At 39.2% G+C, this 144,179-nt stretch overlaps 1 protein-coding gene across 1 annotated transcript; it reads left to right on the top strand.

The window, feature by feature from the left end:
- Positions 1–3,257: 3,257 nt before the first annotated feature.
- CNTN6 (contactin 6) lies at positions 3,258–104,529 on the top strand (the record flags this gene model as incomplete). Its single annotated transcript, XM_079540244.1, has 22 exons — positions 3,258–3,312; positions 24,996–25,122; positions 32,578–32,753; positions 46,897–46,992; positions 53,558–53,761; positions 55,109–55,211; positions 61,774–61,958; positions 64,410–64,546; positions 67,896–68,025; positions 68,906–69,056; positions 83,467–83,594; positions 88,664–88,839; positions 89,180–89,297; positions 89,824–89,982; positions 90,069–90,218; positions 94,314–94,384; positions 96,785–97,019; positions 97,568–97,683; positions 98,671–98,857; positions 102,313–102,425; positions 103,644–103,812; positions 104,429–104,529. 22 exons carry the CDS (start codon positions 3,258–3,260, stop codon positions 104,527–104,529), a joined length of 3,087 nt encoding a protein of 1,028 aa, XP_079396370.1.
- Between the last annotated feature and the right edge of the window lie 39,650 nt (positions 104,530–144,179).

The raw sequence follows: 144,179 nt of genomic DNA on the forward strand, positions 1-144,179 counted from the left end.
TCTGTGTGTCCCACACTTCACATGTGGATGTCTCAGGAATATATATGTTTCTTTCCCTTGCAAATAAGAGGAAGACTTCACAGCCGAAATACATCTGAGACTTGATTCCTTTCTTACCGACTTGTTTTCCCTAATGGAAAAACAACAAATGATGCTGTAACAAACATTTTTGTGTAAATTACACACTGTTGACAAGCGGATGTGCAATCAGTATTTTTAGGGGGGAATGTAATATTTCCCCTATGATAATATTTAACATACTTTGTGTTCCATCTATCTATCTAGACCGACGGTTCAAGCTGTGGCATAACAATTATAATAAGTGATAGTGTTACATCCAGCAAACAAAGACTATGATGGCACAATTTATCTTGTTTCATTTCTTGATTTAATGCCAGTCTGGGGTTTCTAGTCTGAACCAGATTTTTCTTATGTCATAAATATTTCAGTTTTTTCATTTATTCTTGATTTAGTTTGACAGTAAATAATCCCATGGAAGCTGCTGTTGGAAAGGCGTTGTAAAAATTATTAAGTGCCTACTTGCCAGTTAGGTCCTTGTGTTTGTCAGAGTGAAATAAGTAAAATAGTTGAGTTACTTAAAGGAAATGTAAATATATATACATACATACATATATATTTATATATCTGCAATAATGCCCGAAATTTGTGACCTTAGTAGAAGGGAAATTGTGATTCTGGGGATTAATCAATAGCTTATATGAATACAAAGATTTTTGGAAATATATTCTGGATACTGTCAGCAGGAGGTATTTGCTTCTTGGCTTCAAAAAACTTATGTATAATTCAGAGAGAGGACAAGAGCAAGCAAGGAGCTTTTTGGAAGGAACTGTTCTTGTAAGAAGGGTCAAGTGTCTTGGAAGAGGACACCTGTGATCAATCAGTTGGGTTCCATTGGTGATTTCTTTGTGGTTCAGGATATTCAGAAAGCATGTGTGACGTTGAAGAGTTTAAGTCTTTTTTCTTTTGAGCATAATTAGTACCTTCGGTACCATTGCTTGGGCTGTCTTCTGACAGACAGCAGACCCTTCCTGCACCTCTAGATGAAACTGGGAGGCTGGGGAAGGTGGGGACTTAAGACTTACATGGGAAGAATTAACATGAAATCCTGTTAAAAAACTCTCCCATAACTGGCAGACAAAAACAGATAACTAAATTGCCATGTCTGCAGTATTGATCGGAAGGAGTACATTCTGTTTAGGAAGGACAAGGGAAAAAAAGATAAGATTTTTTTTCTAGCCTTAAATATCAGTGATGTGTACACCAATTTCGAGATAAATATTGACAAACAGAAGAAAGCGTGTGAAAAAAAAAAATATGATGCAATTCAATAAGGAAAAGTACAAAGTTTCACACTTAGGTAGAAGTAATCAATACACACCTTCAGCATAGGCAGGAGGTTTAAAGAAGGGGTTAGAGTGGAGCCTGAACTGAATGCAAGCATAGAAAGCTAGCAATCCTCATTTGGGACTGTGGGAATAGCAAACAGCAGATTGGCACCATCTCAGCCTGAGGGCTGAGCACAGCTCTGGGCATTGTGCTAGAAGAAAAGGACTTGCAGTGCCAGAGGGCTCCAGCAGAGACAAGGATGAAAAGCAGTGCTGTAACTAGGATGGACGGTATACAGATTGGGAATCCTCTCATCCAAGATAGAATCGTGCTTTTCAAACATGCAAAGGTATGCAGAGGAATCCATGTCTACTGAGAGTAGATAAATAAAGGCACTTCAAACTAAAGTTAGGAATAATGTCTGAACTCAGAATATTATCAGGGTTTTCTAAGGAAATTATGGAAAGCTTTGCATCAGTCTAAGTCTTAAAAGGTAGTAAATATTTGCTAAGGACTTTTTAGGTACAGTTAATGTTACTTGGGGCAGGATTATCTGATACATATAGGTACCATCCAGCTCCATTTCTACTTCAGTAGAATTATCCAAACTTGGATTTCTTTTTTTTTTTTTAAAAGAGTTCAAGCCATTTACACTTTTAAATGACACTAAAGTGCTTCTGTACCCCAGGTGTGTGTGAAGTAGGACCTTACAAAAGATTAAAAGAAAGATTAAAAAGAAACAGCTTTTTTCATCTTTTTTTTTTTTTTTTTTTTTCCCCAAAAACTTAGAAGCTTGTCAAGGTTTGATCGTTCTCCATCTGAAATGGAAACTGGCATCAGTGCACCAGGTTGATCCGTGCCTCCTTTGAGACCACCTACGACTTTTAGGTGAAGCTTATAAAAACCTGTGAACAGAATGAGATTCCTTATAAAAGTGGGATGATTTCCACAAGAGCTGAATTTCTTCATTATCTAAAAAACATCTTTCTCATTCGCATCAGCCAGAAGTTCCAAGGCAACCCTGAGTGATTTTGTTTTTTTTCATACTGGTGAAAATGAGACAAGAGGAAAGAGGATATGGTTCCATGAGCATGACTCATAAAGATAATTTCTCAGTGGAAATTTTTTAGCACTTAAAGGGTTTAGAATGATTTTATGATTTTGTAAACCCATTTTATTAAGTGACTTCTGGTTTCAGCTGTTTTATGAACTGATTCCCAACAGTAAATTACAACCTTACCCTTTGGGAGTAAAGGCCAAACATGTATTTTTTTCTTGGTTTAATTCATCATACGTTGACTGAAATGTCAAAGGAAATTAAAGCAAATTGTTATGTAAATCCTTGTGGGTACACGTTTCATTTCTGCAGAATAAACTTTATGACAAAAAAATGTTGTATGTTTTCTTGTTTGATTTTTTTGTTGTTGTTTTTATGTAGTGCATGTAAAACATTATATTGCTTTTTCCTTTCATACCACAGCTACCATTCTGCCATTCACCTGTTAACACCATTCCTCCTAACCCAGCGGTGCTTGGTGAATGGACCACGGACAGATTTTGCTTTCTTGCTTTTAGAAGCTCACCCCTTTGCCACATGGAGAGGATGAATGAGTCTCAGATATTACATGTGATTACCATCAACCTCCTTTCCAGCTTTGTGTCATTTTGGGATTACTTTCACGTTGGGATGATCCTGATTAGATCATTTATTGCATCTTATGTTTCTGAGTCTTCAATGGTGCAGTGGAACGTCATTTTACATAGAGAAAATTGGGGCATTTGTTTTGAATCTATACTTCAATTACTCAATATCTCTTCCTGTTTTTACAGAATATCAAGGTAGTCACAGGAAGACACACTTTACTTTCCACTGATTGGATGGGAGGAATTTTTGACCTTGGAAAGTGGAGATGGTGTTGCTATGGAAACTAATACTTCTGCTGCCATTCATGAGCTGCAGCACAGGTAAAATGTTCTACTGTTTGTGTTTGTGATTGATAAATCTGTATCAGTATCATAATTCTTCTAGAAAGGCGAAGCAATTACCAAAACTAACAGTACTTATTCGCATGAACAAGTGATTAAGGAGCTTTTCATTAGGACATCCTTTAATTTTAAGCAACACGAGTTGCTGCCTTTGAACTAGGAAAGCATGTTTCAAGATCATAAGAAAAGTGTACTTCAGGTGATAGCTTTTAAAGTGAGGAAAAATTACAATTGTCGCTTCGCTAACAACATGCATGTGAAAGGCATTTCCTAGCCACAGCACAATCAGGTCCCAAACCAGCAAATTTAAAGAACAGAAGACCATTGTGAGGTGTATGGAAGTTTGGTGTCTACACTTAAAAAAAAGTACACCTTTATGTCTCATCTGCACTCATAAAGTGTCTTAAATCACATTTAAATTCATTGATGAATTTCCAAACTGGTGAGAATCACAAGGACTGTCAAAACATAAATGCCAGAAATGAAGGGAAATCTTGCTTCTTGCTTACAGCAAATGCAGACATTTCTTCCTTCTTTGCCTCCAGTTGGCATGGTGATAGACCCTTGCACAACCCTTGTGGTCAGTGATCTAAAATCCAGGTCATCATCTCTATCCTCAGGTGGTATTCAGAGAAGAAAGTATGGTTGGAGGAGGCAGAACTGCTTTTCCCCATTCTCCTCCTTAAATATATCTTGTACTTAACTAAGTGAGCAACTTGCTGCTGATGTATGGTAAGGCAAAACGTTCTTTTCTTCCTGGATGACCATTGCTCACCACAAAGGTTCTCTATTCTGAGTTCATTTGTGTTTTTCTGAACCTTTCTTCTAATTTGAAACATGTAACTGGAAAATTCTGTTTCATAAAATCCTATAAGTAGAATTAATGCTTATGATTCATTACAGACCCATTTGAGACCAGGGTCCAACTGGTAACTTTGAGGTTATAATGAATTTGGGGATGAACTGACCTTTCACACTGTCTGTGATAAAAACCATGACAACTGACTTTTGCCTATAATTAATGTATTGAACTCTAAATAGCTGGTATGTTACTCGTGTACTTAGGAAGAAATTATGTTAAAGTAACCTCAAATGATACTTGAATTAATTATGTACTGCATGAGTCAGCAGCTGTTTATAATGAAGAAGCTACAGAAGCAGACTGCAGACTGCAGTGGTATTTTAAAATACTATTTAAATTAAACTGCACAGTATTTTGTCTATTAATAGATTCCAGGTGAAAACGTAAATCTCAGGGCCTGACATTCTGTCAAATCAGTACTAAGTGCCTGTTCCAGTAACAAACAGCCAACATTTTAATCATAATACACGATTTGCAGATTTCAAATAAGCAGTCACTCATTTAATCCCAGATATGGTGAAGAAAACATAGCGACATGTTTATGAGCCCAATCTTCCCTTTAATTGCCTGCAATTGTAACTACACTGGGAGCCCACTGCACTGCCACAGAGCTTACCTGCCCTACTGGCTGCTTCTTACAGATTGCTTCCTTCTTTTCTCATCTAAATTAAAGGTCTTACAGTGATTTTTTTAGAGTGTAGGACACCCCTATGATTCCTTGATTGCTTTTACCAGTGGTGAAAGAGATGGCGATCCAGAAATTTAAAACAGTGATGAGGCACAATATACCTTAGTGATGAACAAGATATTTAATACTCTTGTTTTATATTTCCAAATATAACCTTTCCGTTCGCTTTTTTTTTCACAAAGCTTTCATTTTTCAAACTTTTTGTCATCTTCATCTCTCTTGCTAGAAGATCATCTTTTAATGAGACCAGTATCCTGGGCCAACGGAGCTAGAAGATATTAGGAGCTCTCATTTACGTTAATGTGTTCAGGTTTTTGAAGACTTAATAGCTAAAAATGTAAATGATCTATTTTCCTAAGCACCAGGAGCAGATCATGATGGCACCTGTGTCCTGATTTGGCTGTCAACTGAAGGAACTGCAAAGTGCCTACTGACTTCAGGTAGATAAGTTAAGTTGTACCTGAGTGTAAATTACTAATGTGGGCTTACGCTGATTTTTACTAGGCAGCACTCTGAAATATGCATGATGGTAATAGTCAAAGTTGCAGTTATGGGTAAAACTTCTTTGATTTATTATATGGATGGCTCACATCAGTGCAGTAGTGAGAAAACCGAGTGTGAGAGTTTGAAACTTGTCACAGTGCTAGAGAGCAGTCTTGTGGGCTGGGGCTTGAAAGGTAATTCAGGTTGTTAGATGACATTGGTCAGCCATTTCTACTCTTTTGGTATAACAACCTCAGTTATACCAGACATGTAGAATGAAAATGAAATTGACCCATAAATGAATTTTAAGTCTAAGGATTACATTCGCTGCACAGTAAAGCTAGATATTATTACCCCCCAAAATGGCAGTTCAGCTACTCAGAAATCAAATTGCTCTTATATTTCTCAAACCTTTGGAAAGCTTGTAGAAAGAGTAATATTCCTTCCAACTTTTGTTTTGCAGCAGTGCTTTATTATTTGACTCAACAAGGATCTTGGGGTTTTCTTGCAAGTGTCTTAAGGGATAAAATAAAACAATGTATGCATGCCCAGTGACACAGTGAGGGAACAGGTTACACTTTTTTCACAACCCATTGCAATTTAAATGAGATAATCTGATCTAAGTGAAGGACCAGAAGCAAGAAGGGTGCTGAAGATAAACACAGAGATCATTACTTTTAATTCTGTGTGTTTGCTGAATGGACATATGACAGCCATCTCCATACACCGTTGCTGAAATTTAAACATTGCTTGATACTAACGTGCTAAGCAAGAGCGCTCACTTTATGTATTAAAGATGTAGACAGAATTTTGAGAGGCTGATCTGAACAGAAGAGTGGCCTAAGCTTTCAAGAAAGGAAATAATTGAAGAGAAACAGGTGCTATTTGGTTTTCCCTGTGGATGATCTGAATACATGATACCGGGCAAATAAACAAGTCTGTTGGTAGCTCTCTTCACAGCACCACATGTACAGTCCCACTTTGGCACCAATTTCACTGCAGCTATCTCAGCTTCCCTGCTTCCTTCCTGCACTTCTCTGTGGCTCTTTACTGTTCAGGAAGAGGAGGAAAGCTATCTTGTAATTATTTCTGCAGTTTCTCTCTTCTTCCTGGACTGCTTTTACAAAATTTGCTTGTATTTCCCATTCCCAAGGGCTGCTGTGGTTCCTCTTTTCTCTGATTTCTTGTGGCTTCTGTGTTTGAAAAGCACACACTTCAGTTAGAGTGCTTTGCAACCGGCCCTTGGTCTGCTAGTCATCTTGACTCCATCATGGAAGCAAGTAGATTTTCCAAGGTTAAAGATGAAGAAAACAGAAAGTGTCAGGCACTTAAAAATAGCTGTGGACAATGTAAGTATGAAAAGCCAACCAGTTATTCTGAAGTTTTATTTTGGAAATGAAGGAGTAATTATGTTTTTACAGTCTGTTGGCTTCTTAGACAAAATTCAATTGAAGATGCAACTGCAACCTCCTGGGCTGTGTTTTGGCCCATCATTTTGAAACTGCTAAATTAGAGAGAGAAATTTCCTGATGTAAAGTGTCCTGACGCTCCTTTGGGTCACAGCATGATGAATATTGAATACATCACATCCCACGCTCTGCCTGCAGTCTCTTGCAGATTTATTGTTAGCATAACAGCACCTTTAGGAATGGAACAGCAGACCATATATTTTAAGACAAGTGACATCTTTGCTATTTCTAACAGCAAACTGTGGAGAAGAACTAGTTTAGCCCAAAATGTTAGGGCGTTTCTGAACAACCCGAGGCTTTCAGAGACCCACTGATGAGTCAGAGAAAGATAATAATTAGGTCTCCCTTGGACAACATGGAAGTTCTGATGACTTTGGCAAGCAGTGACCCTGAAAGCTGTGTTTCTGTAAATGACTTCCAAGCATCTGGCAAGAGATGATGTCTGGTAATGCAGTGACCTTCTCAGGGGAGTGAAAAGTGACATTTAAAGAAAAACCTTTATTTCCATTTTATGGGATGCCATTTGGTTCAACTTGTTTCCTGATCACAGTGAACAGTAAACATACTCCATTAGAACTAAGCCAGAAAATGAGAGCACCTAATGGCCCTGGAGCTGCAGAGCCTGAGAGGGTGACAGACAGATGGAGATCCTGAGGAAGGTGACTTAGTTCTTCCCTTGCTAGCATTGTCCCAACTGAAATCCAGTATTCTGAGATTCTGATGCATTACTAGGACATGCTACTCTTTGAACTAGTAGAAAAAAAACCAGACTCTTTAAAAAAAAAAAAAAAAAAATATGAAAACGTGCAAGATAAAGGGAAAACATGACAGATAGGAAGGGAAAATAAGTGAAAACATGACAGATAGGAAGGGAAAATAAGTTATTTTTCTAATCCATCGCCTGGTTTTGCAGACATAGCATTTAGAAAATCTTACCGTAAATATTGCCTTAAGCTGGAGAGCAGGTGATTTGTGGAGAGTGAGCTGCTCTGCCTCTGTTCATTTCTAGAAGGGCTTACACAGAGCTGGTCTTTAATTTTAGGAATGAGAAAGAACAATGTTATTATTTCCATTTCCTGTCTCTTATCAGAACTGCAAACTGTTACTAACTTGAGGGCAAAAAGGAGACAAAATAAGCTAGTATCTAAGAAATGTGAATGTCTTCCTTCAACAAAAGGCAATGTAAAGGATGAATCCTCTTGTGACTAAGAGGGGTGGTGTTCAGGAAGCCCGTGAGCAATTTCTGGCTCTACCATTTACTGGCTACAGGAGCAGGAGGATGTTATCATGCACCATGGAGTTATTTCCTTCATTGCTCAATTCCAAGAGGGAGATATATTCACAACTGTGTGTGGTTTCAGCTGCCATGATAACAAAGCACGTGTAGAAAGGAATGATGACGCAGCAATGATGGTAACATCAGTAAAGAAATGGCAACCGACATTAGCAGAGCTGAGGACACAGCTTTGGTATTTTTACACTTCCACAGTTTGCACTGGAAATCTTATCACTTGTTTTGAAAAGGGAAGGATTAGAGCAAGGCTGAGAATTTCTGAAAGCCTCGCCCATTATGTTGGATTTTAAACACAGTTTTCATAGCTTTGCAGTAAAAAAACAAAAGCCCTCTTTCCAGGCAGCCTTTCTAAATGGGCAACGAAGTGTATCACCATGATGCATTGTGTCAAACTGACTTGATGGATACGAGGAACGATGTCATCTAATGTTACATAACATGGGCTAGACTCACGTTATAGAAGCACCTTCCTTATTGCATTTCCTTTCCAAGAAAAAATGTCTTTCTTGAATTCCCTCAAATGCACAGACGTACGGTGAAAAAGAGGTTAGAGCTCAGATGCTTCTTTGAGGGTCAATACACTTTCAAATTTTAGGTTGCATTGATTTAGCTGTCAGAAAGATGTTATTTACAGTTCCTGAAGTTAAGTCGAGCGTGCTAGAATTCATGGAAGTCATTACTGGAGGTTTATGTTTTCTGTGTAGCTCCAGTACAGAAGTTCTTCCTATAGCCTGGAAGGACTAACAGATTTTTATAGGGGTTTAAATAATTACTGCTTCCTAATCTCCTCAATTAGTTACTTTACATTAAAAAGAAATGTTATTTTTCTATATTGTGAATTTTACACGTTTTCTTTCTGTTTTATACTAAGTCATTTCATCTCTTCTTATGAAAGGCTCATTAACTTCATACTGGTACTTTAGAAATACTTCTTTTTTTCACTGCCAAGAAGTTAGCAGGTAATTAAGCGCTTAAAATATTTTAAGCACTGTCTTCACGAGCAATAGAAAATTTAAGTGAAGAAAAAAACCCCACCTTAAACTGGCATGATAATATATCACTGTAACAGTTGACTTAAGTTAGAGACACATCCATGTTTTCAAGAGCAAATGAATATAGTTTCTATATTTAATATAAATCTTACTATCTATTTCAGAGGTGAAGGTGTGAATTTTACTTCTGAAACTCCATATCAGCTCATATAAGCACAAAACCAACTGCAATTGTGGATATGTTGTATTCTCCCATATTGCCCAGGGCTTCTTCCTGGCATTAGGGTCATCCATTGACTTTGTTCAAACTTAGAGACCTTTAGGAGGAAGGGGACAGTGGGTTGCTGGCCTCTTACTTCTGTAACGATCTCACCATTAAGCTCGCATTTAAGACATTCTTTTGCTGAGGTTCATTATTTGGGCAGGGTGCTTTATTAAGGAATGCTCTGCTAAAACCCCAGAGCTGGATTTTGAGATTCCCCATTTCGGAGTTGAAGTGGTGGCATCTTTCTCTGATATACAGTTACTGTAATCAAATCATGGATATAATAATCAAATACTTTCTATTGTTGAAACCCATTCCTCAATTGGAATGAGTTCCAACTGGCGTGTGGAAGGTTGCATTTTAATATGCTCAGAGTGACAAATGTTCTTTATGAAATGAAGAGAAAACCAGTTGTATTCTGTAACTTTCCACTAGTAGAAAAGTGCAGCAAATGGATAGGAAATACTGGAAGGATTTATTCAACTTTCAGAAAACAGAAGGAAGCACAAAAAATGAGTCAGCTTAGAAATGGAAACCCTGATCTAATTTCCACGTGTCTTACTATTCCCATCCAGCAGATCTGCACAAGCTGACATGGGTGAAGCCTTGCTCACCAGCTTTTAAGAGCTGTAACCATATCTGCTACTTCCACATAATCACAGGCTGATCATCCCTTCCATTGTTTGCAGAAGCTTGAAAATAAAATGTCTCTAGTTATTGATTTGCTACTTCTTTTTCATTTAGTGACTATTGATTGCTGTTTATGTGTGTGTGTTTCTTGTTGAGCAGAAATTAACACTGAAAACTCCTTGGAATTCACTGCATTCGTACCTGCTTGGCATTCCTGGGCAAAGCTTGCTCGTACAATCACTGTAACTGCGGTTTTCAAAAACCTGTTTCATTTTCTCCTCCAATCTCTGGTAGCAAAAAGAGATTTATGTAAACAAATTTATTTTTTATTTTTTTAACTATTATTATTTTTGGTACTTGTATGGGGCAGCAAATGAGATTGTCATAGAGTTTGAATCTGCAGAGTCATTTCAGATAATACAGTTTTATCCAGGCTCTGGTTCTCACGCCTGCATTACCAACATAAACCTCCTAGGGTGTGTGGCATTTTTTTCATAACTATCTGGATGAGAAACTCCTGTGATTACCACTAAAATTGCTTGCTGTGTATGCATGGGAAGCCAACTCTGAGTCACATGCTGATCTGTAATTTGGGAAAAATACGGATGGATTAGTCTAGCAGGGCCATGTGTAAGAATGAAAATGTCTGAGATAGAGATGAGCCGTTGTTGACTGAAGCTATTACTTCTGTACCATCTGTAATGCAGTCCTCTCAATGGTCTTATTATATCCAGATCCTGTACTCTTCCTAGTTTTGGGGCTATTAACTCAAAACACGATCAAAATCTCAAGCCACATATGTATTTTCCATGAGATAGATTATAGTCCTGAGCCTTAAAATAATAATGCGCGTAGATTCTTTTTATTTACCTTATCTTTGTTTTTAATTCTCCAGAACTCCCCTTTTCCATCTTCTCTCACCACATACAAGGGGTGGAATCTTTGTAAAACAAACCAAAAACCCTGAAACAAACAAAGGGAAAAGCAGCTTTTCACTCTCATGGCATTGCACAGATTCAAGAATGGTGTAAAAGAACCACACTATTCAGGATCTGTGTCTATGTTTAACAATATAGTTATCATCAGCAGCATCCATAGGTAGGGCTTTCTCAACAGGAGACCAACAACCCCCACTTCTGCTTCCTAAGGTCTGTGTAAGGGCACTCCATGAGACAGTCCTTGTCCCAGTAGGGTGGCTGAAAGAGGAAAGAGTCAGGTCAGCTTTGCTGTAGGAGGTGAATCTATGGATGATAACAATCTCTATACCTTTACTTCTATAAGCTCAATTTTTAGATTCATTTGGGATTTTGGCAATAGGATTCTTTTTTCCAGTATAGAGTAATACCATGGTATTTTGTCCTTTGTTCAATATTAATATATGCTTTATTGTTCTACTCTAATTATGTTCTCATTATTAAAGGGGCAATATGTTTTCCTCTGACAGATATTGTTACTGGATATTGGTTATTCTGTGCCATTGTTATTAATAATTTGTAGCAATTGAATCAGTATTATAATATTTCTCTTCTAAATCTCTTTTGCTGCTAATTAAGGCACTATCTGTGAAATTGTTTAGCTCCAAACACCATGCTCCTGCTTTTCAACCCACTGTAATTGCCTGAAAGTCATTCATTTCTACTTACGTAAGTCAGATCTTTTAATCAAGGCTCCTGTGAGCTTTGCTATGGCGTGAGCTGCTGTCAGTAGGAATGAAAACTTCTCATTCCATCAGAATGAGCTTTTGCTGGATTGCTGTGTGCTCTTGGACAGACCTTGTTTCTGTTTCTTTATGGCCCTAGCAGACATTCAGGCTGCAATTCCTCCCAAACAGCGACTTTGTCTCCGTCTAATAGACTGTGCCCTGAACTCAACCTTAAAATGGCTTTGGAGTTTAGAGTAAAATCCATCCAAACTTTGACTCGTGCTTAGACGGCCTCCCCACCAACAGAGAAGTGATTTATGGAACACAATTTCTTCATCCTCTCATACTGTTTCACTTCATACACTTATGCCAAATAGTTTGTGATGATTGATTACTTTTCCTACAGCATATATTAAAAATGTATGCTGGAACAGGCAATGTGAAAAAAATCCAGGGTTTAATCTCCACTAACATCTTGATGAGCATTAATCAGATTTGTATTTCACTCATATTAGTCTAACGCTATTGAAATCACTGACAATAATGTAACTTAGATCAGAATATAGCATTATACCTCCAACTGCTGTTTCTAATTAGATTTATTCTATTTTATGCAGAGTGTAGCAGAAATAAAGGAGTTTTCTCAGTGTCTTTCTTATAAACATTTGTAGTCTTCCAAAAAAAGTAATTGTTTGCTCCGGGGCAGAGTAAATACAGTCATTTCTGCAATAGATTTAGAATAGATCATATTTGCCTGACGAGTGACCTTAGCAGCTATGACTTGTCATCTTCTAATTAGTGTACACTTATTTTTTTCACTAAATTAACCCCCAGCCTCTCTTAAAGATAAGCTGATGGTATACCGAATCCTGTGTCGTGTTGCAATTAAAATGGTGCTGCACATGTACTCCTCCAATTTGCCTTAAGAAAAGTATGTCTCTGTATTGAATTGATTATGAATTCGATAGGCAGTTAAGGAATAACCTCATCATGCTGAAAATTCGCCATGAGAGCTGGGGAATAGGAACACCTCCATGTTATTAAAAAAAAATGTCTCAAAGTACAGAGAGCAAACAAGAAGCCAGGTCTTACTATTACTCCTGGATGTTTGCTTTTGAAAGAAATACATATATATACTTCTCATAAAATCCAAAGCCTCATGAAGTCTGTCTGGGTTGCGAGTTCATTTTTGTTTCCATGTGTATTTTCAAGACTTTCTATGACAAAATGTTTAAATTCCCAAATATTGAAGGGTTTATCCTCACTAAATCTCTGAGGGTGTTTTGTAGTGACATTTACTTTTACAAAGCTTTCTTCATTCAAAATTCAAAAGCAGTACAGTGGCTAAAGTAAGAAACAAAGGACAACACTCTGCTCTTGGTCAGCAACATGACAGCATCAAAATGGCCTTTTCTCAGTCAGATACTAAATGCAGTGTAAAATTGCATCAGCTGCCAGTGCTTCCCATAACATCTGTATGACATGTAACATCTGTATGAAAGAAAGCCTGAAACTCTGGGGAAAATATCCAGCCCAGTTCCCATTTTGTCCCTTAAGACAGCTGATCTCTGCTTTTTTAACTAGAATGCTAAAACGTATGGTTTGAAAATCAGGCTGAAATTCACAAGTATTATAAGAAAACTTAACGTGAGCTAAGATTTCATGTTGCAGTCTAATGCATACAAAACATACATAGCTATTTTATGGGTAAAGGGTGAGAAAAGATCACTTTTGCCAGCCCAAAGTTGGATATCACTTTTGCAGGCCAAGATAATAAACCAACAATATTTTATAATGCACTGACATTTAACTAAAATGTCCATGCAGTTTCCAAGATGATAGAGACGTGAAAATACTACCAAGCAAAAAATAAATTCCTGTAAACAAGGTGCAATTCACCTGGCTGCAAATAGCAAGGAGAGGAAACAAAAGCACTATGCTTTGTTTCCTTTAAAACTCTGCACTGTAAACCTGCCTAAATTAGACTGGTATCTATTGTTGATTATAGCACTGCCCAGAAATATGGCTTTTGGATGTTTTGTCATAACTCCACAGTGATACCACACCACAGACACATTAAGCATTAGTCAGGATCATACGATTTTCCAGCTACTACATGTCAAAAAATATACTGTCAGCCTGCTGGGACAACTGCGCCGGCAGATGGATGACACCAGGCTGTGATGGATGGGCTGCAGCACAGCAACCCCTCACACACCTTTGCAATGCTTTACCCTTGTGGGGCAGACAGGTATTCCAATGCCAAAACTCATCGAATTTGGGAGATCGAGAGCCTGAACTCAGTTCTGTCATTGCGGACTGGAATCCTCCACCTGTTCTTTCTCTCTTCTGATGTTTTGTTTGACAATGTTTTAATTTTTATGTTACTTAATTCTTTCTGCTTTTGTGCCCCTGCGTCATGATTGGTTTTTGCACTGCGTGTTAATGCTTGTATTATCCCTGTAATGGAATCCTCTCCACCCCACTTGTGTCGGTGATGAGGAGGGACAACCCCTGTGCTAAGTGCACTCCTTCCTTTGGTGCATTACAAATCAAACTACTTCCCCCTTTTCTCGCATCTGCTTCAGTTCGAATTTCACCACTGGCAGAGATGAAATGACTAATTTCTGTCTTATGCAGAGAGTCCTCCTGCAGTTCTTTCTGCACATCTACTTTTTCCCTGAATAGTTGTCATTTAATGCCCTGTTATCTTAGATGGCACTCATTTAGTGGTTTATTAAGCAGTAATTTAGCAGCCTGTTATCAGTTCCTACTGTAGCTAAGAAAAATATGCAATCCAAGTCCACAAGATTTGTGCAGAATTACAGCATTTTTGTGATTTTTGGATTAGAGAAAAATTACAGTAAAGGCATACATCTGAAATGTTTAGCCTGCATTTCATTACTGTTCTTCCACTGAGGCCTCCAATAGAATGTTGGATTGCCCTGTCTTTATTTCTGCTTCCAGCCTGGGCAGTGACATTGCACAAAATTGTGCAGGTCTCAATGGACTGTGTTAAGCATAAGGATGCCCCAAGCCTGCCTTCTTCCCCCTGTGTTCTGAAGTTTTTGGAATGTTTTCAGATGGGGAGAAGGCAGAGGGCTTACATTCGTTTTTATGAGCTTCTTAAAAGAAAAAGGAAAATAGGAAGTTTAAATGAAAGCAAGGGCAAGAGCAGCAGAGTGTGCCCTAGGCATTAATTGCAGGGGGATCAGTGTGACTCACAGCAGGAAAATATTCAGTTTTGCAAAATAGAGTTGAGGATAACAAAGTCTTGATTTGAAACCATTGCTTTCAAGATCTGGATAAAATAGAAATATTAATAATTTCTGTTTCTTAAAATTGCCGGATTACAAGTGTTTAAGTTAAAGATAAATGAAGCAAGAACAAAGATTCAGAGGTGCCAGCCTGCTAAAATGAAAATAGTAATGAAGTAGACAGAAGTATAGATATAGGTGTATTCTTTTATAGAAAAGCATTTCTGGTTGTGGTTTCCCCCTGGAAACATGCATCAGAGGCACACAGGACAAATCTTACAAACTGTTCCCCAGGTGGTGCAGCATCCCACACTCCACTGGCTTGCACTTGGAGTGAGAGCTGCCGGAAGAATGAAAAGGGACACCCAGGAAGGACGGTTGGGCTCCCATTTGTAAGAGCACAGCACTGAAATGAAGCCATCGGGAGGGGAAAGGTGTAACAGAAGGCTTCTCCAGTTGACCACTTTTTCCCCTGGTTTTTCAGCCTGCCTACATCACCGTCTCTGTTTCCCCTTCATGCTCCTGGCCCACAGCCTAGCAGTGGCTGGTGTGGTTCCTCCTGAGCCCTTCCCTTCCCATCTCTGCTCCACAGCAGTGTTTCAGTGCAGCCCTATCAGCCCATGTGTATTTTCTCCATTCTGTTGTGTTTTGTTTTGCTATTTGTGCTGTCATAGAGAAAGGTCTTTTTTTTTTTCTTGAATGGAAAAGACCAGTAATTTGACAGTGAGACATCCTTGGCTTCCCACACATCAAAGATGTTGGTATTAGTCTCCTTAAAACAGAAACTAAGGACAGAAATTGTCCGAGAACTCCACTGCTAGCTATTACTTTCCCAAACATGAGCATTTACAAAGTTATGTTTGTTGCTGCTGTGAAATTTTAGGATGCCGTTACTGGAACGGCTTTAACTTCATTTGTATTTGCTCAGAAAAAGATCATCATGAAGATACTAAATAGTCACAGAAGATGATGGCTTCAAATAGTGTCTTTTGGCTGATCTATAATCATTTGCTTTGGCAATTTTATTCAGGAACATTAGCACTGATCACTAATGCTGTGTTCCTAATTATTTCTGAAATATTGTGCTGTTGCTCATGCTGAAATGCATAACGAGCAAAGCAGTAGGTTAGTTTGGAATGCAATGCTCTAACCAGTTTTTAATCATTGAGTGATAATGTTAGCTTGTGTTTTGACTTTTACTGTTTAATTGCCAGTAATAAAGCAAATCTTCATTGATGATATTTAGCAGAGTTCAGTTTCATTTATCTCTGTTTATCCTATTTATTGTAAAAGTGCCTGAAAGCTTTCAGTGCTTGACACAATAGCAAAACACACAGTGCAATTTTTTTTTTTAGATTGTCCAATATTTTCCACAGTAGATGGGTTATGATACTCTTTTGTGGGGAAATACTGCACCTCCCTGTTATCAGCTGGTTTTCAGAATGCACTGAATGTCTCATGGTGGAGCTGCGTCCCATGAAATCCCAACCAGTTTTTTTTTCTGAGATAGAGGCTTTTTACATCACTATTTCTCTTCTGCTGTTTATGACACTCAGGATTTTTGTTTGTTTGTTTTTCCTAGAATGCCAAAATTATAAAAATCAACTATAAGCAACCTAAGGATGAACCAGATCTGCAGGTGATTCTACAGAATACTGGTTCATATCAAGGGTGCATCCAACCTATTGAATGGCAGTCAGACAAAAGCAGACACCTAGAGAAGAGTGAGAGAGCAGAGATGCTCTATGGCTGGAATACTGTATTACTTTCATACTACATACAAAGCAGTACAGAAGCAGAATGATTTTATTTGGGACTGTGAACACAGAGCAGAGGAGCATGCCATGCCCTTGCCCTACAGATGTTCTCAATCTGCATAGCAATGCAAGGAGCTAGGAGAAACGTGGAGATAGTTCTGCTCGAACCCTGAGTGTTTTGACCAGCCAGTTATCAGTATTGAAATAAACAAGACCTGATATCTAGTTTAATTTTAAGTTCCACGTTTAGTTTCAGTCTACTAAAGTAGTGTCAATTCTGTGACAACAAGCTTACGAGAATCAGTCATCACAGCGTATGTGAGATAATACCTTACTTGATAAATGTAATTTAAATTAGGATCTTCCTTTGGTTTAGAAATGTTATAAACACCTCTTGTATTCCCCTTCAACTATATGTAAGAAAATAAAAACCTTTTTAATCTTGTCTGGCTTGACACTACCTTGATTTTTTTTCCCAAGATTTTATTCCCCAATTATCAATCATTGGCAAACAAGGAGTGGCAGTCTGGGATTCCTTTTTCCTATGTTCTAAAGAGTTCTGCCATGGTGATAATTTGTGCCAGAAGTATAAATTCTTTCCACATGTCTTTCTTTTATTCTTTTCATGATCTCTATTATTTTTTTATTATTATTCTGGAATATGAACCTTCCTATATGCATACAATATTGTTTCTGATGTCAAGTTCTTACAGCTAGTTCCTGCCTCATTCATGCCTGCTATTTAAGCCTTGGTGGGAAAAGCTAACATCTATGAAACAGCCTTTTAGTTCCAGTTATTTAAAGTAAATAAGCAGAATTTAAATAACATGTACACACAGCTTAAACATCCACCTCCAATTTAGGTCCCCTATAATGGTGATTGTATCTAGCTTTGTACAAGGTCTGGGAGTCATAATACTGCAAAAAACAAAACACTGCTTCACATTACGACATGTTTCTTATTGAACATAAATGGGAATTACAAAGCATGCTCTCTGGAAACAAAAGAGGAATTGTTGTTTGCTTTAGTACATTCAGGCTACTTGCAAACTCGCCCTTTTCATCATTTCTTTTTCATTCTAATGTGGCTGGATTTTTGCTGCTAAGTATCTGCGCGAAAATAACGCAGCTGGCATTGATATCCAATAGCTCTTGCACACAGAATTGGTACTGCTTTTGAACACAAAAGTATTTAGTGAATCAATCATCATTTACTGCACGTGATAAAGCCAGTACTCATAGAAGAGCAAAGATATGTTCTTCCCTCTTTCCTTGCAATATGCTTTTTTTTTTTTCTTATAAGATTCTATGTGTGCTATGTATGCATTTAAGTATAGTCTAAATGTAAGTTACATAGCACAGTGTTTTCACACACACGGAGAACTGGAGCTTCACTTGTACCTATTCTCTTCATTAGGGATTGATTCAGTGCCCACTGAAGTTCATGAAAGGCTTTCACTGACTTCAAAGCACTTTGGCTCATAAGTTGACTCTCTAAATAGGAAAAGAAAAAGCTTGATGGGGCATGAAACTATATCTACTGCCAGCCATAAAACCGTTAGCCAAACTTAGCACCCATCAGGCTGCTGAGTGTTTTCTATGCTGGAATTACAGTCATGCTGGGGAAAAAAAAAAAAAAAAAGAAAAAGAAAAAAAAAAGACATATTCTTATAAATGTAGTTGTATTTGATTTGTATTTTCCCAACAGATTACCCAAGTCTTTCTGCCATAGGGTGGGAAAGAAGAAAGGTGCCAGGAAAGATTTGTGTAAATGATCTTGAAGGTTTAAAGACTTGGTTGTCTCGGATACTTCAGCCAAGAATGTGGAGAGGGCGGGGAGCAGGGTAATAAAGCATTTCATTCCAAGTCCTTGAAACTGCTCATACAGTTTATCCTAACATAGAAAAAGGAGAAAAGAGAGACAGGGCTGTTCCTTCCCCAACAGACGCTCAGGAGCTGCAGGATGGAGGTGGAGGTGCAATTCCTTTTTGTCTCTGTCTCCGGAGTCACTGGATGGGAATTAGGGATGCAAGGCAAGATGCTTAATGAAAAGACTGAAACAACTCTGAGCATGAAGTTTGGAAGAAATTTGTCACAAAGCAGTTGGGGTTTTTTGTCTGTTTTTCATGTTGAGTGTAAGAACTCTGTAGCTTGCTGAGTTGTTATGTACTCTTTGAAGCTAATGATTCTGTCTCTTACAATTTATGCTGTGCATCTGTCAATAGGGGCAATGGAGCTTTGGGGTCATCACCAAAAAAAAGTGGAGCTGACCAACATCAGCAGTGGTAAAAATTATCTGAGCTTAATTAATTAAGATAGTAAATCATAGTTAAATTTTACACCAAAAAAAAAACAGTTGCAAAAAACCAGTGTTGGATTTGTTTAACTGGCAAGATAGTACACGATATAGCTGTTATCTTTTGCTGTATTGCGAATTATTGAATTAAGCCTTCAGTCAGTTTGGCAACAGTGCCAAACGAATATCACAGCAGTACAATGCAGCAAACAGTATCTGTCATTGAATCTAAGTCTCACTTATAACCGAAATTACAGTGAACAAAGTGCTTGTGCAGTAGATTGGAAAAGGTTCGTTATTATTTATTCATCTTGCCTAGTAACACAAAAACTAATGAAATTTCATTGAGAAGAGTGCACGTCAAGATTACTATACATCATAAAGACACATCCCTCTAACTTCATTGTGGATATTTGTCTCTGTAATTAGATGTCTGTTCCACAATAGTTCTGTATCTGAAGGACATGGCCAAGTTCATGACATAAAACAAATCACCTGCACAAATGAAAAGGCTTCCTTTATCTTGTCTACATCTTGCACGGCAGCACAAAAGCCTTCAGAAAATCTTTCCATAAAGGCCACAAAGTCATGCATGGCTAGCAATTCTAACATTGTTTCCTTACCTGCTTGTTATTTTTAATTAAATATTGTGTTAATATAATTCATATATTGTGGTATTTATATTCCCCATAGCCCTATATTTGGAGCACAGTGTTTTTACACATATCTAAATCTGTGTTCATCTGTAGCCAAGAGTAGAAATCAGCAAAACACCATTCAGAGTGCATCAGTTATGAGCAATTGTACAACACTGTAGCTTAAACTTATGGAATAGAATATTTTGGGAATATTTTGCTTTTGAATTGAATGCTGTTAACATCATGTAAATGCGGGGTTAGGTTTGATTGCAGTACTCAGTAGGATATTATGAGAGACATCAAATTTGGCATTTAGAGATCTATCATTAATTAATTTGGAATTAGAAGGCATGCGTCTATTAGACTAAAACACAGGTGGAGAGTAAATTCACTGATACCCAATTATATTAAAAAAAAGTGTGCTTAACAGTTAAAGCAATAGTGGTTGTCATAATAAAACTGTAAAAAGTGTTTGAAGCTTTAGTTTTGGACAAAACTTTTGTCACTGTGCATGGGCAAGGCTCGTAATTCAAGACTATAGTCATTTTTGCATAATAATTATTAGCTGCGATATATTACAGTGTCATTTCATATGTAAGGTTCTGGCAAATCTGTCAGCTGGCTGTTAGTAATTAATGTCATTTTTGCACATTTATTGCTTGTTTGCACGCCCAAGTACCTAGGGAAGATGCAGAGTTGGAATATAACCTGAGAATGGAGTCAGTGAATATTTTTCAAAGAATAAAGGTCAGGGATATGGGATTGCTTTTAATGATTCTGTACCATTTGCCAGGGCTGGAGGAGCTGCACGGCTCCTTTCACCTGCTTACACTCACTATTTGTCTGCTGGCCCACAGAGCTTGTATCCCAGATGAAAGGGATGCCTTGCACCACTGGCTGTCATTTTATAGACGGCTTCATAAAGAAAACCTGGGCTCGAGCACCAAGCTTCAATTCATTACTGAGTTTTTCAGACTTCAGCAGGGCCAGGACTTCACCCCGCGTGCCGCCCTGACGCCCACCTTTCTCCCTACATCACAGGCAGATAAGTGTCTTTCTGGTTTGGGTGTCTGATAACAGAGACAATGTGGAATTTCACCACTACTCCCAGTTTGACTTTTTCGATAGAAGCTGCAACTTGAAAGGAACCCAGTGTCTCTAGAGCTCTGTACATCAGTGTCTGAAAGGAGAAAACACATGAAAGTTGAAGGCCCTTTGGGAAAATCCTACAGGTTTTAGGTTGCTTCTGCCTGCTCAAACCTGTAACATCTCTTCTAATCTCGTTTCTCTGTATATAAGTCTCCCGCTTCACTCTCTGATTAAGAACTGAATGAGAGGGAAAGGAGAGTAGCCTGCTTCCCATTACCTGTAATACTGACAAGCTTTTTTCCTTTTTCTAGGAATGCTTCCATGGCCCTTTTGTTCTTCTCACTTCTTTTCCCATCTTCTCTTTCAGTGATTCCTTGCACTGATATGCGTTACTTAAGTTCACACTTTCCTGCTAAGAAACAGCATCTCATCCATTACCTCTCATTTTCCATCAGTCATCCTCCTTAATGTCCTTGAGCTACCAGATCCAAGCTTTGGATGACAAAAATAATCATTCCATTCAGCTTCTGTCAAGATTCAAGCAGAAGCCCCAGTGTTATTTGCCAGTAAAGACTCAATCATATTTAAAGACCTGTGAGCTCTATAAATTCCCCCCTCTTCCAATTAAAACTTACTGATGTCTTAAGTTTTGAAGAAAATTAGACAGATTTTGAAGTCATTTTGATTTTTCCTAGTTTTCTCTACTTATGCTGTCATTACAAGGAGGTCTCTAACTCACATGCCCCATCCTTTATACTAGAACTGACAGGTGTTTTACTATCAAGCTGATTTAAAAGAGGCCTCTTAATCAGTTGTCAGCCTTGGCCCATAAAGTCATATTAATGTTTTGGATCAGATATGAGGCTCTATCTAAGGCACATTACGAAAGATTCATTAGAAACTCACTACCCCTGGAATTTACAGCCTTCCTGGAACTTAATAGCCTGGATAAATTTCTCCTTATCTGGTTTGCTTATGTGAATTATGGCAGTTTTGCATTTAGAAGCTTTTTAGTCTACAAGTTTTACTGTTATTCTGGCCTCTTTTTTCGTACTATCTTCAGTAAGTATACACTAATATATCTGCCTAGGCAGCAGCACAACCCCTCCAAGCCTACTGCGTGGCTCCAAGCAAACAATACTACAGAGATTCGTTTGTCATGCGTATCTTTGGAGAAATCATGGTGGCTTTCAGTGATTCTGGAGAATAGAGGGGAAATATATGGCCATTCTCTACACCAAATGCAAAAGGATGCATCAGGAAATTAGATATGACCAATCTGACCTTTCATATAAATAAGAGATGGACTTAAAGTACGCCATCGGCTCTGAAAGTGCACCTCATTTCTCACAAACTTGGTGGTATTCTCTGTTACGGATTAGGCAGCAAGAAAAGGATATTAAAAAGAAAACAAAATAATAGCATGAAGCCACCTTCACAAAAAGTCATAGACAATATTTCTGTGACAGATGCTGCAACATGTCTGCCATAAAGGAGCTGCCTGTTAGGGTACGTGTAAACCATGGTTCCTCATTCAATATTGTGTTGTATTAGGGACTCTTAAAGGAGCTAGAAGAACTAAGATGTTCAGAAATCTGCAAAAACAGACAAATAAAAAGGCTTAATGAGAAATAGAAGAAATTCTGGTTTGCTTTACAACCATTTGATTGGGAAATTGCAAAGCAGAGAAAAAAATGATTTGGGCTCTTGAATACATACTGGAAGATGTATAATCTATCTGAACAACCTGGTGATACTGTGAGATACAAAACATTAATTTTTCCTGCAGAAACTTTCTCTAATACCGTAGACTCCTAAAAGAAGAATAAAAAGAAATGTGAATTTAAACTCTAGACTGACCTAAGGGCTGAAATACAAGGCTGAAATTCTTACCTTTTAGGTACTGAGTAACCCCACCATTTGCTAACAGCAAGGTAATATAGTGCCTTCAATATAGTTGAGTTAAAGCTTCTTTAATTGGGTTTGCTTCAAATTCTCCAAATGTCCAGTAGTTACAGATAAGTCAGAAAATATTTGGAGCCTACATTAAATTCACATATAGCCTACAAAGTTCAGTGGAATGAGAAAGTTATGGAAATGAATACTTTTTATGTGATTTAGTGCATTTTATGGTCTGTTATGTCACTTATAACATCACATATAATATTCAGCCTTCAAACCACTAGCTCATTTCAGATCTTTTACTAGCCAGACTTTATATCCTAAACAGAAAGGATGTATTTTCTCTTTTTGGCATGTCCATGCTATTTCCTGTATAACATGAGATATTCTTAAAAAGAGATGTGCCCAGCCAAACACCTATTGTGGTATAAAACAAATCAATCTTCCTTGACTGCTACTTTGAATTTTACTCCAATTCTTTTGAAGGATATTTCTCACAGATAGTGCTCATGAAATCACAGAACTGTGCTGACTTTCCGAGTTTCTGAAGGATACACATAGTAAATTGGGTAACTGACATGTGGAAGTGGGTATGAATGTTAAGATGTGTAGAAAACATTGTGGTTATAAGGTGCCATTCTTAAAGTGGTCAAAAAAACTTATGTGTGAAAATTTTTTTGATCATCATTCAATATTCTTGCAAGATGTTCCTTCTTATAGATCCAGTTTGACCACATTCATCAGTAGAAAACTATTTTACTTCTGGAAAAAGGCCGGCGTTAACTTTTCAGTTTAGTTGAAAATATCTAAGAGATGAAATAAGTAATTAAAAAAAAAATTACATTTTAAAAATAAAACTTCAGATGAATCAAATTATTCATACAATTCCAGGATTAGGACTCTCAGAAAAGCACTGAGTGTCAGAAAATGATGACAGCTGACAACAGTGCTGATCTGGCTTTTTTTTCCGATCTAGAGGAAATACATCGAAGTGGTTGAAAAGTACAAAAGCACTTGAATATGTATACAGCTGAAAGCTGATACAGAGGATCTGATTCTTGACGTGCAGTGTGTGCAGTCACTCCTGGCCTTGAAGAAGGCGCTTGGGTTGATGTGGTGCCAGTGATGAGCTGACCTGGCTGGGGTGAAGCTTGGAGAACTGCCTGGGGCACAAGCTGAGTTAATGCATCAGGACAGCTGCTGGTCTTCAGGGATGCAGGAAGAAACTCTGCTAGTGTCAGCTGAATAAGAGCTATTTGCAGCAGCTTAGAAAATCCTTTAGGGGTTACAGGGCTATAGAGCAAGAAGGTTGCAGTTGGCAACCCATGCTTGCAATGAATCCAGAAGGTGGGGTGAAGCAGTGGCTGTGACGAAATACGTTGTATGTTCCTTCTCTTGTTAGTGACAAACAGCTAAAACAGGTGAATAAAACCAGACATGATTACTGCCCGCATTTACATTGCTTCCAGAACACAACTGAAGAGCTACCAATCTTTAGATTCATGTCTCTCCCAAGATACCTGCATAACTGTACTACAAACTTTCTGGGTTTCTTGAATTTGTGAAAACTATCTGAGAAATAGAGGATGATCCACTGGATGAGCCCACGTCTGTTGTCCCTTTGTGATTGCAAGCCCTGATTAGATTCTCTAGGTCAGCAACAAGAAGAGGTTCTAGTGAAAATGCATGATGAATGATCCAACTTTATTTTATGCTATCACTCTTCTAAAAGAGCCCAAAACTGAGGGGAAAAAAAAATGTAGACTTGAAACGAAGGCAGATATATTATACAAAAGTACCATTCAACCAGAAGTGGTGAAAGAGTAAGGAGAAGGAAAAGATCTCATGGTCCCACCAACAGGAAGAGGCCAGAGATGGAAAGCCAGGGCCAGCACCATGACATATTTCCATCCCAGAAGCTCTGCCAGCCTGCGAGAGGTGCTCAGTATCCCTCTCTGTGTTCTCACAGGGCACGAGAACCTTAAACAAAGAGCAGCCTGCCTTTTGAAGCACTTCACCAGCTGAGCAGGGAGATACAAACTGCAAACACATGGAACACCATCCATTTTTGCTTCCAGTCTCAATCTAAGCCATATGCATGAGGTAGATGCAGAAGATTTAGTACATGGCTGTATAATTTCCAGAGAAGACATGCAGAGAAGGTGGTTTGCACTGTCATTTGCTCAATAAATCACCTACACCTGGGATATGTGATTTTATTATCAATCAGGGTTGAAATATTTCCTCCTTAATGGCAAAATGTCTGGAGGTGCTCTCTCTGCTGAATATAATAGCAGATCTTAACTTTTGACCAAAAGGAAAAGACACCAAAGGACACTTTTATGTGTAAGGACATGCTGAAGTTGTCTAATCTTAAATAATTGTTTTTGTTTTGCAGGGGAAGAAACACTACATGGTCCTATTTTCATCCAAGAGCCATATGATATCACTTATTCCATGGGCTCAGTGAATCCAGAAGTCCTACTGAACTGTACAGCTAAAGGATTTCCCCTCCCCAACTACAGGTGAAGTCAACTTTGGAAAAATACCATCTCACTGTAAATCTTTTAACCATGTTTTTAATCGGAAGTGGACTTCATTGCGTGGCAAATCCTCAAGGCAAGCCAGGTGATAGCAGGAAATCTTGACCCCGCAGCCATGTTTTGAGGCTGGGTTTGCTCCTTTTCCTTGGAACTGCTCATTTGCACTCAAAACTGAAAGAAGTTCACATTTGTTGCTTTTATTTCAGAAAGAAAACGTATATATATAAAATTATATAGGTACGACATCACGTAATTTGAAGCCTACTTCAAAAGAACATCTGAGGGGAAGAGGAAGAAAATGGTGAAAATTTAAAAGCTACTAGGGTAAAGAAAATGAAAGGGAAATATTTTTGCTAGTCTACTGTTAAGAAAATTGACAGAGGAAAATAAAGCCTAGCACTGAAAATTGTCCCCAAAGTATTTTAAAACCTACAAAATTACTTCTGAATCCACAGAATAGCTGTGAAAAATGGGAAAATGGAGATGCTGTGCATCTATATTTGCTAAAACTTTCTGCACATCTATAAATGCTATGAAAGCAAAAGAGCAACATCCTTGCCCATTCCTAATTCTAAGATTTCATGTATATATTTATAGTGTTTATCTAGAGAAACAGCAAGGCACAGCTCTGATACCTAGCTTACAACGCTCCGTAGACTCACTTAATATAACCTTGGTACGTAGGAATGTTTGTTTATTCAGTAACTATGGACTCACCTCTTAAAATGTAGCTTGATGCACAAGGGTTTGCAAGCCTGAGTCTAATAAGAAGAAAATCTAGATGTATGGAAAAAAAAGGACAGTGCTTTCTTCAGAAAAGAAGAGTAAACTAATGGACTGGGAAAAGGAAAGTGAAAAACAAGAACTAATTCATTGAGGATGTGAAAGAAAATTGCGTGTCCTACCAAATACTTAGACGCTACTCCACTACTCCTTCTACAGCTTTTAATTGCTCACCAAAGAGTTTTCCCTGTACAGTACCACTATTAATTATGAATTTGGCTTTTGTGCTTCATGTATTAGGTTGTTTCCAAGTATTGTGCCAGTAAAGAAATACTTTATCACCTTTTCCCAATGCTATTTCTCTTTGTATGAGAAGAAATCCTCATCCACATTCATTTTTGCAGTTCTCAACACTGTCATCCATTGTTTCATGTCATCTGTCCATTTCATATCCAGTTATATAGGCAGCTTCCTCAGTGACATGTAGAAGTTATTAATTTGTGCATTCAACCCACAGACTTTACACATCCACAGTCAATAGTAACAGCAGATTTCATTAGGTGGGTGAGCTGTGATGTCTCCTCTCATCAGGCATCCAATATTCCTATTTCCCTTCCATTTTCTTATGTTCTCTATCAGTCCTCAAATTAATTCATTTTTTTCCTTTGCCTCAGTTGCTCTGGTAAGACCAGATCAATCTCTGGGGATGGATCCTGACCCATCTAGGTCAATTAGAAGTTATCAGACCATTACTGCTGCTACAACAGCTAGAGAGTTTTTTTTACCAGGACTTGAAAGGAACAGGAAGTCTTCAGCACATTTCTTTGATTTCAGTAGAGCTAATGTCAGTTTTATCAGATAAGGATTGAGCCCATATATTTGAAGTTCCAACAATTTTAGATAAATCAAGCACAGTATGAAATTTTAATAATATCCTTTGCTGAGTGATAGAAAAGAACAGCAAGGACTACAGCAAGACTTTTCCTTGATTCATAAATTTAAAAGCACTACAATAGGAATAAAGTTAAGCCCAAACTGATTTGCTATTTAGGAACTATTTGCATGAATAAATATTCCGATTAGAACCTTTCCTTTAAAGAAAAATGCTTAGCAGTTCCTGAAAATCTTATTTTTTATGTACTGTATCACATTCTTCTTAAAGACTCATTAAATATATTGATGACCTTTTGCAACTTCGTTTCAAAATCCCACATGTTGGGAAATCACAATGCAAGAATCGCATAGGGTTGAGTCAGGCCTAAGGACAGAAAGAAGAGAGACACTGATTGCCTCTCCTGGAAATAGCAGCAAACATAGATCAGATTACTAAGGAAACAAAAATAGAGAAACATCTGCATTTTTTTGCGCATGTGTTGGGAAATCTAGATAAATATCCCCTTAAGTACCATCCTGTAATCTATTATGATGTCTTCTGAGCCAAGTGTTTCTAATATCAGGTACATGATTTCAGCTCTTTCTCTGTGTGATTCCAGTGGTAAACACAACCTTTCAAATTAGATTTATAATTTTGTGTACTGGAGCTGTTTTATCACAGTTGATTGAAAGCTTATCAGCTACCTTAAGAAATGAATTTTACCTTTTTTTTTTCTACTTACAGGCTATCCATGAACATTTCACCGCTGTTCCACATTTTTGTTCCATTGAGTCATTCCATTTAATAGAGCTAGCTGTCCTCCACACTGCAGAAAAAGAGAGATGGTGCCTGGAGCTTGCGAAGCTCGTGTTTTCTGCAGTATTTTGACATTTCCTGTTAGTGTTCTGGTGATTAGTTCTAACTCATCACGTTTTTTCTGAACTTAGGTTCAGAAGTAACCGAGTTCAGGTTCTGAGTAATGTAAACTAATATTTTCACAAAAGTTTGAAACCAAGGTTTTGGGTTTTCCTCCTCCAGATCTACACAGAGAGCAATCAGTTGTTCAAGAAAATAAAAAATCCAAGGATGGCTTGGATTAATTATAGAACAATACTTCAATATTTAAGCGTAACTTTGAATGAGGCAGTAAAATAAGATAGAGAGTTTCAAATTCAATCCAAGTCAAAGCGCCCCACAACAGAACTGTAACGGTCAAATAAAAGCAAAGAAGACATAGCAGAAAGACTACAGTGATTGCAAATATCATAAAAGGTATTTGTAAAAATTGCATAGGATTGTAGATTATTCCTACTAACTCTGGGTTTATTTTTATCTTACTCATAATCTTGAAGAATTGATGCCAACCCTGTGGTTGTGCTTGTTGAGCCAAATGTCCCTTGACTCATTGTAGAGCCTGCTTCAGCACTGAAGTAGAACTAAAAATTTTCACAAGCTCTATTTTCTGATTCAGCCAATAGTTTTTAAACTGTATATTATGTATTTGGCCTCTATGGAAACAATATAAAAATCCAACTACTTTTCAGGAGACTTGGCAAGGCACTTTCTGTTAGAATGGAATTAACTTCAGGAACATAGAACACTTAATGAATACTTTAAAAATAAGTACTTCTGTTACAACAGTATCCTGAAAAGATTATTAGAAGAATCACGCATGCATATGTCCATGCTGTTTTTATTTCATTTTTACATTATTTTATGCAAACTAAAATTGGGTACTGTCAATTTATTTTTACATTGATTACTTAATTGTTCTCACTAGTTCTCTGTTGAGAAATGCACATCCATTCAGTAATGAGTCAAGTGGTAATAGAGGGAAATAACTCAGAAGTGGGGATAAATCTGAAGTCCCAAATAGCCTTTGTGACTCTAGGAGAAGATGCTGCTAAGGCTTCAGGACAGGCAACGATTGGATTAAATAGAGCAGGGTAGAGATAAGGGCACGGAGCTTGCAACCTTACCCAAAGCTCATTGAAATGAATGGAAGTACCATTGATTCTAAAATTCAGGTATTTTGAAGTTCTGTAAGAACAGAGGGCAGAGTAAATGGAGCAGTAAATCAGTCTAGAGATTGATTCTATCCCATTCCATGTCCCCCTTTTGAAGACAAGATTCTCATACTTTGGGGATCTTGGTTGTTGTCTACTTTTTGTTGTCTACTACTGCTTACTATAGAACCTCTCTTCAGTTGGAAAAACAAAGGAAAACAAGCAGAGTCTTTTAAGCCCACATAGAAGGATTTTCCTTTATTAAGTACTACTCTCAACAATCCTTCTTGATTTCCAAAAGCCTCTGATGTGCTTTCCTCTCCCTTATTTTTACCAAAAATAATTCTGTTTGAAATGATCAGGTCAGAGATGATCTTTCTATTGTTCCTAGGGAGAGAATAAGCTATGCCTCCCAAATGTCAATCAGCCTAACGTAAATATATCTTCCTCAAAGCAGAGCTCCACCAAGCATTAAAATAATAATTTGAGGGATCTGACTTAACAATCCCCGTAGAGATTACTCTATCAAAGGAGTATTTCCACCTCAATAAAAATCTGATTTAGATATCTGTTTTTGTTGATCTGCACAAAACAGCCGTGGAGATGTAATGATTAGAAGAAATATGTGATGGTTCACACATTGCTCTGTTTTGTTTTGTTTTGTTTTTTTAAATGGATGAAAACAATGTTTCTTCCTTCCAATGGCTTCTGTTTGTGAGAACTGTGAGAAAGAAAAATATCTTCTTTATATCAGGGAGAAGGCAGTTCAAAATTAGGGAAAGGTGCAAATAAGAAGAGTTCCAGCTGTGATTGGTACAAAATCATGGCATGGCCATGCATGCTTTGCAAAACATCTAGAATCTTACATGCAGAGCTGGAGAAAGCATTTCTCTTTCAGCAGTCAATTCTTATAGTCCTATCTTTATATCTTATAGTCCTGTCTATGTGCCTTTCTTGAAAGACAAGAAAAGCAGATTAATGAAAGATTACATTAAAAAATTTGCGCATTGTCTAAAAAGAATCTTATACCAATTCCTTAATTGCTTCAACAAGCCCACATTGATTGTTTTACCAAAACTGATGCACCTTGAAATTTCATTTTCCTTACACAGAATTTCATTTCCATTGCATAGAATTGTATTGCTCAGAAAACATAATCTCATGTCAAAAAACATTTTTTTTTTACAACTAAAATAACAAAGATCATAGGTTACCAAGTTTATCTCACTGAAGCAGATTTCATACTCTGAAAAATGTTGGCATTGTGGTACATTCAAATATCAGAATAAATTGATAATGGGACAATTTAAGAAAGGAGAACAAGAGAAATCAGACTATCACTTGAGGTCCTTAAATCAAGATGGGATGAATGGGGTGTTGTTCCATTTATATGCTTCTGAAGTAGTTAATTCAGTGAGGGATTTATTGGGAGCATTTTATGACTGTTTCAAAAAGTGGGATTTTAAAACAGAGAGAACATGACAATCAATTCTATTAATTCATAAAACACATAGAGCATATTTTTACTGCTGTTTTTTAATACCTGGATGTGTTAATGGGATTTGAGAAGTCATACATTCCCAGCGAACTACTGAATTCAAAAGAGAGCACATTTTAATAAGTTTAGATTCTGTAACGATTGGTCCAGGATGCATTTCCTGTAATTGATTGAAAGAATTTTGCAATGGTAGCATGAAGAATCTCCAGAAAATACATAGGCAACCTGTGCCTTAACGTGAACCTGTTAAAATTCTCTTCAAATAATTCTTCAAAGAATTTTTTTTTCTGTCCTTTAGACCCCATACTGCAGAACGCAGAAAGTCATTAAATCGTTGCCTATCACATGAATTCATTAATTCTGTTCTTTTAGTGATGTAAACATATTAATTAGGAAAAAGCCCACTCCGGGAGATGAACCCCTGATCTATATGCACAGTTTAATAATCATTGTACCATGGTGATTAGAATGATTATTGGGATACTGTGAAGAATTCATTTGCGACAACTAAGCCAACAACTTTGCATGTGTTTTGAAAAACAATTATAGAGCTTAATTGGGAACCATGTAATGATGACAGCAGTTATTTCAGTGATTGATTCAGAAATTAAAGAGAAATGGCGAACTAAATACCAGAATATCCCATCTTAGAGAACTGAAAACAGAGAGAGCATGCATTGTATGCAAATTGTGAAATGATCAAAATCCTCCCACTGCTTTATAACAGAGGGGCACTGGCTGAGATTTTTCTCTTCACAAATAAAGACACAAATAAAAGAAACCAAAACAGCAACAAGAATCCAGGCCAAGTAGGGGAAAACATTAACAAAAAACAAAAAAACAAAACAAAAACAAAAAAAAGGAATAGAGCAGTGGTGCACAGGGGTCAAAAATCAGCTGCAGTTGGTAGAAAGAATTACCCATATTCCACTGCTGCTTCTAAATTTCTTAATGGATGCATGAAAGAGGAAGCAGTAATTGGCAGACCTGGAAAATTTGTTTAATTGGAATTTGTTCGTTTAGAATTTGTTTCGTTAGAATTTGTAAACAGAAGTCAACTGATTTCCCATTTTTATCAGTTATTTTTTTGTCTTTGGAAACAAGTGCCCACTTCAAAGGTCAAGGCCTTTTCTTCCTCTATACAAGTTCATCAAGACTTCCTTTGGAACACAGCGCTGCTTTTCCATCTCATGAAGTGGCCACCTGCACAGTCTGACTGTGTTGAGAAAGGTCTCTGATTGTGAGGAGCAAAGCACTGTGCTGTGCACCCAGGTCACATCTTCCAGGACTACAGTTATAATGCAAGCTTGCTTCAAATTGTTAACTGTGCAAACAAGTCTGCCATGCTTCCCTCTCTGTCTATAAGTCTATAAGAAAAAGAAATAAACACACATTTTTTTCCACTGTGATCCTTCTGACAGCTAACAAGGAGACAATTCATTTGTGGACTCTTCAGTGGTCTTTGCATCCTACACAGGGGTCAGCATCACACTCTTATAGGCCAACAGCACTGACATGGGCTGAAGACATGGTATCAAATTAGGAGAAAAAAATAGTTGGTTATGGAGCATTAGGGCTGCTCATAACATAAAACGTGGCACAAACATGCTCAAAGCTTGCAGACATTGGTGACTGAGGAGCTTTATTTTTCCTTTGGGTCTCACATGAGCAAGGAGAGTTCAGCCCTTACATAAATAATGGTAAATCCACACTTTTTTCCAAATTAAAACAGATAATAATTATTTTCTTCGTAATATAAATATCATTTTTACATTTGTAATGTTGCAGACACCATCCATTTTCTACTTAACGCTGAGACAAATCAAGTTTTGTAATCATCATTAAACTATCCATCTTAAATTTGCAGCAAGAAGACTTCTGCTTGTTTTCCTCTGTCCTCTGAAGTGTAATCCTTCCTGACTTATATCATCACATCATTTCTGTAACCAAATTTATGACATCATTTGTAAAGACCATAAAACATATTTGGATACCGTTTATGTCCTAAAAAATATGGTAGCTTCAGTGAAGGAACATGCCATAAGATCAGTCTGATGGGTAATTTAGTTTCTATAATTGAGTTATAATTACTTTTTGTAGACATTTGGATGAACACTGGCAACGAGCACAAAAGCAGTAAAGATTTTTTCTCAAAGGACAGAATTATTGACATGATCAAGATTGATATAAGCAGCAGTCTTGTGTGAAAAATGATATAATTTTCTGATATTTAACCACATTTTTATCATTACAGGTGTGCTACAGCACGCTACTTAAGATAAATATGAATAGGCTCTGTAAATTATAAGCATAATTTGATTTTTTTCCCCTCAAAGGTGGAAGCAAAATGGCACAGATATTGATCTTACCATGAGTTATCACTACAGGTTGGTTGGAGGCAGCTTGGCAATCAATAACCCACGTAAAAAACAGGATATTGGAACATACCAGTGTTTGGCCACAAATTCATTTGGAACAATTCTAAGCAGGAAGGCAAAGCTTCAATTTGCATGTAAGTTGGGAAGATCATATTTATTAGAGCATTATTAATTATGTGCATGAATGATAATATATTGGATAATTAAAGAATCGTTGATGATTCTGTTCAAAAGGTTTGGCCTAGTTCAGCAGTGCTTATTCTTTAAAAAAATCATTTCTAGTAAATGTTATTAACAAAACCAGATATCTGATGGCTGCTAGCCCTCAGGAACAAGAGTAACTTTTAGAAAATTGAAAGCTAAAGAAAGATGAATGCAGTTATTTTCACTTAGTAGAGGTGTTTCCACTTTTTAAAGACTGGTTTCTGTGCTGCATTGCAGGTAAGAACGGTTGTGTGGGGGGAATGTGTCTGAAAGTTAGTTAGCATGAGGAGGTCCACAAGGAAGGGTACAAAACATTATTCCCCTAATTGCCACACTGACATTTTGTTATATTAACAGAGTAAAACTCTCTCCCCTTACACAGCATGCAAAATGATGCTGCTAGGCTCTGCAGTGTGTCGTATTTCAGCTCAGTTGGACAGAGCACGTATGCTGTCTTGAGCCAGTTTACATCTTATTTCAGCCTTGCTCCCCATTTCACTTCCTCACAACTTCACAACCTTTTCTGCACCTCTTACGTGTGGTGACTGCTTTGATGCCCTGGGGAAACACAGCTAAAGAAAACAACAAATAAATAAATAACCCACCTCCAAAAAACTGATATTGCTTCCACTCCGATTTCTTCAGTATCAAAGCCTGAGCTATCTGTTGCTGGGAGAAAGCAATTGTTTTCAACCTCATTAATAAAACATGTGCCGAAAGCCAACCTTGTGCCGCTATTTCAGACACCAGAAAATGTATTAATTATTAATCTTCTTCCATTACTTCTAGCAAATCTTGTGTCACAGGGGTTATACAAAGGAGACATTAGAGGTCAGGATGGTTCACAGACTCTCTTTTAGTGGAGCAGATCAAATGGTATATCACTAGTGTCTTGTTTAATAATGTTTTACCCTGAATTTCTCAAAGAGCTTTTGATTCCCAGAAGCTGGTCAGATGGAAAGCAAAATTTTGATTCATTATTTTTCCACTTTTTCTGAAGCATCTTTGTAAGCCGCTTCTCTATATGGGAAATGATTTCGAGGCTTGAAGATAAGAAGAGTTTAGTGACAGAACAAATCCTGGTTTAGTTCTAAAGAAGAACGGGTGGCCTCAGGATTAACTGTGGAATCCATAACCCAGAAGGAAGCATGAGAGGTCAGGAAGGAGTGGGGAAAAGACTTAAAGAGAAGCAACACCTTCACATGAAGACTCAAAGGAGAAAAAAAAAAAAAAAAAAAAAAAGAAATCTTAATATAAAAAAAAAGGAATATCCATGAAAAGTGGAAGATGAAGAGGCTCCGGTCATTGTGCAGCATCTCATATTCCTCACTAATTTCAACTTCTTCTGGAAAAATCTGTCCCTGACTCAAACTCCCAGAAGCACTTTGGTTTACCTGTGGATTTCTAGCCATCCTGAGGCAAAGTGTATTCCAACATCATTCAATCAATGCTCCCGAGCAACTAGAGAAACTCTTTGCTAGAAAATGGACTTTAATACTCCATGCTGGTGAAGCATTCCCTCTGAAGCATGTAACTCCCTAGTATCTCAGTATCTCACGCCAATACAGGACAGTCAGATGGGCTAAATATCAAGCAGTTCCTTTTCCTAGGCTCCCACCAAGACTCTTCCCAAAGTTACTGCAGGGAGCAGTTCACAACAAAATGGAGGCTCATTTGTCCATGGCAGCAGACAAAACTACAGCTCCCATCCTGCTTTGATCCTCTAGCTGCATAGCAGTAAAAATATCCCATTTCCAAGAAGTATGCACTTTTTCCATTGCCAGAGACAGAAGTGTTCATCCTTTCCCATATCAAAGAGATAGGACAGATGAATTGAAATGTCATTTAAATTTGCAACCCAAAGCATACAGAAAAATGCTTCAGTTCAGTGATACCACTTTAAAAGTTTGAGTCTTTACTTGTCTTACAAGAGAAAAAAAACACAGTACGTAGAAAATGCTAAAATGACCTGATAAGAATAGTGGAACAAATTACCTCGAAACAGTTATTTTACAGTTAACATTTCCTTGTTTCTTATTTTCATGATGACATCCAATTTACATGTTTGCTTCAGCCAGTACTACAGATTACATCTTAAAATCTGGGCAGGCAGGAATGTTGTTGTTATGACACTTCCATTCAGTACCAAACAAAATGGGACTCTTCCCTGAATGGGACTGGCATGTTACAGCAGTCACCATGATAAATAATTGAATCAAGCCTATTATCTGGGTAACAGCATTTATGCATTTGTCTTCTTATTACAAGGTAACTTTGAGTTGGAGTTTGAATTAATGATACCTTTGGAAAACCTATTGTACATCTCAATATGTGAAAAATACTTTTTCCTTTCTTCAAGATAGCAAGCTCTCTGAGAAGCAAAATAAATGCTGTATGAGATTAGAAATATGTCTTCAGATTCAGCTAGAGTTTCATGCTTATCCTCTATTAAAAACAGAGCTGTCAAATGAAAGCTGCAGGAGGAATTGTACAGAAGGAGGTGGCATAGATTATTAAAGCTACAGGCTGAAAATGACAGACAGCACCAGTGAGAGAGAGCAGAGCAGGAGCACATAAATGCATTTGCAGGATGCATAGCATGGCAGCCCTGTGTTATTCGTACTTCACAGTGAAGGTTTGTTTTGTCATAAATAAAGTTGAAAGCTCCCTATAAATCCTGTGCATCTCCAGCTACCCAAGCAGTACATTTTGAAAAGCTAGTGTGTGTCCCGCAAGCAATGAAGTTGGTGATCTAGATGTGCAGGCTGGAGGAGAAACCTGGATGTCAAACCTCAGCTTGTGAAGCCAGAGCCTGGCACTGAAGCCTCACCCAGATGTGCTCCCAAGTCACAACCACACCTGCATTGTGCTTTTCCATCTCCACACTTGTTACTGGAATGCAACACAAGGGCACCAGCAGAGCTTCAAATCAGAGTAAAAGAGAGGGCAAAGGCAACCAAGCTGTACCTGCACGTGTATTGATGAGGTGTTCTGCATAAATCTGTTCTTATTAATGTAGGTCTTCTAAATTGCATTTCACACCTTAATGAAAAGACAAACAAACCTGTTACAGAGAACTGTTTAATACTGCTGCAACCAGAATTGTATTGAAGGCACACAGGGGATTTGTTTTAATTATTTCATCAGTTTTAAGTAAAAGTATGCAAGCAATTGGTCTTGAGGGAAATCTCCATAACTAGTTGCAGTAAAACAGACTGTCCTGGCCAGTTAGTAACTCTTTTAGTTCTCATGTGTATATGTGATAGAGACATTAAGAGATGAATAGCAGGAATAAGAAATGCAGTTGAACAAACTAGAAAAACAGTACTCTCCCATGAGAAAGAATCATATGTGAACCTGATCCATAAGCATTCAGGACATAAGCCCAAAAAATTCAGTCCTTATTGAAAACATTTGGTTGGCTGGGGATCTTAAATGAGATTCTCGGTCCCGTTGTTCCAGTGTTGCTGGTAGAATGTCGTGAGGATTGCAGCTTTCTCAGACCTCGGGTCTCATTAATTAAACATGAATTCTGAGAAACAATGATGAGAATTTAAATTCAAGAATAGGTTTAGTCATTTTGTCTTGAACAACACAGGACAATAGACCTCTTACAAACATTTTTTTCCCCCACTGCTACGGAGTAAGGAAGGACTGTTCCTCGGCATTTTTGGGATGCAGTCATACTCTCATGGCTTTCAGTGGAGCAGTCAGGGGTTTTGCTTTTGCCTTTTTCTAAGTAGTGTTTTTCTAAGTACATACATCCTCCCTCCTCTTGGCCAGAGAGGACGTGCTCAGGGCACCATGAATGAGAATGATGGTTTTGGAACACTTGGAAGAAACCTGGAGATCCCAAGTGCCTTTTATCAGAAAGACAAATGATGACACAGCTTTGCTGAAATCACAAATTGAAGAGGCAATAATTCCTCTTGGACAGAGTTTTTCCATTCTGAGAAGAAAAATAACAATCTGTTGGTAGTATTTAACCATTTTAGAGGAAAGATTAAAAGCAATCAAGTCCATTTAGTCTTTGCTAGATTGTGACAGTGTGAGGCATTTGCAAAGCCCTTTTAGAGTGACTGTCTTTGAGATGCTCAGCTAGCATGAAAGCCCACTTTTCATCTGATTACTTCATCATGTTATTTACCTTTGGCTGCACACAAATTACACAAACATCACAAAGCAATACAGCATGCCTCAAAATGTCATAACCCTTTTTACTTGTAGCATATGCTTTGAAATAGAAAATGGAAAAATCAATGCACTTAAATCAGATCAGATAGTCTGAATTTGCAAAGTCTGCGCCAGCATGGATTCTAGTCTGAATAGCACATACTTTTCTGCACTGGCTGTACCTCAGTGTTGTGTGTGCCCAGAAATCCCCCTGTAACAATTGTATTTGATTAGAAGGTATGCAAGATGTTGTAACTACCACCCTGAGCAAAGCTGTCTCAATCCTTAAGCTGAGTGTTAATTCATCAGCAGGCAGGGCTGCCATGCTGATCAGGCTGCCTTGCAGCTCGTGCTGAAAAGTGAGCACTGCAACTTGTTGCTGATCCAGAAGGAGCTGTGTGCTCCTCAACAGTGCTCAGGTAGCACTGAGAAGCGGTGCAGGGATGGCACACTGCTCACTGAATAACTTCTTCCTGATGTACTGCATTCCCTTGTCCTCTCCAGGAACACTCCAAATGCAAAGTAGTACTGCTTACCTCTTACTCTTGAAAGTCTGCCTTACACATAGTGCAGAAACACATCTTGACGTGCAGATGTGTGGACAATCAGAGGGAGCAGTGGCTCACACAGCCCTCATAATGGCCCTGGCAACACCTCACAATCTGCATCTTTCTGTGGGCAGGTGAGAATAAAATGCAGCTTGCAGTAGCAACGATCCTGTCTGGAGGATGGAAATGCTACTGTCATCCCTCCTGTCTAAATAGGCTTACAGCTCAAAATTGCCTTCTGGGCTCCTAACTAGTCAAACAATGCAACACAGCTGCAGCAGCAGCATTTGCTTTTCCCTTTGTAAGGCAGGTAGAGAGCAAGCTTCTGAATAAAATGAATCATACTAAGTATACCATCAGATTATTACTTGGAAATACATCCCATATTTTCTCAGAACTCAGCCTGGAGTAAAAACAAACCGAACTTTCATTTATCAGCTTTGATTGCTATGGACACTTTGTGCCAGTTCTCCAACATTCCTTGCAGCAGCTCTGCACCAGAGCCTTTGCCTTAATGGATGCTCTCCATGGAGCAGACCAAGCAACCTCAGGCTTTCTTTTAAATTTATTTATTTTTTTTTCCGTCCTCCTCCTCAAGTCTGCACAAAATTAGGAAAGACATGATGGGATCCTGCCATGTTTTGCTTCAAAATGGGTCTATGCACTGCTCCAGCCACCTTGAATCTGGGCATTGTGTTTCCTTAAAAGGTTGCTTTAAGCAAAATTCTTGCAGAGAACTGACTATAACTGATGCAGCATCCTTGCACAAAGACCAAAAACCATACCAGACCTCGCTGTGTTCACCTGTTTGTCTGCTAAGATTTCCAGCATTTATTCTTCACAGCATTCTATGCACACTCAGGCTCAAAGAGTCATCAGCCACCCTTCAGCAGTGATGAAGCAGGAGCCTGGGACAGGTTCCCCTGCTTGCTGACAGGATCAGGCAAGCTAATGATAGCATTTCTGTTCTAAAGCTCAGATACTACAAGAATAGGATTATGCAAACATCTGGATGTTCCTGAAGACACAAAGAACACCTTGAAATCTTAAAACCAGAAGATAAGGGGATGTCTACATAGCAGAGCACTTTTATTTTATCAGATGTTTCCCTAAAGGTTCGAGTCCTATGTGTTCCCAGAGCCCATCTCAAGCGAATCAACATCACACAGTCACATCCTCCCCTTTCTCATTAAACACTTGAACCAGAGCTGATAGCAGCATCATTCTGCTTTCGTTTGATGGCACCAGACCAGGCAGCATCACAGACCCCAGATGCATTTTTCTCTCTCAAATGCTTTTAAACTCATCTCTCTCAGTGAGTCTAACCACCATTCAAGGCTGTGCTGCATCAGCACACTCTGTGAAAGCTCTTTCATCCTATCGGGTTGAGTTGCACCAGTGTCTAATTTTTAGTTGCTTAAACTTCTTTTATACCTATATCTCACTCCTTTCATACAATAATTTTTTCATCTTTAAAATGGAGACATCCATTACAGAGATGTTGGAAGGAGCTTTACAGGCAGAAGGCTACTCAGATAAAGTAGTAATATGGAATGCATAAGTATTTGAAGATTATCTTTTAGTTATATATTACTCACTATTCTGCAGTTCCTATAAAAGTGGTTATCCTAAATCAGCTGGCTGCAAGTTGTATTGGAAAAGCAATATATGTGATTGAGATGTGGTAGGGAAAAAAAGCAGTGGCAGGTCCCAAAGATGTTAGATTCTGATTAATAAAATTTAATATTTTTGAAGGATAAAACCAGTCTGTACTTGCAGTCTGGGTGATTTTCTTTTTATCTGCCCTATTTCCATTGCAGACGATATGACTTAAATTCCAATAAGTTCTTGAATGAAACATTCATAGTGTCCACATCAACTCCCTCATTCTTTAGTCTGACAAAAAGCCCCCAAAAATTATAGATTGAAGCTTGAGAGAACAAGAACATAAGTATTAAATTGTTTACTGACTAAAAGTAATGTAATTAACTAGTTATTTCTGTGATGTTCCTGTCTAATACAAAAGTTTCAAGGCACATGATGAAAGAAGCCAATGTTGGGTATAGTCAGCACCTCTGCCATGAGGTGGATGGACACAAGGGGCCCAGGCGACCCTTGGTGTGGGTCAGTCAAAGCAGCACAGCTCTGTCAGGGAGAAATCTGGCCCATGAGATTTGCACTGGAGAGAGAAATCTGTTTTTAAGAGCACTCCAATCTGGAGAAAACTCACACAGACGGCGAAGTGACTCTGTGATGACAGGTGACAAATGAACTCTGCTGTGACAAGTGAGTAAACTGTTAGGGAATAAAATATTAAAAAATGAATTTCTTATGGCCCCCTCCCTTTGAGAGGGCCGGATCCTCCACTGTGCCTCCAGCCTGCAGCTGGAATTTAGCGTAAGAGCCCTAAGGCTGCAGCAACACTTACTGCTCTGTGCGATGCCTGTGTTCAGATCAAAAGAAAGCTTGAATATTTTATGCTGCTAAATCTCTAAAAGGGGAAAAAATAACAAAAAGCAGATGTAGACCAGCAGCACAGCTTCACGGCATATGTTTCTTCGCACTGGATTCTTGGTGCCTGAACAAAAACCAAGTTGGGATTTTCCCCCCTCATTCTCTCCGTTTAATTTAATTGTGACCTTCCATTTTTTCCTCTAGAGAAGCTTGATATTACTTTGTAAAGGGCATTTTCACTCTTTAATTGAAAAAGACAATCAGGCTGTGGCAGAAATTATTGTTCTCCACCTTGAAAATTAGTGCCTGGATTGGCTATTCATACCATTTAAGCTGAATTGAAGACCTGGGGCCAGTGTGCATCCTAATGTGTAAATTACAGCTCCGCTCCCCTTAGAAGCTCCAAAGCAATTTAACTAAATAAAGAAGCCCTGATGAAGGTCCTTGGTCGATTATGCAGCATTGGAAAAGGACAAGATCTGGTGACTGCACATTTCATTCTGGGTTTGGCAGCAGTGCTCTGCTGGTGGCCTTCTCTTCTCAGCAGAATGGGATGCACAGGGGAACAAGTAAAAAAAAAAAAAAGTGAATTATGGCTGAATTTTAACCTGTCCTGATGAAAGGAGACATTCAGGTCCTTCAAGTCCTGCAGTCCCTGCAATGCTTCAGCACTGACAGAGCAGAGGTTTTCACACACTTCAGTAGGAAGGAACTGAACTGGTTACGTAGTTAGTGGAAAACACAAGTATTTAAAAATCAGGAAATGGGAAATGCTAAGCAGCTTTCAGACACCTTAATTAGAGATAACACAGCTCTTAATTGTGGAATTGAATTCATGGAAAATCAATTAGAACATTTAAAAAATTGAGATTAGATGGTGGAGGGAAACGATTAATAGTATTGACACTATTATCAGGACAAAGGAATTGGTGGAGGATTTGTTTAGCAAGTTTACTACAGTTCTAAAAGCTGAGAAGAGAGTTTACTTAACAGTGAAAGTCACAGGAAGTGCGAGTGGCCATTCCCTTGGGAAGCATTTGGAGAAAGATTTCCTTAACACACTCTACTGGTAACTAAATTAACAGAGATTTGTGCTAATCTCCTAACGAGCTATTCAGTACCACAGGACTGAGCAGAAACAAGGGACTTCTGAATGCAGTTCTCCTGGAGAGATCTGAAAAAGATTATCACAATCTTTTGGTAAAGAGCTCACTCAGTTTGTGTCTAATGCGTTTTAGTTCATTGTATGCAAAAGAAAATAACAACACAAAACCAAACTATGTCCAAGTATGGGAAAGCCTTGAAGTTGAGATAAGGAAGCAAGAAGGATTTCTACTTGCACCTGCAGCAAACCTTATACCTCTGAATCAGGCCTGGAGTTCAAGCCAAGAATTACCAATGGGCCCCTTAATTTATTACAGTCAAGGGAAAGTGAAGGTAACTAATTGTCAGCCCATACCACAGGTGTTAGAAATGCTTATAGCAAATCATAACAATGAGCTTTTAAAAACTGCTGAGGTCATAATTTTATCCCGTTTCGCTACAAGAGAATTTCTATTGTGATACATCACATCCAGTAACACCGATCCTATTGCAATACATCACAGCCAATAGGAGAAGCAGAAGAAATAGGAACAGATGCAATACATCACAATTTGACAGAGCCCCACCGAAATGTGGAAAAGTTTATTGATTCATCCTCAGGAGCGGAGCTGATTTATAAAGTCTTCTTGCATCTAATGCCTTAGCATTCATTGCACATTTCAATAACAAGCAATTCCAACTATAATACTTGGGATTATGTAATGACAAAACACTTATGGAAAAAAAAAAAATCAAAAATTCAAGAAAGCATGAAATTACAATAATTCAGATGAATTGTTAGTAATTATGTAAGATGATGAATTGAACTTTTTCTAATTGTCTGTAACAATTTTATATATCAAAATTTCCCAGCTTCCTTGTTTGTTATTCAGTGAAATGAAGATGTCCTATGCCCATTCTTAAGCCAAATCAATCAAGAAGGTTTACACCTATCCCTGAGCAGATTGAGGAACTTGAAACACACAGCGAAGAGGCTGAAAGGAATGAGTTGTTACTTGCAATTACTTTTTGTTCCTGTGATAGAAGTTTAAAAAGTGATTCTCAAATCCCAGGAAAACCATTCCTGCTTTTATGTGTGCTGGTGTACAAGTTGAACTCTTTAAAGATAGTTTTATATTAAGAAAAAAAATGCAGATGAGTGCAACTGTGGTAACTGTTGAGTCTGCCTGAACCACTGATTGAGCATCTGGGAAAAGGACCCGGTCAGCCCTGGGAGCACAGCTGAAGGCAATTCAGCTGTGTGAGCAGAAGGGCTGCAGCCTGGCTGCACCTCTCTTAGATGTCATTTAAGGGCTGACTGCCACTAGGGAAGGCTATCTGGTTAGAGATCTCTCCCTTATGAACCTAGATCTTCAGAGACAGGTGAGCGCTTCTCCTTTGTAACACCTTTCCATCACAGTAGTCCTTTAATTGTTACCCCACCTGTATTGCCATTCCACTGCACTGATCTTTCTGGTTGATATAGCGAATAATAGTTTGGGAGAAATTAGAAGAGCGATCTTTTCACTGCCTAAGCAGCAATTAGCTCAGTGTTTGTCAGTGCTGGGTTTTAAGGTGAATAAAGAAAATCCACGTTTTCCAGGTGTGGCTGATCCTAACAGTTCACCTACTAACAGAAGTACTTGAGCAGGAAATATTTCTGTTTATCTGTTGCACTAACTCCTGGCAGTCTCTGCAGATTTTCATCCTTCACTTGAGGGAAGCACCACATCATACTTGTGCAGGCGCTTGGCCTCTCATTGCAGCTTAGTGCTCACTAGAGCTATGGTGATGGTCAGCCTTACCTATAAGCAGTGTTCCTGTCACTTCCTGGTTTTATTGTAATTGAGTACCTACAGTGAAAACTTGCAAGCCATACCCTCTGCTAGCATAAATCTGCATCGTTTCTCTGACCTCAGTGGGGTCCTAATGATTTACACCAGCCAAAACAAGCTGCAGCCATTACTCCTCCCTACCCCTGCATTCATACCAGGTGAGAAGCTGCATGCCTCCACCCCAACTATTCCCACTCCTATCAAAGGAAGCCTTGTCATTCTCTGATCCACTTTCCACAAAATAACAGATGTTTCCCATGCTCCAGGCATGTACCTTTCCTGCTTAGGTCTGCAAATCTTCCCAGCTGAAGATGATGACTCTTTGCCACACACAGCTGAGTTCATATATTTCCACTCTCCCTGTGAAGAATCATTTGTTCACCTGAGCATTTTGCTTAGCCTACATGACCTCGTTATCGCATCCAACTGATTAATTGTGCTACACTGATAGTAATCTGCCAACATGTGCTGTGCTGAACAAAGTTTTGTTTGTTAAAACTTGTAGCTGATAGAGCAGTGAGGACACTCATTGTTCATAAAGTGAGATAAATGCAAAGAATGGAAGAACTAGGTGATAATTTATTTATAGATCTCTGCAGAAACACTGAAGTTAGCAAGTATACCATCTGTTAAATAGTCACACTATTCCTAAGTGCATATTAGCAATCTAAGCGTGTGCCAAACACCTGATCTTAGCTATCTTTTGATAGTCTTTTTGACAAGCAGCATTATGCTTTATTAGGTTATGTCATGTTACGTTATAGAGCTATGCTAGGTAACAGTAACAGGGAGGATGGGGTGGTTGTGCACTGTTGGTGTAAGCATGCACTTGGGGCAAAGAGGTGGTTTTGGGAAGCAGCCAGATATTCAGAATAACAAGAGCAAATGCAAATATTGCATTTTTATTCATCTTCAAGTTCTTTTCTTTGCTTAGCATACTTTAGGCTGCTACTAATCATTGCAAATATACGCAAAGAGGGGAGAATAGATGCAAAAATCTTTTGAGCAAAAAGACCGCTTCCAGCCAAAGGAAACGTTTTTCCTGACGGTCTGCCTCGTTCCTGGTTGTCACCCTGGGCTGCACATTGAAGACAGACAATTCTGTAACTCGTTACTGAGAACTTTCTGAATGAGGTGTTGTAGTATTTTATGGGAGATGGAGCCTGCCTGGAAAGAAGGTCCCTTAAAGATGAAGAATGAAAGAAGAATGACTCCTATCATGAGTCATTTTTACTTTTCTTTGTGTTTGTTTTGCTCTTTCGGGGATTTTTTCATATGCAACGATTCTTTATTAGACAGACATTGATTATTTTGTACAATTATCTACTAAAAATGACCTGAGGTAGAGGAAGAAAAGGATCATTTCTGTTTAGATTTATTACAAGTCTGGGAGTGAGAGCTGCTTGCAGTGTGATAAGTCCAGAGCCAAGCACTGGAATGGATCATCTAAAGGAAATTTCTGTCTCTAGGAGTCTAATAAGTTAGATAATTATCTGTTTGGATGGATATATGTGTACTCAAACCTGTGATAGACATGATGAGTAGATTAAATGATCACTAGTGTGTCCCCATAGCATTTTTTTATACCTGCCATTCACTATTGACCATAAGAGGACAAAAATCTCTGCAGCAGCAGGAAAAGATGGGCTGCTGTGTATAACCAAAGTATAAGCATGCAATGGAAGTGGTAGTGCTCCTGCATGCAGAATTGGGTGCTTCGGAGATTAAAAAGACAAAGTCAAATTTTTCACCACATGTAATCTGAATTAGTCCTGCTAATTATAAAGTAAGACAGCCTGTGAGCAATCTAGTACTTCTACTGTTTCAATGCTTAAACAGGAATACTTGCCATTATCTTAATGGGTGAACACAGACAGGTGACAGTTTCTTAAATGGGTAAAATGATACCTTGACATATTGTGTCATTAAACTAAGAATTGCTACTAGCAATTTATTACTTTCCAGAAACTATGCCAGTTTCAGACTAAAGTATCCCATAGTTAATTCTGAACTGTCATGAAAACCTTTTGTTAACTGCAGCACCAGACTTCCTTTTTCATTCTTTCTTTCCCAGTAAAATCTTGTTCTCAGCAGAAAGGTAGATCTGATTAACCGTAATGAACACCACTGGTTGTGCTACGTATATTTGTCATACGAGTGCAGAGATTTGCAATTATTTTTAATCTGTTTTTCTGTAGGAACTGCACAACGTGTTACATTAGCAAATCAAGGAAAGGAATGTGATAGGAGTGGGAGATGCAACTGTTTTCGCTGCTAGCATCTGAATGTTCTGACTTTTCCCCATCTTTTTCCTAACTCCTATAACACATACGGAGCTGACTTCTCTTCCCACAGCACACATGCCTTGGGCAGTTCCCATCAGGTCCAGGGACCAATATTTGTTCCGGTCTTTTCCTTCTCAGAAATTATTTAACCCACAGGAAAGAAAAGGGAAAAAAAAATACGATCAGTTTTCTCAGAGTGAATTTTCAGAACAGGTAAATAAATCAATCCACACATTCAGAGGTTGGATAAGCATATTTTAGATACAAATCAAAACTCTTATGAAGGCATGCTATTGTTTTCTTTCCCAATTAGTATTAAAGAGAGGCAGAAAAATGTTTATAGTTTCACTCCATTCATCTCTCTCTTTTTTGGTGTCCCTCTGGACTGCAAGGCGAGTCTAGCTGGCAGGCAATTAAAAGAACATCAGAGTTTAGAACACTTTCCTGTGTATTGGCAGGTACCATCTCTTGTAGCTATGACTGTGAGGAGGTGCCACCACTGCCTAATTCAATTCAGTCACCTCCAAGTAGACAATGTCTTCATAGGAGACAAATATATAGGAGATGAAGAGGAGAAAAAGAAAAATTTACTCTAAGGTTCAGCTAAGGGAGAGAATTGATGTATTGACATAAATAGCTGAGGCTGTACAGGTAGTAATCATGATGGCTTTGACCAATGAGAACTGTTTCTATTGAACTCCGGATCAGGTAGTTGTTCAGCTGATGAAAAATGGAACAATTGTTTGAAACAAGAACCTGCAGCACACCACATTGACTTAAGATTTAAGGGGAAGCTGCTGCTGTTTATTTTATTAAAACATTTTGAAGTGCTCTGACAAAAGTAGTAAGTCAGCTCATCAGGGTGAGAACTGGATCAAAAAGTAATCTGTTTTTAAAGAACATCTGTTACATCATGTCCTGAAACTGAACTGTTCTTTTAAAAAGAATGAGACTGAGAGACTTCCACACTTTAGTGAAATGGGAGAAAGTGGAAAATACTGTATTAGATTAGTAAAAATAATTTAAAAATTGATAAGCAGACATGAAAATCACCCATGGGAGTCCAGGCATCAGTGTTTTTGCACCAACTTCTCTGGGGCATCGTGTGATTTCTATTTTTTTTTTTCCTCATTGCAAGTGTTCTTATCCTCCCCTTTGAAACCACTGCTGAGGTTCATTCAAGTCAATTAAAAACATGCCCACTTAGCACAGACAGTTTTAGGAAAGAATGTGCTCATTGAAAATATGGCATACTTTTATCACTTAAACACACACTCTAGGGGAGTTCTGATGAGGTTTAATTATCATTTATACTTATAGAAACACACACCTGTGTTTAATTGATATAAAAAAAGAAACCCAAAACATTTTTTTCTTATTGTGCAGATTAAGACAAATTTTGATGTCACTAGAAAAACTCAGAATACACTAGCTTTACAAAGTGGAATTGTAATTAATGTAGAAATCACTTGTTAAGGTTTAAGTGCTTCATAAATAATTATTTTATGGTTTCTGAAGGATGAAGGTAGGTGGATGGATGAGCTATTTGTCCATACAGTGCTTCAGTTCACATAGTGAGATTTTATACCACTGAAATATATATTCTTGAGTTATCTATAAGCACTGCATGTTTTGGAATGTAACTCGGAGTAAATCTGACTATAACACAGTTTTGTTTTCTCCTTCTCTCTTCAGATCTTGAGAATTTTGAAATGAAAACAAGAAGCACAGTGTCAGTCAGAGAAGGACAAGGAGTGGTTCTGCTCTGTGGTCCTCCACCACATCACGGAGGTACGTGGAGTAGCTCTGAGTCGGGTGCAGCCCAAAGAATGGATTTGGGCTGTTCTGTTACCACTGCTGCTATTGCTCTGGACAAGGTAGAGTTCTGGGGATGTGCAGTGAGCTAACAGTGCCTTTCACTGTAATGTTTCTGATTTCTTTAATGTAAGCTATCCTTAAACAAGGGACATGTTATTTGCACCCCCTTCTATATAGCTACAATCCACCTCCAACATGAGTGTTTTTGGTGCAATACAAAGGCTTGAGCATGTATGTGGACTATTGTTGGAGCAGTACCATTTCTCATTAACCCCACTTTTTGCATCTGATAGAAGCAAGAAGCTCTTGAGAGCTATTTTTTGAGATTTTTTTTTTTCTTTTTCCCAGCACTGACTTTTGCAAGTTCTGAGCCACCTGCATTTTCAAATCCTATTTTGGAGGTGCTAGAACTCACATTGTAACTGCTTGTCTTGTGAGGTTCAGAGCAATGACTATGGTTTTCTCACATAACCAGCTGAAGATGATTAGAAATCTTGTCCTGGAAAAATAGATGCACATTAAAGAGGTGTAAATCATCAACAGTACGGTTACTGGATTGAGGGAATCAGCAGTTCTTATAGCACTCACATAACCACACACCCAAAGGAGGAGCATGCTGTGAGCCAGCACCAACGTCCTGCTCTCAGTACTGTTTTCTCAATCCTTCTTAAGAAATAGCTGTTCCCATAAGAAGAAGGTAAACTGTGATCTATAAGGAGGATGCAGTATATCAAAGTAGTAGAGAAACCCATCAGTCAATTTAAAACCCACAAGTCTTGGACGGAAAGGAAACATCAGTTCACTTAGTGCTTGCAGCTGTATGAAAGAGGTATGTAATCGAGGAGATGAAGTGAAATGTGGCCCTTAAGGGCAGAGAAAGCTTCAAAGAGTTCCTGAAATGTATCAGTGGGACAAAGACAATACATCCGTCCATGAGCCAGTAAGCTGTATGTCTTCTTCCTGCTGATAGGTAAAATTATGATTTAGCAAAGCAAGAATGAGTATGTCAGTAGTAAGTGAGCTTACTTCAGGTTAATTGCATGAAAAAAAACCCAGCACCCTGTCCATAAACCTCTGTCACCAGGTTTAAGCTAGAGGTAGGATCTGTTGACCAACAGACTAAAATAAATAGAACAGTAATTTAAACAACAATTACACACCCCAGCTCTTACTTCCTGCACACCTCCCCCTCTTGCCTATTTATGCACCTGCTGCTCTTCAGCCTCAGCTGTTGTTATTTATGATGCTCATTAACACACCTTATAAAGTTCAGCATCTGACCCTTCTCTGCTTGTTAGCGAGGCTCTAGGGTGTAAGGGTGGGGAGGCAAGCTGTATTTCTCTCTTTGGGGCGCATCTATTCTACAGCTAAAGTTCTTTAGGTCAGCAATTCTTTTTTTCTGTATCATCAACATATGCTGTTTCTTTATTACAAGAAAGAGAGAAACATCCTGTATAGAGTTAAGTATTGAAAACCATCTATGAGGGAGGAAGAAAGCCTGAAGAACTTTTTAGTTCTGTAGCTGAGTGTGAGCCTGACCTGCCTGTGATTAAGGAGTTGTTCCCTGAGTGGTAATACTTGACACAGAACTATGGGCTGGGCTGTTTCTTCGTTTATTTTGTTAGAGGTGAAGTGTGATATAAGGCTTGTTTCCTCCAAGCTGGATCCCTGCAGAGCCTTAAGAAAGTTGCTAATCTTGTTAGAAGCAGCAGGATCACTTGTGCATTTGCATTTACTCATGCACGAGGGCTGCTGGGGCTCAAAGCTGGGATGCTGACTCAGTGGGCTTTTTCTGTACTGCTGTAACAACAGCAGAGCTGGATTAAAAAAACCAAAAAGGCTCTTAAAGAAGTGAGAGCTCTGAAGCCTGCTCAGTAGAGACAAATATTGAGTCCTCAGCTGGCAGAAGGGCATAGGGGACAGAGGAGTGGGTATGTGGAGATGAGATGAGCAGTGCTTTTCTGTGTAAAAGGCTCTTTGACTGCTTCCTCATGTTGTTTCTGCATTTTGTATTAAACAACCATCTGATAACATGCATAATTTCCAAGTGATGGATTGATGTGTATCTCCCTTTACAAAGCTGAGTGCCTTAATCACTGCTTTAGAGCAGCTTTCCCTCTGCTCCTGTTTCTGAGCTCTCCTATGAATCTTTAATCCTTCCCTGAGACCATCCTGTGCTCTCCTCCTGCAGAACCAGCAATATTGATCTGAATTTGCTCGGGCTGAGGAGGAGAGCTCTGAAATGTTATATTCCCCAGACTGATAAATCAGAGATGGTTATCAGCTGCCCCCCTTCCCAGCTGTGCCCTGAGCTGGCAGTGCTCCCTCCTGGTGCTGGCAGCTGAGCTGGGCTCACTGCTTGGGGTCTGGGTGAGGAGTGAGAGAAACCCTGCACAGTCACCTGTCTTGGATAAAGATCCGAACAATTAGGGTTGCAGCACTAATAAAAAAGCCTGTGAGCTGGTGTGTGCATAATGAAGTCTATGTTGCTGTAATTATCCCTTCGCTGCCACACGGCCTCTTTGAAGTAAATGCAGTTCTGTGCACTCAAGGCACCTTCTTCCCACAGAGTCAATAATGGCACCAGGATTACTTTAGAGAGCAAATATCATTTTCCAGTGTTCAGAGCTCAAACATGTTAATTTGGGTTAAGTCCAATCAGCTGCACAAGAGAAAAAGGAGCTGTAGTGCGGTATTTATTAGGCAGTAACTGGGCAGAATTAAGAAATTAATTACATGAAGGTGATTGATGTTTTCTAAGCTTGTCTGTGAGACCAACACAAGTGTTAAATTAAAAAGCTGAGGATAGAAATGATATAAATTTTACTTTATTCTCTCTTCTGTTGCAGGATTTAGTTCAGAAAAACTCCGACTTGTACAGTGCTATGAATGTTGTATTCTGACATTATTTGTAGGAAGTGGAGTCATTTCTGGGCATAAGGCTGTCATAAGGTTAGCAGAGTTCTTTTCCAACCCAGGAGGAGATCATACTCATTTTTTCTGACTTTAGAACAAGTCTGACATTACTGTATGTGATTTCCTTCAGAAATTAAAACAAAAGCTGTGATCAACTTCTGCTGTTTTGGCCCTTACCTAAAGCGCTACTGAACAGAGACTGCCCAAACCTGCTTCAGCTTGTTTCTTTCTGCACATGGTGACAGAGTGCTTAGGGAAACATTTGTTGATTTTTGGCACAAGCAATTCCAGGATGCAGCGAAAACCAGGAGAAATAGTGTATCCCTGTTGGCATCATCTAACGCATGTTCCATGTTTTGGAAGTCATGTATTCACTTCAGGATAGCAAAAGGCATTTCTAAAGATGCTTTTATAGATAGATAAAGGATGAATGATGTCATATTGGCTAACTTTCATAGAATGGCCTGGGTTGAAAAGGACCACAGTTCCAACCCCCTGCTACGTGCAGGTCGCAAACCAGCAGACCAGGCTGCCCAGAGCCACATCCAGACTGGCCTTGAATGCCTGCAGGGATGGGGCATCCACAGCCTCCTTGGGCAACCTGTTCCAGTGTCTCACCACCCTCTGGATGGAAAACTTCCTCCTAATATCCAACCTAAACCTTCCCTGTCTCAGTTTAAAACCATTGCCCCTTGGGGCACAGGTGGGTGTTTATCTATGCAGTCTTTGCACATGAGGAAAGGACTAGTTAGTTGCAAGGTCCTGGGATTTCCTGGTTTTTGTGAAGTGGAGGAATCAACCTCATAGACTGTGGAAGGAGCTAACCGTATGCAGGGACCTCCAGAAGATGTCTCTTCCCTGGCCTTTTTTCTCCTTTCTGTACATTCACATAGTTTACTTTTCTAAAGCATCACAGGTTAACCACAGTGAAAAGAGAATTAAGAAAAAGTGGACTAATTGGTCTCTGGCAGAAAGCCTTCTGCTCCCTTACTTTGAAGCATGTTGATTTGTTTTCAACATCATATAAGTAGTCAACCTAGAGGGAAAGTGACAGATATACAAGGCTCTGTGCAAGGGGAAAATGAATTGGGTACAAAAAAATAATTGGTGCTGATAATGGCGAAGGCTTGTGTAAGACTCTTACTGAAGCCTTTTCATAGCAGCCTCTGAAATTCAACAGCTCTGGATTTGTGTTGGGGATGTGAACCCAGCAGCTCTTATTTTCAGAAATTCTATGGCTAAATGGAAAGCAAAATAAACTTTAGAAAGGTAACTTTTTTTTTCCTCACTAAAATAGCTGGTGGCAGCAATTTTCAAGTCTATTTTAGCTAGACTTCATTAGCAGGTTACTATTTTTTTTTTCCTTACATAATTTCCCTTCTATGTCTCTGCTACCTTCTGTTCGCCATTACTTTCACCAGAGCCTTCCCAGCTGCTGATTTACTCATGTAAATGAGTGTAACCCAAAAGTGATGGCATGGGCCTTGTACCAGAGCCATTAAATGAGGAAAAAGAAAGGAGCACAAATCAGATCTGTTCCAAGTGACCCAAAATGGAAACATTTAAGTAAAAGTAACTCCTTCTTTAATGTAATATTACATTTTCTGGTCTATTAAATCTATTAATATTTTTTTGCTTATCATAGCTTTCTGTGAAAAGATGCTGTGTGAGGGAGTATCCTGCTGGGGCTATGCTTTAGAAGGGGAAAAAAGTTTGATCTATGAAGTTTGGATCTTTTTCTTGGGATTTCATTCAGCTCCCACTGAAGTCAATTAAAATTAGAGCTTCTACAGAGTTTAATGGATCTGAATTAGGCTCTAGGCAAGTAAGGTCTGGGAGCTGGTGATGATAAGCCTGCAGTGAGGAGAGTGGCAATGTTTATATGCCTGGTTCTGGGGAGAGGAGGAATTGAAATATGAAAAGAAGAGGCCTGAACTCATTCCTGGTTCATGGGAGTATTAATAGGCAATGAGGCAATGGTTCAGTACAGACAGAATGTAATGGAGACTGCAAGATCATCAGGTGCTGTGCTGAAATCATAAGGATGAGAACTGGCTGTTGTACCTACTGAAATGTAGATTGAACAAGCTCTGTGCAGCATAAAGCTACTTTTTAATAGGTTTTCATTAAGGTTTGTATACCCTGTTGAGCATGGAGAAGCTTGCTGCACCTCTGGGTGGTGCAGGAGCCACCAGCAGGGTTTGGATGGTGTGCTATAGGATGACCTAGAAGTCTTTCATGGTGCCTTGTCCATGGGTCAAGGCTCTCATCAGCCCTGTAACTGCCAGCACTGGAACTGGAGTCTAGGAAGTGAACCATCAAACCTATTTTTCATATTTAACTCACTTTTGGTTTACTTGTGTTGTTATGGAAAGCCTGATGGATGTCCAGCTATGCTGTTCAATCACGCTCACACAAGTATTACACTGCTTTAGGACCTGTTGCATCTTCTGGGCTTACCGTATGTCAAAAATAATAATAAAAAATGGATACTGTAATAAAACAGAGCCTATTACAGAATTTAGCCAAGGATAGAAAGTTTCATTGATTGCTCCCTGGAGACGTGTCATTTCTAATGAGAGTTCTAAAATGTTAGAAGATGATAACATAAAACTCCACAAAACTACTGGAGTTTGCAGACTTATTATCATCCTGTACCTATGCTGCAACCGAGGGAGGGGAAGGAAATGTAAATAATCTTTTTGAAATGCTATATTTGATGGGGGAAATGTGCAAAAATGAAGCTGTTGGCAGAGCACTGTTAGCTTATGAATTATACATTTAATTAAAGGGAGCTAAACTGGTACATTTTGGAAGTTCTGATTTACTGGGCCTTGTTAATGACAGAATTTCTGTCCTGCTGCTGCCACTGCAGAGCTGAATACTGCAGCCCAGTATTGGACATGGAGTGGGCAGGAAACTTCTGGCATTGATGGAAACACGGGGTTGGGGTAACAGGGTCTTTGGATGGCAAGCTCATAGAGCTCTGTCCTGCTGGTCAAATAAATTAGTTTTAAAGTGGCTAGGCTATGGATGTACCTTTTTACAGTGTGAAATGCTATGGAAGAAGGCAGCAGAATAGGGTTAGGAAGTCAGAACAGAACAAGAAGTATGGAGCAGTTGCAAGTATGGAAGATAAAGAAAAAAGCAGAGAAGGAGTGATGTGTAGATATTAATCTCCCAGATGTTTGGATGCAGCAGAGTTCTTTCCCTCAATGAAAATCTAATGATGTCTTGTTACCTGTTTCCTTTCTCCATGTGTGGAGTGGAGAAAGGAGCAGTAGTGCTGCATGATCAGCAATTGGCTCTCAGTATTGAGAGGCAAGTTGCAATAGATAGGAATTATTTACTAAGCCAGCTTTCTCATGGCATTGCAGCACTGCCATTTCTACCTAAAAATAGGCTGAAACAGGAAAATAAAAAGCAGCAAGGGACAGAAACTTCTGTGACCTTCTCAAGTGGCTTGAAGTAAGTTAGAACTGAAGCAGTATTTATCCTGCCTGTGCTAATTTGTGCATCCCCAGTGGTCTGCCCTGTAACTGGCTCATTCTTTCAACCAGCAAAAGCATTAAGAAGAAGCAAGCAAATCTGAGTATGCATGATGTATGTTGCTCTTTTCTAGGCTTGTCTTTTGCATGGACCTTCAACAATAACACCTTATACGTTCAGGAGGACAGACGGCGTTTTGTTTCACAAGAAACGGGGAATCTGTACATTGCCAAAGTAGAGCCATGGGATGTGGGCAATTACACCTGTGTGGTGACCAACTCCAAGGCTGGGCAGAGTGTTCAGGGGCCACCCACTCCCCTCACCCTGCGCAGTGATGGTAAGCTCTCTTGGCACACTCAGTATGAGGTATAGCTCAACCATCAGATCTAGAAAGCTGTTCTGAGTGAGTTCCTGAGGTGAGAGACTCACCTGCACAGATATACAAATACCTTTCCAGCCATGCCTCTAAATAAATGTTTGCATGGAGAAGTGCATACCTGGGAGATCTCTACTCAAAGTTGGTTTTGTAAGTTTGCTCACCTACATTTCAGTGTATTTGTGCTGCTTGCAAAGCTGCAGTGACGAGTTGTTACCAAAGTCAGTACAGTGTTATATTTCTGGTATAAATAAAACTCAACTGTGCATTATTGCATAATACTCTCACTGAGAGACTATGCTGCTCTATAACATTCCATCTGATCATGCTAAATGAAGTTATAATTCCCAAAATCGAAAGTTAATAATTTGGTACCGCATGTAAATGCTTTAGATCTTTTATGCCTATTTTCTTCCTTCTCATCATCGTGCTTTATTCCTTTTCTCGGTCTCATCAGTCTCTTAATCTTCTCCTATTCTCTTTGGTAGCCTCTGGATTGAGTCCTAAGCAGGCAGTCTCAAGGGAACTGTACAAAATAGCACATGGAGCATTAGCTGGGCTCCTGTTCAATGCAAAATAAGAACCAATTCATTTTTCTGTGTGAGATCTGGGCTAAGGCTCTGCTGAGGGAGACTGATTTTCATCATTCCTGATTCAATGAGTTGTACTGAAAGATTAATGTGTTTTTTTTTTTTTTTTTTTTTAAGAGTTTCAGCAAAAAATTCAGTTTTTCTAAAGCAATCCCAAACCTGCTGCAAGGTCAAATGCCCTTAAACTGATACTGGATTATCTGGTTTATCAGATACTTGATGAGATTTGGGGATGTGATTACTATATCCAATTACATCAGCCTTTCTTAAGCCCAGAGTTCACATCTGGTTATTTCTAAGATGCTTTAAGTGTTTTGTAATTAGTTAGGACATGGAACCCCTTAATTTTCTATTGTGTTCAAAACTACCTGGTGTCCTTAGAAGTGGCAACTTAGTGACAAATGTCATAGCCATCGCTTATTAGCAGCTAACGAGATTGAATTCTCCCTAAAATTCTAATGCACGTAGATACTGCACTTGCACATTCTTCACCATTCACATGTAAAGAATTTGCACACTTCACATTAAGCTTTTCAGCATAGGTTTGGATTTCACCCAGACAATCAAAACTAGTCTTCAGACATCACATGTGGATGTCCATGGGTGGAGCATAAGGCTCTAACACTATTAACGCCATCCTTTCTTTTACACTGAAATTCTGTTGTGCTAGACAGGTCTGAAGCTCAACTGGAGTGCTAGCTGTTTTGATGTTCAACAGGTGTGATGGGAGAGTATGAACCAAAGATTGAAGCACGTTTTCCAGAAACAACATACGCAGCAAAGGGCTCGTCTGTTAAACTGGAATGTTTTGCCCTTGGAAAGTAAGATTCCTATTTCTTATTTACTGTGGTTTCTAACATAGTTGTACAGGGAGAAATTGTTCCTTTGTAAGTGGTGTAGCAAATTTTTTGTCAGAACATGAAAATGTAAATCTTTTTTTTAACCTTATCTTGGTTTGTTTCTGTGCAATGTGTTCCCAAGACTTTCTGGAATGGGTCCCACATGGCTCTCATCACCCTTTTCTCCAAAGAGATGCTGAGGAGCCCTGGGAAGCTACAATCCAGCATGCATTGTGCCTGAGCTCCTCACGTGGCTGTTCTCCTTTGCAGAAGCAGTAGAGTGTTCAAATGAAAAGAGATGCTCTATATTCTGAGAGCAGATGGTTAACTGAATGTTTAACTTGCCTTTCCAGTGTGTCCCTTTTTCCATGGAAGAGCTAAAATAACCTTAAATTGTCGACCTCTAGCTTAAGTTTTATTTGACAATCCTTTTTAAGGCTTTTAAAGTGTTTAGAGCTTTTCCAGAGGTTAAAAGCCTAGCTTGCAAGCAATGCAAATTAATCAAAAGTTCCTGTGGAACCTATGCTGAGAAGTAGAAAAATAAAGCAAATAAAGCTAGTAAGATGAGATATGGCCTTGCCTTACAGATAAGGCAAGATACAGATTTTATAGAAATGAAAATTAGCCCCCGAGTTAGTTGGACAAAAAATATTTCTGCAGTCATATTCAAAAGCATATGAATTTCTTGGCCCTAAACAAGTCCCAGACTGGAACGTTCCTGCTAAATCTGGTTTTCCTTTCCAAACAATCAAGCTACTTCTCTTTAAATACCTCTTTAATTCAGTGTGAGTCAGTGCAGGCTTTACACCACAAGTTGTCACTGTAGATTTCCATCTGTTGCACGGGAAGCATTTAGCAGTGGTATATTGACTACACAAAAGCATTTCAAAACCAGAAAATAATACATACGAAACAGAGCCTTCCCAATGAAGGGATAAAGACAGGTCATGTTAGCTTTGCTGTTTTAACAAAGTTATAAGTATGGGGCAATGTGTTCTGCAAGGATATGGATAATGAAGTATCAGCCAACACATCACCTCCTGTCTGTGTAGGTGCACCACACCTGCTGTATGTAAGGAAAGGCTCTTGCTACAGTGCTGCAGAATTTCTCCTTTCCAGCCTTTCGTAGCAGGTTAGATGTCTCCAGTTTTTCATCTGAGTATTTTCTCTGAACAGAGCTTTGAAGTACATTTTCAGTCAGTGGGGGAAAAAGCATTATTTCGGAGCTGAAATTTGTATGTGAATAAAGCAAGAAAAACAGATTACAGGTGAAATACTCTTAACTCATTAGTGAGGCCAGCTTTTTACAGGTATGTAGGTAATTAGTGGTGGTGTTCAATCTCTAAGCTTCCTACCTCCAGCTGTTTGCAATTGTAGTCAGGCACTCACAAGTGCAGTGATGCGGTCATCTGCACCTTTACATGCCTCAATTCCACCAAAACTCTAGCCTCTACTATTGTCTGTTTATGTTAAAATCAATTCAGCTCAGCATTTGTTGAACTATACCTCTGATCTGCCACAAGCTCTAACGGTTATTATCTCTCTTGGATTTCAGAACTGCTTTCCCATTATCCATAATTTTCTATATTCATACTGTTAGTCCACTGGTTCAGACAAAGCTGTCAGCTGCTGCCGCCTCGCACTTTGAATAACAGAAATCTTTCACATCTAAGGCAGATTATAGGCAACCTGCTGCGGTTTTGGTCTCCAAAAGTCTTAAATGAAAGTATTTTCACGGTATTTAGAGAAATAGCATCTCTTTTCTATACGAAACAGCAAATCATACCTCTTGGATGTTGCGTAAAAAGCACTTCTGCATTTAAAACACAAGTAGAGGAGGCCAGACTGAAGGCTGAGTTTTATGCCCTTTTTATCTGAGGGAGCTCCAAATCAACCAACTAAGCGCAACCAGACCATGGGATGCCTAGAGGTAGTGCATTCCATGCACCTTTTAAGGTTCCTATGGGGAGATCAACACTTACTGCACCCCACTGGCACAAAGCATTTGTGGTCCTCCCCATTGCAATCTGTTGCAATGCTCTGTTCATGCATTTTGCATGGAAACGTGGATGTCACACAGCCCTTGCCTGTTTGATGACAATAAATATAGGGAGGCCAAAGAGATGCTATTTATTCCTGGAGAGACAGCTTGGAGGAATGGATCTCAAATGGACAAAATGCTTGGGCAAGCTCTTGTAGTACAGAGCACCAGGAATAGCAGCTTTTGAGAAGTAAGTTATTCCTCAGTGTGATGCTATGTGGCTGCACAAAAGGAGTGAGAGTAGCATGCATCTCTGTGGTGATTGGCATGGAGAATTCAAACAGAACACAAATGCATATTATAGCTTAATTCTTTGAAGAGGGGAAACTGAAATATGAAATACTAATGTGACCATCTCAGATGCTGCAGCCTGTGGCAATTTATTAGAAGAGATGAGACTTTGTGTTCTGCAATAAGATTCATTATGTTGACAGTGTTTAATACTATGCCAGTATTAAAAGTCGTGTTTTGGATCAAGCTATATTAATCATGCCATATATCTAAATTATGGCTCACTGTCTGAGTGGACTGAGTGCCGTGGAAGGAGTTGCTCACAGATTAGCTCAACTGACTTACTGTGCTTTTCTATAGATTTCTTCTCAAGTAACTTTTTTTCTCATGTACTAATAGAAACAGTTTCAGTGTTGGGTGTGCACAGTTATTAAATTGTGCCCGCATTTAATTTGTTAAAATAAGGAGATAATTTGTTCAGAATCCTTGCAAATGGGTCATTGGTAGCATTGGTAGAGGTTGTAGAAAGCATATTGAATAATACAAAACAGGATTTCTTTTAACCCAAAATACTCTTATTTTTTTCTTTCCAGGGAAGATGCTACATCTTCCTATCGTTTACATATTCAGAGCTGAGCTTTTCTTGAGGCTGTTGGTACAAGTATACAACGCAGCCACAAGTGGGTTCCAAATAACCATCTTTACTAAATTGACATCACAACTCCAGGCTTCACTTCTTTTAAAAACATCTTTAAGAATTTATGCAAGAGGCTGTAGAAGGATCAAGCACAGAATTCTAAAAACCATATATCATGTAAATCAGTTTTTCTACTACAAGTGAAGTTTGCTACTTTCAGCCTGCATTCCTGACAGAACAAATACCAGAGAATTTGTATCTTAAGGGATGAGCAGGCAGCTCTGCAAGAGCCAATATTACAGGAGTTAATGTGAATGGCTTGTGACCACAGGAGAAGGAAAGATGATATCAGGTTTCAGAGAACGTGAATTCTTTGTTATTTCTGGAGAAATACGTCAAATCACATAGAAGCATTTGTTTAACAAGGCATTGTCTTCATTATTGGAACTGAAGATTTCATCGTTGAAGCCAGTTGGTGCCTTGCCTGGGGCAGGGGGCTGGAACTTGATGATCCTTGGGGTCCCTTCCAACCCAAACCATTTTGTGATTTAATGCTTTTGTGAAGTGCCCTCAGATGCACAGGGCTAAAGCTGTGGCCAGGCGCCATGCATCAGCTGGCTGCTGAGCCTCTGCCACATGGAGAGTGGGATGATCTTCTTGGTGTAGGGTGTAATGCTACGGAGGGATTAATCTGATGTTCAGTATGACAAGACTTGTCTCTAACCAAAAAATATTTTCCATTTCCTTTTCTTTCAAAGTTAGTAACGTATGCTTTTGTGATCCTGCCGTCTGTATGGTAGAGTATAAATTAAATTAGTAGCTGAGCTCAGTACTCCTGGATGCTCTGAAGACTTCAAATATACTATAGATTTATGTACAGAGACACTCTCATATTTATGCACTGTTTTCTTATTTACTCAGGTGAAAGCAAGACTTGCCTGTGAAGTGTAATAAATAAGTACACTCATTGTTTCTGTACACATTCAAAAGCTTCCTAACGCCAAGCAATTAAATTCTCCATCTAATGTGGTTGTTAGTAACCACTACCAAAAGCAGACACCCCAAATCTGTATGGAAAAGTACCAGTCTGTGTTGGAGTCAGATAATGACCTTCAATAGAGTGGATATGAGAAGTACAATCATAAAATGCCTTGGGTTGGAAGAGACCTAAAATATCATCTAGTTCTAACCTCCATGCATCATCCTGCAGAAGCTCACAAGGGTGTATTTCTGAAGCTAGGCAAAATCATTGAAGTAAATTCTACATTAGTTCTTTTTAAAGCCATTCAGATTTTCTCAGCTTGAAAGGTTTCAAACACCCTGTAATACCAGTGCTGATATATATATATTTAAATAAAGTATATACTAACTTTGGAAGAAGGTGAAACCACCCCAAACCCTGCCTTTTGCAAAACAGTGATTACAGCTCCTGGAAACCTTAAGGTGAGGAGGGAGGTACTGCAGAGGCAACGGAGAAATGCAGACCTCCTCCAGCCCCATGGTACCAAAGGCCCAGCCATGGCTCCTCCTGCAGCTGCTTGCTGAAGCTTCAGGTTGGTGAGGGGCTGCTCTCCTGACAAATGTATTCCTTATTCTGACAAAACTAGGCCGCTCAGCACATGCTTTCCCAGAAGAACAAAGTACAGTTAAGTATTTATTGCAATTATGCATTTAAAGACAGTCAAGTTGCTAGCCCAAACTCGGTTTTCTATGTCATCCTGCTGCAGCTGGCATCAGAGGCAGCCTCGTTAGGAAGGATGGGGCTGACGAGGAGGAGAGTTTGTCTTGAAACATCCCCAAGGATGTCATTAAAAGTATCTGGTGTGGAGAAGGAAAACAGGACAACATTTTCAGTGCCAGCTTTGGTAAACTTGAGTTGACAAGTTGACGGAGGCACCTTTTTTCACAGAGTCCTGCCTCTGGCCTTAGTGTCAGTGCAGGCTTCCCTTCATTCATAGTCATGCTATGGAAAATAAACTCGTAGAATAGGAAATATTTGGATGAAGGATTTTCAGATAGCAGGATATAAATGAATGTCTAATTGCTTTTTCTGCTTTTCATAAACATTAGCTTCTTTTAATCTGGAAAAAAATTATGGGGGAAAAAAAGAGATCCAGAAGAGGTGCCTTTAAAGTAAGCAGTTAAATGCTTCTGGCATTTAGAGTACTGCAAGATTCCATTATACAGCAGCTATTCACCCATTATTTAATATGCAATAGTGCTTTAAAGCCAACAGTGCTCTCCTTCATGTTGTCAGTGGTCGTTGTCAGTCCATCACGAGGCTGCAGAGTACCTCTGGCTGTTTTCCTGGCTTGGTCATGGCAGCAGCCTGTTCTGCACAAGAATTTTCTTTTAAATGACTAAAAAAAATTCTGTTTAGAGAAATTTTGCATGAAAAATATCACACAAAGGTTGGTGGGGGAGATGCTACTTTCTAACACACTGGCTAGTGTGTTTGACAGTCAATCCCCTCAGAGTTCCTAGTAGGGAATAATGTTAAGCAAATTTGCATTTGGTAAGGGCTCTGGTCTCAAAGCACAGGAGCTAGACCTGAGTTTACAGCGTTAAGTACTTTTTCCATTATTTATTGGTGACTTGATTTCCTTCGTCAATAAAAAAGAGTTTGAACCAGGGACCTAAATAATTCAAAATATGAGCAGTTATGGTCTCTTTAAAAATGCTTTGTACATCAGTGCTGCAGGCCAGAGACCTTAGGGACTGAGGTGAGGGCAACGTGAGCTTCTGATTTCTATGGATGTCATGCTTTAAAGTTCAGCACCAAGTGTTTGTTGTTGATGTTACTTCCAATGGAATAGATGGCAGTCTTAATCAAAACCACTGTAAGAAGCCATTCAAAATGTCCCTGCTCGTTTGCTTAGAAAAAAGCAGCTTACTTTGGTTTGCTGTAACAGAAGGCAACTGTGAAATCCAACGCTATTAATATTTCAAAGCGATCTGGTGACATAATAGATCATGATAGCAAGGCTTGTATGGTCTATGGTATTACCAGGAATCCAAGAATTATTTGTAGCCTTCTTTACACCTGGCTGTCTTTATCATATAGAATACATTGATCTAAATGTAAATGAAAATGGAAAACATGAAACAAGAAATATTCTCTTTAGTCTCTATCTCCTTTCAGCCTCTCGTGCTTTCCACTTCCTTGCTCAGCTGTCTTCCTGCCCTCCTCTACTTCAGATCCCATTTTTTATACCTAGATTTATTGTTCTTTTTAGCTTCTTTGAATTCTTGTGCGATGTTTCCTATTTTGAGGAGTGAAAATACCTCTATTGCCAGAGGGAATTTGTTTTCTCCAAAACAAGTCAATTATTCTGTGTTTCTGTGGTGTTTTTTTGGGCCTCTAGAATTGTCCCTTCACTGAACTCTCACAGTTACTGTGGGGAAAATAAAAATTGGCTTTACAAGCAATCATTGAGGGCTTCACACCACAGTTAGGCTTGTGCTCCTAAATTGGTTGGGTGAGTTATAAAAACTCAATCTTATGAACCTCTGCAAATAACTCTTAGAAACTGAAATGATTTTTTTTTTGAAATATGATTCTACAAAGGGATTTCACATTATCTTTTCTTCTGTAACAAATGCTCACTCTTTCTCTAACAAATATAATTATTTAGTCCGGTCCCTAATATCAGCTGGAGGAGGTCTGATGGAAGCTCACTGACAAAGAAAATCAAACACGACAAAAACAAAGGAGTTCTTGAAATCCCAGATGTTCAGCAAGAAGATGAAGGCTCTTATGAGTGCACTGCAGAAAACATTCGAGGCAGAAACATTGCAAGAGGTCAATTATTTGTCTATGGTAAGCAGATTGATTAATTTCTTCTTCCTCTTTTTTTTTTTTTTTTTTTTTCTCTACAGGGCCTGATAACATTCAGATGTATTTTGTAGATGAAGTCTATTAGCCCCTTACTGGAGATATGAAATGTAGTTCAGGTTAAGCTGATTAAAAAATGATTGCAGGTCTGCAGTGACCTTCACTGAATTATGTCCTCAGCAAATAAAGATATTTTGCATTAAAACTCAGATTGAAAATGTGGGCTGTGCCATGATGAAGTTGTAAAGGTTAATACAAAGCAGAAAAAAAAAATCCCTGGTACATTTGCACGAAACATTAAGGGCAGGCAAAAAGATTTACTCACAGTAGCTCACAGCAGCAGAAAACTGTGCTGTCCCTGATGCAGATTAGGGAAGGATTCATGAGATTTTGGTTCATACGAGTTCTAGCTGAACAACGTTTCTCCAGAAACAGATGAGGGCAAGGCAGGGGAAACTCATCTTGTTGCCTCCCTCTCCTTCCTCCTTGTGTAAAAGCAGGCAATAATATTTCTGTGAAACTGTTCTCCCATTTCCCTTCCCATCCTACGCATTCATTTCCTGTGGTCCAAGTTATGCATGGTGTTCCACTGTAACCAAAGCAAATTATATACTCTTTAGTCCTGTTTTTAATACTCAGGGAAAAAAAGCAATGTTTGTGCGTGAGTAAGAGATATGGAGGTCTTTTCCTTACCTTATGGGTCTTTGAAAATAAGAGAAAAAATAAAACTTCTTAATAAAAAAGGAATTACAGAAAAGCCAGACTATGTGACTACAATTAATATCTGGTGAGAAGACCTTGGCGAAAAAAGCAATGCAAGCTTTGCTAATAAGCTACCACTCCTGCTGCCGTGGCTAATATCAAGATCTATGCTGGGAATAGAGCAGTCTGCTGCTGCTTTGAATATTTAATTATTTCTTTGCTTTTTAAGGGGTTATTTTTGCACACGTTGCTCACTAATTTTCACAGAATGTCAAAGAATTCCAGTAAAATTAAGTTCACTAAACTACCTGGATGTGACTGATAACAATATAGGCAACTAGAAAATTTTAATCAGTTATTACAATTTGAAAGAATATACTCATTAATTGTGCTTTGTAAATTCATGGCTGTTCATAGTAAATATGTAAACAGGAAGTGTGAAGAATTTGCACAAGAATTTTTATCGTATTAGGAGTGCACTTGCATATTATCTACATAATTGACTTCCTCTTAATGTTCTGCTGTGTTTTACTCAGTCTGTAAGCAGCTCATCTTGAGGAAATAGGGTTTCTTTGTTGGGCACTGGATGCTTTGTGCATGGCTGTGAGTGCATGTGTCTTAGGCTCTGAGAACAATAAAAACAACATGTAATTAGAGTAACTTTGGAGCATGGAGAGGTCTGTCTTTAGCAGACTTTCATGCCCTGTGAAATGTTGACATTGTAGTAGTGTCAGGGTGATTCGTTGGGGCACGGCCATGGGCTATCCCTGTAGGGTTGTGCTATGGAGGTAGGTTTAGTTACTGATTATTTTTTAGAAACTTGTTCTGCTCATCTTAAAAGATAACAGATCTCTTCCTGAAATGAAATTACTATATATAAGAAATTGGAGCATACGCACACACAAAGTCTGCAGATTTATGACTTAACCTAGCCAAAAATCTTTCACGGGATGCTGAGACATCAGCCACTCACCTGAAACACAGGGGGATGCAATGTAGAACCACACTTGCCAGCAGCTTTGGTGTATCTCAGAGCCTGCTGGGCATTGGTCATTCTCCCTGGCTCTCATATTCACCAATATATTTACAACTATTTTGTATGTCTGCCTCGTGCTAACTCCTCCTCAGCTCCATCCTTCTGTGTTTATTTGGATGTTTACAGAGCTTCTTTGTGATTTTTGCATATTCTGTTTGCTTGTTTGTTTGTTTTTATAAAGTAATATCTTTATGTCAGTGCATCACAAGTGTTCAGAAGCAGTTTTGAATAACCCTAATTCCTTTGTACAGTTTCTGTTGTAAGTTATACCTGACGAACCTACAGTGTAAAACCATCATCTCAGGTATGTGTGTAAAACACAGTGGGTATCACTTACATCTGTGAATTTGATTAGCTACTGACTCATAGTTTGGATTTTTCTACTTTTGGTACACAGATTATAGAACCTAGAGAGGAGTGCCCAGACTTCTGGGTATCTAAATAACCATTTCTGCAAATTTTGGCCATAAAAACCAATGTCTAAACTGAATCTCTTGGCCACTTAATTTCTAACATCTTCCCAGGTTAATCCTGAAGTTCAGTGCCGGGAAATCTGTTGTGCAGAATTTACTTGTAAGGCAACGTGAACGTTTTGGTCAAATACTAATTAGCTTAGCTCGGTTCGTTAATTAACAGCAGCATATTTCCAGCAAAATCATTTTTTCTCCTGCTTAAAATGGTTTGCGTGTTCTTTTCAGCACTTCCTGAATGGGATAAAAAAATTGAAAGTGCCTTTCTGTCTCTCTATGACAGTTTGTTTTGGGAATGTAAGGCAAAAGGAAACCCAACCCCTTCCTACAGCTGGTTAAAAAATGGCCAGCCTCTCATGTCAGAGGTAAGGTTTTGTCTTTTTAACTTCTTGTCTTATTTTTACAGGGTTTAGTTATGACATTCATTGTAAAATATGTTACTAGTTTCATAAATGTAATAAGTTTCAGAAATGATAATTAGTGTAACATCATAAACTTTGCAACATAAAGCCTCAGTTCTTTGAGTTCATATATATTGAAAATGTCAGTTATAATTTATCTTGCAAAGCATGTGAGTGCTACAAGATATGACACTAAGTATAGATGGGTTAATAAATCACCATTATAACTAGTGAAATAAGGGTCTGTCCATAAATAGTGAACGCATGTGTAGGCCACGTGTAATTTGGGAAGCCTGTAGGATGCCTGTCCTAATTGGCTGGCTGTGGAAGAGCGAGTATTCAGAGCAATCTGATCAGCCCAATGACTACTTGGTTCTGTGGCTTCTGCTTTTAAACTGGAGGCTGGATGGACCTCTGGTCTGAAGCAGTATGGCTGTTCTTGTGCATATTAATCCTTTAACTGAATTAGCCATGAAAATCGGTTATTAACTGACTCAGTTTAGTATACATTTGATACCTAGTAGTGGAATAACAGACCAAAGAAGACTATATAGAGTTATAAGAATCATAGAATCATAGAACTGCTCAGGTTGGAAAACACCTTGAAGATCATTGAGTCCAACCACAACGTAACTAGAAAAAGGGGAATAAATGAAAAATCTCCCTTAAAGGACAAAGAAGGACCAAAGTGGAGAAGGAAGCGGTAGAGTGGTAGGAGTGGGGGGATGCGAGAGGAAATCAATTGGAGTTCAGACATTTAAAAGAGCTGATCAGTTGCTTATGCAGTTTGGTTTCTGAGAACTCAGCTTTGGCTCTTTCAGAGCAGTATAATTATTCTTTTGTGGCAGCCAAGCTTTGGTACATCCATCTTCCAGTCTTCTGACTTCTGTGACAAGAGATTTTTTGCTGCATTTGTGTTCTGCTGAGACCAAGTTTCCTTTTTTGTTAGCATCTGTGCAGCATCTATTGAGCGTGAAATGGCGTGGCTCATTTGTAAAGCATTTTTTACTTGATAGGAAAAAAATAATACTGTGATTAGTTTCTGTCTAACAAGAGCAGACATAGAAGCACTTTCAAAATAAATGTTCTGTACCTTCTAGGGTGCGGAACTTACACTTGTTTGATTTACTGGTGCTTATTTGAAACAACTGGAAGGGGGTCCAATCTTCCATGTGATCTTCTTTTGGATTAGTCCTAAACACAGCTCTACCAGCACCTGAGAAGGCTAGCCAGAATTTACTTGGATTGCAGTTTTTCAGAACCCCGTAATTTCACTTATATTGTTGCCTGTTCCTACACAAGATTATCTAGTTTCTCTCTTTGAAGACAGTGATATTTAAAGCCTGCCACTCTGCAATTGCATCGTTTCAGTAAAAAAAAAAAAAAAAAAAAAGGATAAAACTCTACAGAAACATTTTCACAGTGCTTACAGTATATTGTAAATGGAATACTTCAGGCAACAAAATACTGAATGTTATTGCTCAATGGACGAAATGGATAGTTTGAAGGTGAAAGTACAAGAGATGTGTAATAAAATATTCAGACCATCACAGCACCCTGCTTGTTGGAAATACGATGCTTTCCATCTCGGGACTGATTCTGTGGGTATCGTCTGCTTTCTGTAAAACCCTTTCCCCTGACCACCTGGTTGGTCATCTCTGCAGTATTCCTGCTTGTGTACATGGTGTGCTTTATTTTTCTCTTTGTCTGTGTAGTTCAAAAGAGCCAGCTGAGAATGGAGAGGGATTCAGCATGTGTATGAAATGCAAGTGTTGCTTCAGAAGGGGGTTTTGTATTCAAAGGATGTTTGTAAAAATAGAATGCACCAAGAGGATAGCAAACAGCCTGAAGGTAAAACTAAGTACGCAGAAGATATTTGTAGCAAGAGCCTCAAAAAATTAACGGCAGATAAGTAATGTAATGTTGTTAATTAGCTTGCAATACACCAACCATACAGCCGCAGGCTGTGATCACATCAAATTTCTGAGCTGAACAAGGTTGGACTCAGTCAGTTCTTGGTTGGGAGACCTCCACGGAAAAGACAAAGCACTGAAACACAGAGCTCCCTGGCTCAGTAGGTGGCACCCTCCTCACTGCAAGCACAGAGAGAAATCTCCCCGCAGGGATGCAAAGGGCTAATCTGTTCTGCGCTTCACAGAGACGTTGTAGATGCTTCTAGCTGTTCAGCAAAGGACTGTACTGCTTAACAACGTATGTTCCCATTACTGTTTCAGACGCAGTAGAGCCAGACTAAAGAAGAGGCATAATAATAATAGCAATATCTGTTGTTTCAGATTTGCACTTGGTGATGGAATTTATATTCCCTGCTGTGGGCTTCTTCCTTATGGATCTGTTTTGGAGAACATACTTTCTCCTCCTTCTCAGTGTTACACTTTGCAATGGAGCCGGAGCTCTCCAGAGACTATAGTTAAATAATAGTTAATAGTTAATAAATAATAGCTAATAGTTAAATCACAGAATATTTGGCTTTAAGTTATGCTTGTATCATGAAACAGGCTTTTTAATTTGCCAAAATAACTTAGTACACAAAAATCAACTTCTTGTCCGAATTTACCTACTGTGCAGTTTCCACTATTTCAGCAGAATTACGCCAAAGCAATGTACTGTAAATAGAAATTCAAGCCATGAGAAAGGTGTTGTTCCTCTGAGCTGAACAGCTGCCTATGGGCTCCGATAGGAATTTAAGAGTTGGCTTTCAGCAGAGAGTTTTTTCACCCAGAGGGTGGTGAGGCACTGGAACAAGTTGCCCAAGGAGGCTGTGGATGCCCCATCCCTGCAGGCATTCAAGGCCAGTCTGGATGTGGCTCTGGGCAGCCTGGGCTGCTGGTTGGCAACCTGCACACAGCAGGGGTTTGGGACTGGATGAGCATTGTGGGCCTTTTCAACCCTGGCCATTCTATGATTCAGAACATTTTCAGTGGATCATATTTTTTTTCCATGACGCATGGATCCAATGATACTTCACATTTTTTGGCTATTTGAATACCTCTGTCACCTGGGGAGGTTTTTGATCACCTTCAGTTATGATCATTGGATTAATAGAATGGGGGGAGTTTAGACCATGAGTTAGGAGGTCTGGAAAGATAACAAGTATTGTAACTGATGTATGCATCACTTGTCCATGCAATTTTAAAAGAAAATAGCATCTCTACTCCTGAATTATGATCAGGTGCAACAGTGTGATACCAAAAATGTTTGGGATTGTGTGTTTATTAGCTCTGTTAATCTTTTTTTTTTTCTTTTTTTTCTTTTTTCTTTTTTTTTCTTATTTTGATTGTTTTTCCTTTATCAGGAGAGAATTCAAGTGGAAAATGGAACTCTTATCATACCGATGCTGAATATGTCAGACTCTGGCCTCTACCAATGCGTGGCAGAAAACAAGTACAATACTATTTATGCCAGTGCTGAATTGAGGGTCATAGGTGAGTAAATGGCAAATAATGGGACACTCTCTTTAAAGATCTGAGATCAAGAAATGGCTAAATTTTACCTGGCAATTCAAGGTTGTTCATATTTTTTTTTGCTGCTTGAATTTCACAAACTGTATTTAAATGTTTATTGGTTTCATGGCTGTTTTGGGGGAAATTTCTAATTCCATGTGTGATCTTTTCCAAGTTTAAATAATGCTTCTCACTTTGTATTTTTAGCTATTCATAGCTATTTTGCAGCTTTAAAAATAATTTCAGAAAGTGGGAAAGTTTTAATATTACGTAAAGAACATATGGCATATGTGTGTATAAAAACATAACACAACAAATGATCTCATGAAGAATTACCAGAGATGCACATAAAATGGGATTCTTTCACAAACTGTGAAAAGTATTCCAGTGTAGATATCAAAACATAAAGGCTGTTCTACAGCTAAGTGCCACTGAAAGCAGTGAAACACTGATTTTGGGAGCACCTAGCTCCCAAACAGATCCAAAACAGGACTTGTTTTCTCATTCTCTGAGAGAATTTCCCCATAGATTACTGGACAGATCTGTGCATAATGCTTTCAGAAAACAGATGAACTGACATTCACTGAAAAATGGCATTTGGAATTGAATCCTATAAACGCCGTGGATGAAGAGCAGTGACTGGGATCAGGAGTGAGCTCTGTCCCTGCTGCTGATGTGGCTCAGGAGCTTGCCTTACCACAGACAGACATGTTGTCCCAGTCTACAGAGAATCCCAAGGAGAGATGTCACACTGGAGTTAGAATTACTAGAATTACTGAATTCACCTACTGTGTTACACAAAAGAATCCAGCAAGTTCGTTTAATAACTCATCAGCTCCATTCTGCTCTTCTTTATTCTTAGCGGCAGCCCCCGATTTTTCCAAAAATCCCGTGAAAAAAACATCTGTTGTTCAAGTTGGTGGTGATGTCACCATTGGTTGTAGACCAAGTGCTTCTCCCAGAGCAGCTATTGACTGGAGAAAGGGCCCCGAGGTGCTGCGCCTGAACAAAAGGTACTGTAATAAAGCAGCTGCTGGATTGTTGGGTGTTCTCTGTTTTAATATCATTTAAACATCACCGCAACACAGCTGAGTTAGTATTGCTTTTGACAGCTTATTGATGGAAAGCTTTGATGCCAGAGGCCTATTCTTCTTTAGCAGTAGCCATACAGTCCTGCAGATAGAAAGCTGATTGAGAACAAAGACAAACTGAATACGCTGGGGTAATTGTATGATGCATATGTTTGTGTTCATCAGCAGTTGACTCGCTGCAACGCTATTAAAGCCAACTGTTTGCCACGTGCAAAAGCCTGAGTGAATCAGCTTCATGTAGGAGACATCAGTGGAGGCTTCAGGGAAGTGGAACGTACCCCCAGGCTGCAGCCTAATTGCTTGGCATCTGTACAGGTTGTACAACAACCCATGCCTAAATCATCCTCCATATCCTCTGCCTCTGCTGTTCAGGCCGGACTGAGCCACTGCATCAGTATGCCAGAGTGCTCCCTTACACACTGATATGTGGCAACATGGTCTTGTGCAGGGCTTTGCTGATGTGGGGTCTGCCCTGGCTAATAGCTGGTTTGTGAGTTGCCACAAGCTCACTGTAGTATTTATTACCTGCTGGTATCAATTAAACACTAAAGTATCAAAATTAAAACTTACAGACCTGACGTGAATAGCAGGCACAGTGTAAAACAATACTATCCCCACATCTTTCTATTATATTATAGATATAATAGATACTCCTTTTATATAGACATAAAGGCAGACAGGCAGAATAGGCAACGGTGTCTAAGAAGTGAAATCTTCCTCAGCAGCTCCTTCAGTTCACAACTGTAACAGCAACACCATTTTATCACATCATCACTTTCAAAGGCTAAAACCAGAGCTAGTAATTCATAAAGTTCTGGGCATCAAACACCAGATTTTGCAGACATACCAGTTGTTCAAAGATGCTACTTTGGGTCACATATGGAATATGACTTCAGTTCTTTAAAACAACTTTATCTCAAACTGTGATGCAAGGAAGTATTTTTCTATCCCATACTGCTGTGGTGTACAGTGCTGATAAAAGTAAATTTAAGCTGTGTGCAAGAAAGTGCAAAGTTGAGGAGAGATTTCACTTAGGCACTTGCAGCAAAACAGAAAAAACTGGGCAAGCAATCTGTGCTAGAGAATGTAGAGAAATTTCCAGTGCTTTTTCCATCTCTTCAATAATGCCAGTTTTATTTTCCATTTAACTACTCAGCTATTAACTAAGAATACTTTTCTAACTAGATATTCCTATTTGCATTTTGATTGCATGGTCTATCTGACAAAAATGCCTATTCTTTCCTATTGGATGTGGTCTACCACAGTATACTGCATGCTCACTTATGCAGTTTGCAGTGAGTAAGCTCTGAATTTTCTGATGTCAGGCAACAGGAGTGAGGAGAGCACCATCTAAAACTTGCAATTCAAATCAATGAATTAAGCTTAGACCTTGAAGTTCCAGCACCATGATATTCCCCATCTGATCTACTCATAAAAAATATTCACATACTGTGTACAGTATTTACTTATACTGCTGTATTAATTTACTAACAATAATTATAAGCACGCTGTAATTTTTAAGCATCCCATAAGGCCTTTGCTGCTGAGCAAAAGTAAACAAAAGGAGCAGGATTTGCACTGAAGTGAATGGGAGGATTTTAGAACACTCCATGTGCAAAGCATTATTGCCTTTGTGTCCACTGGTGCGGGGTAGAATTTGAGGCTTTGGGATTATTAAATGCCAAAATAGATAATGCCACAGCTTTAGAGAAGGTGAAGTAAATCATCTGTATGGTGTTTTTCACAGACATCTTTGTGATAGAAAGCAGAAATGAGAAGAGATTTTGTATGGCTGTAATTCCTCTTCACAGCTAATTAAAGTACTAAAATCACACATCTTTACTCATAAAAACAGAGAGAACCTTCTTTGACTTACTTGTGTGTATGATTAAATCCTGCCATGTCACCTACAGACGCACTGTTTTAACTAAACCTTTGCTTATATCAGTTCTCATGTTATGCAGCATTTATAATCTCTGTGGATTCCTCTTCTAGCTTTTTTTTTATTTTTTATTTTTTTTAAGTCAGGTTGGGCTATGTATGCTGGAGGGAAAAAGAAAGAAAATACCAATCCCACATGGTTCTGACAGCAGAACTGTGATGGACACGTTGCAAAATAAGTCAAACCTCATAGCTTCCTGGGAATGACTTGGACAAATGTGATCTTTTGTTACAGAAATACTGCAACTAGTCTTGTTTTGCCCTAAGGGGAAAAGGATATTCTTTCTTTTTCACCTTCCTCCTTCCACTCGTAATGTTTATTTGTGATGGTTTTGGCATATATGATCAGGGCTCTGTTTGATCCTATGAGCTCTTAAAGCAGTGTTCTCTTGCAACATTATATTAATGTCAGTTTGAGTACGTAAGTAGAAATGTGCTAACTAGGAAGAGTTAAAAAAACCATCCATCCTATGAATATTAGCACTGTGAAATATTTTATACTTGATTTCCTCTTTGTTTGCCAAGCTGCAGAGCTTGGTGAAGTTCCTCAGCCTACAGCCCCCTTCCTTCTCAGAGCAGAGACAGCTTTCTTCAGCCCCACTTCTCTTTCCCATCTTCTCCGTAGCTCAAAAACATCTTTGCCCAGGTCTTCCTTTGTGCTCTTGCTTATACCGAATACTTTATTACCTTTGAATCATGTACAAAAATCCTTCAAAACATTCCCACATGAATAAATTTTCACGTTAGATGGCAAAGCAAACTAACTGTACCTCTATCAGATCTGCTTCCTGATCCTTATCTGATTAAGTACTCTATTTCAAGATTCTCTAACATAATTGAAATCCACTGTCAGGAGTAAGTCCCTGAATGGTGGGGTTTATCCTTGCCTCATGCAGCTGGCTGCTTTAGAGACAGAATTTGAGGTTATCAAATACGAGAATCAAAAGGAAATCCTGCAGCTGACTAATCCAAGCTCTTTCTACCTGCTCTCTCCTTCCTGTGATCCCCAACCTGCTCCTCTGGATCATGCCAAGCTGTGGAGTTTGACACAGGTGTGAGCTGTTTTGATGTTAGCTATTCTCAGTAAGTCCAAAGAGAGTTTTCTTCATCTCACACCTCACTGCTATCATCTCACATGTCCACCGAGGAAAACTAGAGAGAAAATACATAAGGGGAGAACAATTAATGTATTAAACACAGCAAATTTTCTAGTCTAGATACTGATCTCATCATGAATGCTTGTCTTATTAGCGCGGTTGGTGGGAGCCTCATGGCAAACATATTCCTGAAAAATTCTTTTTGATTGAAGCATTTTAATAAACGAGAATTGGAACCCTACGTACTTACCAGGGAGAGGTGCTATTCCCTCAGCATGAGATGAGGATCCCCAAACACTGTAGTGAATGCATATAAACATATGATTCACTCCACTCAGAATTTAAATGAAGACTGCTTAGGGAAAACAGAGAAATGAGGTAGGCTGAAAAAATGCATTAGTCATATACAGCACTTTCCATGCATTAATAATCAGTAATAAGCAAATATTCATAATTTAAATCCTTTCCTGAGGACTGGGCAAGAAGTACGTCAATAAAATATGCTCAATACTTGTTGGCTCCAGGTCTCGCGTGCAGGACCATGCTCAGCCATATCTCAGTGAAGGATGGTAATTGATTCTTGGCCATAAGTAAGGCTGCTCTACTCTGGCATATTCCCTTTCCCATGCCATACTTGCTGTTGGTATTTTGCATTCAAGTTATTGCTATTTCTCAAAGGAAATATGGAAGAATGCTTGAAACAGCTGAAATGAAAAGCTGCGTTGAGAGAATTTTATGTGATTCTGAGCAGATGTTGTGGCTGGAGCCTACCATTATGAGGGCAGAAAGATGATCTGCTAATTGCTGAGGTCTTATAGCTGCCTCTTGGAGGCTCAAGCTGGGGGGAGATTCTCCTGCTCTCAGGTGAGATGTGGCAACCCAGCAGGTTGCATTAGCTGAAGGGTTGGCTCCTCTCATAGCCGTGCGCTGCATCTGAGCTGCTTGTGGGTCTCTTGAGCACAACTGCTCTTCTTCAGACTTTCCAGTGTGCCCAGCTGCTGTCTGCTGTTGTTCTTTTTTGCTACTCTGCTGTTGAAAGTCAGATCCCCATCTCAAAAATCCATATGTATATACGTATTTTTAAAACTTTTTTGGTTATTTGCAAGAAAGAGAATAAATAAAGGCTGTCTTCTTGTGGGCTACTGTTGGAATTAGAGAAAGGAGGATTTAAAAAAATGAGGAAAACTAATTGGTAAACATGAGAAGTCCTCAATCTACTGCTCAAATACTACACACAAAGCATATTGTACTGTGAAATAGCATTTCAGCTTGAACCAATTTGAGAAGAAATGTGTCAGGGCAGTTCAACAAACTGCAATGAAACATTTCAATTACCAGAATGTCAGCATTGTTTGTTTAGCTTGTATCGAAACCTTCCAGAATATCCATTATTTAAAAAAAATAAATAAATAACAATCCTGCTTGGGGAGGAATCATGACAAAACGGATTGAAAATTCCAGGTTTTGCCGCACTCTACTAACAAAGGAGGAGATTGATGTTACTTAACTTTTATTTAGCTGAAGTCAATATGCAGTGTAAGGTAGTTATTTACTTTTTCTTGGCAGGCACCTCCATCTCAAATGAGATGCCAAACTTTTAGATGAACAAAGCTGGGGAATGAAACATCCACAGTGTTTGAAAAAAAAAGTGTGCACTGAAGTCATACCAGTTGCACAGTACAGACAAAGAGAAGCTTTGCTTGTCGTGCTGCTTAGTGCCACAAACCTGCCCTGATTTATGCACTCATTGTTTGCAGATAAAGGTAGTGCAGACATTTGTATGCTAGTAGCAAGTTTTACATGCACCACGTTTTCTTCTACTATTCCAGCACTTAGCATTCTATTCCCAGCTTTCTACATCGATGTGGCTAGATGAATAGGAATGGGATATGAATGTTGCTATTATTTTATTTCTAAGTCCACTTTTTGAAGCCTGGATTAGGTGTATCTCCATTTTATCCCTTTTGCTTTTCCATCACAAGAGGCTTTGCATAGCTTTGATGATATGCCTTAACCCTTAATCTGTCTTATCGTTGTGTGCTTGTAAAGAAGTTCATTTCCTATTTTATCTTTTAAATAGAGCACTTGAAGTGTGGGCATCAGCAATCAGAGCAATTCCAGATATCTTAGACACTATCGCTGTAAGTCAACATGAATACAAATTAAGCTTCTCTCTTGATGAAATTCTGATTTTGCTTAGGGAACCAATGAAATTGATTCCACATCTGCTAAATTTGATTAATCATTTCAGTTCCATTCCTTGCTAACAACTAGACTGACAGAAATCAGAGACATGAATTTACCTGCCTACTTTCACTGTGTTTGGTCTGAACTTGCATATTAAGACAAGAAAACTCTTGCAAAACCTGAGATTGCTGTGTAGAATTGCTTTGGGTTTTCAACTCTCTAGCTGCGCTACTACTACGTATTCAGTGGTAACCAGACAAAACCCATCCTTACACCCTTCCCAAGGGAGCACTGAAAGTTTCAGGGAGTGTTCTACATTCTGGCTAAAAATATCTTTTTCTCAGATTATAATGGTTTCTGTTTCTACTTGAATGGTAGAAAAGATATTGTGAAAGACCACTAAAAGTAGGAAAAATACAGTTCTAGAATATTCGTTTGCTAACAGCCATGCTATTTTTCTGTTTCCATCGTTGGATGGAAACATAAGCATGCAAGCTTTTCCCAATCTTTTTCCCACTTCTTGATAAGGTCATCAAATCTATCAGGACCATAAAATATTGCAATACATGTTGATGAGTGAGTAAGCATGAGCAGAAATTTTTGGTGATCTGGCAGAAATGGTAATATTGGCATAAGAAAAATTTTACCATCAAAGGAATGCTAGAAAATGTCTGACTGACCTGCAGTACCTTCACATTTCCTTCGTGTTTTTCGTGTTTACAGTTATTTTTGCCTTCACCTTGAGATGAGAGGAAAGGCCGGGGAGCAGAAAGCGTATGACTGAGTGAAAGATGAGAAAGGAGATACAGAGAGAAGGAAGAATGAGCACAGAGGAGGGGAAGAAAAAGGCAGTATTTTAATTTTCTTAATCTTATCTTGCTTTGTTTTTCCCCTTTCTTCTTTCTCTGTTATCTTTTCATTTGAAGTCGATCCACTGTAAAGTAATGAGAAGACAAAAGGGGCCCCCCCATTGCTACCTGACCCAATGGAACTCTGTTGGGCAGCAGGCAGAATGTTAGTGCAGTGGAAGACAGAGGAAAAGGGCTTTTCTTTCCTTTTCTCTTCTCTCTCCTTAGGGAGTTTTGTAATGGAGCAAGCCAATAACCTTAATTTCATCATGTGTTACCGACTACTTAATGCAATAGAGTTTAGCACATCAGATAGCATGAGCATCAAGTAAGCAAATGAACCATATGTTCTCACGTTCAACCAAGAATGACAACCTGCACAATACTGGATTTATTACAATTTCCCTCCTGTATGACATCTCTGTAATACAATTTTAAACTGTTCCTAGACCGCTCCTGGGAACCTTGTTAAGGTGAGCCTTCTGAGGGGCTGTCCTACATGCTGAGATGTCCCAAGCAATCTGTCACTCTTCTATGTCAGATGGAGTTGTAATAAGCTAAGCCCCTGTGAGTGTCAGTGTTGTGCCCTCTCTCCCTTTCAGTTCATGTTCTATCCCTGCTTCATGCACATATTCTGATTGATGTTTAGGATTTGATCCAAAGCCAGCTAATCTCACTGGAGCTTTTCCATTGACTTCAGCAGGCTCTGAATCAAGGTTCCTAATTAGGAGTTTGCAAAAATAAATAAATAAATAGAGAATGCAACATTCTGTGCTCCTCTTCTAGTCCAAGTTGTACTGCCATGTGCATCATTACTGCTGCACTTATTCTTGTGCATATTGCTGTTGCATACAGAAATAATAGTAAGGGGTGGAAAACATGCTGTGCTACACTGCACAAGGAACAAATAAAAGATTCCTGATTGAAAAAGCTTTGCCATAAAAATAATGTTAAGAAGCAACAGATAGATCATGGTATGGTTGGAGAGATGATGCTGAAGGATGCAATAAAGTGATACTGATTAGCATGACAGGCAAGTGGTGCACAGAGTTAAGATGGGTCGTTGGTGTGGAGACTGAGATCAACAAAGATAAATGCAGTCAGGCTGAGTAGAGCAGAGGGATTCAGGGGGTGAGCTCAGAGAGAAAGTCAGTGGCAAAGCAGCAGCCAGAGCTCCTCAGTGAGGAGGACATGGTTTTGGGGCCTTCTTTTTTTGCCGTCTTAGGAATAGTTCACCTGTTCACTGGGGATTTAGAACAACTCATTCCAAAACCCCTTTCCTGATTTGATTGTTTAAAATTAATCACTTCAACATTAGAGCATGCTACAGCAAGAGCATCCCCAGTACTGCAGATGTATTATGTGTGAGCATGCACACAAGCATGCTGCTTCAGGATCTGTAAAAGCCAGCACCACACTGTGTACCTGGTGTCACTTGCCACTTGTATATACAAAACAATTTAAAGTTAACTGCAGGTATTATTGTACTTTTATTTTTGAAATACATTCTGACAAGCAGAGAGGGAAGAAGATTCCTCTAAGTGAATTAAACTCCCACACAGAGGGTAATTCAGGGCCTTATGTACTGTTCAAATTCTACTTAAGTCCCACATTAAGGGCTTAGTTTTACATCTGGAGTGAATTTGGTTGTATGAATGGCTGCCTATGATAAGATCTGAATCATAAAAATAATGATTAATGGTGGGATTAGATTGAATACTATTAGTGTGGGCATACCATCCTGTGCTGGAAGAACTTTTCTCTGATGTAAAGGTGTCTTAAAAGCAACAGAACTTGCTGGCAAATAGAAAACATGGCAACCTTTTTTCTCTGACAGTTCAGTTTAATTTCTAAGTGGATTCTCACCACAGAATTTGATTCCTGGTCCTTTCCTTTTTACTATATTTCTTTATCACTATATTTTTGTCATCTATGGCTGTCAGGTCGGTGTACAGCTATGTAAATGCTACATTTCATTACGCCCTGCCCACGAGGTGGACCTATAACCAAGAAATATCTCTTTTTAGCTGTAGTTGCTGGGGTGCAGCTCGTGTCTCAGTCAGGTTGATCTGACATCTCACGGCACTGGCTTTTTAGATGCAAATTTTGAACAGGGCAAGGACAGACATAGGAGAGAAGAGCCATAAATGAGCCATATCCTGTAATACCATATGAGTCCCATTTCTCCATGTGGAGGAAGACCAGAACAGTTCGTGTTTATTTGGTGCAGCAGACTGGGGATAAAAGGGCTCACATGCAGCTTAAAACTATCACAGTGATTTAGAAAGCTGGAAGGATGGAAGCGATTTTGGCGTTGGTCTTTTGTTTTCTTTCATTACTAACCCAGTTACTTGGTTTGCACATCTTTCTTTCCCATACACGTAGAGGTGCTGCTGCCCAGGATTCCTCAGCTACAAGTCTGGAGACAGTAATGCAATAGCTTCAGACAGAGCTGCAGACTGATGGTTTTGCTGCTTTTCTCCTTTGGCCGTCACAAAAAGACAGCTGCCTCACATTTAGCACTCGAGTATCTTAAAAACAGGGCCTAACAACCATAACTATTTTATGCTAATGGGAATGCCATCTCCTGAAAATATTATAATTTGTCTTGAAGCTTCATGATGGCATAAAATTCAGTTCAGATGCCTGTATGTATTTGAATAACATAAATATGTGCAATCTCAAATAGCAGAGATTCTATGCAAAAATAATGTTTGTTTTTAGGAGAGTTTTTAGTGAGAGATTTTGGAAAATAGCAACAGTGTTTTGCTGACACCTTCTACCACTGCTAGTGGCATTCTTTTCTAAAATATCTCAATACGACTATTCAACTTGATTGTGTAGTTTTGTTGTGATCTAAACAGCTAACATGGATTTTAATGGTATTTGTTTTATTTCCAATTAATTGTCAATCAATTTTGAAGCTGTGCAGATAAGGAAAATCTTCATTTAAGCGTAGTTTATTAAATGGCAGGACTATTAGCATACAAATTACACTCTGAATAGATAAACAGGTACAAAGATCATTAACATATAATACAGACAGTTGGATCTCAGATGGGACTCGGTGGGACCTTTTCAAAAATACCAGAGCTGTCATCCGCAGGTACAATTCATTCACTCAGTCAAACTTTACTCACATTTACATCTGCATAAATCAGTAGGAACTGAGTCACTGGAGAGCTGTGCTCACATGTCTGCCCCTCGCTTGCTTCCCCTTGTACTTTTTAATTCAGCCTCCCTCATGCTTTACCAATCTTTGCAAAATTGGAAGCGTCAGTTATTGTCTCGGTGACTGCTGGCATACCCGCTAGAAATGTATAAACAACGTGGCTTTTCAGAGCCTATGAAATCAAGAGTGGTTTTGCTCTCGAGCGCCAAAGTGAGACTGAGAAGATATAGTTACAAATAGGATCTCTCAGATAATAAAAATTACTTTGCCTCTGATTTCATCAGATCCAGCGTGTTCCTTTTTATCTGCACAGTGCCACAATGATGGCTTCAATAACATTACGAGGTGTCAGACACTTGATGTTAGAGGCAGACAGGAGAAAAGAAGGGTGAATCTGTACATCAAGTATCAGGGTTACTTTATTTGGAGAGGAATTATTTTATGCCCTTGAAGAGATAACTATAATACTGGCAGCGCTGAAATCTGCAGGCATAGGCTTGAATCACCCCTGCTATTACACCAATGCAGCTTAACTGATTTTGATGGGGATTTCAAAGACATTTGCTGTATTGAATTAATGAAATTCACATCCATGAATTAGAATCGTACCTCTCTAATGTGGATTGGCTGAACAATGCAGCTGTGTGCAAAATTACCTCTGCTGCTCTTTAAAATCTAATGAGTTGACACCTCTTTCTTTTCTCAGATTTTATTTTTCTATCAGCCTTGTTAAATACATGTTATTCTTTCATGCCCTTAAGATCAAAGCAAATAGCCATCAACAATCTTTTGTTCACATGAGACAATGCTTTCAGAGATGGTTTGTTTGGCCTGGTTAATTAAAAGCTGTATCTATCGTCCCTGCCCGATTTCTCAAGTTCTTTACCTAAAAGGTATGTGTGACAATTTTAATGAGACAGCCTCGTGTCTTCTGCAGAAGCATTGCAGTCTCTTCTTTTTGAACATGACAGAGTTTTGACTCTTGAGTCTCCTGTTTGTTTTCCCTTCTCACTTCTGCACTTATCTTGCATGTTAATGGAGTCACTCAAGGAGTACAAGGACACGGATCAATCCCATGAAATTAGTAGATTAAAAACAAACAAAAAGACATCACTGTGCTTAATAAAATGGGGAGAAACTTCTCCCAAACTGGTGCGTGATTGAAGGTTGACAGAGATGTAAGGAGCTGTGGATCCCCTCTTGAAGGTGGTTTTCATCCTGCTTGGAAAACCACTGCTGCTGGAACCAAACCTGCATTGCAGCCCACCTGGTGCTGGGACAGCACTGTGAGGCCGTGCCCTCATCTCTGCCATGGGAATGGCTGCAGAATTGGAACTGGGCTTTATGGCTGTCTTATGTTCTTATGATCCACTGGAAGCAAACTTCATCCACCATATCCACATCTGTCGGTACGTTCCCAGGCTTGTTACATGGGGGATGATATTTCTGAATATTTCCAGCCCTTGCGTGCTGGAACTTTCTATGAGTTTGTATCACTGAATTTTCTATTTGTCTTTTCCTCATAGCATCTTTGCTTGATTGAGCTATTTACCCAGAGATAGGTTCTGCATAATTCAGGCAGAAATACCAGCATTAGAGCACTCTGTTAAGTACTTAAGCACTTTGTAAGTCAGAGATGCCAGTTTAGACTTAGGCTTCTGCCCAAGCAGTCCCTTGCTGCAGCAGGACTTCATGAGCAGCTGTGTCTCAAGCAGTTCATTGCATTTCCTCCTCCATAGCAAGGACACATTCACCAGATTCACTGCAGACCTTTCAACTTTTGTCCTTTGGCAAACCCTTATTTGCTTACTGAGTGAAGTCCCATTTTCCTGGCAGAGAAAATATTCCACTGGCATTATATCCAACAAGTTAAACTTTTCTATCTCATCTCATTACGTGAAATTACCTTGTCTCCCGATGCAAGTGGTAAGAATTATTATCCATAGCCTTCACACAGTGCAAAATGTTGTGAAAAGTAGCGGTTTTCAGCAAGCCTTTCAGCAGGTGAGACATGCATTTCACAGCTTCTTCTTAAATTGTTTGTTAGAGCCTGATCCGAAGCCCATTAAAGGAAACATTCCCATCGCGGTCAGAAGCGCAGTGCTATAATTTGAAAGACAAATGGAAGAGGACAAAGTGAAGCCCCTCTGAACCCACCCACAGCATAAAGTCATGGCTTGGAGGAAGTTTATGGCAACTTTGCAATACATGGCAATGGGGTCAGTGTTTCACAGAGCTTTTTCCCTTGTATTCAAAATGCATCACGTTGATTTTCTGCTGTGCTTCGCTTTCTCATCCCTCTCTTGACACAGAGCTCGGTACATCTGTAAATTACTTTTTTCTTTGTTTTGCTTTAATTCCCTTCTCTGCCAGCCAATTACTCCAGATTCCATTCTGCCTTTACATAAATTCTGCCCAAGCATCATCTCTCTACTATCTCTCTAATTGTCTTCAGGTAACGTGACCTCTGCCAGGTTTCACACTGCTCTGAAGCTTTTATTAGCTCCTGGCTCATCTCTGCCAAGCTCTGTTTTGATCCATTGAAAGAACCGTTCTACCTCAACTCGCCCGGTCGTGGAAGTATTGTTTCAGAACAACAATTCTACAGATCAAACACTGCCTTGTCAGCACTTGAGTACCAACCCCTGGTAGTGGGTAAACCACAAAGCTGTGAATTATTCAGATCACAGCTCCTAACAAAGAATACACGAAAAGAAATCTGAGCCAGACATCACTAAACTTCGGTGGAAAAGCCATAACCAGTAATCCGTAGAGGACTCAGCACAGAGCCTGTGCTTTCAAAGTTTCTACCTTTATTATTCTGCATTTCTACAGACAGTTTTTCCCAGATATTTACAGTAGAAGATTTTGGGGACTGGCATTGTCTTCTTTTCCTCATTCCTACGTTTAGATTCCAGTTTGTGCCTAATGCTTTTACATACAGCTGCAGTTAAAATAACAGGACATCAGCATTTGGAGGTGAGACAGACACTACACTGGCTCATTATAGCTTATACACTAGGTATTCAATCTGTGAACATTTGCTAATCACCTCTGAGTACCTGTTGGTGCTATATGATAAAGCCACCATACATCAACCAACCAGTGCACCAAGGAGATGCACTCCTAGCCCCTGATTTGATGCACAGCATAGTGATGCCAGTGGAAAGGTTGAATTCTTTCTTGCTTATTCATCCATATCTGAAAATGTTATTTGGTTGAGTCATCGTTATATTGAAGAGTGTACTTCATTGCTCTTCTCCAATTTAATATGGATATAAGATAGATTATTAAACCCCAACTTATTTTCTCATCATATTCCAAATTGCAGGCGAGCAACCACTGCAGTACTGGTGATTATTGCCAAGGTAACAAAGATTTTTCATTCCAACCTGAATCCTTTTTCCTCCCAGCTCCTCTCCCCATCGCCCCTCATCAGGTGGGCACTACATCACCTCTGTTCAGCCCCCGCTCTGCATCCCTGGCACAATGCAGGATGGGTTGGCCCCATTGCTCCAGGACAGGTTCTGAAACCCACATCTGGCACTTCTTCAGCTGAGCCTGAAAACAGGTAATGGGAAGAAGAACAAGGCCTGATGTGTGTAATGCATATAGCTACAAGCATGTAAATACAAGAGAGGAATACAGAAAGGTGCTGTGATGGTTCTGTGATTTAACAGCTATGATAGTACTGCCAGCTTCAACTACTGCTCTTGTTATTGTTCGTTTCCTTTAATAATTCATTGCATCATCCAATCTTATGTTGTCAGTAATAAATATTAAATACCCAAGTTGTGATGCATGAATTAGATATTTTCTTTTTATAAAAGAATTCTTGTGTTAGATTTAAATGTCAATTAAAAGGGGAATATAAAAGAATAATGCAGTGCTTCTGTGAGCACTGGAATGAATGAAACATCTTTTCCTGGGGATTTATGACTTGCGTCTGGATTCTGTCAGATCCAGCTAAGTGTGATGTCTGAGTGCAGCTCGTCCCTGTGCAGTGCAGATTCTCTGATGCCTACTAAGGAGAGTGCACACACAGGGGCCTTACTAGCAGGAAAGGCTGTGCACTGAAACCCCGACCCCCTTTTCATGAGATTCAAGGATCTTTCAGCCCACTGTCCTTCTGAACTCAAAAAATTATCAACAGCTTCAACATCTACCAGGAGCAATAGCTGGATGGAAGAACTGACATTGAATTAAGAAAATCTTATGGAATAATGTCATTCTGACCTAAAGCTCATTGCCTAACAATTCCATTTCTGTATATTCACAAAAGAAATCCCTGAGCTGTGAATTGTTGTCCCCATATGTGACGGGAAGAGGTCCCAGGCCTAATGTGAGAGCCTACCTACAGAAAACTACCTACAGAAAATTCACGCTGAGCACTGCGCTGGCGTGCATCCGAAAGGCATCTCATTGACATGAAGAGGCATGTAAACAAGCTTAAAAATTAATTTTGTCCTCAAAACTCAGGAGTGGTTCTGAAATTACTATTAAATGCAATTTACCCAATCCTCTGCAAACTTATGTGAACAATGTAGTGACTAACAAGGTGATTTGAGGGCCCTGGGAGAGAACAGTGTATTTGATTTGGCTCCTTGGCTTGTGAGATGGCATTTCAGCATCTCAGCTACTCTGCTAATGTCTTTTAATAATCCTGACAAAATTGCACAGGCATCTGGCCTCAGACATAACATTAGTATAGCATCTCAGCATTGGGATCCGGAAAAAAAGCCCCCCATGGTAAAATACAGGACAATTAGATAAAAAGTTGGGTCTTCCTTCTTTCTCTTGAGACTCCTAATTTTACTACAAGCGATCTGGATAAGTTAATGGTCAATTCCAGTATGTCAATATAACATCCTCAATATAGAAATCAATAACGAGCAGAGGTGAAAATTAGTTGCATATCAGCTCTCTCTATTAGTTGCATATCCAGCTTGCTGTAAAAGAGAAAAGAAACATAATGAAAGCATTTAAATATTAAAAGAAGCATTGCATTTTTATTGCAGTTCCTGTAACAGAAGCCTTTTTTTTTATCATTATTCTTTTATTGCTTGCTTGTTTGTTTGTTTTCCCAGGGTCCTCTTACTGGAGGATGGCAGTCTCAGGCTCTACAACATCACCAAATCAGATGCTGGGGTGTACACTTGTGTAGCAACAAATCAGTTTGGAGTTGCCAGAAATTCAGGGAACCTGATTGTGAAAGGTACTTTAGTATATTCCTTTGTGCTTTATGAATAGTAGAAAGTGTGGGGTTTTGTTTTGTTTTATTTTTGCTGGGATGCTCAAGACTATGCCAATCACTGTTGCTATCGGGAAGTTTTTCCTTGCAGTTTACAGCTGAAAATGAGCGACGTCACCTGTAGCAAAGAAATCTCATGACCACAGCAGACTGATGATCAGTGTGATTATCAGAGAGGTCTCTCAAGATACCATCTGAAATGCACATTAGTATTGATATTTGCACTGCAGTACCATTGAGAAGTTGCGGGCATTGGGCAGCCTGAGGTTAGCACAACACAGGACCAATATGATGTCCCCGCTGCATGCATTTATTCTGCTCTCATTTAATTTCTGTCACATCTGAGGCTGCAGAAGAGACTATAAAATGGGTGTAAAATGAAATAAGGCATTAGGAATTAATCTGAATATTAGGTGCTTTTATTTCCTTCCTCATGACACAGATATGTTGTTGCATTTGTTGCATCCATGCAGATCCTGAAGCCACCCACTCAGCTGCTGGGTGCTACTTTGGCACCCTTACAAAGAGAGCATCTCTTTGAGGTTCTCAGTATGGGCAATTATAAGAGGCTGGGGCTGCTGGTGTGACTTCACACCCTGGCTGTGCTCCCAAGGCAGTGCTGCTCCACACAGGTTACCTCCCTGCAGCAGTTTCCACCCTCCTTTGAAACACAGATAAATGCATTGTGGAAGACATTAAAGTCTATTACATCCAAGCAGCCTTTTGCTTCAAGTTTTTGCAGCACTGATGGATGGTCCATCTCCATTAGTAAAAAGTGCTAGTACCAACTTATCTCTCAGGTGGGCCAGTCCAGAGCTGAAGGACATAAAAAGAGATATTGTTTGTGTAGCTGTTCCTGTGAGCAGCATGTGTAATGACTGTGCTCTGTATCCTCTGATGTCTGATCAATGAGGGGAAGAAAAGAGGAAAACTAAGGCAAATGGTGTCTTTTCTTTCTCTTTTTTCCTGCATGATCTTTTCAGTACCGATGTTTTCTTATGCAAGTATTCATATTTGTTGATTTTAAATGGGAAAGAAAAGTTAAAGTGTGGAACTTGTGAGATTATAGTAAACATATTTCAGTTTTGCAAAAGAGCTAACATTAACAACGATTGCAGTTACAAGGAGAGCACATTATTACATGCAGTTTGTAGCTGCCTTTTTTCTTAAAATTTTCATTTTCAATGAATTCAGAATATTTACTCTAGCCTGCAGAACGTCCTTCTTCCTAACCTACTGCAGTTGTCTAAAACTGTTTTCATACTATGAAAGAGCAATTAGCATTGATGCAGTGCAATGTGTCATCTGAGCTGATGTTACAGCACAACTAGCACTGAATACACGGAGAACTTTAGGGTTTAGGTGGCTCTGATTTCATTGAAGTTAGACACCATTAGAGCTACCCCATGTATACATCCTAATGGAGCAATATGAAAAAATCCCATTAAAAAAAAAAAAGAAAGAAAAAAATATTTTGTTTGGCATTTAGGAAGTTTATTAAAACACTGAGTAACAACATGTTATAAAACTGATCTTGTTTGCAGGGAACATTTGTTTTTGTTTCCCCTCTGGAGAAGTTTTGGTTGTTCAATTATAGGCCTCGTTGCTTCAGCATTATTTTCAACTGAAATGTTAGAACTTGGAAAAGCATATCTAATGTGCAAATTAAGTTTATTGCTGCTCATTGAGTTGTTTATTCTTTGTGTGAGAAATCTTTATTATACCTCAAGCACTCACACCATCTTGGCTGTTTTCTCCTTTGGAATGGGTCTTGCCATTTAATGCTCATCTGAAGTTGCTAAACAAGATAGATGGATAATGTAGAGCCATGAGCCTGTAAGAAGCTTTTCAAAGTATTTGAGGTGGTCGTCTTAAAGACAGCTCCATAAAGGAAGCAGAAAATAACACACAAGTGAACAACTCTGCATCAGCAAAGCTACTGGTTATGAGCAGGCTAGAACAGAAGACACATCAGGATGGTAATCTCATAACAAAATAGGTTTGGGTTTTTTTGCTAGCGCTCCTAAAAAGCTCTTAAAAAGGAGGAATTCAATAGGTCTTAACATGATCTCTGGGATTTTCAATTCATCTAATACTGTTTCGTAACAGGATTGCATTTATCTCATTTCAGATCTCTTGGAAGTAAAATCAAATGGCACAAGAAATAACGTTACTGACCTTATGAGGCAATCAGAATAATTTTGGAACTTTCTGATTAAAAAAAATTTCAAAAAGTTCCCACCCAGCAAACTGATGGCCCCTTCCTGTATTATAGTCACTTGGCTCTGGAGGAGTCTTAAACATTTTACTGCATGGAGCACCATTTTCTATTTGTATTCTGTGGATTTCAGAACATAACTGTTGAATCTGATTATAAATTCTATGCAATCCTGTTGCTATCATTCTTGCTTAGTTTTGCTCCAACTTTTCTATAGAAATAAAATTGATTTCATTTGTAGTGTTTTACTTATTTATAGACTGCTGTAATTGTACACAGTGCATAGCAGAAGAGTTAAAATGCACCAATCTTGGTGACCAGCCATCCAATGCAGAGAAGTAGGAGTTACAAATTGAGGTAGTGTTAACTCTTCTGGCAACAGAGGTGAGATGGGGCTTGTGAAGGGCAGGTATTTTAAAGAGGAGTTTGAAGGGTAGGGAGTATTTGACATGGAAAATTCAGTAGTGGTGCAAAGCTTGATTAAAGCTTAATGGAGCAAAGCAAACAAAGTGAATTTCATCCCTGGAGTAGGTGCTGTGATTTGGAGCTTTGCTGTGGTAACAATTCAGGGGTACCTCCAGGCTGCCACCAATGCAATGCAGATCAGGCATACTCATGTCAGCTTTAAGCAGGACAGATAAAACACCAGCAGCAGTTCATACCAGTCAGCAGAGAACTCATCTGGGACCTAGGAGTCTCCCTGAGCAGCCTGGGAACCTGAAGCCTATAAGAACCATTCAGTCTTATCTAGATATTAACGTTTCTTTACTTCCTTGCTTATTTGCCTTCAGCAGCTCAGTGTAAAGATGCACAGAGTTAGGCTTAAAGATGGAGAGATGGCCTTGGAGGATGAAATGATGGGCTTGGGAGCCACCTTAGGCCAGATCATGCTTCTCCATCTGCAGGTGGCAAAGGACAGTTCCAGTTATCACAAAACCAGCTTTCCAGTTTTTATTTTATACCAAGGAATTCTTTCTTTCTTTCTTTCTTTCTTTCTTTCTTTCTTCTTCTTTTAATGTACACAGCATTACTTCGATTCTTACCTCAAAGTGTTTTTCATGGTAATCTATTTCAGTTGTGGGAATAAGAAGCGCTGGAGAATAAAAGCAAGAAAGTAAAAGTTTGTGGAGGTTTTCTGCGGTTCTTAGATACTTCTCAACATTATTCTGTAAAAGTTAACTGTACTTCACGATGGAATTACTTTGCTTGAGATTTATGGAGCCAAGTTCTTTGCCAGTGTGTGCTGAAATCAGTGGAGTTGTGCCAGCAGAGAGTACGGCCCTTGAATCATCTGGAATTTATTGCAACTGACACTCTGCTTCCAGGGAGAGGGAGAGATTGCTTTAACTTAATGATCAAGTATCTTCAAGACAGTCATCTGAGGCCTTCACTATTCTGCAGTCCTTGACTTCAGACAAATGGATGGATCTGCCATGATGGTGGTTTTGCATGAAGAGCAGAGTACACAGGGAAATCTAATAAAGTGTTCTAAATCTGGGCTCCAGATGATGGGAACCTCTGACAGTCAGCTTCTCAGTGATTCCAGAAAAACAAAATCACCTAATTGGCCTGTAGCAGTAGAAATCAGAACAAACTGTTTTCCTTTGATAATGTTATATGGTATCTAGAGCAGGCATGTCATTGAAACTGGAGATTTTTGTTTTAAAAGGTTGGCAGAACATGCACCACCCTACCTTGCTGTTTCTTGACCACTGCTGTAACAGTCACTCCAACAGTGCAGCTCAGATGCTGGGAAGGAGCCCATCAAGCTTTAGTCCATATTGCCTGCCTGCATCTACATATTATTTGGTTACTACAATGGTGGTAACAATCTGAACAAAAATGTGCTTGAAGGTGAAGTATTGGATGCCCTATCATGCACCAGCCCCTTGGAACCATAGCCTTGGTAACCAAAATTCTGAATTTTTGAAGCATTTATTACAGATAGAGTTAAGCCAGCATGAACACTAAACTAATACGACTCCTGCAAGGTTTCTTCTCCTCCTCTCATGTTATTTTCAGAACACATTAATATTGTTGAATAGATTCTGCTCTCATTTTATTCATGTGCCTCTCAATTCTCACCATTTTATAACATTTTCATGCACAAAAGCTTTATTCAATGGAATTGCTACAACAAAGTGGTTGTTATCTCTAATCTATCTGCCAGTCATAACAACAAAAATGGAGCCATATAAACCCCTTTCTTTCCCCTTCAGCAAACTACTAGTTCCCTTAATAAGATCTGCAGCTTTATTTCTCAGTCTAAGGGGTTAAAAAAGATTACATAGATATTTTTTCTGTCTGTTGAGATAGCTTTTTTGAGGCTGTAGTGTAAGCAACTCTACAGTAAACTATTACTAAGAATGTAGATTAAAGATCTCCCTGTATATACAGTAAGCAGAGATGGACACCAATTTTGTTTTTGCTGCAGTTTCCTGCAAGGAAGCATTTTCAAACCTGAAGAACTGTGGGTATATTTCTAACAGTCTCAATAATTGATTCTGCACATTTTAAGCTGAAATCTTAGCTATCGACTATGGGATTTACAAAGTAACATATGACTAATTTAGCGTGTTGCCTCTGACATCTGCTCACTCTCAGAGCACACAGAGTGCTCGTATGGATACTGCAGAAGTAATAGGCTACACATGGGTGAGAGTGTTCTGAAGTCATCACCATATTAGATATAATCTTCTTTATTATGGAACATCTGGGCCAATTTCACATCATTTCGCCAATGGTACAAAGCTCATTCAAGATCTACTATTTTTATAAGCATTTTAATAAAAAGGAAACTGTTTTGTCTCCACAGAAAGGACTGTAATTACTATTCCACCTTCTAACATGGATGTAACAGTCGGAGAAAGCATAGTCCTTCCATGCCAGGTTTCTCATGACCCCTCCATGGCTGTGGCGTTCACGTGGTCGTTCAATGGCAACAAAATTGACTTCAAAGGAGGAATGCATCATTTTGAGAGAATTGGAGGAGTAAGTTTTTAAAACTCTTCAGTGCTTAATGAATTTATTTGCCACAGTCATTAGGCCACACAAGCATTTTTCATAACTCTTCCATCACTATTTATATGCATGGTGAATCTCTGTTTCTTTAAAAGGATTGCAGCCATTTATTTTTCTTTCTTAGATTTCATAAAGGCTCTTGAGTTATTTGTGAAGCCATAATAAAAATGTCCACATGAGAAAAACTAATGATAGCTATGAATATTTTAATTTAAAAGCTGGATTTTTTATTAATATTGAGCAATTTATAAAAATGTCCAGTATGAAAAGCACGTTGTGAGTGATTAGTTTACTTTCTTTGTATCTCCAGGAATCTGTTGGAGATTTGATGATAAGAAATATTCAACTTCATCATACTGGGAAATATGTGTGCATGGTGCAAACAACTTTAGACAGTCAATCTACAGCAGTAGATATAATTGTAAGAGGTATGTTTATTAAATGTAGACACCTATCTTCTGGAGGAATTAGTATTTCTTAGCATCAGCTGCTGCTTAAAAAGTCCTAGGATGACAGTCCAAAATTTCGGTAACTCAGTGGGAGATCTGTGCAATTGTGCCTTGGCCTTTTTTGGAGGTTATTCTTTTTTGCTATGCAGTTCAGCAGAGCAGGAAATAGGGAAGTGCTCCTCTTTCAAAAGAATGGTGTCACCTGCTCCTTGCTGGGCATCTCTGGGTCAAGATATAGGCTGGCAAAAATCAAGAGACCAGGTCTCTTTCCACTCTTTGGAGATGATACGGAAGATCAGTTTCTATGATCAAGTAAGTGATAAGATTGAAATTTTAGCTAATCCTTCTACTGTCAACAGCAAAAGAAGTTCTTTGATGGGAGCAAATCCTGTAGCCACTAGTAGAAATCAGATGTCTGTACAAGGCACCACCTTGCACTCTTGATTATCCTCAGTTGTTGTCTTCTATTTTAAATATATTTATGTTAAAATATTTTTTGCATTAGGTCCCCCAGGCCCACCAGAGGATGTTAGAGTTGAACATATTTCTAGCACTACTGCTGTGTTATCCTGGAAATCTGGAATAGATAACAATAGTCCAGTCCAGATCTACAGCATTCAGACAAGGACTCCTTTCTCAGTTGGATGGCAGGCAGTTTCAACAGGTGAGTGATTTGAGAGTTGCCTTGTATTTTGTACGCATAACATTAATTACTCCAAAAATATTGTTTCATTGACATGTTTATTTTAGTTCCTGATGTCCTCAATGGTAGGACTCACAAAGCAACAGTGGTTGACTTAAGCCCTTGGGTTGAGTATGAGTTCCGCGTGGTTGCCAGCAACAGTGTTGGAACTGGGGAGCCGAGCAAGCCATCAGCTCTACTGAAAACCAAAGCAGCAGGTAAGTCCCTGGTTTCTCCTAGGTTTTTCAGCACAGGCACACTGCCCGTTTGCTATTGTGAGAGGCTTGTGGAAGCAAAGCCTCTCTACTCAGAGTTTCTTAAATACCTCTTTGGTGTTTTACCAATTTGTGGCTCTTAAGTCTCCTTGATCTGCAATGCTGATGCTAGTGATGCTTGGACATGCCTTAGATACCACGTGCATTTCTCTCCAGCTACAAGATCACCTGAGCCAGCAATAAAGGCCGGAGCTGGGCTGTGCTTTTACACATCCACAAGTGTGTCTAATGCCCATGCCTGAATGCAAGCTTTCATTGAAGCAATTGTGGAGCAACTTCTGTTTTCCTCCTGTTATAACTGTACTTATACTCTGCTCAGAGACTTGAACAAAAAATGATAAAGCCAGCTCTCTGGCATACCCTAGCACGAGCACATAAAGCCTTTGCTGCTTAGGCTGCTTGATATCTGAACATCAGTGGGGACAGGATATTGGCTTTAACTGGAAAAAATAAATTACAACATCCAAAGCCCAGTGAGGCTAATAGCTTCTACTGACTCCAGGACAGGATCTTTCCTATCAGTCTGTCTAACCTTTACACATTTATCTTCCGGGACTTGGAACCACATGGGAAGAAAGCTCATTCTTGAATGACCAACACTGTCAGTCCTTTAACCTTCTCTGTTTGGTACAATTTATTTGAAGCTCAAACCTTTGCTTTGTTTTATGTTTCTCTCAGCTCCCTGCATATCAGCTCTCTCCCACCCATAAAACCAACACCTGTAGGATGGAGAGCAGTGAAATGGAAGCAGCTTTTACAATCCACTTTCTCCTCTCTTTTTATCTCATTTTCCATGTGCTGAAGCTTGGCAAGCTGCATTTCAGGACTGAACTCAAAATTTAATAGATTATATACTAGAAAATGCGAGAGCTGCTCCAAAAGTAATGCCTCCTGTTATATTACGTTGCTCCATGACATCAGAGGCAGATGTTGCTGGTATGGCAGCAGAGGTTGAACCTTTCCATCAGTATTCCGTTACATTTTATTGCCATGTGGCAGATGGCAGTAGAGGGGTAGTCTGACAGAACGGTGTGTATGAAGCAAAGGTCTGTGAAGTGCAGAAAAAATGACACTCATTGACATTCCTTAATGCTTGCTGAACATTTATGGAGACAAACAGAGGATGTGACCACAGTGAAGGGTGGGTGGTGTGTTTGAGCAGTGGTGACAGTGGTCACCTCTGCTGGTGCAGATTTTGATAAGTGCATGCAAGCTCATGCTCATCATGAGCAAAAAATACATAGCTAGAGGCAGTGATTGTCTTGAGAAAAAAAAAAAAAGTAAGATGTTGCTCTATCAAGTAGTCTTATTGTGCTCTTTGTAGCTGTTGTATTTTCCATAAAAAGAAACAGGAGGCATTTCTTTTGGAGCAATTTAAACACATACAGTGTTGGAGAGGCAGAGCTATCTATTTCTCAGAATACCCACCACTTTATTTGTCTATCTGCCATATTTTTCCCAGGGCAGAATTACTTCAAAATGTATTAAATCAGTTGATTTAAATCTAATAAGAAAAGGGCTTTTTTTTCCTATTGTTGAAGTAAAAGATTCTTCTGAGTACTGGTGCCAGAAAAAACTATTTGAACGTTAGAACACCAATTTTGATAGATTTTGTCTGCTTGCCAGGTGCAGAGGGAGAAATCAAATGAGGCTCATTAGCAGTCAGGACCACCTGGCCAGTATGGCAATGCAGAGGGTTGCAAGCTGCTCACCAGCACAGGGCTGGAGAGCTCTCAGCCTGCAGCAGGGACCAATCCTGTGCTCAGGTGGAGAGGGGATGTGTGCCCAAATGGCACAAACCTTCCTCCCTCTGGAGAACCCCAGGAAGCTTTCACGTGGGAGAAATAAGGGCAGTGTGGAAACGGAAGGCTAAAGAAAAGCTACAGAGAGGAAGAGGCTGAATTTCCTGTATTTCCCCACAGAGCATCACAGATATATGCTTTCCAGCACACGATTGATCATGGAGTCAAAATTAGTCTTGAGAGGGTCTTTCTCGCTTATGCTGCCTTGGGGCTTTGTGAAGTGTGGTGTTCCAAACCACCTATGCAATCAGTAACAGCTCTCATCAGTTTTATTGGGAGGATTCACAAGGCTGGAGCTAGAAAGAGAAAAAAAACAATAAAATTACTATTATTTATCATGGCATAAAGGAGCATTATTTCCTTACAGTTTAGTGCAAGCTGAAGCTGGGCAAAGGGAACAGAAAGACTCACATCAGCTCTCCTTTACTGAATCTGTTCACTGCTGTCCATTGCTCTGCCTCTAACCATCTCTGTGCAGTAGGAGTAACACTTGTCTTCAATTTTTTAATAGGATAGGAAACTACATGCAGCACCCCTGTGTGGAGAGCAAAAGACCAGCAGTGAAGGGAGAATTTCAACTTTGCTGTTACAGTGGCTATTTTGCCAGCTAGAATCTAAGCATTAGTAGAGCTGAGGGTGCAAATGAGCCAATGTTTGTTCCATTAAGATGGAGCAGAGAATTAATCAAGGCTCTTTTGGTGCACTCAACTGTAATTTTTCATCTGTTTCTCACCTGTGGCCCAGCTGAGGCTCTGCTGAGCACTAGTATCCATTTTTTTTCCCGTGCAAAGGTAGTAAGTGCTGAACACATTTAACACATGAACTGAATTTGTCTAAGCTGACTCATGAAAAAGCAAAGTAGTAGTCTTGAATGTCCATTTTGTTTTTTTTTTTCCTTTAATGTTCTTTTCAGTCTTAGGTTATTCATCTCTGATGTGCACAAAGACATGGATTGTGAATGACAAAATGGAACACCTGCACTAAACTCCCAAACAAAGTTCCATTTGCACTTCACTCCCTTTTCTGACTACACAACAAAATCACCTTAAAATCTCTACTTTTCTAGAGAGAATTAAGTCAGGTAAAGATTTAGATGGGGGTTTCAGCCAAGAAGAGGCATCCAGTTCACCTACTTTCTGGGAATGTGAAGAGCTGTTGCCTTTATTGCTCCTCCTGTAGCTGTGCTTAACACCAGAAGGAAGACATGGGGAAGGGTGGGCAGTCATGGCAAAACTTGCCAGAGCTGCTGAAAAAGTTTTGGCCTCATCTCAGCACCATTTTTAGGCAGTGGAAGCTGACTGAAGGTAAGAACAATCTTGAAACATCAGCAAAGGTTTGGAGGTGGCAAACAATATAACTGCCCTCTCATGAGGGTTTTTGCCACTGTAAGTTGTGCAGCTGTCCTTTTTCAATACATCTCCAGTAGCAGAAAAACAGCATGACATCATCCTTACAAGTAAATTTATTGCAAATTATACTATAGGAACAAAGCTGCTCTGTGTAAATCCCATCCATCACATCACAGTTCAGTGTCCAGAAAGCAGAAATGTTTATAGGCTCATGAGGTGAGTATGTGTATTGAGATATGGAGCAAGAGGCAAGAAATACTTTCTTGGCCTCTCCACCAAGAGCCATTAGACAAATGAAAGTCTCTTCAGCATAAACAGCAACATATTTGACCTCACCCATGGACCTATGCAGCCACATACTTGCAGCACCATTGGGGAAATCAGGCTCAAATCAGTGCACATTGGGTTTCTTACAATCCTGGCAGAAGGAGAACAGCAAGTTACGAGTTTTGAATTTCCTAAGGAAAGCATGCAGCCAATTAAAAAAAATTAATATATTGCTCCAACAACATGTTTACTGAACAAATGCACAATTAGTAAATCAGTAGTGTTGCAGCTACAGTCTGAATGGAACAGCATTTTGCCAATTAGTTGATGAGGCATAATAATGTCAAATACTTGATGCTACTAGCTTCTTTAATTAATTTTTTGAACAGGGTACTCATGTATCAAATACATCTGTGGCTTCAGCCTTAGAAACCTGAAAATGTGCAAACATGACTTCGGTTCACTTAAAATGCACTGTAATAGAATGCAGCCCTTGTTGCACATGTTGAATGGCTGAGTAGCTGCATGTGAGAGGAGCTGGGAGGAAAGCTTTATTCTTGGAGTAGAGGAGACCCCCAGCAGTGGTGGCTGTTGCAGCCCTGGTGTTTTTTGTCCTCCAGTTCCCACAGTGGCACCAACGCACGTCAGCGGAGGAGGAGGGAGCCGCTCTGAGCTGGTCATCACATGGGAAGTAATTGGTAACTCAATTAACCTAAGCTGTCTGATGGGGGATTCTATGGGCACAATCACAGCACTGCTGAAATTCAGAGCCTTTCAGCTATTGGCTTGGGCTGAGCCTGAGATTCATCCTGCATCTGGAGAGGAAACAGTCTGTAAGATACACAGCAAGTTTTCTGTGTTATAGTGAACCATTTATAAAAATAAACAGCTTAAGAAGCATGTTATAAAGATGTTTAGAAGTCTGTATAACCCTCTTATCTCCATTGTACAGGAGGTGCTTAACACACTAATCTGCTTGGCCATTTTCTGCATTAACGTTTTTCATACTTTTGTTTACATGTTTTTCATTCTGGAGCACTGTGCTGACAAGGCATATCCTATTATGTGTTAAAGGAGATGAACCCTTTAATTCCCCAGCACTCCAGCAAGAGGAGAGAATATACAATTTCAGAACTGTTAGCCCCATCCTACAAGCTGCGGTGAGGGAGTGGAGTGCAGAAAGAAGGACGTTGCTCTCCTTCTCCAGCCTGATGAATTGGCCAACAACCAATATACAACCTCGGTGTTTTTCATTACTTTAATGAATTACTTTAAGTTGTGTGTCTCGATCTGCACGTGGTCTTCAATTAATTCTCAACTGGGACCATGGCTTCAAAACTACCACGTTCCCTTCGTAAGTCATGGAAAATGTGTATTCATTGAAAAAAAAAAAGGTTATTTTCCTTGACTTCATTATTTTTCAAAAGAAAGGCCAACCTTGTGTCCATAGTTTACAGGAAAGGAAAAGAAATTAATTAATTCTAAAAGTGATGTTTTTCATCAGCTGAGTGATCTACCTGTGTTGTCCTGTATGCTGATAACTTTCCCATTTAACCAATGTGAGAAGAAGGGAAGAGACAGAGGAAAAAAATGAAATCCAAAATCTCCACAAGATAAATAACAGTGCCATGCTTTCCCCTTTCCATTCTCCAAGCAGCGAAACTTGGCTTTTACTGAACTGAGTTTTCCTCCATATTCATCCCTCTCTGTTGTGTTTCATCTTCTCCTCCACCAGTCTATTCTTTGGGAGCAGAATGTGAAAATTGAAAAACAGCCTGAGAGATCTCGATCAAATTATCCTGTTGGACTCCGTGGCATGCCCTGAAAAATAGTCGGAAAAAATATTAATTAATAAGCAAACAACACTGAATACGACTCTCTGGCTTTCTCTGATGAATTCACTAAACATTCTGATTAAATCTGAGGTCACAGAAGCCTCAAAAACAAACTAAATGCTCTAGAAAGTAGCTTGAGCTCTTATCAATCCCCACTGCACCCTCAGCCCTCGCGTTTAACTCTCTTGGGTCTGGATAGGAAGCAGAAGGGGGCAGATTGATGAATTAATGCCTGTAAAACACTTAAGAGACGACAACATTTGTTAAGCATGTCAGATCAGGGTTATACTCTGACGATCTTACTATCACACTAAAAGTAATTTATGAAGAAATAAATAAATTCAGTGCTCTGAAATCGACTGATGTTTCCCTATTTTTCCTTCCCACCTTCTCACACCAGTAGCACTCCTGGTAGAGGAGCCAGAACCCACCTCAGGGGCAGCAGTTCTGCCCTTTGTACCATTTTTCATGACTGTTTTTCTGGGCACCTTGCTTTGATGAAAGCATCCAAATTGAATTGAATTTTGCTGGCAAAACTTCCTTTCTCCATGTACTGCTGTTCTTTTCTTGTTTTACAAATGTTCTCTTGCTTTGAAAAGCCAGCATAGAAGTACTTCTTTTTCTCAAGAAAATAGAAGTGTTCATTCTGGATACAGTCTTGATGGAATTGCCTGTTAGGTGTGAGTCATTAATACATATCTTGACATGAGATTTTATTAATAGAAACATTAATTTTGTCATGTTAGCTTGCAATAACATTTCTGTTCTAAACAAACTTAAATAAGAAAACCTCCGTGCACTCCAAACTCTCCCTTGTTCTAAGAAAATATATGTGCTCTACACATGCACAACCAATTATACAGCTGACATGTGCCTCTACATACATTTGCTCCTTTCCCATCTCTTTCCTTCTTTTAAAATCATTTAAAGTTAGTGTTCCTACGCCCCTTGGGGGAAGAATTTCAGCTATAAACTGTGCTGAGTGAATTGCTTTTAATTTTGAAAACTTCATGCCTGAAAGAGAATAACTTTAATGGAGCTGATCAGATCTTTTGTTTCTAAATTGATTGCCTCAATAGATTTATTATTTTGATTTTTATTTCAATATTACATTGACTGATGGAGCAAACATTATTATCTTCTCTAAGGCACAGTCAACTGAATCAATACTCCTAAAATATTCTGAGAAAATGAAGATTCAATTAAAACAGTGTATACTTGCAAATGCTTATTGACTGACTGCCCTGTCACTACAGCCAGTGCCAGAAGAACTACAAAATGGAGAAGGTTTTGGCTATATTGTTATGTTTCGTCCTCTTGGCTCAACAATGTGGACAAAAGCAGCCGTGGCTCCCGTAGAAGCAAGTAAATATGTTTATAGGAATGAAAGCATTACACCTCTGTCTCCTTTTGAAGTGAAAGTTGGCGTCTACAACAATGAAGGAGAAGGGACCCTGAGCTCCGTATCCATTATCTACTCTGGAGAAGATGGTAAAGTGTGTTACTCTTATTAGCAGTGGTTGTGTACAGCCTGTAGGTCCCAGATGTGATAATGCAGGTCTCTACAGGGGCGGTAAGAAATCTGTTCAAAGCTGCTCATGGCAGACTCTCAGGAGACACGGGACAGAGGATGGGAATTTGGAGGGAACAAAGGCAAGGAAAAGATTTTCAGAGTTACTTTAAGTAGATGGCATGTTTCAATACACTTGTCTCAAGAGCTCCCACCGAGCAGGATGAGAAAAAGCAGGAGACATTCAGAACATTTTATCTATAGAGAGCCCAGACCACTCAGTACATATGATCTCTAAAAATCTGTCCCAGATTAGAGGTTATGACCGATTTTGGAAAATTACAGTTTTGCTACTGTTCTACAATAAACGGGCAGCAAAACTAAAGATTCACCCCAGGTTTCCCAATCCTCTCCGTGCTGCTTCCACCAAAAAAGTCTTGACTTTTTCTTGAATCTCTCTAATTTTCTGATGCAACACCCTTTTGATGCTACGAATGCTCCACTTGCTGCCTTTTCTCTCATGATCCAGAGCCACAGATAGCACCAGCAGGCACTTCAGCACTGAGCATCTCTGCGGCAGAGGTGGAGGTCTCCTGGCAGCCCATTGCATGGAACAGGCACGCAGGCAGGGTGCTGGGCTATGAGGTGAGGTGGTAGCTGCTGCTGCTGCTGCTGCTGCTGCTGCTGCTGCTGCTGCTGTTGTTGTTGTTGTTGGGGTGGGATGGGGGTTGGGACTGGGATTGGGCACTCTGCAGACATCCCTTCCCCAGCCACATTGGTATTCTGGTTCTTCTTCCCTTGCTGCCAAGTCAGCAGATAATGCGGCTCTTCACCTGACTCTCATTAACAGCATTTCACCTGAGATTATCACAAGCATTTACAGACCAGGACTGCAGTTCTCACCCAGCCTTTTTGTAATGTAAATTAAAACCTCAAGATTAATCATTTGTGATGGCCACTGTACAAGAACTTGTGCTGGGTTCTTGATTCTACAAAACAAGGTTGATCCTCCCTCCTCTTACACAGCTTTAGTACTGCCTGAGCATGGTGGGGGAAGCTGATATTTAGCAGACATGCACATGACCTCCATCATTCCTTACAGAAGAGAATGCACGTTATTACTAACCAAAGCTTCTGCTGCAGTGTGTTTGAAGGGCTTTGAGCTTCTCGCTCCTGTTTACAACGAGCAGCAATACCCAAACCTTCCAAATCAAATATTCATTAAAAACAAAGAATGTCTAATGGCTGTTACAGACAGAAAATTAGACAGGATACAAAATAATTAAAATCCTCTTAGATGATGTAGATAAGTGTTTCTTTGTATCTTTTAAAAAAAATTCTCTTTAATCTGCTCAAACTTTAAAACCAAAAAGCTTTTAAAATATCTTATGTTATCAAGGTTTTCCTTTTGGACTTCTATAAGGATTTCATTTGCTTTCTTAATTTGTATTCTGTTTCTAAAATTTTATTTCTTCTCTATAAATATTCATGCTTGGTTTTATTTCCTGCTAGTTTTGTATATGAAAAATCCAGTACTCCTTGAAATCTTCACTGGCAGCTTGTCTACTTGCCAGCCAAACCTGTACTTGATTTAAAACAATGAAATGCCTTGTCTTTGTTTTGGCTTTTCAGGTTTTATATCAGACAGATGATCCCAAGGAAAGCACAGCTGGTAAAGTCAGAGTCAATGGGAACATAACAGCCCAAAATATCACAGGCCTAAAAGCTAACACAGTGTATTTTGCAACAGTTCGGGCTTACAACACAGCAGGGATGGGGCCCTCCAGCGCCCCGGTAAATGTCACCACTAAAAAGTCACGTGAGTATTCAATTTCTTACAACAAATGTTGCAGGCTCCCAGGTGGGATAGTGACATTTCAGCTTACCATGACCCAGCTTGCTAAATGTTGCAGTACCAAGGAAAATGGGATCCCAAATTTCTACATAAAATTAAGCAGTGAAGTCTGTGGCTGAGAAACTTCTCTGTCTCTTGGTTCCTGATTTTGTGGTCAACGTTGAGTTAGTTTGTTCAGATTCTGGTATGCAAGATGCTAATGTAGTATTTAGATTGGTGTTCAGTGCTGTCTCAGTGGAAGCTACAGTTCCCAGTGACTGAAATCAGCCCTGAGGTTATTTCTTTTACCCTATCCTGGTTATGTGTTCAGGTAATTCTCTACACTTGCAAAACTAGATAACACGGGTGTTTGTGTTCCTACAGCAGTAGCAACAATTAGGAAGGATCTTCTTTTCAAATGCAACAGTGTGCCACTTGCTTTCAGGAAATTTCAAAAGAGATTCAAAGTCCATTAAGGAAAGATGTTCCACAGGTCAAACTGTAGATTTGGGTATGGGATTGTGGCTTCTATTTTTTTTTTTTTTTTTTTTTTTTTTTAAATTTTTCTTTTAAGGAAACTCTTACATTCTCCAGATATTTCTGGGGTCCTCTGAATTGTGCCATGCAGAGGGGAACGTATGTGACACATTCACTTAAATACTATTTAATCAGTAGCTGCTTAAATTCCCTGTAATTTTAGAAGCAAAAACATATGCTTTTCTACTTGTGAGAATAAAAGCTACGTGAAATGTAGGCTTTCATGAGGCCATCCTCTGAGATAATACAAGAGTGCTGTTCTGCAGGATAGAACCTGTAAAGGAAATGCTCACTAACAGCAAAATAGTCATAAAACAGGAAATCTTGCTAATCTACATGCCCTACTTTTTTTATACTTTCAGTGGACTATGTTTTCCCAATTTATCAGCACTTTTGCACAAAAAAGGAATCTTCTGTCTCTCCTCATTTGTCCTCTTATCCATGTATTACTCTAGGTTATTACTTTAAAGTGCTGGACAGGAGCTAACTACTTAAATGAGTTCATGATAAAATTTAATGTAGATAGCATAAGCCAAAATAAAGCCAAAGAAAATATTTTGTAAAATTCCAAGGAAGGCTTTTCTGACAGACAACGTAAAATGGACTCATCTCTGGAAATGATTCTCTGTATTTGTATGTATACTTGTTTGAAAGAAAAGATAAAGACACATCAGTCAAGAAGCAAAACAAAAACGGGACAAATTTGATTTTGATTTACATTGATTTCATCTTCTCTCAAACTCAGGATGGTGCTAATAGTTCATTTAAAAATGAAAGTCAAAACAACCTATTTAATATTTAAAAAAAAAAATTTTGATTTCATTTCTGAAAGATGCAGGCATTTTCAATATGAGAAGAGACAGTGCATCAAGAGCATGTAAACGATACACATCTACATCAGGAGCTTTGGCTTCAAGCAAATAGCTCTGTCTTCACACTCATTGCCAAAGATTCCCAGTGTTCTATACGTGGCATTATTGAATAGACTAAGCAAAACTTAAAAGTACAATGGGCCTTTAGCCAAATAGGTGCACTTCTGATTGAAACATCTAAGATCAGTTCAATGTCTAAGCTGATCTCGTGGTGTAAGTTTACTGCTTAGGAAAGTAGAAATGATGAATATGCTCCACAAGGAAGAGTTAGAAGGCTCAGCTCTTCTGCTTATTTTATTTACATGTCATCATGGTTATAAGGGATTTCACTGCTTTTTAATTACTAATGCATATTTCAACAGATGTACATATTAGAAAAACTTTGCAAGTATAAACTTCAACTCAAAAAACCTGCAAGGGTTTCCTAAAACATAAGTAACTTCATTAGCTTGATTTACTTAAGATTATCGAATGTTCTTGATAAAGTTGGTAAGAAGTTAGTTGTGGAAAGGACTGGTCATCTTAAATCTAAGGGGCTGTTCACAGTGTTCTTGTTTATGCGTATCACTGTGGGTTTGGGAAAGAGCTATCCATTACTGCCTATTCTGGTCCTTGACTGTAGATGTAAACCAGATAATTCAGCTTAGGAAGTCACCCAATGATGATTTTTCCAACCTAAAGCTTGGGAATTTAGATGGTTTTAAGTGTTATGTTAGAAGATTTTGAGTAAGATGATATTCACCCATATTTGAGGGCGTCAGTTTTCAAAGTACCCAATCAATTAAAAATTTGACATCCTTTATATCTTATGCATGTTTCATGTCCAAATTCCTTACCTAAAACATTTTATGAAAGCAGCAAAGAAGTTTCAAACAAAATTTAAGTAGATTTGTGGTTTTATGCATGTGAATGCACTCAAAATAAAAGGAATCTTTATCCAGTATGGACTTACTGTTCATGGAAGGACATTTGCTTAGATTCACCTGAGTGACCCAGTAACACCTCCTTTTCCAGACAGTGAGGTGGATTAAACTTTCCTACAGTCCAGAATTAGATAGATACATAACAACAGATGCCATTTATTCATTCTCTCTGTGTGGGAAATAAACAGATGATGGAGTATTACCAAGTCTGCAGTACCTTCTGAGTTATGCATGCTAACCATCAGTATGTAGGAATTGTAGGGAGTGAAGAAGAATCCCAGAAGTTTAACATTTTAAAGTCAGGCCTGGGACCCTTACAAACCAGAAGCCCGTTCTCCATATCTCTCCTCTCTGTTCTCAATTATTTTCAAATCCTTACTTCCTCTGACACCCCTGGCACTCTCCTCCCAGGCCGGATTTGGGGAGCACACTATAGAGATGGAGATGATGTAAATCTGAGACAGCCAGTTCAAAGGCACAGTTTCAACTTCACATGTTCACACAGGATTCGATTTCTGTCACTCGTAGGCAAATTTTCAAAGTCCTGGCATTTAGGCATGAAAAACCTTTGAAAATCTACCCTCGGCCTATTATACTGAGAATTTATAAAATCTGCAACGTTTCATGATGGATCACATGGAGACTTTAATGTGTAACTCTTTGTAGCCTATTCTCATGGCCGATGAAAATCGAGCCTTTTGTATTCTGCTCCTAGTTTCAACTTTTTTTCTGAAATCCATACAGCAAAACATTCTGTAGTCCATTAAAAGATAGATAGGAACAACATAATACTTAAATAAAATCTATCAAATCTAACTTGAACTGTCAGGCACTGTCAGGCTTTGCCTAATTTCCAAAATGAACACACAGTAAGTGGTTCTGTGCTATGAATAGATCTGTATTCTGACTAATAAGAGACCAATGATGAATTGGAAAATATTTTTCACTCTTTTAGACTTGAATCACCCATGCATTTGCTACTTCCATGTCAGAGTCTCATTCAATTACACTATGCAAATTAATATGAAGTTGTATCTTGCGATTATGTAATATAAAGTTGTATCTTGTGATTATCATCATCTTTTCTTTCTTTTTCTTTTTTTTAAAGCTCCCAGTCAACCTCCAGCAAATATCGCATGGAAACTGACAAATTCCAAAATCTGCTTGAATTGGGAACACGTGAAAACAATGGAGAATGAATCAGAGGTGCTAGGATACAAAGTAAGTCATTGCTTTATCTTGTTAATCATACGTGTTGTTTTTAGTAGAGGTGAAAAAAGTGAGTTGTTGGAATGTGACTTCGTTACTCATGAAAAGGTGAATTTTATGGAGTCACTGGGATGGTTGGCTGACATTTATATCATGCATGGAAGATATCTCATTTGAATTTGGACGTCTTTATTCCAACACGAAAGTTTTCTATTCTATTACTGGGCTCCTCTTCTTCTTTTTCCCTTGTAATGTTACTTGTGTAATGTTCTTGCATTGAAGGAGTTTCACACGCCTGTAAGAAATAGAGAACAGCCTCTTAAAAATTAAAGAGATGTTATAAAATATGTTTAAAAGTCCTTACTCTGACAATTCATAATCATAACTTTGAAAATAGAATGGAAGGCACTCACATAAAGATCAATGTGGGTGAAGTAAAAAACAGTTCTATAAATCTGCTTTTTAAGGACAGGAACATTTAGTTTAAAGTTTGTTTGCAGTGTCTCTAACCCCCAAAGACTTTCTGAAAGACCCGAAAAGTGGTCAGAATGGCTGTGGAGAGCACTTAAATGGGGAAAGGTTGTCAGGATCAAGATCCTTGTGTTGCTCAGCATTTAAGTGTCTGTGAAGGAGGGAGGGAGGAAAAGGACAGAAAAAATATTCTACCTTGTAATTATTCTTGATATCACATCCTCTTAGAGCCTAGTTAGTGTGCTTGAATAGCTCCACATACTGGGGAAGACATTAAAATCACACTTTTAAGCTCTTTTCCCTTGTGTCTTATATATCTGCTTCTCAGTTATAACTGCCTGTTATATTTTGTTGTGGAGAGAAGTGCTTTAAGTTCTCAACACAGTATTTTCCATACAATCTCCATTAACTCTATTTCTCCTTCTGCTTTGCTCTTCAATTGCTCTTTTTATCATAACTGCGTAAAAAGTTTGTCAGGAGTGCTAATGAAGAAGAAAGGCTTTCTAGAAGGCCCAGTTTGTAGGATCTTCATCTTCCCAGGGCATGTGGGCTCAGGGCTGCTCCATACCTTGTCCCAGAGATAAATTAGTGCAGGCAGGCACTGGGTCCATCATATTTAATTGCACAAACGCGCTTTCTAAGTGGAAACCCAGATGCTACTGTCTAAACTTCTATCCTTTCATTTCTCAGCTGTGTAAAGAACAACATAAAACTTGAAGTAATCAAGTAACCTCTGTTCCCTAATCCTTTTTTGTTTAGATTTTGTACAGACAAAACAGACACAGCAAAGCTCATATACTGGAGACAAACAACACTTCAGCTGAACTCCTGGTGCCATTTGAAGAAGATTATCTCATAGAAATAAGAACCATCAGTAATGGTGGGGATGGCAGCAGCAGCGAGGAAATTAGGATCCCAAAAATATCAAGTACGTGAGATTATATTTCCTTTCTCTGAATATCAGTGTGTAATAAGAAATCTGTGTGCCTCTAAAAAGGATTAACAGAGTTTTTGCTACCATTGTTGACCTCCCTTTGTACTACTGGGTGAACGTAGATTAGTCTCCAGTTTTCCCATGTTCAGTAGTAGAGAAACTGCTTCACAACACCTAGATGTGACCTTACCTGTAATGCTTTTCAGAGACATAAGCTTTCTTACTGAACTCAACTCTGCAGCTTTTGTATACATTGAAGGATTTAATCTGATCTGGAGCTGCTGCATACACCGAGGTAGATCTCCTCAGCTGCACTCCACAGCTAGCTCAGGTGCCCAGGCTCTGCTCTTATTATTCATGCAGAATGGAACCCTGAAGTTAGAATTTACCAACCCAAACCCTCCTGCAAGCAGATATCTATGTGCAGGCATGGGAAGGCCATTCAAAACTCCCTAGAATTGCAGCTACAACTTGAAAGTGAATAAGAAGAAGCCATCTTTTGGATATTTTATTTTGCAGATATTTTTAAAAAGAACATTGTTAGACTAGACTGCATAGGAAAACGTTTTTGGATAGAAATTTTCTTATTTTTATGCTTATATCTTTATAGGTTTAAGCTCCGGAGGAATAAAATTGTCTCCAAGAGAACTGCATATGTTGACATTTGGGATCCTACTCTTGAGTTTTGTTCTTATATACTCTTTTCCTTGATGACTGAAGCAATGGACTCTAAAAATTGAACTACCTGTAGATTCTGTTTTAATACTTTATCACAACCAAAATTTCCTGTAAAGAAAAATAGTGGGGATGGGGGGGGGAAGATACAGATTGTACGCATATAAGGAAATGTAAATATTAATAATGCATTAATTTAAAAATGTAAGCTTTGAAATTGGTAGATACATAGGTACCAAATATAACTTGAAATTGTGAAAAGAGTGATCTCAATTTTTTTTTTTACTAATTCTTACTGAAACTCCAACTTAATGGCATGGTAAATGTGGAAGATTTGCACCAGGAGGAAACTGAGAAGAGACTTGAAATTGCTTGTGATGTGGATATTAATTATCTCACGTTCTTCAATGTAACCTCTAAACAAAAGCCACCAAAAAACATTTCAAATAAATAACAGTTAGTTGTTTACTTTTGGTATTACAGGAACCACCATAAAATGCATTTTGTGAAGTATATTTGTAGGGGAACTGTTAGTTCAGGGCTTGGACTGTAATTGAACACCTGGTGAAGGGGTGTGCCTGGCCCAGACAACACAGGCAAATTGTTTGCACCTGTACTCCCACTTAACCAGAAGGCGTAGAGGCCCCCTGGGCTCAGATAAGGGCCACTGCTGGAAGGAGAGCATCTCTTGGACTTAGGCTGCTTCCTGAGGAGATGTGCTGCCTACACAGGGATCCCTTTCACCAACTGGGTGAGTGCAGTTCTTTTTTTCTGTACGTGGCTGTTGGCTTACCTGTGAATGCTTTGGCTGGTGTTTCTAAGACCCTGTCAAAAGCAATTTTGCTTCTTTATGAGCAGAACAATGCTTTATTGTTTTCTTCTGAAAAGATACACCGTGTTAAAAGGAGGTATATGGATCAACCCCAAACCTTTGAATTTAAGAGAGTTTCAATGGTACCAGCAAGCCTTGAATCAGGTTTGGACAAGGCAGAACCTTTTATGATTTGAGATATACGCTTTAAAAGGTTGTTTGATGCAAAGGCTGTTCTGATCAACAACTTTTTTTAAGGGGAGACTGAAACATATCTGTCTTCTATCATGTTTAGTTATTCTTCAGCTGGTATTGTTGTTCTTTGCCGTAGGTTGAAAGTGTAGATTCATCTCTGGTATGTGAAGGTAAATGAGAAGAACACTGATTTTCATCATCTTGAAATATAAATAAAAGCATCTAATTAAGCCCTTCAATCTACTGAGTTATTAGAATGTCAAATTAAACACCAGAGTGAGCATGACTTTCAAGTGAATAGATAGAGCTCAAAACATGAAGTCACACTGCTGTCAGCTTTAACAACATCCTGTAAAAGTGATGTTATCTCACATCACTACTAGGGGACTTCTCATCCTTCCTACTACATTCTGAAGTCTGTTTTCTTTTTGTTACTGACAAATTGTGTTGTCTCATCTTTGTAACCATTTGCAACAACAAACTAATCCAATTTCTTCCCTACCCCAATACTTCTGAAAAAAAAGAAGGGCTCAAAGGGAGATGGCAGTGTGTATGCACATGAATGAGCAGAAGAATATGCTTTAACCTGTGCATGATAATCTTCTAAAAAGCTTGATAAAAGATTTGGTATGGAGGCTAAGATGGAAGCAAGAGTCTTAATCATGGAATAGCTTAAGTTAGAAGGGATCTTAAGCATCACCCAGTTCCAATCTGTTGCTGTGGGGTGGCTGCCCCCCTCAGCTCAGGCTGCCTTGGGTCTCATCCATGGTCTTGGGCTCCTCCAGAGATGGGATGCCTGCATCTGAGTGAAACGTTTCTTCCTAGCATCTAACCTATACCTCCCCTCTTTTAGTTTAAAGCCATTCCCCCAAAGCTGATTGCTATCAGACCGTGTAATGAGTTGCTCTGCTCCTGTTTATAAGCTTCCCTCAAGTACGGAAAGGTCTCAGTGAGGTCTCCCTGGAGCCTTCTTTTCTCTAAGCTAAACAAGCCCAACTCCCTCAGCCTTTCTTCATAGATATTGCCCTTAAAATATGAAGTTGTATGGGAAGTTACCAACATTTTGATGCCTGGCATTACTGATGTGCTGAGAGAACTCCACGTGCTCTGACAAAGTAAAACCATAAATAATAAACACGTAGCAAGAGCATGCATTATGAAACGATGTTCAGTTTTGATTTAAGTACTCCAGAGGATGAAAAGGATGTTAAATCCCTAGGACAAGGTATTTCACTAGGAATTGCACTTTCTGTTAAATATTTGCTTTTTCTGTTGATGCTATCAAAGCCAGGAGAGTGTATTTCATGTTCTTGTGGCTACAGAATTGAGTGTAGAGTCATGGGCTTTTCTTCTTTGTGGATAAACAAATTTTATTTGCATCTGGTGATATTCAATTATCCTCATACTAAATTTGACGTAGTGTTTCAAAAAGATGACCACTGCAGTGGAGCTCTGACAGAGCTTTTTGCATCATTCCATCCCAGCAGGTCTCTAGCAGCAGCTTGTTGCTGCCGTTGCAGCTTGCCTGCATGCAGATTTTTTTATCATCCAATAAGCAAGGGCTATTTTTTTTTTTTTTCAGTAAATGTAACTTAAACTCTTATGTTTTATAACATAAATGTGATTCTTTCACTAAGCTTAAACAAAAAGATTCATTCAAGGAAGGAAATACTTTCTGCAGAGCAGTTGTGTAGAACTATATAGGAGGACTGATAGATGATTAATTACAGGGAGGTTCTAAAAATATAATGCTGCTTTTAGAAGCCTGTCCTCTGAGATTTCTACAAAGATGCTAATTGCAGGAGTTACTAGGAAGAGGTTTAACACAGCTTTCAGTAGAAGAGTGTAGAATGAAGTGGATATGGTATTTAGAAATCTTGTTAATACCCTAACGAAGATTGTTTTTCTTTGCAGTGAAGCTAAACAAGGAAACATTTCCTTAAGATCTGTTTTCATTTCTGCATGCATTACTGATTTTCCTTGCAAGGTGTTTTTCTCTCTCTAAAAGGTAATTTTCAAATCAGGCTCTTTCCCTGTGTTTGACCTCATAATTTCTACGTTTGTCTTATTCTGTTATTTCTGTGGGAGAATTCCCTTTTTAAATCAAGGGAAAACCCTAGGAACTGGAAGATTGCTGACTTGAATAAAGTTCTTTTGTTGGGCTTTCTTAGAGCTGGAATGTAAGTGGATTACCAAGTAACTATTCCACCTAGCAACTTCCAGTTGAGGAATATGCACATGTATTTACACAGGAAGGACCCTTGAAAAATTAAGGCAATAATCAGTGATCATTACAGCTTCTGTTTCCTAGCTCTTCCATGAGCCACCATATGGACAGTGTCTATCATAGGACTCTGCTCCACTGTTGTGGCCAAGTGCTCCCCTCTCTGCCTGGGGGTGTCAGGTGTTTGGCATCATAACTACTAAAACCAAGCAAGACATGCAGCTCTAGCAAATAATCTTTTCATTCTTTCCCTTAGGAGATGTTTACTTCAGCAAACAGAACTTAAATTGATCTAATTCACTATTTTGTTCTGCTGCTGTGCTTCCTAAAGTAGATTTACCTAGCGTTGAGAAACTCAAACAAGAGAAGAATGCCTTAAAACACAGCTTCTAAGCAGTCTTAAAAAGAATGCCATTAAATAATAATATGACCCCCCTACTCTCTCTTAATGAAAGAAGTTTGTTAAATTGTGGAGGCCCATGTTCTCTTCTTCCCTATCATTGTTTTTTGTTTCACTAAAATAAGTGTCCAAATGAAACTGGACTCAATCTACAGAACGATGTTGGAAAAGCCAGGTAGCCAGCTTAAATGATTTCATCTTATATCTTTATAAAATGTTATTAAGACATCTGGTGCTGAAATAGAAAGAGTTTGGTTGACTGGAAGAGGGAGAAAAAAACTTGCAAAAATAGTTTTGTTACTCACAGTTGTAGAAAACATTTGAAAATAAGAATATGCACTCCCTAAAACTAGAAGTCAAGAGGAAGATGAAGGGAAAGACAAAAACAACCCCACTTATTTGCCCCATACTGGAAATGCTGGGTGCTGTCCTCCCAGATTTCAGAGCATAGGATCAAATCCAAGACAAGACTGAGATTTCCAACAGCAGGAAAAGTAAGATCTATTATATTTTGATGACATAAGCAAAGTAACAAAAAACTAAAACCAGTCACATTCAGAGATTTTCATTTTAAATTTAATACATCAACAAAACATTTGTCCCTGGGGGGGGGGAAAAAAAAAAGCAATTTGAGTCTATCCAAATGTTTCAGTTGGTTCCAAATGCAATGTTTCACTGTGATTTAAGATCATTTAAACTTTCTTTAATGCCTCCTACATTCTTTATAGAGCAATTTCTGAATATGAATGCCAAGAAACTAAATAAAATAGCCCATGTGTGCTATTGTACCAACCCCTAAATCAGCATTACCCTGATGTGCAGAAATGCCCTGTATTTTTTGCAGGTCATTGGAATGCAGTGCTAGAGAGGACTTGACACAGAGCTCTAAATCACACTTATGTATAAATACATTGCAAAAGCAGAGAAAGATTTTATTAATATCTGAATGTACTGCAGTCACAGAGAATTTCCCACAACGATTTGCTGTGCAGAAGCCAGAATTAATCTGCTCAGAGAGGCTTTGGCATGCGCTGGGCTGGTGGCTGAGGATGCTGACACAGGTTTTATCTATTTAGTCTTAAAAGAGAACTTGTGTCCATGTGCTCTTTGCACTTCCCTGGGTAAAAGCTGTCCAGAATCTTGCCCTACAAGGAGTATCCCTACTGCCTTTATTCCATTCTGGTATCTGCATGTCCAAGGTACTGTCCCGTGCATCTCAGTGCTCTTAAATATCAGTTGTATGGAACCTTGCATAGCTCCGCTATGGCCTTTGGGTGAATGTGGTTTGAGATATGATAATATTTGCTGTGGACTGTTGAAATGTTGGTACAAATGTGGTGAGATCTTCCAAGTGTGGGCAGTGTGGAAATACCATCTTTGCATTGTTTATCCTGAGGAGTGGCTCTGTTGGGCTCAGATATGTGTGCTGTCTTCTGCCACTGAGAGTGGATTATTGGAGCGCTGCCACCTAGCAAAGGATTGTTATGGAAGAACAGCATAGCTTTCATGCATTTGTACATATGCTTTCAGAAATATCTCTCTGCCTAAAAACATAGGCAAGTTGCAGAGACTGGGCATGTAATGACCCAATCATCTTCAGAGTATGTACAAAGATGTGGCATTTCTCTTGATGTGACCATTATCTAATCCCAAAACTATGAGGTGGGGAGGATGGACGGGGGGGAGAGGAGGGGTGAAACATTGCTATTAAAACAGCTTGTATAAAATCTTTCTTGGTTAAATTTACCATGTAGAAAAGGTCACCTGGACATTTTGACAGCATGGTACAATAAAGGCTTCTAAATGGCTTCAATCATTCAGGCTTTTTCAGTCTGAACTTATTTTTATCAGTTCATAGCACTTAGTACTTGAAAATGTGTGTGCCTGTAGCAATTAGAATGTCATATTAATAATGCTGCCAGGTATTATTTCTTTGCTTAACCTATTCTATGTATGCCAATATATTTCAGTGCTGAATAGTGTCTATAGATTTATCCTGTCCTTAAAAAATGAATTGGAATAACTCTGAGACGCAAAGAGTGAGATACCAAAAAAACCCCACCTTGGATTTCATGAGACATCTTCCAGATTTTAAAGAGAAACATGGCAAATCTTTCATGTGTCCCTCTGCCCTCAGCAGATTTAAGACCTATGCAGTTTGAGGGGGTTTGGGATTTATTTGAGGGCCTTCTTACACTGGTACGATTTATCCACAGAGATCAGCAGTTTACATTGCATTGATGAATGTGGTTATTGATTTATTCTGCGATTGTACCGGCCTGGTATACAAGGACTGCAAAGTGCTGTTTTCTAAGAGTGATTGACTCCATTCTTTATTGACTAAAATGAGCTGATAAAAATCATCCTCTGGCTGAGCTGGAACTACTTTTCTGTGTTCCTGCTCCTAGCAGAGGAAGTAGGAGGCAGACTGTGGTGCAGAGTGGGGGAAAGAAGTTCCAGGTTTGATTCCTTCTGCATAACTGTGGCTGATAGGGAGGAAAGTATCTTCTTCCCTACACCCTCTCCCATCCCACTGCGCACACATGCAGCTTTATGCTGCCTTACAGGGTAATAACGTTCCTTCAATGTTGTTGGAAATAAGGAAGTTTTTTTGATACCTCCAAAAAGAATGGTTCTGAAGTTTGTGCACCATTCTGTCTCATGCTCGTTTGCAGTTGTAAGAAATCTCAGAATTACGTATGGAGTGGAGCATTTTAAATCTTATTTTGTGTAATCTGTTCAGCATGAGGTTTACAAGGCAGCATTGCTATACCTATTTATGTATATGTGTTATGTGGTGAAATCTGTAAAGTAAAATCATCGTGGCTCAAGAAATATCTTCCGTAGAGAACATCTATGAGCACCCACACTGTTCTAATTGGAGATGCTCTCTGTTAGAGAGACCCTCCCAGGCTCCTGAGTCACAGGTGGCTTTTGAATTAGCTTCCTAAAGTCTAAACTCCCCAAAGAATCCCTTTTTCTCATGGTTAATACACAGACCTTTCTCCCCACATCTAAGCATGTAGGAGAGAAGCGCTCTATTCTGTGCCTGTTGTGCTGGTTGGCAAACACTGAAGTCTATTGCATTAAGTCATGCATTTATTGAAGAAAAAGGTTTGGTTTTATGGAGCTGCAGTAGGCTTCGTTCTCAGAATAAATATACCAGTCCAAAAGCAGTGTAGGTGGAGCTGCCCGCTGGTACCTGGTGGTGGAGCAGCACTGGGGCACCAGCATTTCCCACACATACAGGAGATGAGTGCAGTCAGTAGCAAGGAAATTAAAAATAAAAGCTGGTAACTAAGCGTGCATATCTATGCACATGTAGATACAGACATAAGCACCTATATAAAGAGCAGAAAATAGAAAGCTGTGTAATGAAAAGAGTAATACATTTTTCATTTTCCCTTCTCTCCCTGAGAAGAAAAATCAAAAGGCTGATTCTGCAGCAGGCAGTGTATAGCGGCAGACATTGGTATCTAGGGCCCATAATAATTTATCTAATTTAGCTATGGCACTATATTCATAAGTACGAGCTCCCAGTCATTTCTCTACATTAGGAGTGGTGTGTGCTTCTCCATTTTTCCCCCCTCTCCAGTCACTGGAAGATTTCTTCTATAAATATATCCCTCTATAAATACCTGGCTGGCTTTCCAGCTTATTAGTTGTTCCGAGGAAATAAAATGATAACACACCTTGTACTTTAAAACTTGTATATAAAACATCTCAATAAAACAACTCAAAAGCACCTGTGAAATGAAATCATGGCCATGGTTATCATCACCCCATTCCCTACAACTTAGTTTTGGTTTTTTTTCTTTTCCCAAATTAAAGATATCAACTGAAATATGGTCACTTTGTGGCAGTTCCCAACTTTAAATAAAATGAGCCTGCCAACAATTATTGATTCATAAGCACTCTGGTCTGTGCTGGTACACAGCTTGGCATTTAATAAAATTAAATGTCCCCGGTCAAATTACACCATTGGTTTTTAATCAGTGCAATCTCCAGTGTTTCTTAAGGCTTCCAGCATCGCTTGTGGTTGCCTGGAGCTGTGCGCTTCTCTCAGCCCTGCAAGCAGTGGCAGGAAGACACCTGTCCTCCAATGAAGAGAGATATCAGCATAGGAAGCACACCATGTACTGCTTTACCAGAGGTACCTGATATGTCTGGCGCTCCTGAGGAATTGCACTAAAACATCCATGTATTTTTCAAGCAAAGTTTGCATTAGAGCAATTTACTGGGGGGGGACACACGACAGATTTGTCTGCACATCTGTCCCAGCAATGGGACAGATTTGTCTGCAAGCTCTAAAGTTAAAGATATTCATTATTAATCCTGGAGAAGTTGGTTTTTTGTTTTTTTTTTTTTTTCCTGCTTTGCTATTTGCTTTGACCACGAGTTTAATGCCACGAGTACAGAGTGATTCAACTCCTGTTTGTGAGGGCTTTCAGGTGACTTTGAGCATGAGGGCAGCGTGGCTGGGTTGAGTTCTTTGGAGCACTGGAGCTGCCAACCCCATCATCCCATCTTCCCTGCAAGGTTTTCACAGGGGTCAGTATACTCAGACTCTTCACTTGAATGTAGTCATCATACCTGTAATTAAATCATCAGCTGCATAGTCCGGCCATTGCAGTAACGCTCGTTTGTTGATGAACTTGTAATTTGTAGATTAATCTGATCACAAGATGGAGGGATTTGTGGGTTGCTTCTGTTAGGGAGACAAAGACAATACCTTTCTTTGGCAATACCTTCTTTCTTAGGGAGATCAGTCGTAAACAGTAACAGTGCTGTTTGCTAATACACAACAGGATCAGACACTGGCAGCTACTTTTTCTCAAGGCTCTTAGACCTCCTGTAGGTCTAAGCTGCTTCATTTCCTTCTTGATCCTATTTTCAGTCTTGCATGCCTCTGCACTGCTTCATCTCTTCCCATGTCACTCCTGTACGTAGACTTACAAAAATACTCCTGTATATGAACAAGTCTTCAACATATAATTGAAGAAAGCTCTTCTTTGACACCGATGGCTCTTGAACAGCACTATTTTCTTTGAATCACACTCTGTTCCTAGGCAGTGTTGTGGTTTCCTTGCTGATCCCTTTTGTTTCTATTTTCTGATGACTAAACTAAGGCTTTTGTAACCTCACCTCCCTCCCTGGACTGAACGCTGGCCATCACATCCCATGACTTTCCTAAGTTTTTACCTTAGTTTACTTCTTGGTTATGCAAATATGACAGTTGTCAGAATCCTGCATTTAATGCATCCCCAAAGGAAGAAGTACGTTTAGGCTATAACAATACTGCAGATGGTGTCATTTGTTATAGAAAAGACTCCAGGAGAGCACTCAAGTGCCAGTTAGAAAGCTCAGTATAATTTTTTTAAATAGTAATGAAGTTTATTAATGAGAAAAAGTTGGACTCCAGCATAACTCCTCCAGCAGGTACTGTTGTCGTTTGTGTTTCACATCATTACTAATTTTGTATTCAGCATATCAGAACCGTTAATTCAGATTTAGTCTGCAGCTGAATAAGCCAGATTGCCTAGGAAAATAAACGTCTCTATTACTTTTTATAGTATTGAAATTAATTTACAGTTCCAGATTGTGATAACTAAAATTGAGAATTAAAACTATATTTGCTACCTGAGATTTCCCAGAGATTAGCATTCACGAGGCTGTAAAAATATTAACTACTTTAAATAATGCAATATTTCTAGAGTTATAAAGCACCTTCCCTTAGCTCACTTCAATTTATTTAGCATCCACGTCTTTAAACCTTCCTTTTAGAAATATTCACACTGCCGAAAGATTAGACTGAGATTATTGCATTAAGAGAAATGCTGTTTACGATGATGGCATGTAATACAATATGTATTTCCAGGGGCTTTGAAAGGCATGGAAATAAAATTTTTAATGATGTCTTTAAGGGCTCTTAGAACTGCTTTTGTGCTATTGGAAGAGCTGAGGTTGAGCAGAATTTCTGAAGCAGAACGGCATCGAGTCAACAGCAAAGCAGATAAAACCTTTATAGGAAAGGGGGAACTTAAGGAAAAACTCACAAAAAGGCAACTTCATTTCCAGATTAATCTCTGAGAATTGTGAGGAGTGCAGAAGGGAGAGATGGGTGAATAAGGAGCAGTGAATGTGTTTGCTCAGAACAGGTCTTCCTCCAGCAAAGCCAACGGATGCTGAGTTGTTTCTCTGTTAGTGTTCCATTCCCCACTGAAATACTCAACGCCTTCACTGTCAGTGGCATTCAAAAATCACAATTTCTCCCCCGAAATGAGCAATAACTTTAACAGTTGTGTATGTAGGGTTTTTCAGCCTTTAGTGTGTACCCGAGTCAAGGCTGGACTTCAGTTCTGCTGAAATGAATAGCTGAGCTCCTTATGCAATGGGTTGATGCAGAAAGCTGGAGCTTAAGAAAACCATTGAATTTCATAAGAAAATTGGATGAGTTGGACGTGGTACCATTGCAGGATTATGTTCTCAGCCAATAATGTCTGTTCTAATACCTCCTTGGTAGAAAGAAGAAAATGGGATTTAATTTTATATCCGTGGATTCAGCAAGAAACAGAGCAGCAGATTCATAGTTTGTGTGGTGCAATACTGCCTTGGATGTTTGGGTAAATTCTGGCTTGGTTTTGGTATTGACTGCTTTAGTGAAGTATCTGCCTAATTGTGTCAGCGTGCAGGAAGGGCAGAACTGAGCAGCCACTAACAGCAGATCTCACCTTTTGCTTGATTGTCTAAACTTTTTAATTTTGAATTGAGTGGCGTAGAAGCACTAACTGGAAGGGTATTTTGTTAAGGGAGCTGCAAGGGAAAGCTCTCAAGTGCTCTTAAGATGATGTGTGATGGCAAATCACGTTGCAGATGTCCTGCAATAACAGTTTTTTAGAAGTTCATTGCTTGACTATCTTGCCATATAGAGATCATTTCCTTTGGGTACCACTGGAGAAGAAATCACTTTCCCAAAGACTCTTCCTTTGCTTACTTCAATGCTAATTTTTATTATTTCACATCAGAGTTCCTTGCATAAGTGATTTTAGGATGATAACACCACAAGCTGAGATTTCAATACCTGAATTCCTACTCTGAAACCACGGAAACAGAACTGCCTCATTTTCCAGTTTCTCCTTTCTTTTTTTTTCTTAAGAAAATATACTGTTCTTAATTCTGAAGGTAAGAATCCAAATGCCCGAGTGTCACTTTATGGGAATTGCCCTTACATCATGAGTGAACCTCCAGTGTTCCATGGCTGTGCTTTTGCAATAATGGTTTAAAAAGGAAATGTTTATTTTCCCCCAGTTTTTAGTAGCTACAGAAGAAGCAGGGGGCTGATTACCCACACTGAGCTGTGAGGGTCAGATCCAGGGGAAAAAAAAATGAAACTAAATGTTTCAGAAAATAGGTGAAGGATCCCGCTGTGGCCAATGTGGATGATTTAGCCTAACGCTGTGGCTCCCAGCCTCCCCCATTCCTATAACCCATAAGTTATGTGTAGTAGAGCCCATGAGCATCACAGTGGACATAGAAACTGCACATAAACAGATGCAATCAGAACCAGAAAAAAAAAGTAATTATTAAATTGAGGACTGTTTTTTCCTCTCATTAAAAATAACGCGTATTTAAGTATGTGTCAAATCAGGAACTGAGGATACAGAGATCCATTCAAAATAGAAATGTATTTCAATTTTCAGCAGCAGCTTCCGTTCCTATTGCACTATCATGCAGGCAGGATGTCTGCTTAAAGAGAAGTACTTGAAATAGGTCACTGGAAGAGAAAAGGACTGAGTTTAAAGTTATTTTCTTATTCAGTTATGCGTCCACATCATCCTAAGATCTACGCAGGTGAAACTACCCGGAAGGCATCATTTGGGAAGGACTCATTTTGATGTACTACAAAGAACATTACAAAATATTAGGGTCCATCCAGACTCAACAATTAAATTAAGACCATGCAGCAGCACTCTCCTTCCTCTTTGCTGGGATTTGTTCTTCTCTGAGGATGTCACAGCACGATCCTTTTTATCAGACACAAGAAAGCAGTGGGCAATTAATCAGCATAGCATTGGTGGCATAAATGAGATTAAACACCCCCACACATCAACAAATTTAAAGCAAATAGGAAATTTGGGGGGAAATCAGTCCTCAGGGCACAGTAGAATCTGCGTTGTTTTGTGTTTTCCATTTGACTTTCCAGAAAACACTGATTAAAAGGTCCCCTTCGTTATGGTTGTAGCATCTTACTGCAGTCATAGAACGGCAGGCACTAAGAAGTTCTCAGAAGAAATAAAGAAGTTGAGAAAATCATTTTATTGCCTGACAGAAGGGGAGGCTGCCTTAATTTTGTTGTCACTGGGAGTCTAAATGCAAAAGGACAGCTGCTGTGCTCAAGCAACAATGCAATCAGTTAATGCTTTCAGCAGGGAGACATTAGCTGCTTCTCCCTCCTGCCAGGCAGGGAGAAACAAAGTTTATAAAAAAGAAGGGAAAAAAAGGAACTTTCAGACTTTTTTCTTTCTTTCTTTCTTTTTTTCTGTGCTCGTTTGATGAGAAAACAAGGGCTGCACCAGAACAGAGAATGTCTTTCAGGATGCTCCCACTACTGTATCTTGGTGATACTGTTGTGATGTATGCGTTGGCTGTGGCAGGTTTCTGTGATGACTGCAGTAAAGCCACATAATCACAACCATTGAAGAGAACCCAAGAAGGATCATGTAGATTCTTGCCAAAGCTACTTTTATTACTGACCAAAAAAAGAGATCAAGCAAGAAAATGTTGAATCAGACATGGATTGAAGCCATGCAACCAGGAGGAATTTGCCCTACATAGTGATGAAAATTAACATAAACCATAAACAAAATGAAGACACTTGCTATTTTCACATTCCCGTTTTGAAATGAAAGTAAAGCAGCACAAACAAGAAACTAAAATCATATGTAAAGTCTGCAATGTGTTTCTGCCTTAGAGCTGCAATAATGAAGGCTCCTTCTTCTGAAGGAGCAATCTTCAGCAGCTTCATATGTTTGACCCTGACTAAGTTTTGCAGTGATGAAAAGAAGAAACAGAGGAGCCTCAGCCTCACCTTGGCATAATGATCTATTTTCAGGCTTTTCATAAGATCTAGAACCACCAAAAGTAGGAGCAGGAGAAGGCAAGAGAGGAAAGAGATGAGAAAAGAGATGAGACATAGTTGTTAGGCACAATGACCAATCCCTTTCATGTTAGGCCAGTGGACTGGCTTAAGAGTGGGATGGACTGGGATTTTAAGAAACTTAATTATATTTTCAGATCTGCAATTGACCGTGCTCTTCCATGCTCCACTTAAAATTGTGTTTTCAGAAATGCAGATTTCTTCTCTAATAGCCTCATGGGGGGGAAGCTGAGCAGGGCTAAGAGGCAGGACTTGGCTCCCATCCTCTGCAGAACTGGGAAGCCAAAAGACCCAAGAGCACTGCTAAACCCAGAGCTCGAAAACGCGTCCCGAAGAGCAGTGCTTTACAGGTAAGTTGATCAGGCAAAGCTCAGATTCTTTAGCCATCCAAGCTGAAGTAAAATAATAGTATGTTGAGAAGAACAGTCAAGAAAAGAATATTTAATTATAAAGGGACAGCAACAAAACCATCAGAAAGGAAACAGGTGGATTTGAGAACTCTCCAGAACTCTCCTGCTCTTGGTGCATCACCTGCTGAAATAAAAGAAAAAAAAAATGTTTAAGTTGCTGTGAGCTCGGTCTTGCACATCATTATTAAATGCTGAAAGTTTAATATTTCATATAGATGGGATGAGAAGATTGCAAGAGAAACTGAATAACCTCCATGGACTTCTGAAAGCGTTGAGACCAAATCCACCCTGAAAGGAAATGAGCAGTAAAACTATATTGTTGAATTAAATCCCATATTTATAGCATTTGTCTTAATTTCAGAGATTTATTGAAAGGGGATTTGAAGAAGATGAATTAATAGTAAGAAATGACAGACTAATCCTTTCCTTGGGACCCGTGATTATATGAAGGTGTAGTGAAAACAGCAGAGAGAATGCTAGGTGCCCTTGCTGGATGGATACTACGTTCAGTTTAGACATTAATCTACAAAAGTGGATTAAGAAAATCAGATGTGAGACATTTTCACAAGGGTTTTGTTCAGTCTTGGGAACTGCGTCTACAAAGAATACACTTTATAGCTCTGAGAAATCACCAGGGAAAGGGGTTGGAAAATAGATTTCAATTCATTTAAAAAGATTAAACACTGCCATAAAGTAATCTAATTAGTTTTATCCTTTGTTCTGCTCTGGACATCTTCAGAGCCGTCTGTTTTATTCCGCTGCTGCTATGCTGCCTTTGCCCCCATGGAAAGGGCTCTCCCTGCACCACTGGGCTCCAAAACATAGCTTTGAGAGCACCAGAAAAGGTCACTGCAGAAATCAAATGAAGCTGTATAATGAGACTTATCTTTAAAACCTCTTGTTAATTAAAAGATGAAGATTTGAGCCCGGTCATGTTTCCAATCAAAACAAAGAAAGTTTTGCAGTCACTTGAATGGCAGCCAGATCATATTTCTGATAACACTGATCAAACATCAAGTGCAAGAGGGCAGAATGGTAAGCGTGAGAGTCAGAAAGGCAGCAAGCAGAGAACCTGCTCGGTGGGCATTGGCCTGCTGGTATGATTTGCTCAGCTAATTAAGGGCAATCTTCAGAAACTTATCATTCTTAATTTACTTTCATGATGATAATGATAACGTATTACTGCGTGTTTGTCAAAGACACTTTATTGTGCAGTTGCCTTTCAAGGCCAGGCTGGAGGCAAGCTGTTAGAGAGGAGGCACGGAGCAGCACGGATCTGGTGTGCAAGCTGGAAAGGATTAGCTGAGAGAGGACTAAAATGAGCTGTCAAATGCTTTCGTTTAAGCATTCTGGAGAGGATTCTTAAGTCATTGAGCTCTAAATACACTGGGAAAAAGAAATGGAGCTAGATGAAGATGCAAATAAATGAAATCGGGAGGCTATTTTAAAACAGAATGTGAGTTTATAAATAGTGTAATAACCGAATATTTTTTGAAAATCAGGAAAATATGTCAAAAAACAGAAAGAAAATTAACTATGACCAAGCAGAAAATACAGTCACTCACTGTGAACAGCAGATATTAGATCTGAAGGAAAAATAATCTATACAATTCTCTTTTCTCCTGAATAAAGCTGACACACCATTTTGTCTCATAATCTGCTTTCCCATGATGCAACCGTATTCTAAATTATCTAATATAATCACTTTATCCTGTTTGAAATTATTGTGTCGCATTCCTGTGAACAGCTCAGGAGGTGCCTCAGACCAGAGAAATGAAAGCAAGCCAATGGGAAATGAAGGGCCATCAATCTATTTCTTTTAATCAATTAACATTTTTTTCTTATCTTTGTGTGTTCAATGTAATATAATAATTTAAGACAGTTTTCTAAGTGGAAATGACCAAGGAGGTTGTGGATGCCCCATCCCTGGAGGCATCCAAGGCCAGGCTGGATGTGAATCTGGGCAGCCTGGTCTGCTGGTCAGTGCCCCTGCATACAGCAGGGGGTTGAAACTAGATGATCACTGTGGTCTTTTTAAACCCAGGCCATTCTATGACCAGATAAATGGTTTATAAAGACTCTTGCTGCCTTTAGGACTTTTTTTTTTTTTTCCCCCCAGTGGGTAAATAAAATAAATATCACAGATGATGTGATTGAGTGCACTCAGCAAGTCTGTGGATGGCACCAACCTGGGGTGTGCTTCTGAATTAATAGAAGGAAGGGATGCCATCCAGAGGGACCCAGACAGTCTGGAGGAGCTGGCTCACATGAACCTCATGAAATTCAAAAAGACCGAGTACGAGGTGCTGCATCTTTCAGTAAGGATGTGGCCATTGTTTGCAGTATCTGTCTTTCATTGGGAGTCTGCTGCTCCTCTTCAGAGTTCCAAAGTGTCTGTTAAAAAGCCCAAGCAACTCATACTGAAAGGAATTACAGAAGGCTGTTTATACCCTATCTTCAATTCCTGAAATGTTATTTGAACGTAATTTAAGTTAAACATAGAAAGTATCCTCCAGTTCTACAGAATCTCCTAGATTGATGTAGGAGACCCTTTTGCCCTTCCCACTTTCAAAGAAAGATTCATAGTGACAGAACAGTTCTTTGAGCATAGCCGGTAGTTTATAATTAAAGATGATGAAAACAAACAAACCCAAAAGAACAATTTTTCACTATGTTTTCTTAAAGAATTCAGTCATACTGAAATTTCCTAAAGAGATTTAATTTAAATGCTTTACCTTGAACAGCATCTTTGAGAGAGAGAGATTGTACGACTGGAGAGGTTGAACCACTGTATCCTGTTTTTAACCTGTGTTTACAACTCTTTCTATTTTCTGCATCCAGATCTAAAATGAAGGAGTGGCCAATTCCCAGCAGGTGATACTGCTTCCATTCCTTTGGAGCTGATTCAAATTTTTGGCAATTTTTATCTCGGTTCTCCTCGCCATACAAAGCAAGAATTTTTCATCTTTCAAATGAGAGCTGAGGAACATACAAATGAGAGGAGATGCCAACTTCAGTTTCTCTCGTCTGAGGTGCTTTGAAATTATTTCCCTTGAACTTCCATCTTTAAAAGAGCAGATGACTTTAAACAACCCTTAGAACTCAATAGAAGCATCTATAAAATGTTTTTTTTCCCACGCAATCAAAGGTAGAAGTCGTTTGTTAGTCAAATCCTATGATAAATAAAGGACTCTGACTTTATATATATATGTACAAGTAGATCACTCTGAAAGTAATGCCTCCTATTTCCATGGAAATGACAACAGATAGAGCAAATTCTCAGCTACAAAGCACTGTTTTTCAACATAGTCACCACCATTAACTGTGCATTTTCACCACTGGTGAACTTCGAATTACCCAGATTTATGTTCATTTGATTATCCCTCACCCCTGGTACAAATCCTTGCCCTACAGAGCCCTGCATTAAAAACTAAATGAGTGCTTCTTAAAGTTCAGTCTTACTGATTTGCATTTTATATAAGACAGTAAATTAAATTTATGCTAATATGTTACATATATTCTTCCCTGAACCATTATGGGGGAGGTGGGGGCCACAAAGTGCAATAGTCTATATAATTGTGTCTGTCAGTCACAATGACTCAAACCATCATGCTGATCAAAGTTCTCAGCATCTTGCATGTAAGACCCTCAAAGTTCCTCAAAAGAAGCTTGGGACGTCAGGAAAAGCTGAAAGTAAAACGTTACAGTTTAAAAAGGGTTCTGCTGAGTTTGTGGACTTTTTTTAATGCTTTCCACAATAGGTTCAGGAAGGAAATAGAATGGGTGGAAGATTGCTTTCATTTTGTTTCATTACAGAATATCATAAAATCAGATATTTAAATACAGATACTTAAAAAATCAAATGACCTGGAGCTGAAGGCTTCTGCAGCTTACTGGAATGGAGAGTAGCTAGTTGGACTTGATGATCTTTAAAGTCTTCCAACCTGAGCAATTCTATGATTCTGGTCCACTCATACTTTCACCTGAATTCAGTTACAGAATTGATAATTTTTGTATGAACATACTACTCCTCCAGTATAGTTGGTGTTATCCTTTTGAATGTGTGGCTCATGGAATCACGTAAAAGATCCTTTGAAATATGAAGGTAAAACCAGATTATTCAATGCTCACAGTATTTTTAGTTTGCACTTGCCTTTCATTCCCAGCACTGAAGCTACTCTATGGCCACAACAATAGAGGTCACAGGGAGGAACATCCAAAAATCAGGTCTTAAACTATACGCTGGCAGATACTATGATTCATCAATCCAAAACAGTGACCTCTAGAGAGTGGCAGGCAAAGATATCTGCATCCTAATTCCATACCATTCACTGCAGGGAGGATGGTACTTTGTGATGGCAATTGCTTGTATGAATGAGAGACTCTGCTCAACTCTGTGACTGAAATTGTTGCGTGTTAAAGGCAAGCCACAGTAAAGATTTCTGTGGTACTTTGCTCTCTTATGGTGCTGCATACATTTTCAAAAACAGCAAGGGAAAAGAAATGGAAATGGGACTAATGCCAGCACAGAATTCCCAGGTCTGAAGAGCTTCCAGTCAGTGCCTCTGCTTTCCCCATAGGCAGCTCTAATGAGGGTCTGGGTAGACAAAGACATCCTTAAGCCAAACTTTTAGTTTGAATCCATTTGGAGATAATGGACTAATGTAAGGGAGAGAATATCCTGAAACAACTTTGAGTAGACACAGTTCCAAGTGGTGGTGAAAGCTGAACAGCCTGCAGAGCATTGCTGAGCACTGCACTACATGGTCAGAGCTGCAATGCTGCAGGAAGAGATCTCTGTGCCTTAAAAGATACTCCATCAAGTATCTTAGGGCAAGGATGAGAAAGTAATAAACTATCTACAAGAGTAGATAATGGCAGGATAAGGGAAAATGGCTTTAAGTTGAAGGAGGGAAGATTTAGTTTGGATATCAGGGGGAAGTTCTTTACTATGAGAGTGGTGAGGTGCTGGAACAGCTGCCCAGAGAGGCTGTGGATGCCCCAGCCCTGGAGGTGTTCAGGGCTGGGTTGGATGGGGCCCTGGGCAGCCTGGGCTGGTATTAAATGTGGAGGTTGGTGGCCCTGCATGTGGCAGGGGGTTGGAGCTTCATGATCCTTGAGGTCCCTTCCAACCCAGGCCATTCTGTGATCTGGATATAATATTATAAACTTTCTTACATTTTAACCATCTCTGAACTCTACAGAGTACACGTTTTGCATGTCAGTTCTCTCACTTGCATCTGAATCTTTGTTCTCTGACATTTAGCATCACTCCTCTCTAGCAAAGGTTGTTGCTTTTTTTTTTTTTTTTACCCAATGTCTTTCTGACCTGTCTTTAAAGTCAGGACTCCCATCATTCTCGGCTGACATACAGAAAACAGTGACATATTGACTTTTACATGAGGTGACACAACGTGAATAGATGAAAATTTGGCGCTGGTTTTTCCATATGAAAGGAAGTGTCAACAAAACAAACAAAAGTCCCCACGCTTCATCCAGTTAATGAATCACCATTGTCTTGAAGGTGCATATATTCAATGCTCTGGAACATATCTCCTGAGATAAACTTGCAAACTGTAGTCTAAAAACAAAAAATGAGCTTTTATAAACGTGAAAGTTCATCTCTTAATAGATCCTTGAAAATAATGAGGAATTGGGCTGATTTGAGTTGTGTGAAGGGTCGAGATGAAGAAGCGCAACCTGCTTTCTGATCAAGACTCAGCCCAACATTTCTGAGTTTCAAAAAGCTGTGAAATGTCCTTCTCCTACTTTTTAGTGGCATGGGATAAATGAGACCAGAAGGTACCTCAGCAGGTTCCTAGTCCAGTGGTGGGCTGCAGGCAAGTTAGATGTCCCTTCAGTATTTTGGTCTCACAAAAAAGGAGGTATATTTGCCATCATTGCCATTATCCATATGTGAGATATCCTTCACATTCCTCAAAGCATCCAGAATGAACCCGATTCCAGTGGCAGTAGGCAACCAGACCAAAGGTGTGGTGAAGACCCTGTGTTTTACAGACCTTCAGCTTACAGATTATGGTGAAAACTTAGAGAAGTGTCCTGAATTTCAAGCACAGAAACAAGGCATTTCTAGAAAAGTTTCTTTCCCATTTCTTAGCTGCTTTCGTGTCCCAAAGAGCCACCCAGTGCTGTCATACACTGAACAAATCCATGGCAGGAGCGCTAATTGACTTTGGCTGATTAACAGCTGACAACTACTCAGTGGCACACTGAACAAAAACTCTTAGCTGGCTTCAGAATTACAAATGCTACAATCTACTAGAACTATCATTAGCAGAACTTCTCACTGACAGCCCCAGTGCAGGAGTCAAAAAACTTGCCTCTCTAGGACAAGGGAAATGGTAAATCATCATGAGGAGCTGCTCGTTTTTACTGCTCTGTTGATTTCTGGCCTCTGGGAATAGATGTTTCTGTGATGTGCACAGACAAATTTCCATAACATCACATATTCTTTCAATACTGGGTGCCAGCCATACCATACATGCGTTATTTCCTTTCAAGAGTTATCATGCATAGAATTATTTATTATTGTATAGAAACGTTATAATGAAATAACGGTTGCTGCAATGCCCCAAAGCTATAGGGTCATTTAAATGCAACTGTCAGATTAAATGAAAAGCTACATGCTGCTTATAAAACTGCTTGTTAGATTAACATTTCAGTCTTCTGAATTGAAAAAGTAGACTTGAGAACTGAATTGAATATAGAGAAATTGGAGGTTGAGAGCAGCACAGTATTTATGAAGTGTCATTTCCCCCTTAGAAATATAGACACTCGGCTGCGAGTGCTTCAAACACCAACTGTTTACTTTCCTCTCCCATTTCTGAGGGTGAGCAGAGCAGAGCTCCGTGCTCTGGTGGCATTTGGAAAAGCTTTGGGGCATTTCTGTAGCATTCACCCATGGCACTGCAGCAGCAGAAGCTGGGGTCTGCGGCTGGGCTGAGACAAATGCCACAGATTCTATAACAAGGCCTACAAACCTGATCACACCTTTTGCCCTTCGCATCCTGGAAGCAAAGCAGCCACTGATTGCAAAGGCTGAGGTCGTACATCCACATGGGCAGAGAAAGGGTGAGGACATCTCACCCCCAAACAACATCAGCTCCTTTTAGCTGCCCCTTCACGGTGCTCTTTTATTTGTTCCTTTGTTTTCAGCACCGCAAATGAGTGGGGATGGCATTTTTCCCCCAGAGGTTAGCACCGAAATGAGGCTTTGTCATTTATCCACCTTCCCGTTGTAATGAATCGCATTTGTTAAAACTGGAACAGAAAGGGGAGAAAGAAACCTGAACAACAACCCGCCTGTTGTTCTTTTGATCAGCCTGGCCCTGTAGCTTCATGGGAATGGATTTGTGTCCTACCAGATCAAAAGCAAAGTCACTCCTGCTACAAAGCCCTTCCCTCTGCACAAGGAGCAGAGCCCATGCCAGGGGAACCCTGCCATGTGTGCAGCCCACACCGGGGCTTCAGGACAAATTTAACAACTAAAAGAAGAATGTTAACTGTTCAATATTTTAAAAGAAGTTTAATATTTCAGACGGTAAAATTCTTCCTGATGCGAAAACCAATATTGAAGCAGGATAGAAGCTATTTGCCAGAACTCTGTCATAGAGATCATTGAAAGCTGGAGGAAAAAAAATCATGTAAGCTGTCCATCCAGCCATGCTGCAGGGCACTGGGGGCAGTGGGCACGATGTATTCCTGCAGTAAAGATGCTGTGCTTGCTGAAGTTTTCCACCAGAGGCTTTACATATCTTCCAGGTGTTGGGCAGTGTCACCCTGATGGCAGTCAGCGACAGGCTGTGCTTTCCTCCTGTTCTACATCTCCTGTTTAAATGCATTCAGCACAAAGTGTTCCCTGTGATACCAAGCACTGAGATGAAAATAATTCCTCTGGTATCTTCCAGCTAAAGAACATAGTTAGCCATTTTCCTGATGTTAGTCAATGTTAGCATTAAAGGAGCCTGTGTTTAAACTGATCTGGGTCTGCCACTGAGCACAGCTGCCTTCAGGTAGGAGGAAACAGGCAACGGGAAAACATTTCTTACATCCTACATCATGATACATTCTGTTCCTGATAATCCTCTGCAGTGTTATACCTCCTTTAAATGTTCAAACCTTTCTGAGTCATTCTGACTTATCCTTCGTATTTTTTCTGCATTTTCTTTTCCTGTTGAATGCTGTTTTTGGCACATGAACCCATCCCAAGGCTATAGCAATACCTTGGCAACCAACATGTACCTGCTGGGCATGTTTCAAGAATCTTACCTATTCTAGTTGCAGTGAATGCTCGAACTGCTAGAACCAAGTCAAATTTAGCTTGCCACTTAAAATGTAATAATTTGTTTTGATTACATGAGCACAAAAACACCTGAAAGTAAATGGTTGCCTTTTACCATTACAATCCATTGGAAACCAAACTGTTAACTCCGTGCAAGCATCATTTGGATGTAAACGTGAAATGGGAATAGCAGTAAGTGGTTTCTTGTTAACAAACAAATACACAAGACAAGATCAATTAGTCAAAATGATGTGACTAATCTGTCATTTACACAAGGCTGCAGAGAAACCCATCCACACAAGATTTCTGTTCGCTATCTGAGGACTTGGCCTTGCTTTGCTCACCGCTCTCGAAAAGATACATTTAAAATCAAACAACTCAGCGATCTGTGTATTCAGTAAGCCCTGTTAGCAAGAATCAAGGGGAAAGTTGCTCCCTGTGTACTCAACGTATTTTCTTCCAGCTGAGATAGCTGCATTAGTCATCTCCACATTGTCCAAATCCCTGTGAGTGTGATACCAAATTGGCCTTCAGAGAATCTTCTCTTTCTGGTCTCTGTGGTGTCTTTAGAAGGAAAAAAAGCAACAAAATGAAAAACCTTACAGCAGAGACAGAGCAGCAGTGGATATTCAGGTGTCTAACTAAACTGTATCCTCAGCATCATGCTGAAGTAGAATTTCTTTTAATTAATCTATTTCAATAAGTAATGTCTCTCTTTAGGCTTTCTTCCTATTACCTGCAAGTAAAGCAGTTGTTACAATGCCTCGCATTATATATAACACATTCTTTCATATGTTCAATCCAGCTAATTTGTTTTCATTTAAGAAAGAAATCTGAGAGCCAAATGGCTTCAGTTTTGCTCTACTGTGCAACCTTCATCTTCAGGAGCGGCTTCACGAGCTGCAATCCATGTATTTTCCAAATTCCCATCTCACTTCCCTCTGAGCCTTCTTTCTTCGAAAAAGATAGGTTGGCTGTTCACGTAATCACCCTACAGGCACTTGATTCACCTCCAGATACCTTTTATAATATCCCACTATACTTTTCTAGAGGCTGAGGCTCCCGTTCCTTCATTTCTATGGCAAACTCTGAGCAGGAGCAGAAGCAAGCTGTTTATCTTGATAAACAGATACACAAGGCACGATCGGTTAGTCTAAATGATATGACTCATTCATCATTAAGTCGGTCCTGCGGGGATGCTCATCCACACAAGGGCTTTGCTCATCATCTGAATATTTATTTAATCACGCATGAGCCGCTCAACGTCAAACCTGTGACCCATGGGCAGTGCTGTAAATCAGGGGACGCGTGGTGCTTCAGCCAGCAGCATCCACACTGATTTTGCTGAAAGATGAGGTTCAGACTCATGCTAACGAAGCAGGGAAAGAGCAAGAGCATGAACAGGAGGCTGCTCGGGTGGGTGTACAAACTCTCTGAAATGAGAACAAATTTATTTGTTGGGATTTGTGGCAGCACAGCCACAGATTTCATACCGCAAATTGGCAAAACGATCCGAGTTGTCTTCCAGATCCTCACAGTGATTTGCCATGGAAGTTTACGTACCCAGACGTCTGCCTTACCATGTCACATCTCCCACTTTCACTCTTCACGATGACAGCTGACACGACCACATCACTGCATCATCGAGGAGGGATGCCCAGGCAGTAGACCTCCAGTTGGTGGAACAGGAGAGGGGACGTTCAGTGTGGGACCCTGGAGCACAGGGCATTTGTCCACTCTGTGGGACTCTATCACCTCTGCAACTGTTCGTTAGCAGAAGGAGCTGCAGATAATCTTTTTTTTCCTTTAAGCCTGCTGTCAAAATGAGGACTGTAATGAGCAGACAGATGAAAGCCAGGAACAGCCATTGTCACCTGTACGAGTCTTGGCCGCAAAGCTCAGTGACAGGTGTGACTGCAGTACAGCTCTGTGGGAGGTTTGCCTGAATGGAGATTAGGGGAGACTGCAGGGTCACAGCCATAGTGCTCCATTTCAGTTCTGCTGAGTCACACAGTCCAAACACATCCATTTTCACTTTCAAGCCTTTCTCCCAGGACTGGAGGGAGAGCAGAAATTTCATTTTCCTGTAGTGATAACTTCATACGCTGGAAAATATGACACATTGTTTTTCAGGAAATCTTTGTGAATACCCCAAATCTTGTGGATATCTTAAAGGCACAGCATCCCCACGTCCATGGATAGCCCCAGGCTATCGCTCTGACATGTCATTAAAACGCAATAACAGCACATCTTGCAGAGGAGCCTCAGCATCTAGCACACGAGTCCCTTGAAACCTGCAAGCTAAATGCTGTTCCCACAGGGCTCACTGCTAATTGCAAGAGTGGAGTTGCAAATATCCTTCAGGTTAATGGAAAGGGAGTTTGCGTGGAAGTTGATGCCTCCAAAGTTTTCAGTGTTGTCCTGGGAACTCAAGCAGGCAGCCTTCATGTTGTAGGACTACTGATCTGTTCTCATTGCTCACTGCAGCTGGAAACGGACAGCCAATGGTTACAGGAAGGCTTTGCTGCTACGAGGCTGTGTTCTGAGTCATAGTCGTGTTAGCTGGGATAGGGTGCAAGTGGTGTTACTCACCATCTGTAGGATATCTGCTACCTTTTGTTACACCCATCTGAATACATGACTGTTAACTTACCAGCAGCCAGAAGAGAAAGCACAAAAAATTTAAGAAGACTGCATCATGATAGGGCTTCCTCAATGTATTTATCTACCAAGGGACCTGAAAATGCCACATAAATATGTTGCAAAATAGTTTTATCTATGGTCTCACTTATTGTCACTTCTATATATCCCCAGACCTCTTTGCCTACCTTATGTCACTCACACCCTGAGCTTGCTCAGTTCAAACCCCTCACAGCTGGGGGAGGAGGTTAAGCTGATTTCCCATTGCCTGAAGCAGAGATGTTTGGCCACTGCTGCACACAGGTATCCTGCAGCACAACCAGCTGCTTCCTGGCAAAGTGACATTGCAGCCCTGCAGTGAATGACTAGCAAAGCTGTCCTGGCTACAGCTGGTCTTACCAGGCACTGGTGCACAAACCACCACCACTGTCTGAATGTCTCCTGCTTTGGTCAGCAGCTCTTCAGCAAGCTTTCTCACAGTCATGGGCAGACACGTGCTACCCAGTGCTAGGTAGGAGGGTTTATAACTGCCCAGCTGATGTCCTTTGGAAATAAAATCACGATTGCGTTACTGTGAAGGAGTTAGGAGAAAATCTCATGCTAGTGTTTACAGACAAAGGCAAAACCAGAAAATAATTATAGACTTCAGCCTGACTAAGGGCATTATATAATAAGGGAAAAACATTTACAGAGAACATCTTATTACTATTCCAACAATAAGAAAAAGAACGTGATTGATAGAGAGGATTCAAAAGGCCAGAAAATGCTTGAGGAAGATGGGAAAAAAAACAAGTGAAAAATCAATATAGCAAAATGTCCTCTATTCCACTCTCTTTATGCTCTTAAAACTACACGAGCAAGGTTCTCGCTCTGACATCTGGAGCAGAGACGACAGCAAACAAGGCACAAACTACAGTACTTGTTGAGACCCACCTTGAATTACAGTACTAATCCAAAAAATCATTTCAACTATCTCCCTAGCAACACACTTGCCAACCGTATTGAGCCATTAATTGCATAATTGTTCAACCACCACTTACTGGCTTTAAGACTATCAAAGGAAGAATAAGAAGCCCTGCTAACAGCATCATACCGTATTAGTTTAATTAATCAGAAATGCATGGAGAAAAATCATAGCTGAAACCCCACAGGTAAGCTGTTGAGATGTGATATTTGTTGTGATTATTCCCATTCCCCTTTCAATCTCTGATGAGTCTGGATCAGTATTCCACATACATGTGCTTGTCAGAGAAATTTCTGACCTTATCTAACAAAGTTTTAACCTTTTTCCTGATATCACAGAGGCATTTTCTAGGTTAAGACAATCTGTGAATAAAGAAGAAATGATCAACCAGCAATTAGGGCAGGATTATACATTCTGTTAGTTCTATGTAGCCTAGGGAAAAATAAGAAAAAATACATAAACTCCCTGGCACAAAGAAGATAATTAAAATATTATCCACTGTATTAACAGTTTTCCCTCCCTTAAAACAATCAAATTAATTTAGCAAGGTTTGAAAGAGCCTTGTGGGTTGCAGCAAGTGATGGTTTTTTGGTCATCTCAATGTATGTAGAAATGAGTTCAGTCTTCGGTCTCGTGGCAGGTTCATTTTGTGACCCTGGGCAAACTCTGCAGGCTAGATCCTGGCAGCAAGACCAAAGGAGCCCTCCTGCCATCCCCAGGCTCCCACTACAAAAATCAGGCAAGAACAGATGGGTTACAGCTCAGTTTTGCTCTTCTACGTTACCTGAATCCCGTGTCTTTTTAACAATGTCTTTCTGCCATTTTGGAAATGTTCAGTTAATTATAATGACTGTTTACAAGTACACTCATCATTTTATCCCAAAATCTGAAGGTATCCCAAATATATGTAACCTATGCAGTCTGATAAACCACCTGGCAATCCAGCTGTATAGGTGAGGCAGGCTCCAAAACCCAGGAACCTCAGAATTCTGCTTTAAGTGCTCAGCACTGCTTCTCCTCTATTATAATCCCATGTTGATGGACACATCTCCACTGAGCTTCAGGGAATATATTTTGGGCCCATAACATAGAATGCCTACATAAGGCTTGTCTCTTGGTATTACCTGGCAGATCATTTTGTCATATGCCAGAATAATAGGAAAACAGCCAGACCTCAAGAGTTCTCAGGGAACTGTCTTACATGCTGCATTGCAAAAAGATATTTAAAAAAAAAAAAACCTATTCCATCAATTTAAAATTCTGTCAAATATACTACCCATGGTCAGCAATGGTCTAATTATTAGATAACTAAAATTGGCAACACGTTGTGCTCACCTCCAAGGATGTCACTTGCTGTTTCTCTGTGCTCTAGTTCTCTTTAAATAGTGGAAAAGCAGTGCTTCCTTCTAACTCTTTGTTGATCACTTGGGCTGCACACTTCGTGCCAAGCAATTTGTCTTGCTGTGTGTTTGTGCAGCATGCAGAGCAAAGGGCTGGGTTTCTGCTGGACCCTGTGGTGAGCCCTGCCCTTAAGGACAAGCTCAAAGTGGCCTCAGATCCAGTGCAGTGGGGACCACTGGATCTTAGAGCAACCATGAGAAAGGATGAGGAACCATGTCAGAGGCTCTTCTGGTTTTAACACCCAAAGGCAGCTCTGCATTGATTGCATCTTGAGGGGAGCCTGGATGGACCCCTAATTTATAATCATCTCTCAGGAGAAGCAAACCTCCTGAATCTGCTGAAAAACAGTGATCTGTCCTCATTGAGGCTTCCCTATGGGACCTAGACTGAATTATTCCTTGTGGAGGGGAATATGTCACTTTACAAACACAGCTTCAATTTATCCTCCTTTGGGATATTCTGTCTTACAGGACAGTAAGAGTTACTTCCATCACTGTTTGCATAGCACCTACTGTAACAGAGCTCTGATCACCACTGGGTTTATTGCAGTACCACCATGGAAGCAGTAATATCACCATGAATTCAAGGACCATCTGTCCAAGCATAATTCATTCCCCTGCCCACTCGGTTCCAGAGTCTGTCAAAATCACCCAGGTTGAAAAAAGAAACCAAAAAGTCTCTGCTATTAGAAGTGCTCAAATTAACTGGATCGTTTTGACAGAACTGGGTTGAGGAACAATTACATCTGCAATGTGGAAGATCTGGAGGAGCAGAACATCCTGTTGAATGATGGTGCTGGATGCTTGTAGGACATGGAGCGAGGACAAGCTCTTCACAGGTAAACCACTGTCCCAATGCAGGGGCTGGAGAGGCCCCCAGTGCCATTGGGAGCTAGGAGGAGAACACTGCTTTGCTTTGGAGCTGAGATGGTCAGACTTCTCTTTTTCCAACTCCTCCATCCTCATGTTGTTTCACAGAAGGAAAAACGCATCTTCTACAACTCTGCTTCTTCTATAACTGCCCATGCAAGTTAAAACAACTTGGTTTTTCTTTACTCCCCCAAAAATGTTTAAAAGGCAGTGAAATGTTAAAAGGAAAACAAAGCAATGAAACAGACAGGTCCTTCATCACGGAGTACAGATCAGGTCAGTCTGTGAGCCAGCTTATCTTTTCTATTTTGACAAATATTCTGGACTTTCATTACTTTCTGTCACAATGGATATGCTTTTCTTTTCTTTTTTTTTTTTTTCTTTTTTCATTTTTTTCTTTTGGAGGGACATACAACATTATTTTAGATTTCACTTCCAATTTTATTAAAAAAGAATTTATCTTTACCTTTACTACTGAACAATGTCCCTGGAGGTGCTCAAGTCCCTGTGCAGCATGATGTAGCTCTTGATCTACTGGTTGGCAACTCTGCCCATGGCAGGCATCTTGGAAATGGATAATCTTTGAGGTTTCTTCCAAAGCAAGCCATTCTGTGATTCATAGGACTGATGCTGGTTTAGTACAGGCTGTGGTGCCCCATGCTGGTGGTCACAGCAAGCAATATACAGCCACAGAAGGTGGAAGAGTATCTTCTCAGGCAGAAACATTGATGGACTTTACCTTTCTCTCCCCTCCCCGCTCCTTTGACTCCTTGTTCTTAATCGTAATGCAAGGGCTGTGCTGTAAATTGGATCAGAGAATGATCAAAGTTAAAAAAAATAACCTGAAGATCTGTTGTGCTTTGAGTTTCTTAATCTGGATAATTACATCTGTCCTTCTCCCAGCACAGCCCCCAAAATGAGTGCAATCTGCACCATGGAGACTGGCAGCTGCAGCTGGAGGGAAGGCAGGGAAGGAGCCAGCAGGGAAGGCTTAGGGCAGCTTTCCTAATGGAAAGAAGTGTTTGTGCAACTTTAGCCTGAATTTTGAAGCTACATTAAAACTCCGTCATCAGTGCAATTCTTAATTATTTGCACTTCAGTGCATTATGCATACAAACTCATCAGCACTTGAGACGCTTCCATCATCTGCTCACTTGTCAATTTGAGATTTTTGAAACTCAAGTGGGTCTTCCCACACTGAAACCAGTGACTCTGTTAGCAAGGGCAGATTCAGCTTTCTCCTAAGGAAATCAGTCATTCCTGTGAACCTGAAGGCTTCTGCAGACTAGCTGTTATTGCAAGCTGGCTGTCAGTGGCGTGCTGGATTTCAGTTGCTCATTTCAGTTCCTTCCTCTCTCCATGGGGAGCTTTTTCTTTATAAGTAAATGAAAATTAGAAAAGAAATCTGCCTCAATTAAAGTTGCCATTTCTCTGCCATCCATGCTCTTTCATCAGTAAAATACAAGACGTGACTCCTTCCTACTGGGCAAGGTGTGGTTATGAACCACATGAAAATGGCATCTTTTAGTTTTTCTTCTAATAGTATTGCCTGACATCTTTCCAGACTCTTCTCTGCCTTGTAATTTATTGGAGAGCCTTTTTGGTTTGTGCGTTCTGAGGGGGAGAACAGCAAAACTCAATTGAATTTTGTGATCATGTTGTTTTTTTTTTATCCCAATGCAGGCAATCTCTTTGTTAAATAAAAAAAACTTCCCCATTAACACACAGGAAGATTCCACTTCTGGAAACGTCACTTAAATAAAGTTAGACAAAGAAGAGATTCTATCCTAATGGTGAGCTACCAGTATTGGTCTGCTGTATGACATGCAGGGTAAGTCGCTTTGTATGAAGACAATTATTTGCAATTACAAGTAAAAATTAAAGAAGGTAGAACCCATCCTGTACAGTGTTTGCCTCTTCCGTTTAACTTGTAATTGCTTTTATTGACAAGTTCTTCTTACTCCCCTGGAGGAGTGAGGTTATTAAGCAAATCTGTCTTTTTTGTACAAAATGATAATTTAACTGATTAAAACCGTTTCAGTGTCAATACATTTTCATATAAGACTCTAATCCTGCATTCCACACTGGGACTTTTTTCCATGTAAAGACATCTTAGACTGCATAATGACAAATGGGGCACGATTGGCTTTTTTTTTCCCTCCTCGGATTTCGCAGCCATCTCTTTAGAAAATTACAGCTGCTGTCATTAAAAATGCAATACATCTCTCTACAATAGCTGCTGTCATAATATTAATTTTTCTGAGCAGGCATTATCAGTTTTACAGCATCACTTGCAGATTACACAAACACTTGGTGACATATGCAGATGGTTTAAGCTTTCTGCCCCAAGACCCGTGTTTGGGATTTCCCACCAGTTTGCTGGGAGTCCATGGAGGTAGCTCTCCAACAAGGTAATGCTCCCTGCAGGGACTTTGACCATCTGAATTCAATGTACCAGCAGCCTTACAAACAGAGGGAGACTTTCAGAAGCAAGGCAGTTAGCACAGATTTGGTGATTCCCAGTGCTGGGGGTCTTTGCTGAGCCACTGCATTTAGATGCAGCTGATCAGAAATCCCTTCTTTCTGTAGCTGTGACACGATTTTCACCTCTGCTACCCATTTTTTCTCCAAATTCTCATTTCTTGCATTCCTTAAAAGAATAGCAAGTCATTGCTCTTATTTCCTTTTCTTTTTCTCCTTTCTTTATTATTTTGCAAAGTATTTTGCGAAGCAAGTGGTGGATCTCCTGCATGGTTGCTTCATTTCTAGCAAAGCTCCCAAACAAGGGAAGGTACATTAGGTATGCTCAATGAGGTTCATTTCAAATTGAAAACTTTTCACGCCCTGTTGTTTTACTTTAAGTCATGAAGTATCTGAATCTAATTTATATACATTTTCCCAAACTTCTGAAGTATTTTTCAACACTCTTTCAAACTCCTTTTTCTTTACCTAAGTGTGTCTCATGTCCCATTTGTAATAGGCTGCTGAATTCATTAGATACTGGGAACCATCTGTTAAAAATTCGCCCAGAACAAATCCAGTTTGAGAAAGATAAGGAGGCATAACTGTGACTTTCTCTGAGCTAATAGCTTGATTTTTGTGAAAGGGTTTGAATCAGATGCACTTGAGATTTTCCCCTTATTTTGAGAAGACAGGAGCGTTGGTTAATTAAAATAAGAAGATATTTCCTTAGTCTCCAAAGAATATTTATAAATCACATACAGAATTGGAAGTAATTTATCACTGATGCTCTATGAAATTCAGCTGTATATCCATCTGGCCATGGTGCTTTAGTAGGTAATATTGCTTGCAGGGCACTTTTTATTGCTTATCTCTCATGAGGGTTATCTAAGTATTGCCTTGATAATGCTGGCAGCTCTATTTCATCCACAAAATAATAAATGGATCACTTCTGTTTCTGCAGTATGTAATTCAGAATGAGGGGGGAAAAAAAAGTATTCATTTGTTTCTTTTAACTTTTTGCATATAACCTCTTACAAATGGAAATCCATTGATTTTGTTATCCTTTGCAGGAGCACATGGCTTTCAAGGGCTGCTGGGATATTCAGGTGCTTTTTGTGCTAACATAAAAACAAAACTCCTGCCAAATTTTGGTCTAATGAAACCTTGAGCTACATTACTTAAGATCAAATTTAAATGAAAGAATTGGTTTAAAATGTATTGATTTTAAGCATATAAATGCTTGCAAGAATGGAGGTCATAGTGCTTTTGATGAACACAGACTTGGGAGCCAGAAACATTTAGGAAAGAAAAAAAGTCATCTTTTCAAGATAAGGTTGAAGTCCAATTAAGTGTTGTAGAGATGTGATGGTTTAGATAAATACCAGTTATCAGATGAAGCATTGCTTTGTTGTCAAACAAGCCTGAAACCAATTAAGCATTTAGCAGAAGGGTGCTGGCAGTATGTTGTACTATGAGGACATGCAGCTATAAAAAGCAGTGCAATAGTACTCCTTTTTTTTGCTCTTTTTTTCTGATTGTTCCTCAAGATGTATTGTAGAAAATTCTATCAAGGAAGAACTGTGTTGTAATAGAGTACTTTCAAAGAAGATACAGACAGAACAACACTAGTAAGGTAAGGGCATAGATTTGAAACGTGTGTTGTGTCCACTGTGGCAGAGCCTTGGGGGTCTGTCCTTGTGGCAACACCTGGCTGTGGGCACTGTGTGAGTCAGTGATGCAGTCATTGTGGTTATCTATTTGTACTGCTTCCTGCAGAAAATTTGCTTTTGGAAGTAGCTTAAGTAAAGATTCTCCCCTATCCCTATTCATAGAAAGTTGTTGCCAGAAACCCTGTGTGCTGTTTACTGTTGTTTTGGTGTTTGTTTCTTTTTCCTGTTTTTAACTTATATATATACCTTGTGGTTGCAGCTGCTAGGGTTTTATCTCTGTGTGTGCCAGGTACCTCACTTACTCACTGGAGATATAAAGTAGTTTTTTCAGGATCCATCCCTGACCTGCTGCTGTCAATGAGAAACTTCAGGGAAAAGTCAGCCCCTTCATTTTGAAAGCAGTTATTTGATTTTTAATTTCTAGCAACTTTCAAATATTACTATATTGCCATTACCAAATATTACTTTCATTCGCTTGCTTTCTTACCACCCCTCAAAAAAGGAAAACAAATCCCAGCCAAATCTGTTTTTCAAGTATTCATGCATTGTTACTGCATTGAAGTCCCCAAATAATCATAGGAGAGCTGAGGTCAGACTTGTTCCTTTCCAGGCTGCATCCTTCCTGCTCAGCAGTGTTGTACCAGATAAAAATAGATATATAATCTCTAGGTCCAAACTGAAATAAATGCAGGGATATGATGGAATCTTAAAATCTAGAGCGAGATGCCGTGTTGCACAGTGCTGACACTGACTTACTTGGATTAGGGGATGGGTGAGGAAGAGCTCAGGAAGAAATCAGGGATATTTGCTTAGGACTTAGTTTTCCCTTTGGATACTTATGATTACGTTCTTTTGAATTCAAGGAAGCAACTTGTTTGCGATATTCAAGTCCTTTAGTTGTTCAGTATTTATCAACTTCTGTGGTAATGTTTTGTAAATTTTGGGGTGTTCTGCCTTCAGATATCTCTATTTCCATTTCAACAAGTGTATCTCTTGTAATTCAGTTATTTGCCTGTAGTGTTCTGTTATCAGCCAACAAGAGCAATCCATGTAGCTCAGGCCAGATTCCATGTTGTAAGAGCTGAGCATTCAATGATGGGTGCCATGGGGCTGCAAATGACCACAAGCAGAGGGGTCTAGCCCTGCCTCCTCATTGAACAGCCATCAACCATAAGTACATCTGCAGCAATGCTGATCAGAACACAGCAATTGGTGAGCAGAAAAACTCAGTTACCTGCATGACTTATCTGCAAAGCTTCAATCTGTAAGATCTAATCACTAGTATTTATGTCTTAGGAAAGGAAAAAAAAAAAGCACAAAGAGATTCTTATCTTTTAGAGCAGATCCTGCAAAAAGGGTACGAATAGTGTGTGAATCTGAAAACAGTATAGACTGTTGTAATGTTGCTATAGCTTTAATGATTTCCAGTAACTTCTTTCTTTAAGGACGGAACTGCTGATTGTTCATGTGAATCTCAGGTACGGATTAGGAAACAAGAACTTAATTTACTATCCCCCCTAGTTAGAAAAGAAAAATTGCAATTTAAAGCAGGGGCCATTTCATTTAGAGAACCAGGAAGCAAATCCAAAGAATCAAGAAAGTATTATTTGTTTAAAAAAATCAGATTTATTAGCCAATCTCAAGGTGTTATTATGTAGGTTGGAGACAAGCAAGATTGTTATGTTTTGCAGCACTGTACTGGAAAGCTTAAAATCTACAGCTATGCAGAAATGGGAAAGCATACAGAGGAATGGGCGCTTGAAATAATTCAGTCTAATAGGAAAGAACTCGATCACACAGAATTTTCATGTTATCAGCAGTTCTGGGAATTGATTGGTTTTCCTGCAGTTGGTTTTTTCCAGCGGAAAAAGACCAGGGAAATGCTTGAATAGTATGTGCCTTTTTCCTTTTTCCTTTTTCCTTTTTCCTTTTTCCTTTTTCCTTTTTCCTTTTTCCTTTTTCCTTTTTCCTTTTTCCTTTTTCCTTTTTCCTTTTTCCTTTTTCCTTTTTCCTTTTTCCTTTTTCCTTTTTCCTTTTTCCTTTTTCCTTTTTCCTTTTTCCTTTTAAGGATAATTTACAGGTTGCTGCTGCTTTTCTTGTGGTTTATTGAATGAGAGTGAAAGCAGAAACCCAAGTGACCATTGATTGTCCTTCTCTTTGGTAACAGGGCAAAAAGGCAAATATAGGCACCATGTTTGCACACACAGTGTGATCTGGAAGGATCTCACAGGCATATTTCATTTCACACTGTGACTGTTCATGCAAAATTAGATTACAGTATTAGAAATTAAAGCTTAAATATTTGTTTTTATAGGATCAATTATTTAGGCAAAGTATTTCTACTTCCCATTCAGATTTTCCATTCATTAAAAAAGCAGCATAACTGAATTACACTTTCTAACATATTTCTTCTCCCAAACGCCCTGAAAGCACATTCCAACTTCTGGCAGCCTTTGCTTCAGCTTGCACGTTATCCACAGTAACTTAACAGACATGTTAGAATTCAGCACAAAATAGCGTAATCAGACACAGTGTCATCTCTTAAGTTTTGAAAGTGTGGAGGAAACATTTCTAAGCATTTAACTCATGTAGTAAAACTCGAGTGCTCCAGAATAAACTGTGGGTGTTTTGATCTATGTAGTGTTTGAGCCAGAATTCTCAAATTTCCGTGGATTGAACTTGGTAAAGTAACTTTGAATTTGTATTCTGTATTGCTGTCAAGAAATTAAATCAGAAATCTGGAACAGTTCTATGCAATTGGGTAGAAACAATGGAATGAAAATCCATCATTTGTTTTTAATCGAAATCCATGAGGCATACCCCAGGAGCACGGTTCTACCTACATACAAAACTGAGAGCATTATGGCCTTTTATTTAAATTTTGATAATACAACATCCCATAAATAATTCACTTTTTAAAATCTCAGAATTATACAAAAAATTCTTTTTTTTAATTTATTTTTTTATTTTTTTATTTTTTTTTAGTGGTTCCAAACCTTATCCTAGAACTTCTTAATTTCTATGGCAAGTCCAGAGCTGGATCCTGACCACTCTGGCATTTCGTTTTCACAAACAAAACCCTGACTTTCTGTAAACTTGTAGCGCCAATTCAGAGAGAACTCTAAGATACTTATTATATTTTTCAATATTTTCTTCCATACTTATGAAAAATAAGTATTATGCTCTTAATTTGTGAGAGTATTTCTCATTCCGGGAGTGAAGAAAAGGGCTTGAGATAATGCTTATTGTGCACAGCTGTTTCAGTCAATGCTCACGCAGCAATCATTGCTTATATTTGCCTTTGAGGAGTGTGGAGGCAGGGCTTGAGTAACTCCTAAAGGTAGGGGAAAGGGATTGTGAATTTATCCAACGTGAAGAGCACTGGGCATCACTGGGCTTGCTTTGGACTCCATTCATTTGAGACTTGCAGCTGGGGTTCACCCTATGCCCAGCTATGGGCATTTAACCTGCAGGTTACATCTTGGGGTCTCCACATGTGCCTTGCAAACCTGTGCTCGCTTTCTGACTTATGCACCTAGCAAATCCTAATTTTCAGAAGGCAGGAGGAGGTATTCTGAGATGCTGAAGTGATTTGAAGGACATGTTACAGATCCACAACCAAAATGGTTCTGTTAACTACAGAGTTGATGCAGTTTGCTTTTCTCTCTTTAAAACTCTGATGCATAAAAAAGCAAATAAAGGTGAATAGCACAACAATCTACCATTGCAAGTCTCCACATTGTTACTTTAATGATGCACAATCTGTTAGCTATCTGAAGACTGTAAACAGACTAATATTTCGAGAAGTATGGGATAAATCACCCATTTAGAAGCAGTGAAGAGAAAATGATGAAGCTCCAAGTGAGTTGTGAAGCAGTGAATAAGAATGTATTACACCACAGGAAACCATCAATATTTGTTTATTATGTCAGTGTGAGAAATAAATCTGTTAGCTAATTTGTATTCTCGTCACTTAATTCCACTGCTTCAGCATGAGTTTTTGTGTTTTGGTTTGACTGCTACACAGCTGCTTAATGGTGCTATCAAATATTCTGAAGTCATAGTCTCCTGGAGATAGGGAGACACTGCAATGCATCATATCAATCCTGCATTTCTTTAGGTGTCACTCCAAAGCTTTGTACCTCTTTGTCTTCTTCTGTATGGAGTTTATCTGATATAGTCATGTTCATGACTTTCAACCAGTGCCAGAATTTAGTTATGATGTGATGAACAGAAGGGCTCAATGCGTGTCTAAGCTCCCTTCTTTGGACTGCTCCTTCTTCATGCAACTGAACTTTGTGGTGACACTGAAATGATGGTTTGCTGTTTTGGGCCTTTTTCATTTTCTCTTGGATTCTTTTTTTTTTTTTTTTTCTTCCTTGCTGATGAGATTGCAGTTTCCATTTCTGAGCTACTAAGTGATCTGCATAACAGCTTTTGGCTCATGTTCTTTTGGCAGCTAGAAGTCAAAATCTACATGGTTGTGTGCACGTCTGCTTGCTGGCATTAAAGGAATGGAAAGGGAAATGATGGTTTTCTGTTCTTTAAAAGTCATGCAGCTGAAAAAGTAGAGTTGCTACAAGTTTCCATGGGCCTGACTTGAGTTCAGTTGGGTTTGTAATCTGGAAGTTGTCTTGGGGATCCAAGTTAATTGTTCTGCTAGTCGTTCAGGCCAGCTGACCATTTTATGAAACTGGATCAGGAATCAGATAGCTTATTTAGTTTTCTGCTTCTCTCAAATTCTTCTGCCAACAAATATTATCTGAATTGTTTGTTCAGGAAAGATTTTATAAAGGTCTTTTTAAAAACCTCATTTCAAAATCCTGCTGTAAGGGGCTGGAAAGGTTACGAGGGTTTGCTTTGACTCCCACTACCATTTCTTCATTGATCATCTAATTTTTGCCATTTAATAAATGTCTGCATAACTGCAAGACAGAAGTTGGATTGATCCTAACCATTGGACTGAAGGCATTTCAGCAAGGTAAAGAAAACAAACATTGGTACAATGTGAAATAATGTGGAAGGAATATTAATCTACACAGAAGTATATTTTAGGAGCCTATGGATCAAATAGGTAAAAATGTGGGGGTGAGGAGAGAAGGAAAATACTTTTATTAGAAGTATTGGTTGTAATAGGTGTTTATTAAATGATGAATGTTTTATGCTATGACATTAAGCTGTAGATAAAGGTTTCCAAACTCATATCCAAATTCTTTCCATCTCCAAACTGAAAAATGCTTCTCTGAGAGTCCACATGCAGATAATTAAGTAGGATGAGAAGTGAAGAAGTGCAAGTAAATTAAAGGAATTAATAGATTTATTTGACAATTCAGTCAAAAACATCATGCACGATGAAGCTACTGTCTTCAAATGGAATATTAAATAACATGGGACTTCAGCTTAAATTATAAGGGATTCCTGTTTCAGAGAAAGCAGCAAACAAAAATTGTTTAAAGACTTACCTGATTCCCAGGAAGCCATCAAGGATAAGGAGGTAATCCAAATGAACAATTTGCAATGAATAATGTGTTTGTTAGTATCTTTTTTCCTTGCAATCTGTGCATCAAAGAAATGGGTTTTTCAGCTCTTTCTGATGGGAGAACACTCGTGACCTCCTCACCAGACAAGAGCAGCAGATGCAGTGTGGTGTGGTCTGAATCATACACTTTACATGGGGGAAAAAAACAGTGACAACAACTTCTCATATCTTCTGGCCTTCTGCACTCTCAAATAAGATGTGCCAAGGACACTTCATTGCCCTGAGACCAAAAGAATAGAGTCAGAACCCACACACAAACACACCCAGGTTTCTTGGCCATCAGCTCTCTTATTTCCTTCTCAGCAGGGAAGAGCAGTGCTGTCACAAGGATTGCACGCTCTTCAAAGAGATTTGTATTGTACTGAACAGAGCTTGTTCACACCGCTGGGGCTATACAGTGTAACATGAACAAGCATCTCTGCTTTCCATATTGCACTAGAAGTCAATGTATTGAATCATAGCAGTAAAAGTGACAAATACTTCTTCTCTTTTTTAATTGCATTTCAACATGAAAGGAGTGGAAAAAATCACTCAGCCCTTCAGAACTTGGAATATCCTTGACCTCTAGATGTCTTTCCGAATGAAATCATTCCAAATTTCATTACTTGTTTGCAGATTATCAAGTGCATTATGCCTTCATTGGTTCATTTAAATCTCTGCACATTCCACAGAGTCATTTTAGTGTCAGTTGATTTACTAGCTGTAAAATTTCAAATAAAGAGCGGAAGACAAGGACGGCTATGTTTGCTATACCTGCAATATAAAAGGAGCTATAGAGAAGTTAAACAATAATTCAAAATTATATCTAAACAGACAAAAGCAAAATCTCAAGGTCTTATCCTCCACTTGTGAAAATTTCTATAGTGCTTAGTAAAAAATGTGAAGCAGAAGTAAACAATGTAATACAAGGCAAATAACAATGTGGTAAGGAGGAAACTGCCATCGTTGCAGACTCTACAAACAAAAGGATTAGGACATTGACAAGACAATATGTAATTTTATCAAATATCTTTCAGTGACATCTTTGAGAAGAAAATCTTGCATACAGTAAAAGCAAATAAATTGATTCCAAGATCTACTATTTTGAATGAAAAGGAATGCACAAATGGCACTGTCATAAAAATCTATTAATCATGTTCCACAGTTAAAGAATGGCTACAAATACTCTTTATCCCTCATATCCCGTGGGGCATGTTAATGTAATCCTTTCAGTATGGGTAGGTTACAAATAAATAAATCCTACTTTTTCTTCCAAAGTGCAGGAAAGGCCCTGGCAGCAGAACAGATATGATTTCACTTTGCATGGGTGAGACCATATACTGCCCCTTGTATTACTGCCCAGCACATAGGTCAGCTGCCTACTGCTGCTCTCTGCAAAGCCAGTGCAGGAGCTGGAGCCCGTGTCACTCTCCTAATCCAGTTATACAATAGGTTTTCTGGGAAAAAGGGGAAAAAAGCAATTCATCACAATTGCTAACACGTGGACCACCTGAAAATGAGTTGGATCCCAATAGATACCTGTAGACCCTGCGTGCTCTTGAGAGAAGCATTTGGTGCCAGGGGTAGTGATCAGAAACTTGTCTAAACATATCCCTGAGAATATAAAAACTCAGTTAACAGTAATTTGTGGCCTTGATTCTTTCTCAGTTGAGAAAAAAATCATGAGCAGTACATGGAAGGAATACACACATTGTCTGTGTAGGAAAAAATCTCATATGAAGCTCTATAGCTGCTCTTCTGTAATTTAGTGTTCCTTATTAGCTAATTTAAGTGATGTGATTAAGACGTTAGCTCCTTATTTCAAAGCTTTTGGGGAAGTATCAATTTGGTTTGACGCCTACTGAAATTAAATATAGATGTATTTCCTATTTGTGATGCAGTCCCTAAGCCTAATCTGGGCATTTCTTAGTCCAGGTTTAGACCTATAAGCTCCCAAGACGGTAAATGAGATTGTTAGGTTTTCAGGCTCTGCAGCAGAAAACCAATACAGGATCCTTCTGAACCAAATATATTATGGATCCAGGGAGCTGCTCTCTGGGTTCACTCACTGAGACTAATCTAGCTCCTGGCTGAGCGTAAACCTTGGAGTAAAGGCAGATTTGGAAGGAAGGTGAGGAATTATCAAAGAACTAAGTGCAGAAATTCCATAATCTTTTAATGTTGGTCTTTGAAGTATATGTGATACAACAGTACCGCCCAGAAAAAGCCTTCTAGCTAAAATTTGGCCTTAAAAGGCCTTTTGAATGGTATCTATTGATGAGTTACTTTGGCCGTTCTTTTCAAATTCGTAGAAAAATTGAATGTCTGCAGTCTGCCTCATCAGTGCGAAAAGCAACATGGATACTGTTTTCCATCACCAATCATCTTTAATTAATATTAGAAAATCATTTATTCCTCTGTCAAATGAAACGCACATCGAGTGTGATAATCACGACATGCATAATACAGTGAATAAAGCACTATGTGAATAATAGCACTATGTTGCTGGAGTTCGGGGAGGGTTTAGGAACATTAAAAGTATCTCTAAGGGAATCATGAGAAGTATTAGTGGTTTTGTGATTTCTTTTTATGCATAGACAATATTTTTTAAAGAAATAAATCAAAGAAAGAAATCGAAGCCTTATTTCCACATGTGTTGATA

This window comes from Tetrao urogallus, assembly GCF_951394365.1.
Source record: "Tetrao urogallus genome assembly, chromosome: 10".
Classification (NCBI taxonomy): Eukaryota; Metazoa; Chordata; class Aves; order Galliformes; family Phasianidae; genus Tetrao; species Tetrao urogallus.